We start from the raw sequence: 108096 nt of genomic DNA on the forward strand, positions 1-108096 counted from the left end.
ATTGTAGCTATGTATAATCTGAATCTAGAAATATAAGAAAAAATGAAAATGAGTATATAAGAGGCAAGGATTTTTGTGGGTGACATATTTTATTGCACCAACTCCATGGTTGGGATAGACTTAGACAGGCCTTTGAATGCAGATCATTCTTCCTGGACCATAACTACTACAATATCCCTTGAACACTGCTTGAGAAAGAGAATGTTGTCTATAGGTTGATTTATTATTATTACTATTTATTATTATACATTCAAGAACTGAGGACCTAAAGAAAAAGTAGCACCTTTAAGTATGCCACTTCATTACAACCTACTTTTTTGTCAGGTACTATGATTGGTCCATTTGATCATAGCATCCAACAAAGTGGGTTTTTGCTTATCAAAGCTCTATGAACCAATTAGTTTCTTCTGCGTGATTTTAGATGAATGTGGATTACAATCATAAATAATCAACAGTTCATCTAATAATCAGTGCACAAATAAAAATACATTTTCCTTGCATTAGAAGCTCATTTTTTGAAAATGTCCCTCACTTCAAAACAAACTTTTGTCTATTTACATGCAAAAATTAACTTCATTCAAACAGGCTACCTCTTTGTTCAAACAAGAAAGCGAGTTTTACCCTGAGGAAACAGACCTTTTCGACTCCTCTGCAAATGATGTACAAGATGACTCTAACAAAACGGTGACAATCCATAATGTAAACAAAATCCCAGTCCAATTAAAACCAATAAAAGTTTTGTCTCTGACTTGAATTAACCCAGGATTTCATCCTATATTCCCTAACCAGTTCTATACTCGTATTTGTATTACCCTTTCCGCACAAATTATAACTGTGGGCATATATATATTTGTATTCTCTGGCTATAATATATCTGAAGCAAAGATGAATTTGTTTGGAAGTTAAGTTTAGAAGACTTAATTAACTTACACAGTTTTTGCTGTCCTTTGTATGTTAACAATCTTAAAACAAAATAAGAACTTGACCTTAAAGTTTTTATGCCAGGTGATTTTTGGGGGGGCTTAACTATCACTTATAAAAATCCTGTACTTTTGCTACTGTTTATAACCACTAAGTTCCATTTAGCAACCACCCGAAGTAATGGGTAGCATTAGGAAAATAATGTGAATTATTCTGACTATATTCACATAAAAGAAATCAAAGAGGGTGAAAATAGTTATAAACACAGTACCTACAAATAAAACCTTAAAAATGCTTGGTTTTGGTGTTTTTTAAACAATGTTAAGCTTGAACATATGTCAGCACATTTAATTTAACAAGGAATTTAGTTATGCTTGATCAACATTTAACAAGAGGAACATTTGGGGGAAATGTTTAGTTACAGTATAACCTTAGTGGTTTGCTGCTCTTGATCACTAAGCAAAGCAAATACAGAATCTGAGACGATTGTTGGGACAGGTCCATGCAAAATTGTGAAAGATAAATGACTCTCTACCTTTGAGGAAATGTGATCTCTATAGCATATGTTAAGATTAACTCATCAGGAAGCAATGAGAAAAAGATATACTTTCAAGGGGCATGATCAACTTGTAATCTGGTCTTTTTTAATCAAAGCAATAGTTAAAACTATTATCTGTATGATTATCTGACATTTATGACAGCAGCTTAAAGGCCACCATTGTGCAAGACTATCCCAACAAGCCCTCCTCAAAGAGCTTACAGTTTAATATACTTTGGTACCATATCTGCTCTGGAGTACCTTTGTCAAATGCTGCGCTTATAGTCATATTTGCCCATTTAAAATATGTTTCCTCCTTTGTTATTGTGTGGAAGACCTACACAAACACAAAAGGAAGCTCACAAATGGACTCTATCAAGGTCATATTACAAGGTACTAAACGCATCAAGCGCACAAGACACGAAAACTTGAAAAACCAAAAAGGAAGAAAAGGAAGCAATCTTTTTTTCTCCTCTAACCTTATTCAGTAGATTATACATGTTACAGCAGTACATAACTTTACAGGAAGAAATGTGAGTTTTAAATTGATGGGGGTCTCATTAAAACATTTAATGGTGCTTCTGAGGACTTTGTCTATCTTCAGTGCAGTAGTTTACAAATTGAGGAGGAAAGAAAAATGGTCTAAGGACATTTCTTTACAGTCAGGATATCTTACTATTATAATGGTAGTGCCCAAAAATGACAATGGAGAGAGCACACGTATATAGTAAGAAACAGCCTCTAAGTATTGAAGAGAGAGTAGTATAGTCTTCCATTTTCCAACTGGGAAACTGAGGCATGGAATGATTGTGACTAGCCAAGGTTACTGGGGAAATCCATAGACAAGGCAGGACTTGAGTCTAGTTTACATGCCTTCCCTCTCTCCTGAGAGGTGGGTTCATAATTAATGTACAGTGTGACCGGGACACAGATTAAATTACAGATGATCTCAAAGGCTTCATTATCTTTGTACAGGATGGCATGTAACCCACCAAGGAAACCTGTTTAAGAGATAGTAAGTGTGCTCCAGAGAAGGCCAGGCTCCATTACACAATTATGAGTTACCCCGGTGCGCTCTCTTACAATTAAAACATTATCCCAACTCCCTTTTGTCATCATAAAAATAGAATCTCCTTTAGTAATCTCTGACTCTTAGGCTCCCTGTGCTCATACACAACATGATCCACAGAGGCCTCCTCACTTTTTAAGCCTCAAACTTTGACAAGGCCACAAAGCTCTGGGTTGGGACTATGGCCCTCTCCCTACCCTCTTTACCTCATGATAACTGCACTCACCTAATTGCAACCAGTTTTCCTTCAGATGCTGAATGCCTGGGCTCCATCTAAATATTAGCAGAGCAAGCAAAATCACCCTTCCTACCTACATCACCAGAATAATATCCTCCCCCCCTTCCCCACATGCACACAGGCTCACTCTCTTTTTTTTTTCTTTCCCATTATCCCTTTAAAGCAGAGCAGGGCTGCTGATTACAAAAGAGGCAGTTTGACTCCAGCAATAGGTCTTCTTCACTAATCCTCACTGTCATGGAAATTCCAGCTGCTACAAGAATAAGAGGCTCAATCCATATTTGCCAGCTCTAATATGAAATCTGTCAGGGCCCAAATTAATGAGTTCCAAATTCCTTACATCACGATAACAGGTTAAGACTGGTCAATTAATTACATAAATCCTTCCCGATTCATTGTGCATTTTCAGGCAAGATTGTGTCTTACATTACTCCATGACATAAGGCCTTTTGGCTCTTGTTGTTCCGCAGAAAGGCCCCCATTTAAGCACAGCCTGCCTGCCACCGCCAAGTGGGAAATGTCACACGTTAGATTTGCACTTTTCTGTAATTGCTTTTGTTAAAGAGAAAAAAAAATTAAATTAAAGAGCTTGGCGCTGTTGTGCCATGGGGAGAAGGGGGGGGCTGGGGCTGGCAGAGTGGGACCCACGGAAAGGCGCTGCCTCAGGCCCCGGCCAGCAACACTTGACCAGCGCACACCGGGAAAGGGCATCTGGCTAGACCTTTCACAGCCATCGCTCTCCTTCCCTGGCTGATGTGCCCCCCGGCCTTGGGAGGCTGGCTGGGCTTGAAAGGGAGGGAGTTGGGAAGAAAAAAAAAAAGGAAGGGGGGGTGGGAAGCAATAAAACCATTAGGTTTTCTGTGTCTGGTAAATATTCTATAATCTCCGCCTCTTGGGAAAATTCCCATAGAAAACAGAAGGGCCCTGTCACCCACCGGGGAGATGTAGTAGGTTTTTAAGAGGGGTTGGGGAACAGCTTGCTGGAGCTGCTGGCAGAGCGGCAGGGAGGGGAGGGGAGGGGAGGAGGCGGCGCCGGCGGCGCTGCGGGATGCGCCCCCGGCACCTCAGAGCGCCCTGCGCCGCAGCGCCTCCCGCCGGCAAAGCGCCGCGACCCCCCACCCTGCCCGGCACGAGCGGGGGCTGGGGAGGCAGCGGGACGGAGGCTCTGCTTCCTCGCGCGCGGAGAAATGCAGCAAGCCGCGGCCAGGGGTGGGAACATCTGGCCGGCCCGGGGGCAGCCCGTGCGGCCATGAGGGTTACCGCCGCGAAAAGCGGTCGCGGGCGGCAGGGGCGCCGGGCCAGGGAGAGCGGGACGGAGGACCCGGCGCGTCCACGGCGCCAGCTGGCAGGCTGCGGCTCCCCCCCCCCGCCTGTCTGCGCCCCGCGCCCGCACCCGCGAGCCGCGCCGGGGCTTTGCATAACAAAGAGCGCCATGAGCCCGGCCCTGCGGCAGCCGCGCCTTGTCGGGGCGTTTCACACGCACCCTTTGTGTGACACCCGCTGCAAACGGGCTACAGCTCTGCATTCATCAGCCGCGCCCTCGGAAAGGGCCGCAGAGGGCGGCCCCCCCCCGGCCTTTGCGATAAGGGGAAATGTTACCCCCCCACACACACATGCACGCAGCCCCTAATGCTTTTTCCCCCCGTTTCAAACGATTTGGTTCCCCCTGGGCCCAACCCTCAAGCATGAAGGTTTGGGGGGGATGAGCTGCAAATGACTGATTCCCGCCCCCTTGGCTTTGTATTTCCCCCCTCTTTTTTTTTTTTCTTCCTTTCCCCTGCCGTTGCCATGGGTTGCGGTTGCTACGAGTTACCGGATCAAGGCCGCCTGGCTTCTGTACCTGACAAACAGCCCCCGGCAGCGCCTGGGCGCATGGAGGCGCCGGGAACACACGCGCGCACACACACGCGCGCGCACACACACACACACACACACACAGACACACACTCACAGGCGGGGAGGGAGGGAGGGAGCGAGCTGCAGAGAGAGCCCCCTGCACACACAGTCAGTCTCTGCTTGCAGCTGCAGGAAAAACTACAGCAAGTGGGGTGGGGGGGAAGAGAGGATGAAGGCCCTGAGGTAAGAAACTAGCAAAACTCAACTGCAAGTGGTGCCAGTGTTGCCTCTAGGAGCAGAGGCAGGAGACTTTAGGGGGGCTGATGATGACTAGGCACTTCTGGTAGTAACTGTTTTCCTCTTAGCATGGAGCCAGATGGTTAGTGAGTGTAATGGACAAAAGTTAGGAAAACAAAAAAAACCAAAAAACAAAATCAAGGGAGGAAAGATGCAGTTTAAAAGCGTCAGCCTGGCCTGTGGTGAAAGCCAAGGCAAGGCAAGACTCAGGCACCAGAGGAGCTTGTGCTGCTAAATCAATTGGTGGCAAATGTCAAAACTGGTAGAACTGCGGTCCTAACAATTAGCAAAAGTTTTGCAGCTTCCAGCAGTTGGTGAGAGCTTCGCAGGCAGGACCAGTATGTAGGCAAGGGGAAGCTGGTACTGAGGGACAGCTACAAAGAGAGATTGCAAGGTTCTGGGAAGTCTGTTTGAGTTGGTGAAGTTTTTCTTTGCAGCTTTTTAAAAGTGGATCTGCAGGAAATGTGCTCAGTTTTGTCTCCGAGCTTGCAAGAGTTTTCCTCCTTTTTGTATTTGCTGCCAAACTGTAGATAATCATTTTAATTTTAAGTAGTGTATATTGTAATTGCAGACCTAGACCAGAGAGTTGCTATATCAACAAGGAACTGTTATTTTAAAACTTTTGACAAACAAATATACAATAAAATAGCAAAGCTGTAAATCAGTGTTATGTATATGTATGATAGGTATAACATTATATATATATATAATTATACATACATATACATGAACTCTAAATATTCCAAATCAAAAGGGGTATTTTTGGTTTCTGTTATGAAAGATAATTCAGTTTAATTTAAAAATATGATTTATTTAGGGAAACAAAGTAAAACTGAGTATGTTAAGGAATATTTTAAAGGGAAGATTCTTGTTTTTTCTTTAATCATTTAGGCCTTTCATGAGGAGAATCATAGTCTTTATACTGGAAATATTGATTTACATTTTTGCACTTACAAAGAAGGATTCAGCAGCGTAAAAAGTAGTGACAAAAAACCCTTTCGGGGTAAACAGTGATCATCGTTATTGATCCTACTTATAAGAGCATCTACTTAAACCAGGCTTTTATTTTATCCGTTTCTTGAAAATGCTGCTATGTGCTTCTTGAATTTTACAGCAGAATATGTCAACAAATACAAATGCAGATACTTTTTAATATATTCCTGAAAAATTATCTTTAGCATATTGATAAAAGTGTCAATACAAAAAAATATTGGGCACAGAATTTTGAAATGTTATGTGTTGGGAGAATGAAGAAAGCCAAGTGGCTAAATATTCAATGTTTATAAAAAGTAAACTGTTATTAAATGAACAGTTTCCTTTTAACAGGGGATTTTTGTTATCTTCATTTTAGTGGCATTGCAAGTAACAGGTTGTTGACTACAAATTTACATTACTCTGATGGTACATGTGTATTAATATATAAAAGTGTAAACTACTAAGATTTTGTTTGTTTACATAATGCTCAAAAACCCATAGCAAACAAAAAAGTTAATTTAAAGAAGAAAGAGTAAATTATACTAAGTAATATAAAGTAATGACAAAGAACAAAAAAAGTAGGAAATGGGATTTTTTTAATCTTACATTTACATCAAGTGTAAATAGGAGATAAAAATGATATTTTGCTCTATTTGTTACTTGCAAATGTTCTTTTATATAAAAGGGTTTTTTAGATACAGAGAGGTTAGATTATAAAGGGTAAATCTCAGCAAAAATCAATTAAAGAAGAATTCTGCATCTGCAAGTGGGGAATCAATATAATTATAAATCACATCTATTTCAAAATTAAACTGAAATATTGCTTAGTCACAACAAAAACTAGAGAAAACACTGGTAAGAGTTTCTTCTTGAAATAAAACAATATTTAATACAGTGCTAAAATTACTAACTCAAAGTTGTAAACAAATAAAGACAATTACAAATTTTATATTAAATTTCACAAAATTAGGACAATTTCCTAAAACACTTGCTTACAGTATTTTGAAATATACTAAGCAAACACAAACAGAAAATATTCTTCATTAACATTTAACATGAAAAATTTCACTAATATATGGTATACCAACAACTTTGAAAAGAACAACATTCTTCATTAACTTCCACAAAGAGCAGGAAGAAAATAATGGAACGGATTTTATAGTATAGAAATGTACTGAGTGAGATAAAAGCTAATAACATACAGTTATTACAAATCCAAGTACTGATATACAGGCGCTTTGAAAACTTTAATACACAAAAGAGAAGCTCCCTGAATTAAAAATAGCTACAGGATTCCTCCACCTCTTAAATTTGTTGTAATATTAGATACGTATTTAGATTACAAGTTAGCAGAGTACACAGTGTAAAGTGCATTAAATGATCTAGCTAAATGTTAAAAAACAAAAGAGCCCCCCAAAACACACATACACGAGCGAGAAGTGTAGTAAAGAAAATAAAGAAGTTATCTAATTCCCTTTCCAAGGTACATTATTCCAGTTTTTGCATATCACATTATTTTTCACTATTTGCTAAATACCAAGTCTATCGATGAGGTAAAAGAAACAAGAAAAAGTTAAATCAAATGAAAGTCACCAATTAGCAATAACAGCTTTCTTCTAGTTAGTTTGTAGTGATAACTTGTTGCTTTAATTAAATGTTATCACCGCATGAAAATACTCTTCTGCAGCCAAGCAGAGATGGTGACTAGATACATTTGTGCAATTCAATAAAACTGGTCTAAAAGAAACTTAGATATCTATCTTTTAAAAGTGCTACCATCAACAGAAAACAGTGGTTCAAAGTAGTTACCTAAGTGATGTTATCCTTAGGCTATTAAAACACACATTCTGAAATTTCACAGATTCCCAGCTGGATACTTTAAGAACAGGCCCACACATGTCTACCCTAACTTTTATTAGTTGACCATTTAATAACATTTATTTTTCCTCTTTAATGCACAGGGTAAAAATATCTCTTTCCTGATACTAGCCAAAGTATCCTTCAGAGGCAAAACTCTATATTGGGCCTGAACCTGAAGCCCTTTAGTCAACGAGAGTTTTGCCATTATTTCATTGGGAACAGAATCAAAACCAGTGGCTTCTTTTCAGTAGCAGTTAAGAAACATAAAATATAAATACACCAAAACATTGAAACAAGTTCTACTGACAGACTTAGGGTGACACCTCTCTATTACTGTGAACATATAGAGCACAGCAGATACTCAGTTTAAAAAAATGTTTGTGGTTAATAAGTGTTAAGCCCTGCCTTTCATTTGTGAAAAAAAATCAATGTTCCAATGCATTTACTATAGTAAAGGTGAAATCAGTGGTTCTAGATATTCCAGTTTGTACCCAAAGACTTCACAGAGGTCTGCATTTGTACTGTTATAATTATGTGATTATCAACTTACTGGAGAGATGACTGCACTTCCTTTAAAACATTAAATACAGAACCTTCACTAATAGTTTGAAACAGCTGCCTAAAAGCTGACCACTTAGGGCAAAATCCTGACCCCAGAGAAGCCAATGGGAAATTCTGCCAATGGTAACAAAATTTCACCCGTGACTTTTAATGGGAGTGAACCTTCATAACTCCCACCATCTTTCATGTGAACTGAGGGTGTCAAACACCCCTGAAAATCATGTCACTGTTATTCACATGCCTGACTTAAGTAACTATGCTTGAAACTTTTGGCCTCTAGTTCTTGTGCATGATAAAAGCAAGTTTTCCATGCACTGGAGCAAGACTAGAGGAAGATACTATCCATCTCAAATTGTCAGTAGCGTATCCCTTGTACAGTTATTGTTCGCTTATGTTGCCATGCTACCTTAAAAAGTTAATGCCATGTGGCATATATAATTTCATCAATGTCAAATGACTGTTTGAAGTGAAACATCTCTGATATAAACTGCAAAAGGTGCTTTGAGTATATTTAATTTGACATACTTAACTTTTAAATTAAGTAAATAAAATATAATTATTTTTAAGATCTAAAACATATAATCAAGGGAAATATTTTATCAGCCATATTTTGCCACAAAGCATCACTATCCTAATATTGGTTGAGATTCTAATGGCTGTATAAATTTAAATATGATAAGTAACATGCAACTCTGATAAAAAAAAAAAACAACCAACGAACATTATCACAGTATGTTAAAAACCTGAGAAAGAACAGTTATCTTTTTAGGTACATGTTATTGCAAACTGTGTTTACATAAATACATGTAGATGTAGCTAGCAAATGTAATATGAGCCATTCTGTCTGTATTTAGGATGGCAATATACAAATGATTTTTCAGGATTCTTCAGAAGCTGGGCTTGCTTTGCATCCATGTGAAATGCTGTCATCACTACTGTGTCCAAGCCCTGAGGATGAACTGCAGAAAAGGGGAAAGAAAAAAAAATAAAAAGAGGAAATTGGTTTTCACAACACACTCAAAGCCTGAGTAACAGAGGAGAACTTTAATTATCTCCAGTCACAAAGAGAGACAGGAAATTTGGACTTTTAATTAGCCATTTGGAGTGCAGTTGGATATTTTTTTAGCAAGATAATTTAAACGCGAATAATTCAAGTCTGACTAAATGAAATTCACATAATCAGAATGCAGATAATTGAATTTCTACTGCATTCATTAATTCAGTGTGGAGGTGTGTGTGAAGACTTCTATGATGAGCTGTCACAGCTCAATAAAATCTCAGTCAATTAATTTTTTCATTATCTTAGTATTACATCAACAAAAAAAGTGAAGTGTGTGTATATGCATGTGTGTATATATATATATAAAATTTCAGAACATAAGAAAGTAAGGAAGTAACCTCTCTGAATCTGAATCTGCATCAATTTTTCCTTTTTTCCTCTCTCCATCTTCAATAGGAAAACGTCGATGTAGAGAGGCAAACTTAAGAATCGCATCAGCCACAGAATATTTTGTCTGTCCAGATACACAAGCCTCGATATCTTCTGGGTTTAGCTGAGTCTGTAAGAAGAGGTGAAGCCTACTGTCTGAAAGCAATAAGGCATTTTGTAGGATCCTTTAAAAAGAAAAAAAAAAACCCCACATAAATGTATATATTATACTCAACTGTTTTACCAGAACAATCTCTCAATGTTGTCATGTTTTCAAATGCTTTAAATTAATCCCAAGTCAGTACTGGACATAACTAAAATGACTGGGTATATGCTACTTTCTTATTGTATTATTTGGAATTTTAGGTGAGTAAAAACATGAAGCAAATAATTAAAAACATCTGTTATATGAATAACTTCAAGGACATTTCTTCCATTTAACTATCTGTTATTAGCATGTGGATCAATTAATGCTTTTAAAGGAGTGTGAAAGCATATACACTTTGGAAATGTCTACTCAAGAACTTTCTATATTTTGAAAATATTAAAATGCTCTAACATTATCATTCACCCATTTCATTTGAGGGAGTAGTTTGGAAATACCTGTACTTTGAAATACCCATGAGTAGTAGAATGTTTTTGAATCTCAGCCAACATATTTTACACTTCTACAAATTTTTATATAAAAGTAGAATAAAAATGCCATTGAGCCACATTGACAAATGTGATGTTAAAATGTCTTCATGAAGCTCAGACAAAACCCCTCATCTTAGCCTTTATATTTATAAAAATAAGTGGTCAAATACATTCAGCATAAACTATTTTAGTTCATGAATAGTGTGTAATCAGAGTACAACATTCAAGAAATATGGAAAGTCAGAGTCAGTTTACTCCACAAGGATTGAAATCTGAGCATCCTTGTTGCTCCTCTGAATATGCAATATTTTAAGAAAGAAGGGAACCGTACAATATGCCTAATCTAACATGATTAGCAGGAGACAATAAGGGCCAGATCCTGTCAAATGTTTTGAGTGTGTACAACTTTACTGATGTGACTACTCCTATTGAATCTAATGGAAATGCTCAACATTAGCAAAACATTTATTTTGCTAATGATTAATGTTGAATACAAAAATTACTAAAATATTTCAAAGCAAGATTAAGATATTAGGGGACATTTTCCTACTTACTAATATTTAGATTACCTTTATTTATTAATATGCTTCCCTTTAATTATTAGATTTACCACTGTACAATGGGATACAAGCGATAACATTAACATAAGCATGGATGAAGACCAAAAAAGCCCCAAACCAAGTGTATTATAAAAATTCTCCAATTAAAATAAAATTATTGTAGACTGGTTATTCGTATTTCACAACACTAGACACACGCTTGAACTGCAACATTTTAAGATATAAGTAGACTGAAAACTATTGTCTATTATAGAAAACATTCCAATAGTATTTAATGTAAAAAGGTGTAAAAGATTTCTGACTTTCAGTTAAAGCCTATAAAATTGCAAAGCAAAATCCACGAGCAGAAACATAATTGTAAATTTGGGATATAACTTCATGTGCAGTATCAGCCTCTTGAAGGCTCAGATCGAGCGAAAACAGTACTTATACACAAAATAATTCAATTTAAGCATTTGCAGTGATGAAAATGTGGCCATAATTTTCTCCTATACTTGACATGGGATTCTATTTAAGATGGTAGAGTTCTAATAGTGACTAGCTTTAGCTATGTGCTAAGATAAAATCATTTTAAAAACTCTGGTAAAAGCCAGCTTTTTACTCCTATAAACCCCTCCTAGTTTACTTAAAAATAACCACCAATCATAATTTATCTTCTTAACATTCATGCCTACAACATATTAATGCACAATACATTTAAAATAACTTCTCAGTGTCCCCAAAGAAGCCATGCAGTTGCATGCAACAACACAGAACTTAAACCCACACCTCCCTTTTTTCTCAACAACAGCAGCTTCATGAATACAGTTTGAAAAGCCATCATTCACAGGCCACAGAAAAGGGATTTCAGCACAGACTCTTGGTAAACGTAAAATCCCAAACAAGAAATAAGACAAACATCATGACAAAAAGAAAAAGAATCATACCGCACAATAAATCCAGTTTTTCAGTGTAAGCACTTGTAGGAGTAAACTCATTCTTTTTTCCCTTTAAATAAATCTTAGTTCGCTTTCCAGATTTACAAATGTGACCATGAAGAAATTCACATTTTTGCAGGTTTGACTTATGCATTTCATATTCAGAGAAGTATCATAAAAGCTGGCCTACTAAATTCATTGTACACTGGTTTTAGTTTCCCTGCAGATTTTCTTGTTCTGTACCTTCAGTAGTTTCCTGCCACTCAGCTAACACACAAGTAACTAACTGCTCATGAGATTACACTATACTTACAGCTTTGTTGCTGTTTGAAATGTATTTTATTTTCTTTATAAAATAATGGGTAATCTTTAAAATTGATTTTAGATGGTTTGAGGCATTACACCACAGAAGTAATGAGCACTAATGTCAATGATATTGGACACAAATTCATTTTAGCTTTATTTCATGTCCAGTGCAATTCTACTAAACCTTGAACTGCTGAAGCACTGTTATTAACTTGCTGGTAACCTAACACATGGGAACAGCAAACAAAAGTGATAAGAGTACAGGTTGATCAGGACCTCAAGGCTACTGTCCTTTTTCTGCAGCTATAATTCAATTTCCAATTTTACTTTACATTGGACTCATTATTTCACAGTAATTTTCTTTTCTGCTTAATAGTGCCACCTGGAGGTTAAACAAGTGAAGAGACACTGAAAGGAAGAATTAGAGAGAAAGATGTACTATCTCTGATTAGTTTAACGAACATCTCTGAGGGGCAAAAAACATTTATATGCTTTGCAAAGCTGGCTTGTAAGCAGATATATGAGCACTCTTCACATAGTTTATGCCCTTGAAACTTCTCTTCTACCCTTTAATTAAGGGATAACAACTTTTGCCTTTTTTATTCTGCTACCAGCAAGTTACATTGCTTGAAGGATGTAATTAAAAAGCAATCAAAATGAAAAATAAACTATATGTGCGATTAATTTCTAGCCTCATGTTTTCATGTTCAAAATATTCTTTCCTTTGAAAAAGTACATGCATGCTTTGTCACCAAAAGTTAATGCTATCATTAAATATCAATAATATGGTAGTACTCAGGGCTGTGGCTTCGCTGTGCTAGGTACTGTACAAATAAATACAAAATGATTGCTCCAAACATTTTACAATCTAAACAGCAAGACATGACATGCAGAATAAACAAAAAAGAAGGTGGAAGGGCATGGGAGAGGCAAAATATGGTAACACCAAATGAGGGTGTTTTAGCAGAGACTAAAAATAATAATAATGACTAGACATTTAAAAAGCAAGATTTTTCCTCTGCATCTCTAGAGCAGAACTGGAATCCCTAACCTACAAATATTTATTCATGCAAGTAGTCATTCTTCCCACAATAAAGTCTCACTCATGCCATGCATCAGCTCACTTGCACAAGGAATACCTACATGAGTACTGGTTTGTTGGGTCAGGCCCTAGATTTGAATCTGAGACAATCAAACCTTTTTTATTTGTGGTTATGATAATCTTTATAAGCAGTTTCAGTAAATATTTTTGATATCTAGATGTCTGCAGAAAGAGAACATGAAATAGGAACAAAAGCAGGTAGCTTTAAGACATGCTGTAGGATATAAAAGGAATATGCCCTCTCCCCCAGTTAAAACAAGAACATTTACAAAAGACAAAAACATATGTTTTGTCTTATTTGGACAGAGGCCAAAATCTGGTTTTCTTCAACATGATTTTATTAGATATATTATATACAGTTCTGCTGCAGGAGAATAACATATGGCTGAACAGTACAACTTAATCCTAACTAAAGATTTCCTGTATCTACTGTAACCTAATACAATGACAGATGTACACTTCTATGCGTGTGGAAGGTTAACACTCTGATTTCGTTTTCAACAAATTTACTCTGCCTATTTACATCATATAATGGGAGAGAGAAAAAATAAAATATTCCAGAAACAACTGATCACAGCCTGTGTTCTGGTGCCCCCTATCGAACATTCACTCAAGATTCAAATACAGAAAGGGGAAAACAGCCCAGTGTAAACAGAACTCAGTTACCACCCCTTAAAAATAGAGTGAATCTTGTCATACTTTCTTTAAAAAAAAGAAGACGTTACTGAAACAAGCAAGTTAGAATGCAGCACGCAAAAGGCAAGAATTTGAGAGAGAATTTAACTAAAAAATAGTAAACAGAAATGAAGGGTTAGACACCACACCACACTACATGACATTCCATATTCAAGTATGAACTACTTTGAAACTCTGTTCACAAGTCCTCTAATACAAAGACAGAGCCTGATTCTGCTTCTGTCACTTATCCTAGTAAATCTTATACAATTAGACTGATCAAAGCCAATCAGTTCAATCCACTCATGCTCAGAATCTCATGTGACCACATACCAATTCAGAGTGCAAAGCACTACACACACAATGGCAATGTTTTACACCCACTCTGCACTACTGAAAATGATTAGGTGCAAGGTAACATTGTGTCTGGCCCAATGAAATTATTCACAATTTTTACACATACATGGTAAGGAGATGAAAGCAGGACTCAATTTGGGAAATCAGCACTGGACTGAATCTTTAAATCAGTCTGCTTGTTAATTTTGTCATAAACTGTCATAGTAAGCATGTAATGGCTAACTGAAATATTAAGCATCAGTAGTCACACTAATGGGTATTAGCAGTAGATACTTACACTCTCTTCTTAAGCCAAACTTTTCTGAGAGAATGCCTCCAATTATAGTTACTAAAGGCTGTAGCTGTAATGATATAATTGTCCGCAACTTAAATTTAACTAGTTTGGGGAACTAAATGTACAGTTAAAATAAACAAACATGCAAATCCTTGTTCTAAGAAGGTTTTTGACCTCCATATTAAATTTTGTGCAGAAAAATGACGAGGGAGAAGAGGATTTATAAAATTTTGTGTTGATACATTTCTTGATCTTTTTCTCTCCATTTTAACATGCTTCTTGAATTAATTTAAAGAAACATTCATAAGCATGAAAAAATAGCATCTTCAGGAAAGTTTCCAAGTGGAAATGTAGTTTTCCTTATTCCAAGAAAGGAATTGTAACCAAACTGATACATGGCTAATACAAGTACAGTTTTGAAACATTAAATTCAAAACTTAAATTACGCAAATGACAAGAACCGAGTTTTACTGTTCTTTGATAATTCAAAATGATAATTATCTGTAAGATAATATTTTTTCCTACGAATATATGATGAAATCAGATTAATCTAACCAGAGGTGTCAAAGATATGGCCTATGGGCTGGATCTTGCCCATCCAGCCGGGGTTCCTGCATATGGGTCTAGACTGGCTTTCCCTGCATGCAGCATGCACCATCTCAGAGTGAGTTTGATACCCTGATCTAAACCCAAATAAAAACAAATACACTATTATGCTTTATTTTTGTCTGAAATTGAAAGCCAAACCCTTGCCTTGGTTTATACAGTAATAAGAAACACAGATGCCCTGCATAGCAGGGCCAGGCAACTCACACAAATGAGCTTCTTTTCCTCCCCCTACTTCCAGCACAAGTGCTCTGCTCTCTCTCTCTTCTGCTAGTGCTGTGGGATTTGCTCAAGTAGCCTCCTCACAAAAAGAGGTGGATGGAGAAGACAAACAGAAAAGATGCAGAGGTGGGGAAGCTGAGATTTTCAAAAGCACCTGATGAGATTTTCAAGAGCCCTTGACACTGGGGAGTCTAAGACTCACTGAAAGTTAATGGAGACTTCTGCTTCAATTTAATTTGGAAGTATATCAAAATATTACAATAGACCAATAAGGGATTGAAGGGTTCTGGATTTTGAGGGGGTCCTTCTATTTCTGTGTCTATGACCCAGGTTCCTCAGCCTGACTGACAATGTGGGTTTGGATCCCTATTCTGTCCACTCCCATAAGCTAATGCCAGGACAGTGTGTTGTTCTGCCTGGAAGAAATCTATCCTCATTCTGGCTAACTGCTCACTTTTATTGTTTTGGATTTTAAAGCCCCTGTCAATTTCTTCTAGACTGACTCCACCCAATCCTGGATAATAGGGAATCCTTGCTCCTCAGGTCATCCATGGTACCAGACTGTTGCATGAGAAATGATGAGGGATGGATGCCTGCCTAAGTTCTACCTTACTGTTTCCTAGGAGGTTCTTTCCCCTCAGGGCTACATGGCCTGTCCAACCCCTGGAGCTGCTGAAGAACCAGTGGTGTAGAAAGTGTTGGGCACAGAATTTCAATCCACAGAATAAAATGATGCCAAATGCTTAAAAAAATAGGCAAAGGAATTAGAAGGGTCTCAGATTAACCACACTTCATCTCTAACAATCACAGTGTTTCTCATAGTGCAAAGTCAGCAGTGACTTCACACTGGTATTATGCAATTTAACACACTTGTCAGCAAGTCACATAAAATGCAACCTCAGGGAAAGATTTAATAAACCTTGGTTCCAAGAAAAGGAACCACCCCCTCAAGCTCACAGATAAAGGTAAACTAGGTTGCTGAACTAAGAGAACATTTCTAGGAACAGAAACATGCCTGACATTCCAGCCAGCAGAGGGCAATAATAGTGCACACAGACACCAAACCAACTCACCAAAACAACCCTCCAAGCATTACCCAGAGCTGAGAAAAGGGTGCTACATTTCATGCAGCATCCAAGAGCAAACATTCAAACTGCTACATCAAAGAACAAATCCGTCTTCTAAAACTTTGGTGTACAATACTCATCTTAATATTCTTGGAGTAATGGTATGGGGTTGAAATACTCAGCATGCTGTCATTTTCCATTCTCACAACATCCAGTTAACCTCAAGGTGTTCAAAAAGCTGGGAAGTTGACCTCTTTTAAGGGAAACCTCTCTCTCTCTTACACCTGCAGACTTGTGGAGGCACAACCCCTAGATAGAAATCATTTTTCCTGTAATAAAATTCAGAGGCCCAATGGTGTTCAGCACCATTTCTCAACATTTCATTTTAAAAAATGACAGCATGCTTCTGGAAACACAGTACTCCACAGTATGGCACAGAAAAGGGTGGAGAACTCGAACATGGATACGTCAGTGCCCACAAGCTTTGTCCTGACTCTGTGTTCCCAGATCAGGAGCTGTCTGAATGTTAAGCCCACCAAATGTGGTGGGATTAGTATACTCAAGCCACACCCTGTCAACTGACCTTGCTGCCAAGAACTGCTACACACAACTCTAGCAGGGGCAGACACGACTTTTGCTAAAATGTAGTTAAAAGGGGTCACTGATCCCCACCCTCAATTATTAAACATACTAAGACAGATCTCCTTCAGCCCATCCGAAAATGATAGCAAAGGATTAAGCACAAAGCTATACAGCACATTGACCAGAGAACCATCGGACATGTCTACATGTGCATTAATGCACTGTAGTTACTGCACGCTGAGTTTAGTACCTATAATAACAGGTACTAACTAAATGTGCAGTAACTGGCACTACTCCACAGTAGTGTTGGTGCATGCCTTTTTAGTGACACTAATGCTCAGTATACTAATTCTGCTGCACAATAGCTTTTTACCACAATGACTAATGCACAGTAGAATTAATCTACTGATCATTTAGCATCTCATGTAGATATACCCAGCATGACTGCACTCAGGTGCCACAAAGCACGGGAAATTTTAAAAATTTCCCATCTTTTTATTACTGATAAAGCTACCGTGCTGGTACATGTTGAAGTCAATAGAAGGCTAGGATTCTAACCCCCTTGGCTTCAAATCATGCTCAGAGGAAATACTGTATACAAAAAACAATGGTTAATAAAAACAGGAAGCTGGTCACAGCCTGATTTCAGCAATGCTTCCATCACTACAACCACAAACGCTCAGTCATCGCACTAGCAGAAAATATTAAGAACTGTAAAAAAGTAAACAGATAACTATGCTACAAGCATTCCTGCTGGCAAAAAGAAGTTTCTAACATGGTTTAAGAAAGGTGGTTGACCACGGTAGTCTGAAATCAGGCAGAGGGTAGGGCAGAGTTTCAGACCTTTAACCTGTCCTTTTGAGTTCAGCTAAGAATTAGCAGTTCATGTTTCACTGAACCTCCTTAAACCATGTTAGGCATAAAGTAGGGCAGGGTAGTACCTTATGGCTCCTACAGATGTTCAGGGAGCCTCCTCTTATGTGCTGGAAATCCAGAATGTCAGAGCAGACTCGATTAACTGAGTCTACTGGAGCACGGAAATTGATGTGCTGCAGCAGCCTTCCGTGTCACATGCATCAGCATCCCTGTACTGAAAAAATGGCAGCGGGGTGCTCTGAAATAAAATACGTTCAATGAGCTTTAGTTCAAAGCACCCTGCCACAATCTTTTCAGTGTGAAGACACATGGGGATGCTGAAACACACACTGCACATTGCTTTTAATTATTACAACTTGCTAACTAAAGCACCCGGCACCATCTCCCAGAGCATGTAAAAAAAATGTCCTTATAGTCTAAGTACTCAATTAATAACCTGTTCAAATTTTAATTCTGGTTACAGCCTAGCCCAGAAGACCACTTAAAAAAAAATCTTTTGGCTCATTCACACTAACCTTTTATACAGTATTTTCAAGCTTAAGGTCCCATACAAGGGACAGGCCCCATCTCCTTACAGGCCATGTCTGCACTAGGGTAATTTACACAAGAAAATTGGTATCAGCGGTAGTACTACTTCAGGTAAAATTGTATTGGTACAGGTGGAAGATTTGATATAGGCAAAGGTAAGCACTGACTATAAGTTTAGTAATGACTACGGGAAGAAAACTAACTGGCATAGCAGTAAAAATTATTTCAGCTGTTAGAGACAGCTTTGTTTAAATTACATTAGGAGACCCATATGTTATGTGGAAGATAGAATTAGTGAAAAACATGTCTAATAAGATTCCCCACTGCAGAGCTTCCCTAACCCCAGCACTTAACTGTTTGTGAGAAAACTGTTAATTGCTGGATTCCCCACCAACAAAAAGAGAGCAGCAGGGGGCCTATTACTTTTTTTCTTTGTTGCTGGTCAATCAAAGTTTTCACCATGGCTGGATTTTAAACCCCAATAAAACCATGAAATAATTTAAATACTTCAATACTTACAACAGTACTTACAACAAAACTCACTGTTGTATCACAGTTATCATCAAACCAGTGATATGCACAAAGCTTAAACAGAAATTCTCTTGCAACAGGCAAGCAAATGAAAATGAGAAGGGTAAATCTAAAAGTGCATTTCATAAGGCAAGCCACAAGATGGCTCTCATGTACAAGAGATGAGCTGCACTAAAAAATGCAAAAGAATGACATCATTGAATAGTACAAAGTCAACACTTCTAAAAGATACTGTACTTACTTCTCAAGAAATTCTTGAAGGCCCTGTCGACGATGATCTACATGCTGAGGGTTATTCATATTAAAAAAGGGCGTTTTAGATGGAAGTTCAGGTAATTGTCTTTGAAAAAAAGTAATAATAATTAAAATAATGTCTATGAAATCTATGAAAATAAAAAGGGCTTAGAAAGATTGTTTAAGTAAATGACAGCATTGCCAACCCCAAGCATTCAAAAGGTGCGTCAAGTCCCAACAAAGCAAGAGATGGGTTTACAAATTAGAATTTTCTTTAAAAGCAAAGTGTTATTTTTGTGTTTGTTTAGTTTTAAAACTTTCAGGGTCAAAGTTTTGAGCTTTGCTTAGCAACCATGAGGGCTAAAATTTACTTTTTTAAAAGAATGACTGCTAAAATGCTTGTGTAATTCCCTAGCTTCCCGAACTGGGGATCTGAGAAAATATACCAAAGATTAGGACAAAATCTTCAAAGTTGGCAAAACTGAAATAATCTAATTTTAGGAACATCATTTTAATGATAGGCACCCCCTCTCCTTCTATTTGGACATAGTCAAACCAAAGCCAGTCCCTAACTAAATAGAGGGGAGGAAAAAAAGCTGAAAATATCATGGCATTGTATAGTATAGTGTAGCATAGATACACCAAACCTAACTTTAAACTGGCTAGGATGCCAGCAGTAGTCTAGCCATGGCTGGATGAATCTGAGCTCTGTCCTTCATTTCAGCCATTCATCTATATTGCTGGCTTCTTAGATCTTCCTTCCATGTTTGTTTCCACAATTTGCACCTTCTGTTCTTACCCCAGCTCATTCATGGTTTTTTGGGGTTTTTTAACTGAGTCTGGGCTGCAAAACTTGCCTTAGTAGTTCATTGAATATTTCAATAGTCAGCTTAGTGACTTCAGCATAGCCCCAAACTTTGCACATAACACTTTATAATTTTGGGGTGTGTTAGGCCTCATCTATTAAACATTTAATTTTAGACCATGCAAAGCACTCATATACATATATGGTAGAGAATGAACTCATGCAGGGAAAGGGACTACAGAATATGGTCTAACTAGCCTTATTTAACTTAGTTTTTATGATTCTCTAAAAGCAAAGTTAAAGAACAGACAAGAAACCTGTATTTAGTGGCAAAAGACAATATGAAAAAGGCTACTCACATTAACACAGCATTACTCTGAAGCCTCTGCCGCAGCCATACAAATTCTCGAAAGCGTCGCCTAACACATGATGTTTTCCTTGTAAAACACATGCTATTTGTCTATTGGGAAAAGAGACTCAGTTTACTTTGCAAGTCACTTAGACTGAAAAAAACAGCACAGGTTTGATACTGGAGGAAAAACAATTATATTCCTGAAAACTAAGGGACAAATGTCAATGCAGTTTCATAGAAGAGCAATGCAAATAGTTGTATCCTACACCAGGCCAGTACGAGATCTTTACATTTCAGGGAACAAATTTCCTATAATTTTGTTTTGAAAACAAGAGGCGACCAAGGTTCAAGTCTCAGTTACAGCATACTGAAGTTTATCAGAAAAAAATTCCAACAGGAAACTGATTTTTATATATATATATATATATATATAACCAGCGCTCGCTCTCTCTCTCTCTCTATATATATATATATTTATATATATATAACCAGCTCTATCTATTATCTTCAAAACTTTTATCCTAGATGTGCTTCTTCCAAACATATCCTCACTAAATTGCAGGGACTAGTATGAGTGCTTATTGCTGCTAGAGCTAATAAGAAATTTTCCAGCAGAAAGATGCTTTTTTCTCATCAGAAGATGCCAATTCATTCAAAGAAACATTTTCCCATTTTGCCTGTTTTCCTATCAATTTGCCCACCTGGCTTCTCAGCAGCCCAGCAAGGTCAGCAGATCTAGCACAGCCCACACCATTCAGACTGCCTCTGGACAGCGGACTCCTCAGATCCCCTATTCTTGGGCAGCTGCTCCCCAGGCTGCCAGAATGTAGCCTGCTCTGCAGCAGGACACCAAGAACCTGGATATCCCCAAACCAGGGAGCTCTGGCCTTCCAGACTTCCTGGCCGACTGCCTCCCACAGATACCCAGTTCTCATCAACATGGAGCTAATTACTCTAAGAATTGGACAGCCTTGAGAGTCAGAAGCCTTGCAGACTTGGGATCCCCAAACATGAGGTATTCCCAACAATTAACAATTCTTGTCAGATCCACTGCTCCCCAGGACTGAATACCAATGGTGAAATTAATTCATATCACCATCAGTCAGCAGATGCTGAGGTGCCAAGGGACATATTTTCTCTTCAGAAACACAAATACATGAAACACCAATACAGCTACAAATTACAAATATACACAATTTCCATTTCCCACATCACTTAAAAAGAATGGACTATGTTTTAAATCAGAACTAAGCCAAATTAAAAAATGTCAAGTCTTCTGGAAAGAGGAAATTTCAAGTTTCAACCGCTTCTCATTCTTTTCTGGGGAGTAGGGGTGTATTTGGTAGCTATGTTGGTCTGAGACAAAAAGAAATGCAAAACTCTAGACTTCTTGGTTTAGAGATGATACTTTTTATTAGACCAACTTAGAAATTGCAAAAAATATATCTTTCTTTGCAAGGATGCATCTGCCTGAAAGCTTGCAAAGAAAGATAATTTTTTGAGATGTCTTAGTTGGTCTAATAAAAGGTATCATCTCTGAACCAAGAGGTCTTGAGTACTGCATTTCTTTCTGGGGAATAAGCATTTGTCAGGCTGGATGCTTTGTTACCAAGCATCTGAATATTTGTTTTCATCATGGAGATTAAGTTACCCCCACCCTCAGAAAGCATGAGCATTTAGTCTTGTGCCAGTCATGTCAGCACTGTGCTTTCAAACTTTCACCTAAGTATTTGATTATATTTGCAAAATGCCATTCAGACACCAAAGTCCTCCATCTCAATTAGTTTATATACATTATTATAGTCTCTGTAACATTTCACACAAGAAAAGTATTCCCATCGAATACAAATTAACAAAAAATAATTAAATACATGGCAGAATTAGGATATAATGGTATAATTCCAAATGTATTCTTATTCAGATGTGGTACATGAAAATTATAAATCTTTAAAACAATCACTTGACCTATCGAGGTAGCACTGAACTAGGCACAATATAAATATCAAGACAGATTGAAAATATATACTATCACAGCAGCCACATACCTTAACTTGGTAAATAGAATGTCAAGAATCTTATTTAAGAAGCAAATAATGGGTGGTTAGTTGAAAAGAAAGCTGCATAAACAGGAACTCATGATGCCCAATGTTTTTTTCTTATTATAATAAGACCCCCCAAGCATACCATGTTTGCCACAAGAGTTCTCTGTTTAAGAGTTAGAAACATAAAGGATATTGGTTGCTGAGCACACAAATGAGAGCCAACGTGACATGAATGACTTGGCCAAAGTCAAGCAGCAAATCTGTTCTTTTGTTTACCCATCCATGGAAGGAGAATCATACTTTTGTACCTCCCAGAAGTGTGGTGTTCCAAGACTCATTTCAATAATATTTGTTAAATGTTAATAGTCATTATGGACGGTGCTGCAGAAACGCAAAGCTTTTTCACTCTATTAATACTTACATGAATGAATATCTCATAGTTTATATATGAATGCCAGGAGTCTTCTTTCTGTATCCTTGGGTCTCGTACCAAGACAGTTACAAATTCCTGTAAGCGCATAATAATCAAGCAATTAATTTTAGAGCAAGAACAGAGCTTGAAAGATTCTTCAATTATTCTGCTTCTTTACAAACAACAGCGTTCAAGTAAAAGCTGAACTGCAAGTTTATCGAATGTTGCAACCCTTTTAAAGGAGAAGCAAAAAGCAGTGAATCATCTCAGCTCTATCACATGTCCAGGAAACTCCTTACCAAACAGTTAGCAGCTATATGTGGAAATTTTCAAATGAGATAATACTGTAAATTTGCGAATACTTTTTCAATGGGCATTTGGTGAATTCAATGATCAGAAACTGATTCTCTGACTGGACATCAGAGATTTAAAATAAAATTATGCAGTTATTTTTCAAGTGTCAATAAATTTCATGAAATAAAAGGAGGCTTTGCAAAACCACTGCAGTATGGAATACCTACATACAATATTTTAGTGGGTACTGTATCTGTATTTCCTTCCACAGTCTTCATGCAGTTTTTCTTTGAAATGAATACTTCAGGAATAATGATCTCCAAAATAAATGCTCTAAATGGAGGCAAGGGTTATCTCTTTTCTATGGACAAACTGGTAATTACCAGGGATCCTGATTTTCTCTGTTTAAAAATCACGAATTCTCTGATAAAATTGCAAATTACCTGATTAAAAACCCCAAAATCCATGTTTTTCCATGATTAAAATGAAACGCTGTTATTTTTATATATATATCTATAGATATATACACGCACACACACACACAGTTGAACACAATGTTTTATTGATAAATTTACAAATTTTAAAGCAATTTGAAAGCCTACCAGTGCCTCAAATCACTATAATAAATACATTCTAAATATCTATAAATGTTCGTGTTTCATTTTGGGCTTTTTATCCTGGAAAATCAGAGCTCCCTGTCCCCTTTGCTTACCAGGATGTGGGTCTGGCTGCGGCTGTCCCTCCCACTGGCTTTGTGACACTGCCCCTGCCCCTCACTCCCGACCCACAGGTCCCCCCTAACCCAAGCAGTGTCTCTCACTCTTGACCCAAAGCCCTTTGCCTTCCCCCTTCTCCCAGACCTGCTGGAGGGGGCCAGGGACCCAGGTCTGCAGCTCCTTGCCCCTCCCAGCAGCACCCAAGCCTCAGATGTTGCCTGTGGGAAGCAGTAGCTGCTGCGGCCAGAGTGGAGCATGGAGCTTAGCTCCCCATGCCCCACAAGTGGCACAACTGAAATGGAGCCAATGGCAGGGGCACGGATGTGGGCTGGCAGTTGTGCACTCAGAGCTCTCCCTGCTGCTCTCTACCCAGGGCCTGGGTGCGGTGGGCAAGACCTGGTGCGGCAGGCAGAGTGGGGTGGGAGCCCCACAACGCTATGAGGTACCCCCCCGCCCACCCATCAGCAGTGGGGGCACAACTCTACACCACCATCCCTGCTGCTTGAAAAGAGAAAATCTGCGTTTTTCTCCTTAAAATGAAAAATCCACATTTTACTGCATTTTTCCATGGCAAATGAAAAGTTCAGATCCCTGTTAATAGCCCAATCCAGAATAAAGTTCTTCAAGTTTTAGGTTGGGCAAGGTGCTATGTACTATACTGCAGAGAATGAGAGAACAAGCTTGCATGGGTAGTGGCAGCCGAATATGGTCTAACAAGTTCTCCAGAGCAATAACATAAAACAAAATAGATTTCGCTTTGGGGAGTCACTGTCTCCCTCCCAATCTCTGCTATTCTACGGAAGGAGGAAGTTGTACCAGGTCATTGTCTATCTTTAGTAGCTTTAGTTTCCTGAGCCCCCAAAACTGGACATCCTGGAAAGCAGCAGTGTCAAAGGTCTCTTGCCCTTCTTCACCTATCTACATGAGGGGAATGTACAAGCTCTTTAGGAAATGCCTTGGTCCAAAGGAGAAAAGAGCTTCCATATGCTCCCTTCCTTTCCCCAGCTCATTTGTGCTGGCACACCGAACAGATCCTAACTGTGCCTAGTATAATGGGGTTTTAATCAAGACTGAGGCCTTTAAACACTACTATTAAATAAATTTATATGGCTAATAATTCAGACTGTCAGCAGATAATTAGCCAAGTTAGGCTGAAGTCAGGCAGAAGGCAGGGTGGAGATGCAGCTTATAGTCTAACTGAATCAGAGCTGCCTAGCACCTGATGAAGTGAGCTTGGGGTCATGAAAGATTATGCATCACAGATAGAGTCAGTATATAAAGGTGCATCTCTACCTTACCTTCTGGCAGACTGGAGGAATACAGCTATATGTTAACATTTCCACTATCATCTCTGGGAAATCGTATGTCATGCTGAGGAACCTGATATATCTGAGAACATTGAAGTAGAAATAGTTTCTTTAAAACAGAAATATTGGACGCACCACTGAGAGTGAAGCCCAATACTTGCACAGTAATTCAATAATCTGTTCAAGTTCAACTATTGGAGGACAACTGCTTAATCAAATCATTCCATTATGGCTAGGTACTAGGGGTGGGTGAAGCGGGCCCTATTCAATTCGGATTCAATTAGTTGATTCAGATCACTATCCCTAATTTGATTCAGCCAAATCTGAAGATTCAATACCAATTCAGAGAATCAGTGATTAAGCCATAGATACAGCTTTAAATGTTTTTTCTACATACCTCAAGGTGCCAGGCATGGCTCATGAACACTGCAATGCTGGGGTGGATGGAGCATCCCGCAGGAGTGCGGGGGCCCCCCTGCATGATCGGTGGCGAACCCAGAAGTGGACCGCAAGTACTTTTGGTCCACTTCTGGGTCTGCCGGGGAGCACACTGCGAGGCCCCCCCTTACCCTCTGACTCAGCGACTGGCTGCAGAAGGACCCTGGGTGCCCCCTCAGACCCAGGAGGCACCAGAGCACGGGGGCTCCCCTGCGTGCTCTCTGCCAGACCCAGAATCGGACTGGAAGTGCTTCTGGTCCACTTCTGGGTCTGCTGTGGAGCACGCTGGGAGCCCCCTGTGCTCCTGTGGGACACTCCATGCATCCCAGCATCACAGCATTCACAAGCCAAGCTGCTACCTAGAGGTATGTAAAAAAAAATGTAAAGTTGTGACTATGTCCGAATTGCTGAATCTTTCTAAAACTCTCCAAATGGATTTGGAGGGTTCTGATTTGATTTGGAGAGATTAAAGGGTCCTCTGATTCGATTCAGAGATTCAGTCACATCTCCGCAGCATCAAATCAGGGACTGAAACTTAGCAGAGACCTACCAGGTACAGACATTCAACAAGCCAAGGCAGAATCGATCTAAGTGGTTTTCTGTAAGCTGCATACTTTAGATTAGTAGTGAACAGAACACACGTTCACCCTTTGATGGTGGGGGGCAAGTCTTAGCCTGGGTTTTGCCATTTTTAAACCAGTCTGTGTGTGCCAAATGTCTGATCTGTTACAGGTATAGACTGGTTTCTGATAACTTATGCTGGTAAAAATGTAATGTCTGTACCTCGCCCAAAGGACAGCATCAGACCATAAGACAATCTTGGCAGGATACATAAAATACATTAGGGTTTGTGTGCACATAGTTTAGGCAATGGCTTAATTAAGTCTGTGCAGTTCTCCCCCTGTGTGTGCACACAACCATACTGATGTAAGCTACTGTACCACAACAGACTGAACTGCAATAAATCCATACCGGTACCACTGCATCCACACTCATTTATTAAAACAGATGCAAAGACTGTGTTAGGTTGAAAACTTGATCATGGCCAGTGCCCTCCAGAGAAGCAAATAAATACTTCAGAAATGCTTTGAGATAAATCACTGAGAGCCATACTTGTTTTCCTTGAGACCAAAGGAAGATTACATCAGTTCTGTGGGAAACTCTAGGAGTAGAGGCAGAGTCACTGACCAATGACATTATTTTAGAACAATGATGGGCCAGATGGGTGGCTTGGGGCCAGTCTGCTGGCCAGATCTGGAGACTGCAGCTGTATCACCTGGCCCACCAAGTGTTTGGCTACAAAGGCTGCCTGTGGGCCAGATAGCATGGCTTCTCATCACAGATCTGGCCCACAGGGCTCCCCACAAATCCAAACATTTAGTAGTAAAATGAATGGGGGCAGTGTTCATTGCTTCAGCCAGGTGACATGGCTCCACAGGCCAGATATTGGTCACCCCTGTTTTAGAAAGATTCATTGTTAAAAAAGCAGCCATAGATTTAGACAAATTGCTGTTTGCATACAGAGGGGCCAGACAGTCAACTGTCATAAATGGGATGGGTCCATTAACTATGCCAGAGTTAAACCGATTTATTCTGCTGAGAATCTAGTCTGGTGTTCTCAATAACTTAATGTTATTTGCAGAATAAATAATATTTTTCACAAACCAAAAGCATTGAAACAGAAAGCACTCAAGAATACTTCTCCCTAAGCCCAAACCACAACTACCCAGAAGTATTGCTTGTATTTCAAATGGAAATCCCTCCACACTCCAGTTCATAAACCCCTGACAGCAAACTTTTAAACAGTTAAACAAGAACGCAAGCACAAAAGGCATTTTTGTATCAGCAGTGGCAGGGGAACATGTAGTCAGGGTGTAATAATTTAATGTATGAAATAATTTTTTTTCCCCAGGGATTCTATTGCCTCTTTCAGCACCAGAGAAACACTTAGGGCCCAATCTTCCACTTCCATGCATCTTGTATAGCTTTTTACACCAGTGCATAGTGTTCAAAAAACATTAGTATCTTGATTTCGTAGTGATTTCCACTTACTTTCATAGGCATAGATGGCTAAACACAGAGCACCTCCTTTATCTTTGGGGACTGACCCTTAAATAGGATAAACTCACATAGTTCTATCATAGTCAATGGAGCTAATTGCCATTAGGTGAAGTGCTGGCTGACCTTTAATTTGTAAACTAGTTACCACTGAGGGGTAACCAGAGTTTTAGACCGAAAAGGTATATATAAAAAGATGTGGGGTTTCTCCCTCCAAAATGGATGTACTTGTTATGCTAAGCAAAGGGTATCTGAGGGAAGTTTTCCTCCTGTCAGTTTCCAAGTCTCTACTGTATTTTCATCCCCATTCTGACCCAGTCACACTTAACATAACTTGCTCTTCATATCTACCTTTTGCTCTTCTCCGTCTAGGTTTTCTGTTCCATAGTTTTTGTTTCTGTCTTCTCTTGTTTGAGGATTTCCTGTGATCTTTTATATACCTTTCTCCTCTATCCTACAGCCACATAATCTTTTACAATGCTCAATCCCCAAAGCTGTCTGCTTTCTTTCTCCAACCTCAAATGAATTGCTTCAGGTAGCTAAAAGAAAAGTAACTCCATCAGGACAACCCACAGCCCTCCCTTCCCATGGAAAGCTAATGCTCTCATAGTGAAAGTGTTGCAAGGCCTGTTTTGTAGCCTGACCCTTTCCTTTATTCATATTAGATGCCCATCATACTCTCTTATACCTACGTGTATGTCTGCACAAAAGAAGGGATGGCCAAGTAGAGACGCTTGAGCAAGTTTCATATCAGAAGTAGCACAGCCACATTAGCATGGTGCTGAACTCAGAATAATGTTCTCATTCAAAGCTAGCACAGATGCTTCTATACTGCACTGTGTATGTAGATGGAGACATACTGAAAGTGGTGAGACAAGAGAGAAGCAAAACAAGTGTTGAGTAATTGGAAGAAGACAAAATGTACAGCATTTCCCAAGCTCGGTTGAAGTTTCCCTTATTGCTGTTTTGAGCCAAGGAAATACTAAACCACTACCACTTTTATTGTCAAGTAAGTTCCCCTGCCCTAGCAACTAAGAGCCAGATCAAGATCAGTCTTGCAGGCTCCTACATTTCAGGAATTCTGAAGTCTAAGAAGAGGTGCCTGGAAGGTGATTCAAACAGAGTGGTTAGGAACCCAAGATACATATACAGTAAATGGGGAGTGTTTAGCAGCTTTGAGAAGGGGATTTAGAGCAAAGGGTGATCAGCTAAAGAGAACCAAAAGGAAGCACTAACACAGGGTATTTGAACTCCTGCCTCTTCCTTGATGCTTAAGTACCTGACACAGGGCTGCACATTAGGCACTTCTATCTGGTTGACATCTAGGCTTCCACTGAGGGTAGATGCCCAAAAGTGGCAGTAGTGGCTACTGCTGCTATCACTGGTGCCCACCTTTTGCACACCAGTTTCATGGGCAGAGCATTCACCCAGGAAGCAAGAGACCTGGCTTCTAGGACCTACTCGGTTGGAGGGGGTCTCACTTTGACATCTCCTAGGAGAATGTCCAAGCTCCCACACTATGTAACATTCTGACTACAGGCATTCTCCATACTTCCTGCTGAAGCTGGGCCACTAAACAGAAAGAAATGCAAGAGTCATGAGCTCAGAAAAACAAGCAATAGTGAGTATGATTCCACACCTCAGTGATGAGGACACATCCATTGGGAGGGTCAAGTCCTCATTTCCAATCATGGTATCAAGGTTATTTCTGCTTTTTTAATCTAATAACTATTTAATGTAATGTGTAAAGAGCTCTGGCAGCTGAGACTCAAAGCCACTCTCCTGAGCCACAGAAACACACTACCTCTTGCTTGTTCTCTCTGGCTCCACCACCTAACCTCTTCTTCCTGCCATGTTTTCCTAGTAACAATTGGCCATGTGTGCTAAGTCTTATACTGTACTACATTGTGTCAGTATGAGATAGGCACTCTTGGCATGCCTAACAGATCAGGTATTTCTGGGGACATAACCACTATGAATCTCTTTCCTGGATTGCAGTGCAGTTTAGGTAGGAGTTAATCACCTAATTGCAAGATCTGGGGCACTTCTGTGCGTGCTCAGAAACCTAAGTTTAGTTGCCTAGGAATGTGTTCAGGTCAGAATGTAAGTGCTGAATGAATTTAAGTGTCTAAAGAATCTTAAGACTGCTGAAGAGGAGTTAGTCTAGAATTTATTTATTTTTACCTAGAGGCCTAAATTCTGTTTAAGTCTGCTAAATTCTGTCCAGGTGTCTAATGTATTGGTCTTGATGTGGTCATTAATGCTTTTAATGTTGCCCTCTTTTAACTCCTAGGGTTTGTCTGTACTAGAAAGCTGCACTGGTTTAACTACGCTGCTATAGCTGATGCAGTAGTAAATCCCACAGTGTAGATACAGATATCCCATAATAATTAGTCTTTTTGCCATTAGAGCTTATTCCCATATAACTGTGTCTGACAGCAGAACCTGGAACATTGGTATCTAGGCGGTGTGCAACCCACCTAATTCACAACATATTTCCAAATTAGGGATAAGATGCTCAGTTGTTCGTTCTGGCTTTTTCTTCAAAGGCTGCTGCTTCTCTGATCAGCCAGAAATCATCAGAAGTTCCTCACAGGTATTTGTTGTAGCTCTAACCCTCCTTACCCACCTTCCCTTCCCACCTAATTCACAAGCCCTCAACTTCAGGGGGGACAGGTAAAGTATTTAATCCTGCAAAGTGACTGCACTCTACTGTACTAAGATTTGTACCAGCATAACTAACCAATCCTACACTGCCACAAAACCTGCATGTTACAATTTAAATCTATCTGGCAGGATGTCCATGTGGGTGACCCAGAGGCCATCTTGTGATTAGTAAATCATAGAGACCTCCAAAATAAAGGCTTCAAGTACTGCAGTTCTCTTAAAAGAATATTTGCTATTGCTTAGGTAGTAATATCTGGAAACCCTACATAACAGGGCTTCGCCACAAGCTATGTACAAACATAACAAAGTATTGGTGTCAGGAGGTTACATACTTATTTTCTTTCTGCAACTCAGCAAAAAAAAACTAGCTACATTAACAAGCAAAAATACTTTCCTCTTTCATAGCTAACATCCCAATTTAGCCTGGGATGGTCAATCTCAAGGTTTTCTGGCTCAAGCACCATTACCAGCAATACAAGTTCTACCAGCAGAACTTAGTTAAAAATTCTGTAGACGGTGACTGATGAATAGACGCTAGCTTACTCTCTCCTACCTGAAACAGTTCTGTAGAACTAACTAATATGTCAGGAAAAGCAAGCAGAAATAGCCTGGAATATAAAGAGAAGTCATAGCTGCTTCATACACAGGCATAATAACTTTTCCAGCTTTTGGAGAAGGCATAAGTAGCATGAAGAGATTTTTTTTTTAAACACATATAATGGTAAAGTAGGAAATCTGCCAAAAACCAACTATTTTTAAAATGGGGAAAAAACTACTGGGGGGGGGGAATAATTTCACAATGCTTAGCCATTTACTTCATTTACTTAGTTGTGACTGCTTCAAATCATTGTGTTCTGGGAATCATCAGGTGACAACCTCATGTTTTAGAATGCCCCAAACCACAACTGTTACAAATCCAATTATTCAGCCGCTCCAATCTAGTCATTTTCCACAAAGTTCCTGACCAAAAAAAAATAACTTCCTGTCACTTTGCTGTCATTAGAATAAAACAGTGAAGGCGATAGAGCTGATCTATAATAATTTATAAACAATAACAGTGTATGTGGTCAAGTGATTAGAATAGTTTCTGCATGGTTATAACAGTTTATGGGAACATTTACTGAATGCATGTTGTTTTAGTTCAGTAGCAGGGCTGTTAGGGCGGAAAAAAATAAAACAAAACAGGAAGGCAGTGCAATTACTCCAGATAAATAATTGCCTGGAAATATAGCTGATTAAAGCCAAATCTACATGTGGGAACATGGAGAAGCCTTGAGACCTGATAACTTCGGGGTGCATGATACCAGAAAGAGGTCAAAGGCATAGCTAGTCCTATAACTTTGAAAGATAGCAAAAAGGCTAGGTAGTTACCCCACTCCTTTAAAACCAAGCTTTTTGTGACATAATTCATTAATTTTATAATTCACTAATCTTATTGCAAGTTTAATTCTTCCACACAACGTGGAACAATTTCAGGAGAAAGAACTGGCAGGATCTCACCCTAGGATGCCTTATGGCCTGACAGAATGTCCTATGGCCTACCTTTTTCACATGTAAGGTAGGAGATAAAGTTTCAAATCCCCTCAGGCAGGAAACAGAATTGAACCTGGATCTCTCCTATCCTAAGTAAGTGCCCTGTCTAACCATGGGAGATACAGGATAAAAGGAGGCATCTTTTCCTTCCACCACATTTTCTGTTAGGCCTGGTACAACAGATTTGCTCTACAAGCACCTAACTGAATCAGGCCTAGTAGGTGAGACGGGTGAGGAACTACTATTTTGTAGATCCTCATGAGGCTTAGTTAGGTATGGGCTTAGTCATTAACTTAAATTATTCATTAAATTCAATATCCATGGTTAGCTATTTAACACTGTCAAGAACTGAGCAGTTTTATCATGCCCAGGACTAGATCTTTTGTGCCATGTACACCTTACCTGTACTGATAAACTTCTAATCAGTTGCATAATTTATCCAGAGTCAAATTTTGGTAGCAGCTGAGTTGGAATTTTATAGATCTATTTTGGGTGTAGGTGTTTATAGGGGCAGCTAGGCAGGATTTTGGTACCTCAATCCTTTTGTGCATCTAGCCCAGGGGTGGGCAAAATACAGTCCACGGGCCGGATCCAGCCTTTGGAGATAATTTGTCTGGCCTGTGGCAGGTCCTTTGGTCCCACCTGGCCCAGGCACCATCCAGCCTGTGGCGCATCCTGCCACCCAAGAAGCTCCAAGTCCCCATTCCTAAGTAACCCAGGGGGGAGTGGTTCCTTCCAGCAGTTGCTGCTGCCAGACCGTGGCCCCATGGAGACTGGCAGAGACCCATGCGTTCAGCCCCCAGCCCTGACCTTGGCTCAGTCCACTCTGCACCCGCTCTGGACTAGCCCTGACTGGAGTGGAGCAACTCCAGACCAGCCAGGACCCATGTGTACAGCCGCAGTCCCGGGCCACCCTGTGCCTACTCCGGACCAGCCCACCCATGATGAGCAATGGCAGCAGCCGGGCAGAAGCTGCTGCCGGGCACAGAGAAAAAGCAGCCACTTCTCCCTCGCCACTGCCAGGCCTGCCACCTGCAGTTTAGAAAAAAAATTAAGGTGAGGCAGAGATGCATGTCATATTCTCCAATATGTGAAAGGCTACCATGAAGAAGACTGAGAAATGCTGTTCTCCCTTGTACAAAGGACAGGACAAAAGGTTTAAATTAGAGCAAAGCATATTTATATTCAGTCTCAGGAAAAAGTTCCTAACTCTGAGAACAGTAGGATGTTGTAACAAGCTGCCCATGGAAACTGTGGAAACTCATTCATTAAAGGTTTTCAAGAGGAAGCTGGATGGACATCTTTTGGGGATGATTTAGGAACAGTAAATCCTCATCTGTGCAGATGGCTGAAGTAGGTAAATTCTAATATTCCCCCACCCAACCCTATTATTATTCTGAATGTTATTAATACATCATTAAAATAAACTCAATAGGCAAGCCACTCCATACAAAAAAACTATATCAGCATGGTATTTCAGGATGTGAGTCATAATAAAGGGTGGAGTATAATAAGCATTCATCTTAAAAGAATCATACAGAAAAACTGCCTGATTTTTTTCCCCGCCAACTGAAAAATATTTTTTCTATGGTTTGGGTTTTACAGTCTGTATATGCAAGAGTTGATTTAGTTTGGACAATTAAATTAATTTTCACTCAGATACATATCTATACATTACAACTGAAACTTAAAACTGTGTAAGCAAATAGAGCAATACATTCATTTTAAAAGAACTTTTTACTGAAATATCCTTGAGTTCTAGTAGGAACAGAACTTCATGGTCAGCACATCTACATCTGTGACTGCACTAGGAAAACCTCCACCCCAAGTTTTCTATTAGCCTTGCTCCACGGGTGGCAGAAGAGAAGGAAGTTGGCAAGGTTCAAACTCTTCTGATCTGGAGTAGGAGTGAGCAACCATTTCTGATTGCAAGCCAGAACCCATCCTGGATCAGACACAAGTTGGGGGAGTGAGCACTAGGGCATGCAGTGGCATGAGGACAGCGTGTGGAGCCAAAGCCCCCTGCTGCTGAAGCCCCACACCTGCGAGTCAGAGCCAATGGCTGGATTCAGCCCATGGGTCATAGGTTAGCAACCCCCAATCTGGGACACTATATGCACTTTGGGGCAAAGAACAGCTTTCTTTGCTTGTACGGCACCTAGCACAATGGGAACCTGGTCTCTGAGTTAGACTCCTAATTTCCATCACAGTAAAAACAAAAATAATGACATGATGGTATGTGGCTACACCTGGTCAAACACACAGAAGCCATTATCACACTTCAGGTATGAGCAAGGACCAGATTTGGCCTGCAAAGTCTTTATACTTGCTGATAGGCCATAAAGAACCCAAGCCAACTCTCTAAGTATGTCTCCACTGCTTCCAGATTCCAACAGGGAGTGCCACAGGAAAGCACTCTATGTATACTGAATCCTGAAACAGAGTGTCATATAGCCAATCTAGCGGAGCACTGGAGTTTTGCAAATATGCTTTCAGTCTCAGGTGTGCTTATCAGCATACATCCAGCAGCACTCTAGGGCAGCTATATTACATCTGTTTTAGGGGTTAGCACACATGAAGCCAGAATATCATGCAACATTCCTTGTTGCAATCCAGAAGTGGTGCAGACATAGCCTTCTCTGATCCCAACCTGAGAGAGCCAGGCTGCAAGTTAAAAGAAAAAAAAAAAAAAATCAGACAAAACAATAATCTATTTCCCCATTTTACGCTGAAGTCGCTGTTAGGCAGGGTGAATAAAAATCCATGATTATTTTTAAGCCAAAAAACCTGGATTTTTAAATTTACATAGATTTTTAATTTTTATTTAAATTATAATTAAGCTTTCCTTTGTAAAAATAAACCAGCTTAAAATGAAATTTGAATGTAATATAATATAGCCTAAGATATAAATGTAACGTAATTTATTAAAATAATTTAAATAAAATATTGTGTTGAATCAATGAGCCTCTACTAAAAATTCTGAAGTTAAAGGCTGATTTCTTCTATTTAAGAATGAGAGGGAAAATCTACCTTTTGAGGTCAAGTTTTAAAAATATGGCACAATCCTGCTGACTGCCTGCCCTTTGGGCAGAGGGCTGGACCCGATGATCAAGCCAGGTCCCTTTCAGCCCTAATGTCTATGAAATCTATGAAATCTTTCATGTATTAGGGGCTTGACCCTGCAAGGGATGTAGGGTCTACGCTACTGGGTGCAAAGAATCAGTAAAGTCATCACAGGTATTGGAACTTGTAGAATTTTATGGATATACACCATCATGAGTACTCCTTGACCAGGATTATCAACTGAGCCTACCTGCATAGTATCAAACTATTCTCTCTACCTGATTAACTCAGCTCTCAAATTACAATATTTATGATTCTGCACCCAGAATGGAGGCTTATTCTCCAGCTCAAGGAAAAGCAACCATCTGCTCAGTAACTACCAACCCCTACTTCTTAAGGGTTCTGGGTATTTCAGTTAAATGGCATTGCTTGGTCCTTTTGCGCATGTACAGCACTTCTGAAGTGCTCTATCCATGTCTCAAAGCTAAAATACTTCAGCATACAAGTCCAGGGGGTTACAATAGCAGATATCATGGATTGTTACGGGGAAGGGTTTAGGGTTTTAATCTGTTTTGTTGGGTCTTTTTCGGGGGGGGCAGGGTGGAGGACAGGGTGAAGAGCATGGTAGGTTGTCATAGAGAGAAGGCGGCTTGATTTACTGTTAATTTCTTGTGTGTGAGGCGGGAAAGGGAACAGAGTTTGGAGCAGTGTGTGCAAAAGAAAGGACCATTTTAAGGAGAATTTTCAAGAGAATTATGCAAGTAAGAACTTAAGCTTAAATGACTTTCACCTAGGCCTTTTAGAAAATTTTCCTTGGGGAGACCTAAAATAACTGGTTTAATTCTCTAACCATAGTTCATAATTCTACTACTGTAACAGTTAATACTAGCATTAAATAAATTAGTTAGTTGTAAATGCACACTACATTTTGATAACAAAAGTTTCTGTATCCAAAACATTAAATAAATCTGAAGCATTGTTTTTGTGTTTAATAATTAAATGCAAGTTGCTATCTTAATAGAGCTCAATACAAATATAAGCAACAAGTTAATCATTTAGTGAATAAGAAATATATTTTTCACCATTTTATAGCACACTACAATGTAGGGCTTCTAGCAATCTAACATATTAGGCTATTTTTTTTTAAATATACATAGTTTGTGTACCTAGGAAATGTATGTACCAAATCTACTGTAAAAACTGTATTAAATCAACATGTTCTCATTATTGCAACCAATAAAAATACATGTTTCTTTAAAAAACAAAAAATATACACAATGGGAAAGTTGATAAAAATCAGTCATTTAAATTGGGCTTTTCACTTGCTGATTTAAAGAAATTCACCTTGCTCTCAAGCAAACAAGAAACTCCACAAGTGAAAAGCCCAATTTAAATAATTGATTTTTATCAACTTTCCATTGTATATATTTTTTGTTTTTTAAAGAAACATGTATTTTTATTGGTTACAATAACAATGAGAACATGTTGATTTAATACAGTTTTTAAAGTAGATTTGGTACATACATTTCCTAGGAACACAAGCTATATATATTTAAAAAATATAGCCTAATATATTCGATTGTTAGAAGGCCTACAATGTTTAGAGCAGACCCAGGCAGTGCTTAAATATAAATATGTGTATGTTGCTTAATTTCCATCCTTCTGTTAGTGTTACTTTCTGCAACTTAAATTGAAAGAATGATTGAAATCTAAAGTTGCACTCATCACCGGTATTATTATTTAAATTAATCAACTTAATATAACATTTATGCATATTATTAATAACTAAAAATATATGCCATGTAGATAACCCTGTTTTGGCCACATAAAAGAAAAATGCCCCCCGCTCTCTAATACTGTCCAGCAGAAGGAAATTTTAAAACACCCACAAGAGAATAATTACTCCAGCAATTACTCTTTGGTAAGTCTTCAGCAATACACATGGGAGTGGCATTCCTTTTAAATGCATTTCACAGAAGCACGTTAGAAAGAGGAAAGCAAACAGCATGTAAAACACCATTTATTATATAACTAAAATACAGGTTTGTAATCACAGGAACTATTGTTTCATTTCTATCTATTGGTGGGTGCAGAAATTATTCTACTAGTTAGGATGCCACATAGTTGTCATTATGGCTGCACAATTCACCAATCTCTGGTATTGATTCCCAGTTTGGAGGTTTTATTGGGAAAGAGAAAGCAGGAGGTTAAAATGGATTCACAAAAGAACAAGTACTCAGGCTTCTGGGAGAAAAGGAAGCTTTGGCTAGGAAAGAAGATCAAAGGGACATGCATTTGTAGCAGAGTAGTTCTGTCTAAACATATAGACCAGGTAATATCAGAGGAGGTTGTTTGGGTACAGAGGGAGAAAAGAGGCACTGACTTCACAATGCAGACAAGAACTGTGACTTGAAATAGGAACTGAGATCTAAGCCAATGAATCCAAACTAGTGAAGAAAGTGAAGTATGAAAATGCATACAGGTGTGTTTACTATTGTGTCTGGATCTGTCTCTCTCTTGTGCTAACTAAAAACCTACTGTGTTATAGACAAAGCCTGTCCGTGAGTTTCACCTGTCAGGTGAACTGAACTCACAGCATCCCCAAGACTGGCATCAGTCCCCTTAAACTATAAGGGGACTCACAGATCAGCTTGGGTCAAGGACAGCTGAGCTGTGCGGTCCCATTTCCATGAAAGTATAACATTTCCTTTGCCCAGGAATTCTGTTAGAGAGGCCAAGGAAAGGGACAGTACCTCATGTACTCCGACCCTGGGACAACTTGGTGAGTGTTCAGCAAAGGGAACACAACTAAGGAAAACGCACTTGGTGTTCTCTCATGAGGAATATGTTACTTCTGCTTTTCCTTGACCTAAAGAAAGTTCATTCTAACCTAGGACGCTAAGGACTTGTGCAGAAATATAATAGGTTCTATAGATCAGTGGTTCTCAACTTTTTCAGGCTCAAGGCTCCCCTGGCTAAACTTAAGGCACCCATCAGAAAATACTAGCTCTAAACTTTCACTTGTTTTTTGAGTGCAGAAAAAAACTAAAGTGATTTTCTATTGCAAAGATCTTATAGAGCCCACAATGTCAGAATGTTTTTAACAATATGGATTCGTATTTGAAATTACTGGCTTTATATTGTGAATCATGTTTGCACATCTATCTGTGCTAACATTGCGTGGCACCCTTGGATCTCACGGCATCCCAGGGTGCCACAGCACCCTGACTGAGAATCACAGCTATAGACACCAGTTCTGTAGCAAAATATTTCCCAAACTCCTGAACACCAGTGAAATTCCTACTGCCAAAATATTGAGTCAGACCCCCTAGAAATTTCATTGGCCTTCATAATTTTCCCCTAAACTCTTCAACCTGATTTCTCATCCCAATGCGGTGGGGGGGGGGGGGTGTTTGTGTGCCCAATGTGTGTGTTTGTGTGCCCAATGCAGAAGGGGGGGGGTGCACGCATGCATGCGCGTGCATGCACAAAGATACTTAGTAAAGCTACATAGGATCATATGAAAGCAGGGCTGCAAGGGACCTCTTAAGGTCATCTAGTCCAGCCCTGTGCTCAAGACAGGATCATCCCTGACTAAATCATCCCAGCCAAGTGTCAGAGCCTACTTTTGAAAGTTTCCAAAGAGGGAGATTCCATAACTTCTCTATGTAATATGAAACAGTGGGAAAAAATGCATCCTCTTTTTCATACAAAGTCATACAGCCATTATAGCTACCCAACAACAGCAACAGGCTCTTATCTAATGATTTTCCAAGTTCTCAGTCTGTAGATCCTTTGCACAGTAAAATGTTATGCACATCTGTCATCAATCCTGGCTCCCTCTCTAATAAAGTTAAAATGTTACTTACTTGTTTTTCATGTTTTGGCGTCATCTTTAAAAGTACGTACAAAAATAATCAATCTGAAAAACAAAATGGATAAATGTGTTAGCTATGTAGGAGTTAAAGGATATGCATGTTTCCTGTCATGCAATAAACAGAAGAGTCAGGGCAGGCTCAACATGCTGTGGTGTGGTACTGGTGGTTACCACTTGTGGTCGGTCCCTGGGAAAATAAAATTGCTGTTCTGGACTTCCACTTAGAACCTTATGATTCAGATAAAAAAGCGCCAGTTTCTGTATAAATTAACAGCAACATTTAGATTCATAGTGAGAAAAATACTCTGACCTGCTTCTACCAGAAGCACCGTGCATGTCTCTTCCTGGGGATTCCTCTAGCACAGACTAGTCCTTTATGGGAACAGTACATGTGATACACAAAAATAAAGTGTCTGTAATCCCCTGTAGGGCTTGTGATGTAACTGTGTGGATGGTGTCTGGTAATCCCACGCGTCATAGTTTCTGCCAGCTGCCTGAAGAGGCCAGGACAGATTTTTATCCCTTTCTGTCTCCTTTAGTGGTTTCTTGGTGGGGTGGGCAGGGGGTGTCTTTCTCTGAAGGCGTGCAAACATTGGCCACAGGTAAAGGAAAGAGCTTTGACTGGGGTGCTTTAGTGCTCCTGATGGTACTTAGAAACTTCAAGCTAGATGGTCTGAGGACTCTGGTGTATGCAAGGGGTGGAGTGGATGATTTTTAGGACTCTTTGAAAATGCAAGGACTGGACACCTTGACCCAAGTGGTCTTTCCAGTCCCATGTTTCAGTGTGGCGGCTGTCTGTGCCTTTTCGAAGATCCAGCATTAGTCCTGTATGACTGTATTTGGGGGTTGGAGGGACTAGAGCAGGGGTTTTCAACCTTTTTTGGTTGGTGTATCCCTGGCAGCTGGTGAAGAAGCAGGGAGTCCCCCGGCTGGTCGATGAGCAAGGAGGGTGGAGGGGGAGAGGTCCCCCAGCAGCCAATCGATGAGGGGGGGGGAGTGTCCCCCGCATGCAGTGGCGAAACCAGATGTGCCAGCAGCGAAACCGGAAGTGCCTCCCACTTCTCCGCACTGCTGTCATGTACCCCCTGGGGCCTTCCCAAGTACCCCCAGGGGTACGTATACCCCTGGTTGACAACCCCTGGACTAGAGTGTACTGTATAGTAGTTGTTCCTGCCAGCAGATGCCAAGCAGTGAGAACAGCTCTTGATGGCTTACCCCTGTTTCACCCACCATAAACTGAATGCAAAATGTGTATCTGCCTTATCCACTTTCTTTGCATAACATTTCACTAGGATTTCATGTCTACCTGAAATAAGAAACAAAAAGAAAGTACAAAGCTCATTGGGATAGCTTGTTTCCTAAGTGTATGAAGCGTTACTTAGTGAATCAAACCATAATATGCCCAATCTTACTGTACTAGTGGGGCAGCAAGATCCTCCCCATGCTACAGCTGAAATCATACAAACAAGAGTCAGGTAGCAGTGCAGGTTCCATGACAAGTAATAAATAAGATTTCACTCACCCACTTCTAACCATGGTATAGACTACCTCTAACTCTTTTCAAGGCAGATAAAATGCCAGTAATTTTTGTGCAAACAAAAATGTTTAAATGGTGATGTGAAACGTTTTCCCCCTTCTTGTGAATTTACAGAATTGTGCTACAGTTAACCTAGAGCACAGTTTATGCCAATTCATTATCTCATACAAATATATATAGATAATCTATACATTTCAGCTGCACTGAAAGCTAGTATGCTGTTCAATCCATTGTATCATAGGAGGACTTCTTTACAACCATGTTCTGGGGCTCACAGTGGGAAAGAGGCCAGGGTTGTGCTATCCAAGGCATGATGCCTGAGGTATATGTGCAGCCACTGCCACCATGGATCTGGGCCAGGGGTCTGAACTCCAGTACAGCCATTTGCAGCCTGCCTGCCACCTGCTGCCAGCAACGTGGGCTCCATAGTGGTAGTGGCTGTATGTGCACCTTGGGACACATGGCAGGTGGGAAAGGGGCCAGGGGAAGTGCAGTCCCAGCCCCTTCCCACCATTCTCCAAGGTGCATGTGCAGCTGCTGCCAGCAACAAGCGGGCTGGGGGCTCTGGACTCCAGTGCAGCCCGCTTGCAGGTTTGTGGCTGCCTGCTGTGAGCAGCCCAGGCTATTTGTGCAGCCCAGTCTTGCTCCCCTGCCATTTCTCTGCAGTGGGGATTACGTGCCCACTGCACGGGCTTCCCTTGGGGGGATGCCCCATGCTCAAGTCACGTCAAGCAGTGCCCATGACAGCAGCAGCTCTCCCTTATTTTTCCCTCCCCTCCCCTCCCCTCCCAACATGCTGCCCCTGTGCATCTGGGGTTTGGGGTGGGGTGGGGTAGAGAGGGGGTTGCATTAATTTAAATGGTGGCTTTGGATTGTAAATCTTCATTCTGTGAGGGGAAGTGACTGCAAATCCCCACTCTCAGCTCATGCCATTGTTTGTGTGCCTTGCCTCTGCTCAGTTGATGCCTTGCAATCAAGGGAGGGAGGAACACTGAAGGCTCCTCCAGCTGCTGCCTGGACAAGCCCTCCAGAGGAGACAACCAGACCCTGGAGAAGCTCCCTCTCCCTTACGCATGGAGGTGGTGATCCAGCCAGAGCCTGGGCGGCTTGCAGCAGGCAGCCATGAGGCTGCTCGTGGGGTCTAGAGCAATGGCCTGGCTCACTGCTGGAAGCAGCTGCACACGTGCCTTGGGGAGCATGGTGGGGAAGGGGCCAGGGCTATGCTGCCATGACAAGGGTTAGGCCGCTCGCAGCTCCCCCACTGTCTGCCCTTGGCACACCAACATCTTTAAATTCCAGGTTGCAGGGATTTTTTGGCACTCATCCAAAAATGCTGCCAACCCCAATTTAAACCCATTGTGAGTACTCAGGGGGTTTTCTGTTTGTTTTATTGTTTTCCTTTGTTTCCTAAGCATCCTTTCAAGTTAAATAAAGCAGTGAATGGATTCAGGATAGAGAACCATCCCTGAAAAGGCAGGCTGGTTTATACGCATGTACATGCACATACTACCTATCGGGGAAATGATGCTCATTTGAAAATAAATTTGCCGCTGTAGCAAGTGCTCCTCCCAAAGGTAGTCACAATGCTCCCTAGTGGCCGCTCAATCCTTGTCAGCCTGGATCCCTTTAGGCACTCTCCCCTTCACTTGCCCACCAAGCCTTGATGTTATTAACTTTCAAGGAAAGGGGGACTGTTCCAGGGTTTCCCAAGTCTGATCTCACTCTTAAGATTGCAGGTGTCCATAGTCATTGCCTTAATGGCTAATTATTACATGGGCTCCATCCTCCCCCAGTACCCACACCAATACTTTGTAGATACCATGCTGACACATGCCCTTCCTGGGCTACGGACTCTCAGCCCGTCTTTACCCCTCCTAGGCTATAGGTTCCTTGGTCCTCTCGGTTTCTGGCTGCGGTCCTTGACCTATGGTCTCCCTAGACCCTGGCCTCACTCCTAGGCCAATTGAGACGTCCAGGCTCCCTGGACCCAGCAGTCTCCAGCAGTGGTCCCTGACCTTTGGTCCCCCAAAACCAGGGGTGGGCATCATGGCAGATCTGGCTGCTGGCTGGACTTAATCCCCAGCAGCCCCTGCCTGTATCACTCCATTTGGTTTCCATGGAGACTCTAGGAGCAGCAGGGCCATGACAGTGCAGCAATGGGGTCTCCATGGAGAATGGTCCGAGCAGTTTGGCAGGGCATGTGGCTGGGTGGGGAGCTGCTCCAAGGCCGGGGCCAGGATCTTGTCGTGGTGACAGCATGAGCCGGAGCTGGGAGCAGATCACATCTCTGGCTTGGCTCTGGCCCATGTGGTCACTGCTGCAAGATCCCAGCCCTGGGCCTGGAGCAGCTCCCCACCCAGCCACATGCCCTGCCAGCACTGCTTGGGCCTGTCTCCATGGAGACCCTGGGGCCACACTGTCACAGTCACACCACTCCTGGGTTCTCCAAGGAAACCAGCTGGAGCAACATGGGCAAGGGCTGCTCGGAAATGGAGTACATGGTGGGCCCGATCCGACCCATGGACTAGAATTTGCCCGGTCCTGCCCCCGCTCCTAGGCCAGTTGAGACCTTAGGGCTCCCTTGGCCCTACTATGCTCTCTCCTTTTGGAGCTCCAGACCCCTGGGCTCTCTGGCCCTGAGGACACATGCTGCTCTCTGGGCCCCACACTCTGCCCTTCTATGGGCTCTGCTCTATTTGCTAACTGGGCTTCAGGCATCCTGACCCTCCACTCTCTGCTGCCCCTCTCCAAGCTATGGGCTCACCCACCCGTTTCCAGGTCTATTTGTTCCTAAACCTGGGCTGTTTCCAGGCTCTGGCCTTGCTCCCAAGCCTCTGGGCCTCTCCACCCTGTTCCCGGGCTCTCTGCTCCTTACCCCAGTTTAGCTGTTTTTCCAGTAGCCCTGCTGCCAGAAGCTCCTCTCTTGCTGGCTTCCAGGGCTAGACTGCCACACCAGCTCAGGCCCTGGATTTATATGGCTCAAGCCCAGCCCCCTTCTGGTCATGTGTCTCCTTAATTGGCCCTTGTCACACCTGCAAGCTTCTTTTCCCTCAGCCTTCTCTTAAATTGACAAGTGCATGCCAAGCACCCTGCCATAACCACATGGATGTGCCATGTATCATGCATCTCTGACTAACTTACCAACACTCCACTCAGCAGCAAATCTCTTCCAGAATGATATTCCAACTTCCTGAGCAGTCTAAAAAAGTTAAGTCTAAATTACCTCCAAAGTATTAGCCATCTCCTTCCTCCAAAAAATCCAAAAAAAAGATACAGGTGTCCTCCTTTCACCACCAATTTACCTTCTGAGAATTACACAGACTGAAGAAGGCCTGCAGTGGGCAACATTTAGTTGTACCCTAGTGAAAGGTTTAATTTAAAGTCCAAGTCTCCCACCCTTAAAGTACAAAACTAGGAGCCTATACCATTTGAGAAGGTAGACTTCCCGCTTCCAAATGGAGTGCTCAGAATTTGCATCTAAATCTGGAATCTCTTGAGCTATCAGACTGTAAAGTTGTGATGTATGTGTGTCTAAGAAATATACTTATGTTCATTTTTATAAGTACTTGACATTTATTTGACCTTATCTATGTAAAAGTTGAAGCCAAAATAATGAACTGCATGTAATAATTAATTATACTTTAATTATGCAGTTACAAATCTGCATGCAAACATTCTTAATTCTGATACAACCTACATCCTTCTTTAACTACCACATACACTCAGTAGATTCCAATGGGACTATATCATGGTACAAATTTAAATCATGTGCACAAGCCTTTGTTAGATTAGTAGCCTGTTTTGGAATGAATTCCCTAGTTTGATACACATTGATTTTTTTTTTACACTGACTCAAGTCACGTCGAGCTTAGAACCCACTTACCACAAAATAAGAATGTCCACATACAAGTTTCCCTTGAAAATTACAATTAATTATTTCAATTCTAGTTTTCAGGAAGAAAAGACCCTTTACCTCTCTGAGTCCTGTATAACTGGATTCATATTAATAAAGCAGAGAGAGATAAAATACATTTTCAATAACATTTCAAAAATATTCTCTGTAAGATGTGGTGGACACAGAACATACAAGAGCATGATTTGGTGTACAGGTTTTCTAGCATCTGCATAGAAAACTGTATTGTACCATTCTCAAGGAAAAAAGTTGTCCTTAAAGCAGACAAAGTAACACATTTAACTGCCTACCAATGTGTCCAACTCAACTGAGAGAAAAATGTACATTATTTCATTAAGCTGAAATGGCTTAATTGTTTAAGATGAGAACAAGGGCAACATTTTCCAAGTAATAAAGGTGGCAGTAAGAAACATGGTGAAAAATGTTACTAAATGTCTTCCTCAGTTTTCTGTTGGTTAGATCAGTAGGCTGAATTATATTTTAGTCTTATATATGACCCTCTTCCCCATAATATCAGAACAAATTGAAAATAGTGTTAAGAAATAGGACTAGATTTTGTCATGCACACTTATTTTTTCCCCTCACATCCTTACTTAAGGCAGGGGAAGCTGCATGTACAATGTAGTGTTTAGGTGACACGGGTTGGATTTTACACCTACATAAACAGGTACACACTACCATGTGTTTATATTAGAGAAAACAAATAGCCAAAAAAGTGAACCTTCCCCTGGCAAAGAAATTGGTGAGATTTATTTTATGGTGCTCTGGAGTTGTTCCGATAGGCATTCATTCCCTACTCCAAGACCAGATTCCTGACAAGTAGTTTATAATTTAGACTTCAAAAAACCTCAAACCTGAGAAAGCCCTTCCTTCCTCAGTCTACTTTTTAAACTCAGGTTTAAATAAGTGGACTAACCGGACTGGAAGTGGAGCCAAAGATTTGTTTGCAAGACTAGGAAGTTACAATGCAAGGTGGTACACCCTTGGTACTTCAGCATTGACAATAATTCAACATTTTGGCACCTACAAAAATCCCCCTAAAACAGGGGTTGACAATAACAGCCCACCAAGCGATTTTACCTGGCCCATAACGCCAGAACTTCAGCAGCATTTCAGTGGCAGGCAGAGGAACTAGAAGCCCACTTTCAGACTGAGTTCCATTAATTTGGCCCCGGGTCCTGAAAGGTAGATAGCTGATACCCATCCTACAACATTAAGGAATTAGACATCTTTAAGTCAACAACAGATTTACAAGAGTACTTTTGCTCTTTCACTGCATACACTAATATATTATTACCAGAAAAACTAATCTGAAATGAAGAGAAAAAAAATCACATAAAGTCAAATGCTCTGACTTTACAACTTTACAAAGCAAACCTAAGCTCTTGGCATTTGAGTTCATGAGAAACAAACTGAAACTTCCCAGACTCCTGTAATACAAATACTATTACTAATTAATTTTACAGTAATTGCTTTTACATTTTAGAAACTTTAGATACTTAATCTTGCCTCAATTTTAAAAATATATCTTACTGTCAAATAGCAAATTGCTCTTCCTATTTCACAAATTACGTATTTGGGCTATCAAGACAGCTGCTTCTTGTACGGCAAGATTCTTTCATAATTGAAATTAGCCACATTCCTATTGACTTCAGTTGGGCCCAGACTGTATCTATAAAAGTTTAGCCACTTACTAAACACATCTGTAATTCTTCTTTGTAACTAGATACAGGAATTAGCTTCTAATTTTCTAGCAGGCACATGAGTCAATGAAGCAGATCAGCCTTTCAAATGTTTACTTAAGCAAACATCCTCTAAAAAAAACCCACCTCACAGATGTTGGAGAGAAAAATGGCCTGCAGAAAAAAGAGCAGAAAGCTAATACTCTTCCTCATTAAAAGAAGAAGGCTGCTAATTCTTTTCCTCATTATAGAGAGTTTCAAACAATACAGTAGGGCACAAAAGAGAATGGGTTCAGGTGCTGGGAAGAAGAATCAAGAGAGACAGTGGCAGAACAGCAGCTTTGATAAATGGTTTCTAACGTGGGAGGAAAAAAAACCCTATTGATTTAAAATGGAAGGCTTTGTTTCTGTTTCATTTTTCTTGCTTTAAATATATTTAGAATTCAAGTGGGCATCCATTATATAGGGGTACCTAGACCCTCGCTTTAGGTCAATGGTTCTGAACCTTTCTAAACTCAAGGCAGCCCTTGCTAGATTCACGGCACACCTCAAAAAATGTCAGCTCTTAGCTTTTAGTAATTTTTTAAGAGCAATTTTTCTGTTGCAAAGAACGTAAAGACCACCACAGATTAGAAAGAAATCCATAGCTTCAAAAATAATTAGAAATCTCTGGGTTTGTCGTGTACCTCTGACAGTGTTAATATTGTGCGAGCCCTCCCCCCTTAAAAGGATCTCATGGCACCCTGATTGAGAATCGCTGCTCTAGGTGCCACTTGACAATTAATAAATATACAACTTTTAACAATTAATCAACTCCCCACAAAAACCAGCAGCAAAAACTAATTTGAGATTTACAAAAGACTTCCCAGTCTCTTACAGTTGTGGGAAACAAACAGGCCTCGCAATTTGCCTGAATAAGACAGTTCCAAAAGCAAGGTCCAAAGCTGACACACTCTCTTGGAGAGATCCCAGTCCAGATGCTTAGTGCCTGTACATGATCCTGGAGCCTGCTCCAACATGCGTAACAGCAGACTGGATTAATTGAGTCTGCTGGAGTGTGGTAATTACCACGCACCAGCAGTCTCAACATCCCCGTGCTTCAAAATAGTACTGGGGCCACTTGACAAACTTTAGTTCAAGCGCCCCCACCGCCATTTTGAAGAGCAGGAATGCTAATACACGAGACGCTTAATTAGAGCGGTTTTAGGAGCAGTTCTCATTACAGTGCCGTCCCCCCCAGAGCACATGGAAAAGTGCCCTTACATTTTGTACCTTGAAAATTCTTAGGACTTGGCTTGTATCTTCAAAATTAAATGCTTTGCTATTAATTGGGTATCTAACAACTACCTTACATTACCAACAATAGCTAAATGTAAAGCTGGGGCATAAAACATACAGCCCACAAGCCAGATTCCGCCCATGGAACCATTGTATTCAGCCCATCGGTAGTCTGATAAACTACCAGAAGTGCACAGCCTCAGCTCCACGCTACAGCATGCTTCTGGCATGCTGGCCAGAGCTCTGTACCTCCAGGCAACAGCATGGAGCTGAAGCCGTGCAGCTGTATGGAACTCTGGCTGGTTGGCAATGCCAGGGGTACATGGCAGTGCAGGACCAAGGGTATGTGATGCCACAGAGCGGTGTTCAGGCACTGTGGAGTGTGGGACATGTGCCAACAAGGACCTGGTGTGTGCAGCAATGCAGAGCTTTGGCCAGGCAGGCATGGAGATAGAGGCATGCACCCATAGTGACATCCAGGTCCACACCACTACACACCCTTGGCTCAACTCTGTTTTGCTGCGGGTGATGGGCCACCTGGGAGACAGTGATCATCGCTTGCTGGAATTCACCATCCAGCGTAAGGTGGCAAAGGGCTGCAGCAAGGCAACAGCCCTAGACTTTAGGAGGGCTGACTTCAACAAGCTAAGGAGGATCGTTGGGGAAGCGCTGAGGACCCAGAGGGGAAGGGAGCCAGATGTCCAAGGTGAGTGGTTGCTCCTTAAGGAGACGATCCTCCATGCCCAAAGGGAGGTAATCCCAACAAGGGTCAAAGGGAGCAGGAGGGCACATAAACCCCCATGGCTCACTAGGAGCATCCGGGAATGTCTCCTTGCTAAAAGGGAGGCATACACCCAATGGAGGGATGGGGTCATCACCAAGAAGGACTATGTTACAGTCGCCCGAGTATGTAGGGGAACAGTCAGGAAGGCCGAGGCAGAGATGAAGATAGGACTAGCTTCCTGGATTAAGGACAATAAGAAGTCCTTCTTCAAATACATAGGGGGTAAAAAGAGGGTCCCGGGTAATGTGGGGCCCCTGCAGGACACGATGGGCAACTTAGTCGTCACGCCAGATGACAAAGCTAACATATTTAACGATTTCTTTGCCTCTGTCTTCCTAAGTAGGGACCAGTTCAGCCACCTCCCTGCTGGGCCCCCCTCGGGCCCCGGGAGAGACACGCCTGGGCCAGGGGTTAGCGAGGAGTTAGTTAGGGTACTTCTGGAGAGGCTGGACGTGTTCAAGTCCGCTGGTCCGGACGATCTTCACCCTAGGGTTCTACAGGAACTGGCCGAGGTCATTGCGGGACCCCTGGCGCGGCTCTATGAGCGCTCGTGGTGCTCTGGTGAGGTGCCGGAGGACTGGAAGAGGGCCAATGTGGTCCCTATCTTCAAAAAGGGAAAAAAAGAGGACCCGGGAAATTACAGGCCAGTTAGTCTTACCTCAATCCCGGGTAAGCTCTTTGAAAAAATTATCCTGGCACACATCCAGGAGGGCCTTGCGGGGGAATGCATGCTCAGGGGCAACCAACATGGGTTCATCAGTGGCAGGTCTTGTCAGTCCAACCTGGTGGCCTTTTACGATCAGGTCACCAAATCATTAGACGCAGGGGTTGCTGTGAATGTAGTCTTTCTGGACTTCCGGAAGGCTTTCGACACTGTCTCTCACCCTGTCCTCATCAAAAAGCTGGGAGACTGTGGTGTCGATGCCCACACAGTCAAATGGGTCGCTAACTGGTTGGAGGGCCGCACCCAGAGGGTGGTAGTGGATGGGTTCTTCTCGACCTGGAAGGACGTGGGCAGTGGGGTTCCGCAGGGCTCGGTCCTCGGGCCCGCACTGTTCAACATCTTCATCAGTGACTTGGATGAGGGGGTAGAAAGCACCCTGTTCAAGTTTGCTGATGACACTAAGATGTGGGGGGATGTGGGTGCACTAGAAGGGTGCAATAGGCTACAAGCTGACCTTGACAGGTTGCAACGGTGGGCGGATGAGAATAGGATGGGGTTTAACACTGATAAGTGCAAGGTGTTGCACATGGGGAGGAAGAACCGGCACCACACTTACAGGTTGGGGAACTCCCCTCTTGCCAGCACGGAGACGGAAAAGGATCTTGGAGTCGTCATTGACTCCACGATGAACATGGGCCAGCAGTGTGGGGAGGCAGTCAAGAAGGCCAACCGTACCCTGTCATGCATCCACAGATGCATCTCGAGCAGGTCTAAAGAGGTGATCCTCCCCCTCTATGCGGCACTGGTCAGGCCGCAGCTGGAGTACTGCGTCCAGTTCTGGGCGCCACACTTCAAGAGGGACGTGGACGATATGGAAAGAGTCCAGAGGAGGGCCACTCGTATGATCAGGGGTCAGCAGGGCAGGCCTTATGAGGAGAGGCTACGGGACCTGAACCTGTTTAGCCTCCACAAGAGAAGGTTAAGGGGGGACCTTGTGGCCTGCTACAAACTGGTCAGGGGGGATCAGCAGGTATTGGGGGAGTCCCTGTTCCCCCGTGTGCTGCCAGGAGTGACCAGGAATAACGGTCACAAGCTGGCGGAGGGTAGGTTTAGATTAGATATTAGGAGGCGCTACTTCACAGTCAGGGCGGCTAGGGCCTGGAACCGGCTTCCAGGGGAAGTGGTGCAGGCTCCTAGCCTGGGGATTTTTAAAAGGAAGTTAGATGAGCACCTTGCCGGGGTCATCTGACCCCGGTGCTCTTTCCTGCCAAGGCAGGGGGTCGGACTAGATGATCTACCTAGGTCCCTTCCGACTCTAGCTACTATGAAACTATGAAACTATGTTGCCCAACCACAGCTCTGTGTAGCTGCATGGAGCCCTGGGCCACGACACATCCCTGGCTCCCTGCCAGTGAATGACCCTGGCTCTACCCAATGGTGCCTGAATGTGGCTCCATGCAGCCACATGCCCCCTGGACCCACACTGCCACTTGAATGGGGCCCCACTGACCTGGCTCAGGAGTAGCCCCTAGGATCTGGGTCTGGCTGGGGGTGAGTTTAACATAAAGCAATGCTATATATGCAAAAACTACCACTACGTTGACTCAGGCCTGCTTTGAGCAAAGAACCAATTGTTTTTTGCTCACGCACTCCATCCAAACTCAGCAACTCACAACCTAGCAAAATGTAAGTAATGGTGCAATAGGATCTGATCCCCAGTCCCAACAATCATGCATCCTGGTATGCCACACATGCATGGCAGGACATGCAATTCTTGGCATTGAGGATCAATCCCAATCATGCCAACAGGAACCTTGCAATCCAGTTGGGGGTTAGCAAGACTCCCATCCAGGGAGGCCAACTCCCCCTGCCAAGGAGTTTAATCCTCCCCCACCACACCCAGTTAGGCAGAGACAAGCCCTGCTGATTAACTTACTTGCCCCACAAATCCTGATATCCCCACAACTCATTTAACGAGGAACACTTGTGTGGTTGGTTTCTCATTTTATCAACTCATTAATTCCTTCAATTCCTTCAGTATGTGGAAGAGTTACTAGTTATCGTTAATCATAAGAGTAAAGATTGCCAGGGACCTCAAAGACCAGCTCTATATATACACAAGTAGCTAAAGAATATGGAATACAAATAAGAACTCTTTTGATCTTCCCAAAAGCTAAGGTTGCACTAACATTGTGTCTAGGGACAGAAGTTACACATAAACAGGTTTAAATAATCAGAAACTGGTTTAAACCTGTAACAGAACAGAACCTTAGTGCACATAAACCAGTTCCAAAATGGCTGAAACTGTTTTAAGATAAACCTGGTTGAGTATAGTATCAGAATTAACTCATCTGGATCAAATCGGTTTCATAGAGTTCATAGATTTCATAGACATCAGGGCTAGAAGGGACCTCAGGAGATCACTGAGTCCAGCCCCCTGCCCAAAGGGCAGGAAGTCAGCTGGGGTCATAGGATCCCAGCAAGATAAGCATCCAATTTACTCTTGAAGGTGTTCAATGTAGGTGCTTGAACCACCTCCGCTGGCAGACTGTTCCAGACCTTGGGGGCTCAGACAGTAAAGAAATTCTTCCTTATGTCCAGCCTGAAACGGTCTTGCAGGAGTTTGTGACCGTTCGACCTCGTCATCCCTTGGGGCGCTCTGGTGAACAAACGTTCCCCCAGATCCTGGTGGTCACCCCTGATAAACTAATAGGTGGCCATCAGATCACCCCTGAGCCTACACTTTTCCAGGCTAAAGAGTCCCATGTCTCTCAGCCTATCATCGTAAGATCTGTTTTCCTGACCTCTGATCATGCGCGTGGCTCTCCTCTGGACTCTCTCAAGCTTCTCCACATCCTTTTTGAATTATGAAACTTCTGTCCCAGACTCCTTCCTGGTTCAGGTTAAATCACAGTCCCCCACTGGCTTTCCAGCCCTGGGCTGGGCTGGGCTGTCCTGTCTGCTCCTGAGAGCAGTGCTGGCTCTGCCCCTCTGCTCCCTAGCCAGAGCAGTGAGGGCTGGCTGACAAGGGGGCGGGGAGTCATACCCGGCTGGATATCCAGCCTAGTCTGCAGAGGAGGGGGGACTGACCCCCACAGGCAAATCCCAGCTGGGGTCTGAGGCCAGGGAAAGGGGTTAAACACCCTTCCCACACTCGCACTTACTGCTGGCTGCGACTGTGGATTACAAATCCCAGAGGCACCTGAAGCCGGAAGAGGAAGTAATAAGCAACCCTGCTGAGTCCTGCTGTTGTGATTATGGACTGCAAATCCCAGCAACCTGAGGGGCAGCAGGAAGAAGAAGCAAACACACAGCCCATGCTGGCTATGTGCCAAGAGAGCCATGCTTTAGTGCCCCTGAGCTTCTGGCCTGAACCACTGCAGGCATGTGGCTATAACTGTCTGTTCACTTCTGCTTCAGTTTAATCTCTGCTGTTTAGACTAACCTGCAAAAACTGAATCAATTCAGCCTCAGGCTTTTTGACTGTCTGTACTTAGCCTGTATGATAGACATTTGTTAGCTGGTGGCACCTCCTACTGCATTCTTCTATTCTGGAATTATTGTACAATAAAAATTTGTGACTCAAACAATATAAGATGATCTTCTGTTCAACAACTAATCATCCACCTTTGGATGGATTAGCATTCACTTTCAAACACTGATATTTGAAAAATTCTATCAACACGCAAGTAAAGCCCTCAAACCTTTTCAGAGTTGCTGCTGCTATTATTTATTTTGCATGAAATATTCCTTTGAGGGTTTCATGTGAGAGAGTAATGACAATTACACTTCTAAAAGTATTTAAACAAGCAAAAAAAGTATGCTATTTTCCTTTTTGCTAGAGTTCAAAACTTAAAAGGTGAAAAAGAAGTCATTTTGAGCTCCTAAAATACGAACTGTCTTCAGAATGTTTTTACAATCTATAAAAAGTTAAACTGTATAGTATATGGATTACAAACAACATCTAGAACTCACAAATGCATACTGAGTTCACTAGGTTCCAGAATGTAGGATCTTATATGGACCTTAGTAAAGAAAATATAAGTATGTGGGAAAGAAAGGAAGAAAAGGAAAGGAATATAGTTAAAAAAGAATAAAATCAACAAAAGGACAACTGATTTGGGCATTTCTCAGATAATGGTATTTAACAGAATGATACTCGATGTGTATTCCCTCTGACTCCTTACTTATTAGAAGGAGTCAGAGGTAATGCACAGAGAATACAGGGTCTCATGAGCTGCTTTCTGGAAGTGATTATCACTTCTGCCATAGGCTCAGGGCTATTTATAAAGTATCACAGATCAGTGAGGTGTATAGATCAGATGTTCCATCTGAGGAAATGGGAAACATCTTCACTAATTTATCAAGCACAGCTCTTTAGTGTCCAATTTAATTTTTTTAATGTAGGTATATAAATGTACTTAAGTTTATAAAATGAGCCAGTTTATAAGGCTGAACTAATCACATTACTATTAATTCTTTAATTGGAATATATGGGCTACGGCAGAACTATCATTTATTATTCACAGACAAACTCAAAACCATGCTGGAGTGCACCAACACACCCTCCTGTTAGAAATATTATTAAAAATGCATTATCAATAGCTGTTAGCTCCCATCAATAGTTGTCCTTTGATTAAGTACGGCTGCCAGCCTTCCTTGTCTCCCTAATGAGAGAGGGAAGGGGGGGGGTTGGGAACTGAAGGAAAACTCTAAGAGCTCTCTTTGTTCTGCAAATTTACTATCTCTTTGTTAGAGTAAAGCATATACTCCTTAGCGTTCTCATGTAGATAAGAGTAAATTGCAATTTTTAATGGTCCTGTCCTTGGGGCAGAGAAGGTTTGAACTTTTGGTAACCTAAAATACGTTCTGAGCAGGCGCAATCAGCTAATACATATTAAGCCTATCCGCCCCGCATACTTAAGTAGTTAATTATAATACACATGGGATGCATGATCTGACGTATTCTCATGCATGTTTGTATGAACCGGAAATGAGTTGTAAGAGTTCCTGCTTCTGTACACGTGCCAGAAGAGAGGGGATAAAAGCCTGCTAATGATGGTACTCAGGGGCAGAGGGTTTTGATCTTTTGTCTTCTCCCTCTGACCCTATTTGCAAATATATACCTTTTGTCTCACCAACAATGTGTGCCTAAGAATTTGTTATTCAATGAGCCTCCAAAGAAAACGAACCGAGAGAGAGAGTTTTTTTTTTTTTACCTCAATTTGGCGCCCAACGTGGGGCATTCTTTGGATAACTCCGGAGTTCGTCGGCACATCGTCTCTGCCCCCCTGGGGGGTTTGCGCGCCGAGCCTTTCTTTTTGGCTCGCCCTGAGGGGGGGCTTGAGGTGTGAGCCGGAACATCCGGAACACTAAGAGCTCCTATGCAAATTTTGTTTTTTTTTGGAGTCTCCAGGTACACATTTTTGGCTTTGGATCGAGATCTCTGGGGTATCTGAGTGAGTATACGAACTCCCTTTGCCCAATTTGGTTCTGGGTCCGGAGCAGGAGGTGTGCATGTTCTCATGGTAAATCATCTGCTGTAAGGGACTTTTTGGTATTTGGTGTGCCTTGGGTGCACTTTTGTGGGCAAAATGGGTACGGTTAGCTCCCGTGTAGAAAACACGGATACCCCTCTAAGGTGCTTATTACGTCATTTTAATAAATTTGCAAGGCCGGCCGATTACGGAATAAAAATGAAAAAAGATGATTTAATTAAGTTCTGTCAACTCGAGTGGCCAACATTTGGGGTCCACTGGACCCCGAAAGGATCCTTTGTGCTAAAAGAAGTGATAGCTATCCATGAAATTGTTATGCAAAATGGGTATTGGAATCAGTTTCCTTATATTGATTGTTGGTTGTGGGTGGTTCAAAATCAGCCACCTTGGATTAAGAATTACTTAGTAAAGTCTCATGTGATGCTTGTTAAGAAAAAGACTCGGGGGGGGGCGCCTGTACTTCCTGAGTCTAATGAGGGGGGGAATTCTGAATTGGCTGAGTACCGGACCCGTGCTCCGGTTGCCCTGTCGGGTAGCGAAGATGAGTCAGACGCCTCCTCGGCATCCAGTCCTTCTGCACCACCGCCCCCTCCCTTAGAGAGACCACCACCGACGTACCAAGGCATATCTAATGAGTTAGAGCGTGAGCCTCAGCCAAGTGCCTCATCTGAATCAGGAAATAAGGGTTATTATTTGCGCAAGCCTGTAGAGTCACAGCCGGTGCTAAACTGTCCGATGCGAGAGGTTATTGGGGAAGGAGGCACTGCAACTTTTGTCTACACCCCATTTAGCACTTCAGATTTATTTAACTGGAAGAATCAGAGCCCCTCTTTTCATGAAGACCCTGAAAAGATGAGGGATTTGTTTTGATCCATTGGGCAGACTCATCGACCCACTTGGGCTGATGTCCAGATGATGCTCCAGACCCTCCTAACCCCGGAGGAGAGGAGATTAGTGTTGGGGACAGCAGAGCGTATTGCGGCAGCCAGAGTTGAGTTAGAGGGTGCTGCTGGTCGTACTCTGCGTGATACCTTCCCTGTAGAAGAGCCGAGATGGGATAATCACACTGCCGAAGGCAGAGAGCTGAGTGCACGGTATCTGGGAATTATAGTGGAAGCAATGGGAAAGGCAGTGCCTCGGGTTACCAATCTGTCTAAGTTGTATGAAGTGAGACAGGGAAAAGAGGAGGATCCCTCAGCTTTCCTTGGGAGGCTGTATGAGGCATTTCGCAGGTTTTCGGATCTGGATCCAGAAGCCCCAGATAACCAGCGCATGGTAAATCTTATGTTTATTGGTCAATCTGCTGCTGATATCCGTAAGAAGTTACAGAAAACTGAGGGAGGTGCTGGGAAACCGATTTCAGAGCTGGTGGAAATTGCATATAAGGTGTATGGGAATCGTGAGCAAGTGCAGGAGCGCAAGGAGGATAAAAAGGCTCAGCGACAGATGGCAGCACTAGCAGCTGCTATAACTGGAGGGAACTCTGAAAAGGCTGGGATGCAGAAGGGGAAAGGAGAAAGAGTGGGAGCAGACGTTTGTGCTTATTGCAAAGAGAAAGGACACTGGAAAAGGGAATGCCCGAAGTTGAAGGAGAAGAGAGAGAGGGAACCGAGAGGTCACCTCATGCGGGCAGAAGACAAGGGTGAGGATTCAGAATGAAGGGGACAGGGATCTAAGACCACTACCCTTCGGGTTGGAGCCCGAGAAAATCCCATGGTAACCATTAGGGTTGGTGGCAAAAACTTTGAAGCCTTGGTGGATACTGGGGCTACATTTTCAATGATTCCAGAAAAACCCCCCTGTGCAGGAACTAGTGAACAGCATGTACTTGTAGAAGGGATTGAGGGAGTGCAAACCCGACTCCCTGTTTGTAAACCACTCCTCACCAAAGTGGGAGATCATTTGCTTGAGCACTCCTTTGTGTATTCTCCAAGTTGCCCGGTTGCACTCCTTGGGCGGGACTTACTCACAAAATTGCAAGCTGAGATCTTTTTCAGAGACGATCAGATGGTGGTCCAGCTACCTGTCAAGCAGAGCTCGAACTATCAGATGGCTCTCCTGGAGGACCGACGCCCTGCAGTAAGTCCAGAAGATCACATGACTGGAGTAGACCCCTCAGTATGGGCTGATGGAACCCCTGCGCGAGCTAAGTCCGTCTCCCCGGTAAGGATCGTACTCAAGGATGGGGAGGGGCCTGTTCGGGTAAAGCAGTACCCACTCAGCCGAGCGGCCAGAGCTGGACTCAAGCCGTTAATAGAGAAATACAAGAGGTACGGATGGCTAGTGGAAGGGTCTTCACCCTATAACACCCCCATCCTTGGAGTGCCGAAGGCAGATGGGGTCTCATACAGACTGGTCCAAGACTTACGGGCAGTAAATAAGAAGGTCCTTTCAGACCATCCTGTAGTCCCGAACCCTCACACGATTTTGACACAAGTACCGGGGGAAGCTGAAATATTTTCAGTGCTAGATTTGAAAGATGCTTTCTTCTCTATTCCCCTTCACCGAGACAGTCAAAAATTGTTTGCTTTTGAATGGGAGGATCCAGACACCTTCCATAAAGCCCAACTCATGTGGACAGTTCTCCCACAAGGATTCGTAGCAGCCCCTCATATTTTCGGACTTGCCCTTCAGAAGGACTTGGAGGAGTGGAAGGGATCACACCCCGCAGTGACTCTCCTCCAGTATGTGGATGACCTGCTAGTTGCAAGCCCAAACTTGCAGCTCTGTGAGGAAGCCACCAGGTCACTCCTAAACACTCTGGGAAAAAAAGGATATAAAGTTTCTAGAGAGAAAGCCCAGATATGTCAGCCTGAAGTCACATTTTTGGGATATAAGCTCTCAAAAGGAGTCAGAGCCCTAAGTGCAGATCGCATACAGGCAATCCAAGGTCTAACCCCACCTAAGTCACCCAAGGAGCTACGAGCATTCCTAGGGCTAACTGGGTTCTGTCGACTATGGATACCAGATTATGGTGGGAAGGCTAGACCACTATATGACTCACTAACTAAGGAGAGTCTCACTAAATGGAAATGGAATAAAGAAATGCAGCATGCCTTTGATCTGCTTAAAGCAGCATTAACCCAGCCCCCTGCCCTGGCCATCCCAAACAGTAAAAAGCCATATCGACTGTATGTTCATGAGAATCGAGGGGTTGCATCAGGGGTGCTGACACAGCCATCGGGCCCGACCTGGAGACCCGTGGGATATTACTCAAAGGTTCTAGATCCAGTGGCACTCGGGTGGCCAGCCTGTCTTCGGGCTGTGGCAGCCACAGCAGTGGTTGTTGAAGAAGCCCAGAAGATAGTCATGGGTGCGGATATGGAAATACTCACTCCTCATGGAGTTCCCCAGATCCTAGGGACTGAGGGAGGGAAATTTCTTAACCCCTCCAGACAATCACGGTATGAGATATTTTTGCTCTCTAATCCAGGACTTACTTTCAAACATACTACAGCCTTAAACCCTGCAACCTTGCTGCCGGAGCCAGGAAAACCGATGCATGACTGCCTTGAGGTCCTAAATCAAACCACACAGGTGCGACCTGATCTTGCTGAGGACCCAATTGAGGACCCAGATGTTGAATACTTCGTAGACGGCTCCAGCTCTGTCATCGATGGAAAAAGACGAACAGGATGTGCAGTGGTAACCTTGGATAAGGTAGTATGGAGGGAGTCATTGCCAAGCTCATGGTCGGCACAGGCCGCAGAACTCACTGCGCTCACCCGAGCATTACAGCTGGGGACAGACCAGCGGGTTAATATATACACTGACTCTCGCTATGCTTTTTCTACAGTCCATGCACACGGACTATTGTGGAAAGAAAGGGGTTTTATTACGGCCTCTGGGAATAAAATTGCTAATGGCCCCAGATTATCAAGCTACTAGAGGCACTCCACCAGCCTAAAGAGGTAGCAGTCATTCATGTGCGGGCCCATGGGAAGGCTGCTGAGGAAAAGCATAAGCTTGGAAATGCAAAGGCTGATTCAGCAGCAAAGGAAGCTGCATTTATTGGGGGAGAAGCGGAGGAGGTATCCAAGCAGGCCATGTCCCATGCCATATGGCCAGACATCCAAGATTTAGTCCCACAGTATTCCCCTGAAGAAGATAAATTTGCACAAAGAGCTTGTGCAGAAAAGAACTCACAGGGGTGGTGGATGGTACCAGGAGGAAAAGTCATGATACCCAGGCCATTGCTTCGGGAGGTGCTGCAACAGCTCCATGCAAGAACCCATATGGGAGGCTTGGCCATGGGTGATCTAGTGATCCGCCAAGCAGTAGCTCCAGGGCTATATGTAGAAGCTCAGCGCATTGCTACCAAGTGCATCACATGCCAGAAAGTAAACCCCCGAAGGAAACCCCCTGTGCCAATGGGAGGTAGACCCTGGGCAGCGTACCCTGGACAGGCATGGCAGATTGATTTTGCCGAGCTCCCACGATCCGGACATCACGGGTTTTTACTTGTCATGGTAGACCAGCTCTCTGGTTGGGTCGAGGCCTGGCCCACCAGGACTGCCACTGCGGCTACAGTAGTGAAGTATTTGTTGCAGGAGATCATTCCACGGTATTCCCTGCCTGAGTCCATTGAGTCGGACCAAGGACAACACTTCGTGGGAAAAGTGGTTCAAGGAGTCGCGCAAACTCTCAAGGTTACTTGGAAATTACACACACCATGGAGACCACAAAGTTCAGGACAAGTGGAACGTATGAATAGGACTTTAAAGACTTTGCTCACCAAAATCTGTATTGAAACACGTCTTAAGTGGCCTCAAGCATTGCCGCTCGCCCTTACTTGCATTCGAAACACTCCCCGACGGGGCCTTAAATTGACCCCATATGAAATTATGTTTGGCAAGCCGCCTCGAGTCTTACCTCCTGGGATGCAAGAGAATGTAACTTTTGAATTAGGTAATAGTGAGCTTCATATGTACGTTATTGCTTTGCAGTCTGTCTTGTTTTCTCTTCACAGGTATGCAGCCTCCTTTCAGCGCCTGCCTTTAAACGTACCGGTACATGACTTCTCCCCGGGAGACTGGGTCTTGGTGCAGCGGTGGAAAAAGGAACCTCTGACTGAGAGGTGGAGTGGCCCTTTCCAGGTACTTCTAACAACCCACACCGCTGTAAAGATTGCTGGCCATGACCGTTGGATACACCATACCCGTGTGAAACGACATCCACAAGCGTCAGAGGACAACAACTCCCAAGACGAACTCACTCCGGAAGCTGAGTCGTCTTCGGAACAAGAAGCCAGCAAGTGGAGCTGTGAACCTACTGGTGATCTCCAAGTGCGCCTGAGACGGCTTAATCAAAGTTCAGAAAATTAGTCCAGAAAGTAAAAGGGAAAATATGGTGGGAATTATAATGTGCCTTGTTGTTATCTGCATAATGAAAGAAGCAGGATTGCATAGCCTTAGCCACTGGCCTATGCCCCCGCTTTCCCAAATTACTCCCCCAGGGACAAATTTGTATGTTGATATGATGGAGAGAATTGCAAGTACTTTTAATCTTACCAACTGCTGGGCCTGTGGGGGGCTCCGAGAGGCCGGAGAACAGTGGCCTTGGAGGGCTTTTCCTTTGGCCCCAAAATGGTTAGTCAGTGACAAAGCAGATGTTAAGAGTACTGGTCAAGAATGGAATGAAAACCACAGCTCGGATCTTTCCCAAGTGGCCTTGGGAGAGTACTGTATTAGCAGTAATGGTACAGGAAAGAGGTTAGGACATAGTCAGTGTACATGGACATTAAAATGGGCCCGAGTATGCAGCAGGTATGCTGATCAATGGAATTCTGCTGCCGTTAGGCTCCCAATCTCCACACAGATGCAAAATCTCAAAAGGACAAGAATATTACCTTTCGATCCTGACCCTACCAGATGTCAGGCATATGAAAAGACCCGAGGCGAACGATTTACCTACATTTATAAGTGGCAATGGGCACACCTGAATGGCACAGTGGCAAGGTTTAATGCATATTGGAGTGCCTTAAATGACACAAATGAAATAACCAAGTGCGAGTATAGGGATAAAGATGGCGTATGGAAATGTCAGTTTAAACTGAGTAACTATCACACTGGCCCTTTAGGGCATAAAGGCACCAAATACTATCCCCTTCTTTTCCACAGCCGTGACCCCCTAGCCTTGGGAGGGGAACACAGGGCCCTAAAAGGACATTATTGGATTTGTGGAAAGCGTGCCTATACGGTCCTACCACGAGGGTGGACGGGAACCTGCTATATTGGAGTAATTGTACCATCTTTCTTTTTGTTACCATCTGAGGGTGGAAATAAGCTAGGAGTCTCTTTGTATGATGATTGGAACAGGGCCAAGAGAAGTATTGATGTAAGTTTAACACAGGGTGGCTCCCAAAAGTGGAAGGAGGATGAGTGGCCTCCTCAGAGGATTATTGAGTATTATGGACCAGCTACATGGGCTAATGATGGAAGTTGGGGCTACCGGACACCAATATATATGCTGAATAGAATCATCCGGTTGCAGGCAGTCTTGGAAGTAATTACTAACCAGACCGCCACTGCTCTCGAGTTGCTGGCTCGACAAAGTTCTCAGATGAGGGAAGCCATATACCAAAATCGAATGGCTTTAGACTATTTACTCGCAGAGGATGGCGGAGTCTGTGGAAAGTTCAACCTTTCTAATTGTTGCCTCCAAATAGATGATAACGGGAAGGTGGTCTTAGAGATTGCCAAAGAGATTAGGAAAATAGCCCATGTACCAATACAAACGTGGGAAACCACATGGAATAAGGACTGGTGGTTTCAATTATTTGGAGGACCCTGGTGGAAAAAAGTAGGGTTTGTGCTTTTGTGTGCTCTAACTGGTTTGATTTTTATCCCTTGTCTCATTCCTTGTCTTACTAGATTGATAACCACCACAGTAGAAGGAATGCAGGTTGCAGCAGTCCCTCTAAAAGCACAGACTGTAGCAAAAGTCATGGTCCTCAGAAGAATCCCTCGTAATTATCTTGATATGCCCAAATGAAGTAAAGATCAGAAAGCATCTTGAGGGGGGAATATTGTTAGAAATATTATTAAAAATGCATTATCAATAGCTGTTAGCTCCCATCAATAGTTGTCCTTTGATTAAGTACGGCTGCCAGCCTTCCTTGTCTCCCTAATGAGAGAGGGAAGGGGGGGGGTTGGGAACTGAAGGAAAACTCTAAGAGCTCTCTTTGTTCTGCAAATTTACTATCTCTTTGTTAGAGTAAAGCATATACTCCTTAGCGTTCTCATGTAGATAAGAGTAAATTGCAATTTTTAATGGTCCTGTCCTTGGGGCAGAGAAGGTTTGAACTTTTGGTAACCTAAAATACGTTCTGAGCAGGCGCAATCAGCTAATACATATTAAGCCTATCCGCCCCGCATACTTAAGTAGTTAATTATAATACACATGGGATGCATGATCTGACGTATTCTCATGCATGTTTGTATGAACCGGAAATGAGTTGTAAGAGTTCCTGCTTCTGTACACGTGCCAGAAGAGAGGGGATAAAAGCCTGCTAATGATGGTACTCAGGGGCAGAGGGTTTTGATCTTTTGTCTTCTCCCTCTGACCCTATTTGCAAATATATACCTTTTGTCTCACCAACAATGTGTGCCTAAGAATTTGTTATTCAATGAGCCTCCAAAGAAAACGAACCGAGAGAGAGAGTTTTTTTTTTTTTACCTCAATCTGAAGAAAATGGACTGCACTTTTTTCCCCTGGAAATTCATTACAAAGTACTGTGCATGTGAAAACTGGAGGCACCCAGTCCCAAAACAGTATTGTTAGAAATGGAATATTGTTAGAAATGCACAGCTTGCATCTTGCACCCGATAAGAAAGAAACACTGCCAAGGACTTTGTTCCTTTCCCAGCCTTGCCACAGCTTTTCTTATACTAAATCACAGACTCTCCCCCAGCTTCTCCCTAGCCTTTCTCATACAGATTACAGAAGCTGGAATTCAACTGACTGTGTCCTTGAAGGGGAGGGTTGAACTCTTGGCGACCTATAGTAGTCTCTGAGCATGCTTAATTAGCTGATGCATATTTACCTCGCCGCCCTGCATACGTAAGTAGTTAATTATACTATACATGCGATGTATGTAGTGATGTAACCACATGTATGCTTGTATGAAACAGAAGTGAGCTGTAAGAGTTCCTGTTTCTGCACACGTGCCCAGGAGAAAAAAGATAAATACAGCCTGCAAAATTCCTTGGTGGGTTCAGAGTAATCTGAGTTTTTGACTCTGCTCTGACCCTATTTACAAATACACCTTTTGTGCCATCTAATGAGTGTGTGTCTGTGATTTTGGTGGCCTCCAGAGAAACGAACCGCTTTATGCATCAGTATGGAGGTCTTTGTTCATATCAGAACTAGCTTCAGTACAGACACCAAAGATGTGGACCTTGGAGACTTTTAAGAGAAAAGTGTTTGGAGGGAAATTATGGAAAAGACTGAATACCAATAGCTAAAGAGCTATTACCTGTGTTTATTGAAGAGATGCTATTAATCTCCAGTTATGTCAATCTAACACTTCTTACATGTACTATATATTTTAATACCATACACACAGTTTTAACTAGCTTTCCTATTTCAGTTTCGTATCTTTTCTCAGTCATATTTCTGCTGTTCTACAGCAGACCTCTAGACAATTTAGAACCCATCTTTATCATGGGTCTAATCAGATAGCAACTCTTAATTTCAATATATGTTATAAATAGGGCCAGACACAGGTATGGTGAATTGGGCAGCCACCTGGGGCCTGGACAGAAAGGGAGCCCAAAAATGGTTATTTTTTTTCTGTTGTCCAATTATTATTATCATTATCTCTGGCAAATGGGGGCCCAATACTAAAAGTTTGCCCGGGGCTGCCAGGAGTCATGCTTCACTGCATTGGAGATAAAGCCCTAGAAATTTACAACAACGTGCAAGGGGTGTTTGAAGACCCTAATAACAAACCCTTACAGAGATGCTTGCAACATTCAAAAACTACTGCAAACCCAGAAAGAACCCTGTCTTTGAAAGGTATCAGTTCTGGCAATTTACATAACCATGAGGCTGCAGGAATAGATGATTTTGTTATAGAGCTCAGAAGCAGAGCACAGTATAGTGAATTTGGACTTGCTGAGGATGTTATGGTGAGGGACAAAATTGTGTTCAGCCTAACTGACTGCAAACTCAAAGAAATGCTGGAAAATCTCTCCCTTGCCCTAGCACAGGCTGTGGATATCTGTAGAGCAAAGGCTCTCATTAAGTGCTCAGGCCCCAGTTAAGTTTGCAGAAGCAAGCTTGCATACAGTTGAGCAAAAGCATAGCTGCCAGAGCACTTGGCAAAAACAAAGCAAGCCATCATTGAAGTTTGCTCCACAGGTGGGTAATCAAACTAACAAAGGCAGAGTTTACAGAAGGTGTGGAAGCACACACAAGCCTTGGTCCTGCCCAGATTTTGGAGAAACTTGTTACAAATGCTCAGGAGTTAACCACTTTGCAAAAATGTGCTAATCCAAGAGAGAGGCTTGAACATCTGCAAAAGGAGTACCCGACATATGGGCACATTGTCTCCAAAGCAGCACTCTCAGACCTTTGATAACCAGAATGCCTGGTATAGCACAGTCATGATTGCTGGCTTGCCAGTTGGTTTTAAATTAGATACTGGAGCAGGAGCAAACAGTATCCCAGCAGCTGTAGCAAACGCTTTGCAAGGCAAAGTAAGGAAGACTCCAGCTCACGTTACATAGGTTGCATTTGGCGGTGCGTGCATCAAACCACAAGGTGCAATCATTGCACATGGCAAATCTGGTGCTAATAAATCTGATTTAACTTTTTATATAACAGACAGCAGTGACCCACCAATACTGCACCATCTTAGACCTTATCAGACGAGTGTCCATGACATGGCTCTGACAGCACCTACAACCAAGGCCGACCTCAAACTATACCCAAACATTTTTGAAGGTTTGAGCCAATTTCCTCTTCACTGTACCAAAGGCAAAGATGTTAGTGGCTGACACTTTCTAGAGCCACAACTCTCACTCCTCTTCCTGAACCTGATCTTTTCCACTCAAAAACAGTGATTCACGGATTGACGGAAACAGAGCCACTCAGTGACCAGTTACTCCAGCAGCGCTAGGAACGCATGAAGTATGGCAAGGAACTACAGGCCCTTACAGCACCGCATCTTAATGGATGGCCAAGCAGGCAAAAACAAGTCAAACCTGAATTAAAGCCCTACTGGCCTTTCAGAACCCAAATCCGGATTTAGGATAATTTGCTTGTGATTGAGCCAAAAAGAATCATTCCAATTGGTGTGAGGACCAATATGTTGACGTTGCTTCACTTGTCCTTTCAAGGTATACAAAGGTCAAAAGCGCAAGCTCGACAAATCACGTATTGGCCTAAAATGAAAGCCCACATCGAGCAATGGATTGCGAATTGTACATCTTGTCAAGAGCTCCAACCCAGTAATCAGAAAGACTCCATGATCTCACACGAGATCCCAGACCTGCCTTGGCTAAAACTGGCAGTGGACATTTTTGACCTAGAGGGACAGTCTTATTTGATCATAGTCGACTATTACTCCAAGTACCCTAACACGTTGCACCTGCCAGACAAAAGAGCTGGCATGGTAGTAGCCAAAATGAAGTCTGTGTTTGTTCACCATGGCATATCTAAAGAAACTATCCGTGATCACCTGCCATTTGCAAGTCACATGATGAAACAATTTGTGACTGACCAGGGCATAACGATCACCCATTCAAGCCCAGGTTTCCTAGAATCTGATGGTCAGGCTGAATGCACAGTTCAGACCATCAAATCAATGTTTAAGAAGACTCTGCAGGCTCTGATCTATATCTGGCTTTAATCCATCTGAGGAACACATCCATTACCGGTCTTGAGTATGCACCAGCGCAGCTTCTGATGGGGAGACTTTTGCACAGTACCCTCCCTCCTACAACGGTGGTGCTAACTCCTGGGTTACCATTGAATGCCTCCCACAAGTTGGGAGAACCTTCAAAAGGTGCCAAAAGAAGCACTATGACCGCACAGCTGCATTCCTGCCACCTCTAGGAGAAGGGGAGAAAGTAAGAATGCAAACAAGTGCAGGTTGGACTTGTCCATTATGGCAAAAAGGGATGAACCTCCAGAGTGCAGGCCCCTCCAGAGCACAGGGTGTGCGACCCAGAGCAGCAGCACACAGAGGGCCCGCACAGGGAAGCTGCCTGCTGCTGCAAGCTCTGCGCTGCCCGGGTCACACTTCCCCTGTGCGCACAGGAACAGCATGGGCAGCACGTAGGATTGTGCCCCTTGCTGCTGCCCCCTCCTGCAGGGGAAGTGTGGCCAGGGCAGCGGGGAGCTCAGAGCGGCAGACAGCTTTTTGCACCGCCTGCTGTTTTCTGCCATGCCAGGTTCCACACATTGCTGTGCAGAGGTGGTGGCGAGGGGAGCACAGTAGGGAGCATCGCTGCTATCTGCTGCCTCCCTGGGGCCGGGTCTGGGGCTGGGATACAGCTGGGGCCGCAGCCAGGGCCAGGGCAGGGGTGGAGAGGCAGCAACTGTGGGGAGGCAGCAACTCCTGGCTGCAGCCAGCCAGGCTTTGGGGTAGCTGCTGATAGCCACGGAGCATGGGTTGGGGGGCAGGGGCATGAGCAGGGCTGGGAGGCAGGGGGTTTGGGTGGGGGACAAAGGGCAGCAGAGCTGGGGGGCAGTGGCTTGGGAGGGGCAAGGGGAACAAGCAGGGCATCCTGCCATGTACCCCCTGCCCTCATTTTGTTTTTCTGGTATGCTGGCACTCCGGCACATTCCAAGGTAGGCATTATGGTTTTTTTCAGCACTCCAGCCAAAAAACGTTGCCTACCCCTGACCTATGTAGTAAAACCCCCCAGCGGTAATGTCTACAGGAGGAACAGAAGACACTAAAGAAAGGATTACTCATCAGTACAACCAGAACATGTTGATGTATCTCAAGAGACTGCAGCTATTGTAGTTAGTATTAAGATAAGGTTTGATTAGAGGGAGAACTGGGAGGGGAGCATTGTTATCTCTAGAAGCTCCACAGTCTATGTAATTTATAAACTGGCTACTACCAGCTATCAGCTTTAAAGTGTAGAGAGAATGAAGTAGAGCTCAGCAAGATGAAGATTTGCAAAGTATTTATTATCAAGCCTAGCTGGGCTTTTAGGGGAAAAGTTAGAGCGTAACAGAAAGCAAGAGAATGGCTATTTTGGATGCTATTCCCAGTATCTGTATCACTCTGGATATAGATTATGGGCTTCTATTTCACAAGCAATTGAGGACTAGTCAACTATTAACCCAAAGGCCAGATTGCTGCTCACTAGGGAAAATCCCACACTGCAGACAGGGCTTTGAAGGGTTTCAAAGACTTGAGATCTGACAGGCTGCTGTTCTTAAAATGAAGAAAGCCCAGGTGAAACATGCTACAAATTAAAAATGAGAAGTTATCAGTGACCAGAAGGTCATAATAAAGTTTATTAATCTTAAAGAAAGGAATGAAGTCCATTCTTTTACTTAGGCCTACATGCATATCTAAATGCTCGCATTACCCTACTGGAAATCTAGGAAAGCCTAACTGTCTCAGGCACCTCAACATATCTGGGTCTCCAACTGTCCTCACAAATGGCTTCCCAAGAAATCCTAAAGAGGAAGTCACCTTTTATGACAGAAGTCCTTTCTCTCTAACATAGAGGATTTTACCCTGCTCCCCAAAGACAGCTTCAACTCTAGGAACGGGAGGGAGATTGGTTGAGTCAATTTTCTCCTTGGCCAACTACTTTCCTACTCTCTTCTGGTTTTCCCAAAAGTCCTGTTGATTTAACCCAAAACAATCCTACAGTCATCATCCCTTGCAACAATAAACGGATGGACTGCAAGGCAGAATGGCACCATTTTTTCCTAACACGGATAAGGTTAGAATATTTAGCCTATCTTAAAACAAGCAATCACAATGGCACAATGAATGATTGTGCACTGTTGCAATCACTTGCGCGGGTGGATGACCAACATGTCACATCCATGCCAGGGATGCTGACATTGCTAAAATGCATTTCATAGACAAGACTGAAGAATATGTATAGGTTTTACATGTATTTTCTGTCCCCAGGGAAGTAGTCCCTTCTCTTCATTGCTAAATTTACATCTCTTTCTTCATGAGGCTAAAGTTGGTTCCTTATTCCCAGTTCCTTATTCCATATTCCTAGTTCCCGGTTCCTTTTTCAGAGCTAATCTAGACCCAATAAAAGCTTGTTATTAATGAATTACACATGCTAAAGACAGAGCATTTCATTAGCTATGCATATGTACTAATTAATATACAAGATAATGTACCACATCAAGTACAGAGCCATAAATGAAGGTCAGATTAGGATGGGATTATAGGGCAAAATACTTCTTTGGCCACCCCAAACTTCCTGTCGATGCCACTGGGGGATTGTCCCAAAAAACCCTGACCACAGTGCCGCCCAGCCCAAAGTATGGTTTGGCCGTGCCAGGCTGCCAACTAACAGCCCCCATGCCCACTATACTAAATATAATGGTTTGAATAAGGAACTCACTTTTGGGCTGGGAGTATGGCTAGAAATTCTGCTTGGGCCACCCATCAGAATACCTCTGCACCACCGGAGGGCTCTACCAGACGTATTTTACCAGAGTCTTACCCAGCGCAAAGCTGACAACTGGCAGAACCCTTGCATTGTGCTAAGTATATGGACACAAATAATGAACTGGAATTTGGTCTGGGATTATAGCTAGAAATCCATTTTGGACCCTCCCATGCCATGCTTCTGTGCTACCGGGGGACTGTCCTGCACATCTCCAACCAGAGATATGCCCAACCTAAAGCATGGTTTGGCCGTGCCAGGTTGCCAACTGACAGCACCCCGTCCTGTGTGCTAAGTATATGGAACTAAATATGGAACTGGAATTTGGGCTGGGATTATACCCATAAATCCTTCTTGGGCCACCCCACACCACATCTTTGTGCCACCGGGGCACTCTGCTGGACATCTCTGACCAGAGATTTACCGGACCCAAAGCGCCATTTGGCCGTGCCAGACTGCCAACTGACACCACCCCCCTCTGACACTGTGCTAAATATCTGCACCTGAATAACAAATGGGATTTTGGGCTGGGATTATAGCTAGAAATCCTTCTTGGACCACCCCATGCTGTGCCTCTTTAGCACTGGGGGACAGTCCTGGATATCTCTGACCAGGGACCTGCCCAGCCTAACGTGCAGTTTGGCCACACCGGGGTGCCAAGTGACAGCCCCACATTACCACTGTACCAAATGCATAGGCTTGAATAGGGAATTGGTTTTTGAGCTGGGATTATAGCTAGAAATCCTTCTTAGGCCAGCCCATGGCACACCTCTGTACCACCAGGGAACTCTCCTGGACATCTCTTACTGGAGACTTGCCCAGTCCAAAATGTGGTTTGGCTGTGCCAGGGTGCCAACTAACAGCACCACAGCCACTGTGCTAAGTATATGGACCCAAATAATGAACTGGATTTGGGGCTGGGATTGTAGCTACAAGTGCTTTTTAGGCTACCCCAGACCATGTCTCTTTGCTACTGGGGGACTCTTGTGGACATCTCTGGCCAGAGACTTGCCCAGCCCAAAGGGCATTTTGGACGTGCCAGACTGCCAGCTAGCACCACTCTCCCAGCCACTGTGCTAAGTATATGGACCAAAAAGCAACTGGAATTTGAGCTGAGATAATAGCTACAAATCATTCTTGGGCCACCCCATGCCATGCCTCCATAGCACTGGGGGACTTTTCTGGACATCTCACTACAGACTTGTCTGGCCCAAAGCACAATTTGGCTGTGCCAGGCTACCTACTTACAGCAGCCCAGCCTCTGTGCTAAGCTTATAGACCTGAATAAGGAACTGGATTTTGGCCTGGGATTATATGCAGAAATCCTTGTTGGGCCACCACATACAATGTTTCTGTGGCACAGGGGACTCTTCTGGACATCTCTACACAGTGTTTGTAGCCATATTCCCAGCCCAAATTCCAGTTCCTTATTCGGGTTCATGTACTTAGCACAGTGGCTGGGGTGCTGTCAGTTGGCAGCCTGGCACGTCGAAGCTGAGCTTCGGGCCAGGCAAATCTGTCCTCAGCAATGTGGAGGAGAATCCCCCAGTGCCACAGAGGCATGACATGGGATGACCCAAGAAAGATTTCTAGCTATGATCCCAGCCCAAATTCCAGTTCCTTATACGGGTCCATATACTTTGCACTGTGGCTGGGGTGCTGTCAGTAGTCAGCCTGTCACAACCAAACAGTGCTTTGGGCCAAGCAAGCCTTTAGGTCAGAGACATCCAGGACTGTCCCTCATGGCCACAGAGGAATGGCGTGGGGTTGCCCAAGAAGCATTTGTAGCTATAATCCCAGTCAAAATCCAGTTCCTTATTCAGTTCCATATACTTAGTACAGTGGCTGGGGTGCTGTCAGTTGGCAGCCTGGCATGGCCAAACTGCGCTTTGGGCCAGGCAAGTCTCTTGTCAGACATCTCTAGGAGCATCCCCCCCCCCCCCCGGGGTCCACAGAGACATGGTCTGGGGTGGCCCAAGAAGGATTTCTGGGTATTATCCCAGCCCAAAATCCAGTTCCTTATACAGGTCCATATACTTTGCACTGTGGTTAGGCAGCCTGGCACAGCCAAACTGCGCTTTGGGCTGGGGAAGTCTCTGGCCCGAAATGTCCAAGAGAGTCCTGCAGCACCACAGAGGCATGGCGTGGTGTGGCCCAAGAAGGAATTGTTGCTAGAATCCCAGCCCAATATCCACTTCCTTATTCAGGTCCATATACTTAGCACAGGGGCTGTGGTGCTGTTCGCTGACACTCTGGCATGGCCAAACCACATTTTGGACTGGGCAAGCCTCTAATCAGAGATATCCAGGAAAGTTCCCCGGTGGCACAGACGTGTGCCACAGGGTGGCCCAAAAAGGATTTTTAGCTATTATCACAGTTCAAAAGCCAATTCCTTATTCAAGCCTATGCACTCAGTACAGTGGGTATGGGGGGCTGTCAGTTGGCAGCCTGGCATGGCCAAATTTCACTGTAGCCCAGGCAAGTCTCTGTCCAGAGATGTCCAGGAGAGTCCCCCAGTGCCACAGAGGCATGGCGTGGGGTGGCCTAAGAAGGATTTCTAACTATAATCCCAGGCCAAAATCCAGCCCCTTATTCGGGTCCATATACTTAGCACAATGGCAAGGAGTCTGCCAGCTGTCAGCTTGGTGTGGCCCAACCACACTTTGTGCCAGGCAAGACTCTGGTCAGAGGTGTTTGGTAGAGCCCTCCAGTGGTGCAGAGGTATTCTGATGGGTGGGCCAAGCAGAATTTCTAGCCATAATTCCAGCCCAAAAGCGAGTTTCTTATTCAAACCATTATACTTAATATAGTGGGCATGGGGGCTGTTAGTTGGTTAGTGCTTTGGGCTGGGCGGCCCTGTGGTCAGGGTTCTTTGGGACAGTCCCCCAGTGGCATCAACAGGAAGTTTGGGGTGGCCCAAGAAGTATTTTGCCCCATAATCCCATCCAATTCTGACCTTCACTTAGGGCTCTGTACTTGATGTGGGATATTATCGGGGCGAAACATGGGGGGTACACGTGGGTGCATATGTACCCCCTGAGCATGGCAGTGCACCCCCTACAAAAAGGCTCCACCAACACTACTGGTGGTGCCTGTGGGTGGTGGCCACTCAGCACCCTGCTGCCAACACAGACAGCGGCACCTGCGGGCAGTCCACAATCTCCGCTTGCTGCCACCACCACTCCCAGTGGCAGCTGTGGGTGGTTGCCAACCTTTTGTGGGCGTGCACCACCTGTCCCTCCCCCCACCGCCACCCCCCACCACTGCTGACAGTGCCAGAGGCATCTGCAGGAGCTCCCCTGCTTACCACCGCCATACTTCCACTGCCAGACTCCCGCTGCTGCCGTGTCCCCCCAACCGCCGGGGCCATGAGTAGTTCATGGATATTATTTTACATAATAATTAATACATATGCATAGCTAATACAATGATCTCCATTTAGGATGTGTAATTTATTAATAACAAGCTTTTATTGGGTCTAGATTAGCTCTGAAAAAGGAACCGGGAACCAGGAATAAAGAACTGGGAATAAGCAACTAACTTCCACCTGATTCTTTCTTCCTTGTCCAAATAAAATATGGGTGATACAAGGAAGCCTTCCACTCGCAGTAGATGGTCAATAGTTTGCTACAGCAAATACCAAAGTTATGACTAATCCAAAAACATAACCTTCTATTGCACAATTTAAAACAATAAACCTTTAATAGGCACCAAATCATAACATAATTATTGTTATTGTGCATACAGAGAAGATGACCTGGAATTTGGACCTTGAAGCAAAAGAGCAGAAGGAAGTTAGATTTCAAAAACTGGTTGCCTGTATAGGTATATAAAAGGTCACAGAATTTTTCCCATAATTTACTCAATTTGTCCCTCTCTCCTTCTCATCCCCTTCTACATCTAGACCAGGGTACAGCAATTTTTTTGGTCAAATGTCAAAAACACCCACAACCTTGACTTGTAAGATGTTGGCATGTTGGGTGTGGATAGCAGGGAAGCTACAAGGGGCCTAGTCCATGTTGTGGCCAAGCAGACCCTGCCCCTTCCCCACCATCTGCCCCAAGGCACACGTGAGGAGCAAAATGCCTTTGCATGCCATGCTTTGGCATGCTGGTCAGGGGGTTGCTGACCCATGATCTAGACCACCTAAGAATGAACGTGCTGCGGTAGTCAACTCTCAGGTAGGCAGAACTCAACCCCACCCCTCACTTCTTTAACCCAGAAAAAAAAAACAAAATATTGAAGCACAGAATTTCCTTCAATCTACCTGGCATAAACAACACCTTGCTCATTATCTCACTCAGAGTAAGTCAAGAGAACTTCTGATATGATCTCCACAACCTAAAAACAGTTTGTTTGTTCTTAGCTAGGACAAGTAAGGACAAAGCCCTGGAAGGCGCTTCCTGGAACATTGAGCCCAGTCCCCTCTATAGGTAACTATTTGTTCAAAATAGTCCAGAAAAACATCCACTCTGTTCAGACACTGTTGATCAGGGCAAGTAAATACCTTAATAGACAGGTTCAGAGCTAAATACTCTTCATCCTGCTTACACAAGTTTCCATTTATCTTTATTGGGGCTATTTTGAGTAAGATGAGCAGGATTTAGCTATCACTGTTAAGAGTTGCTCTGCCCAGAAACTAGGAATGCCTTGCTTATTGTTTTTCTTAATGTTTTAAAATCCGGAAAAACCCAAGTGGAGGAATTATTTTCCTGAGATAAAAATAGGTTAAATAGGCTAAGGTAGGGAAAAGAAAATAACTAATCTTAAATTAACTAATGTGTCACCTTTCATAGACTACAAAACTAAGAGCCTGTGCGTGTTATACATGCCACATGCACACAGGAAATTAGTCATGTGACATTGCAGAGATGTAACAAACTGAATTTGTCACCTGTCCTCCCCTGGTTATTGCAAGTGGGCCAGGACTGTTTTTAACAGTCCACATTCAGAGCAACTCTTAACAATCTTTAATAAAAAAAAAAAAAAATCAACCTGTTGAAGAAATGTTTCCTTTTTTCCCCCAAATATGGAAAAATTACAAAGATACGTGATATAAACATAGGAGTTTGTGGTATCTCACTGTCAGATAACCAGAGAAAGAATTAAGATGATACTCACAGTTCTTAAAAGGAACCAGCTTCTATTTGATAGAAACACACCACCTGTAGCAGCAGCCCTGCCAGCTCTTCTACTAATATTAAACTTCCATGTAGTGGTCCAAGACTTCAAGGAAAACTCTATGTAAGAATTTCATCATTGCATCTGTAGGGTACATTCTGCATAGATTTCTAAGAAAGCAGTTGATGTCATCCTGAAGTTCCGGCATCACTTGCACTCACCCTGCACTTACAGGCCTATCCTGTGCTACAAGCCAGTGCTAGATAGAAAAGTCCAGAAGGGAGGACTCACCAAGTGAATCTTCATGCAGAATACTGCTAGGTTTCAGCTGCCTTCTCCCATGCCAGTAGTCCCATGTCACCAACTATTGCTGTCTCTCAAATCATCCAAGACTGCATCTATTTAGCTGCACAATTGCTAATACATGTACCTGTTCAGATTAATGACTGTCAGAATCAGTAACCTCAACAGTGTTTACTCTTTGTTAATTAGAAAATGCTGCTGGCTTCCAAAACAATAAGGGATGAATCATAGAATCATAGAAGTAAGGTCGGAAGGGACCTTATAGATTTTCAAGTCCGACCCCCTGCCAGGGCAGGAGAAAAAAAAACTGGGCTCAAATGATCCCAGCTAGGTAGGCATCAAGCCTCCTCTTAAAGACCCCCAGGGGTAGGAGCCAGCACCACTTCCCTTGGAAGTTGGTTCCAGATCCTAGCCGCCCTGACCATGAAGTAGTTTTTATGGATTTCTAATCTAAACCTACTCTACAACAACTTGTGGCCATTATTCCTTGTTATGCCAGGGGGCACTAGGGGAAACAAGGTCTCTCCCAAACCCTTCTGGTCCCCCCTAGTGAGTTTATAGACTGTCACCAGGTCCCCCCTCAGCCTTCTCTTGTGAAGGCTGAACAGGTTAAGGTCCCGTAGCCTCTCCTTGTACGGCCTGCCCTGTAATCCCCGGATCATTCGGGTGGCCCTCCTCTGGACCCTCTCAATGTTGTCCACATCCCTCCTGAAGTGGGGCGCACAGAACTGGACACAGTACTCCAGCTGTGGCCTGACCACTGTTGCATAGAGAGGGAGGATCACCTCCTTGGCCCACTGTGCCAACTGTGGATGCATGACAAGTTCTGGTTAGCCCTGCCAACTGTGACCTCACATTGTCGGACCATGTTTATCTTGGAGTCAATAATGACTCCAAGATCTCTTTCTGCTTCCGTGCTCTCAAGAAGGGAGTTTCCCATCTTATAAGTGTGCTGCTGGTTATTACTGCCCAAGTGCAGCACCCTGCACTTGTCAGTGTTGAAGCGCATCCTGTTTTTGCTAGCCCACCCCTGTAACCTATCCAAATCTTGCTACAGTCTTTCCCTCCCTACTAGTATGCTCACCTCACCCCAAATTTTGGTATCATCAGCGAATTTAAACAGGGTGCTTTTCACCCCATCGTCCAAATTGCTGATAAAGAGATTGAACAGCACGGGCCCAAGGACCAAGCCCTGGGGGACTCCGCTCCCCCTTTCTCCCCAGGTTGAATATGACCCATCCACCACCACCCTCTGAGTGCAACCCTTCAGCCAATCTGCAATCCATCTGACTGTAGGCATCAATGCCACAGTCACCCAATTTCTTAATGAGGATGGGGTGGGACACAGTGTCAAAGGCCTTGCTGAAGTCCAGAAAGACTACATCCATGGCAACACCTGCATCCAAGGCTTTTGTGACCTGATCATAAAAGGCAATCAGGTTGGTCTGACATGACCTGCCCCTAATGAAACCGTGCTGGTTGCCCTTGAGCATCATCTCTGAGGCCGGCCCATCACAGATGTGCTCCACGATGATCTTCTCAAAAGAGTTTCCCTAGGATTGAGGTAAGACTGACAGGCCTATAGTTGCCTGGGTCCTCCCTCCTCCCTTTTTTAAAGATGGGGACCACATTGGTTACCTTCCAATCACCCGGCACCTGGCCCAAGCACCACGAGCATTCATAAAGCCGTGCCAAGGGCCCTGCAATAACCCCTGCTAGCTCCCTCAACACCCTGGGGTGGAGAGCATCTGGATCCACTGATCTGAACACGTCCAGCCCCTCCAGAAGCTCTCTAACCCAGTCCTCCCCAACCTGAGGTCTGGAGGCGTTCCCCTCGAGTCCGTCTTGCATCACGGTGGGGAAGTCCCGGTCCCTGTCCAAAAAAACAGAGGTGAAGAATTGGTTAAAGAGGTCTGCTTTCTCCTCTGGCACAACCACCAGATTGCCCAGAGGATCTTGCAGGGGCCCCACATTTCCTGGTGCTTTCTTCATCCTCCCTATATATTTGAAAAAGGACTTTTTGTTATCTTTGATTTTGGATGCAAGTCCTAGCTCTATGTCCGCCTTAGCTTTCCTGACAGCCCCCCTACAGGCCCGAGCAGAGGAGGTATACTCCTCTTTGGAGATAGCACCCCCCTTCCACCGGGTGTACACCGCTTTTTTGGCAATCAGGCATTCCCGAATGCCCTTGGTGAGCCAGGGGGGCTTTTGGGCACTCCTGCCCCCCTTGCTTTTTGTTGGGATGGTCACCCCTTGGGCCCTGAGTATCGTCTCCTTAAGGAACGACCACTCATCTTGGGCACTGAATTCCCCTGCCCTTGAGAACCCCAGTGCCTCTCCCACTAATCTCCTCATCTCGTTGAAGTTGGCCCTCTTGAAGTCTAGGGCTACTGCCTTGCTGCTGGCCCTTGACACCCTGCACTGGATGGTAAACTCCAGCAAGCAATGATCGCTATCGCCCAGGTGGTCAAGGACCTGGAGGCCCCTTATCAGGTCGTCGCCTGTGGCCAGGATCAGGTCCAACAGGGCATCTCCTCTGGTGGGACTATGCACCTCCTGAATTAAGTGGAGGTCCTGTATCTCGGCCAGGAACCTCCCGGAACGGTCCAACCTGGCTGACTGTTCCTCCCAGCAGATGTCCAGGTAATTAATGATGGGATGAAATGAGAAAAAGTACTTAATTTGATCCTGAGTCTTAGAATTCCAACAGTTCTAGTGGCTTTTAGTAGGTATTTCACAATACACAGTGAGAAAAAACCAAGAATGCTTAGCACCTAGCAACAGAGCATTGCACCATCAAATGTCTGCTCAGAACGTGTGCACTTAACTCAGAAAAAAAATGCAGCACTGTATAGAAGCAATGATCCCAGAAGGAAACAGCTTAGCCAGCCTAACAAAGTAGAATGAATGTACTACCTTGGAATAGGGGTGTAGGTGGTAGCCGTGTTGGTCTAAAGACATAGGCCAGGTTTGTCCAACATACAGCCATTTTCTGTGGCCCGTGGTGCTGTGACGCGAAACGGAAGTAAACGCTGTTTACTTTCATTCTCACCCCTTGTCCCTCCCCCAGCCCCTCAGCAGCTTCCCAATGGCTGCTGAAGGCCTGGGGAAGGGACAAGGTTCCCACACGCACCGCGTCAGCTTAACATGGCCAATGTAGTTTATGTGGGAAGAGGAGTAGCCGGCAGCGAAAGCACGGGTCATCGGTGCGGTGCAGGGCGGTCCCAGGCAGAGCTTGCCTTAGCCAGCACCGCGGGCGGTGAACAGAGCCCGGTCGGGCACACGCGGGGCAAGGGGAGCGGGGACGAAACCCCCCTAGACCCTCCCTGGTCAACTTCCCCCACGCTAAATCGCCGCTTGCACCTGGCTCTGCCTCTCAGGGCTGTGGCTGGGGAAAAGGAGGCATCATCCCGGGGCCCCCACACTTGCCCCACTCCATGCTCACCTTCATGGTTCATTTTCCCGGCAGCGGGCAGAGAAGTTGCAGCTGGACGCTGCCCCTTGCCTGGCTCACAGGTCCTCATGTGAGTGCATGGAGCCGGCCCAGGCTCGCTGCACTGCCTCCACTTCCTCCGCCTCCGCCTCCTCCACCTCCCCCCGCCCGGGCAAAGGAAGCCCCCTTTTTTTTTGCTGGCTCCAGGCTGAGTCCTTTAAGCCTTGGGCCAGGGGCAGTCCACACTGCATCAGCAGGGAAGGGGCAGCGCGGGGTGGGGCAGGGTGGCACGGTGCGGTCCAGTGTGGGGATGAGCACACAAGCGTGAAACATGGCTGCCCGGCTGTCAGCAGGGCTGTGTCCCTGGGCGGGATGCTGAGGAGCCCACACGGGTGCCACACGCATGAGTGCACTTGTGACGAAGCACCAAGTCACACCTCCATGGGACACGGGGGCGAGGAGGGAGGCAGGCTGCGTGCGCGTGGCTGTGTGTGAAGACTGGGCTCCTCGTCCCCGATGCTGGCAGCGTCCTAAGGCACTGCTTCTCCCCCTCCTCCTCCTCCTCCTCACTGCTGCTGCTAGAGGCCAACAGCCAGCTGCTCCTCCATGGCTTCCTCTACCTGGTGCTGTACGCCCAGGTGTCCCAAGGCAAGCCTGAATTATGCTTCTTTCATTCATTGAGAAGTGAGTAGAAGCAAAAGTGTTTATTTTAGTCAAGGGGTTGGTATTATTTCATTGTTGCTTTTATATTGTTTTTATTTTGGATTTTAAACCACATTTCGAGACCCATTTCATTGTCACTTCCTGCAACTTCATTGGTGTCAAAGGTTATGTGACATCACTTCCTGATGTGATACCACTTCCTGTGAAGTCTTTGAATATGGCTTACCAGCTGACTAGGTGATAAAAAGTTCATGATCTGGCCCCACATTCAAAAAGTTTGGACACCCCTGACATAGGCAGACAAGGTTCTTTGGGTAAATCTATTAGCTGGTCTAATAAAAGATATCAGATATACCCAAGAACCTTGTCTGCCTACCTTGGAATAATAGTTGTACATGATAACCGAACTGCAGACAGACACACTGTATTTACTCTAATATAAAACAAGGTCTCCCTCCACCAATCTGTGTGAGGAAGCTCTTTGTCTTACATCGGTATAAAAGAAAACTGCATTAAATACATTGTCTATCATTAAACTGATGCCAAAAGCAGCACATGCTCAATAATGGAAATCAACTATACAACTGACTAAATAAAGCCAACACTCTAAGCACAACTATAAAACACATGGCCCACATCGGGCAAACGTGCTCACGGGAACCTTTTTTGTGTGTGTATGTACATGCGTGCGTGTATCTATCCCTTAAAAAAAGGGCAGTTGCTTCACCAGGAGGGCCTGGAAGTACTGCAATAATAGGCTGGCACTGAGAGAAGCCAGAGCAAGCTCCAACACCCTCCCCTGATACTGTAAATGCTGATGTTTTAAAAAAAAAATTGTTTCCAAGGCCAAATCAGTTCTGAATTAAGTTCCAAATTTCAACTAAGCAGAGCTCAATCATGCAAGTCTGTGTGGCTCTACCACTGGGAAGGATCCTACCTCCCACACTTTTCAGTCTGGGGCTTCAGATGCTTCCAAATCCATGACAGGCATTCTACGTGCAAGCCCCAAGCCTGGCTACACTTGCCCCAGTCTTGCTTGCCCCTAGCCAAAAGGCTAAAAAGGCAAGCAAGAGGGAATGCCCAAGAACAATTCCTTTTGTCATTTAAGACAATTTTCTGGTATAGACCAGCTCTGAGAGAGAAACTCTGATTGGCAAAAGTAGTATTCACCTAGTCATGCCTCAGAGTAAAGCAAGGATGGGCCATGGAAAAGAATATCTAAAGAGAAGGAATAGAGCTATATTTAATGAACCACAAGGTCTACAGTGAAATAATATTATTCCACAAGCTAGCCTTTACACATTGCCCTGGAATATTGCCCTCAAGCCCTGGAAGACAGAACGAATTAACGAAGTTAGTCTGAAGTCAGAAGGCAGAGTATATTAAGGGGGAAACAACTCACCCTATTTAAATTATTTTGTTAAAACAGACCCTTCATAATTGCAGCTGATTCAATCTCAAAACATTCTGCTTTGGATAGCAGTCCTTTAACATCTAAAAGCTGGGAACTGCTCTTTTGAATTCACATACAAACATAAATCTCCAACTAGTAATTTAGCAGATGCCAGCCACCTAAAACTCTCACAGAAGAAAATTTCAGACTTATGAACCCTTAAAATACAATATGCCATTTATCTATAGCCATACAATATGCCATAGATAAAGAAAAACAATTACTATGATTGCTCAGTACTGGACTGACAACAAAGTGACAGACCAGTAAATAATAGTTTTATGAATGTATATAAATGAACATATTTGTTTAAAAAAAAACCAAAAAGAGATATCAGAAACCTGTATGCTGAGATAAAACACTTATGGAGGGGAGACTAAGTTATAGTAAGCGATGAACATATTTTCCTCTATAGCTATATTATATCTTCTCCTCCCAAACTCCTTAGGGCAAGGACCATAAAAAGTTGGTCCATGACAGGCTCTGGGTGTTATGGCAATAAAAATAGAGTCTAGCAAAAGGGGAAAATACTTTTGTTATTCTGATCTCTGCTTTCGAGTGGACAAAGCTAAACAAAAGTGAATAAGTAACATATTTTATTACAACTAAATTATTCTACCCTTTGAAATAATGAAAATCCATCTTAAAACCTAAATTGTAATGTATTTAAATAAATATAAATACGCTGCATCAAGAAGTCCTTCTTGAGTTGCAATGATTAAAAGTTGCTACTTTATACAAATTTGAAGTCGACTTCTTTAATTTTTGGGCTAAGTACAGACAGTCAAAAAAGACCAAAGCTGAATCAATTCAATCTTTGCAAGTTAGTCTAAGCTTTGTAGAATGAACTGATAAGCAAGTGAATAGAAATTCACTTTTGATTCCAGAAATGCAACCACATGCCTGCAGTGGCCCAGGCCAAATGCTGGGGGATACTAGAGCAGGGGCAGGCAATTATTTTGAGCAGAGGCCACTTACCCAGTTTTGGCAAGCTGTTGAGGGCCGCATGGGTCGCCCCGCACCTTGACAAGTGCCCCGCCCCCTCGTCACCATCTTGGGACCAATGTCTCAGGGCCAGTACCAGTGGGGCCCAAAGTGGGGTGCAGGCTGACAGGGGTCTGTGTAGCTGGGTTGGGCTGCACCAGCAGGGAGAGCAGGGAACTGGCCTGGCTCCATAGAGCCCCTGCTGGCCGGGACCCTGCTGGTACTGGCCCTGGGACACCGGTGTGGGCCCTGTGCTCCCGCTCCCGCTCACTCCCAGCGCCACCCAGCCCCGCAGTACAGGCCGGGGGCAGCACATAGCCACAACCCCCTGCTTGCTGGCAGGGAAGGAGCTGGAGCAGAGCGCAGGGAAAAGCAGCTCTTCCCCCGCCCCATGGCCAGCGCTCCCTGCTGCAGCCACTCACAGCCCACAAGGTGCTGTCCTGAGCAGGCACAGGCAGCCCCATGCCAGCTGCGAGTAACTACAGCATGGGGCGCCAGGCACGGAGCCGGGGAGGGGCCACTTTTCCCCCCGGCACTCAGCACCAGCTTGTAACCCGCCTCGCGGTGGGCAGCCCAGAAGCAGTGGTGGCAGCCTCATCGCAGCCTACCATGGCACGAACTCCAGATGGGCAGCAGCAGAAAACGCTGCCCAGGGCAGCAAGCAGGGGGGCCACAGCTGCTGCCACCACGGCGCCACCCCGATGGGCAAGCCTAGAGCTGGCACAGGGCTGGATTACAAGCTGGTGCTGAGTGCAGGGGCAAATCAGCCCCTCTCCCGCCCCCTGGCCCATGCTTCCTGCTGCAGTTGCTCGCAACCCAGGTGGGGCTGCTTGTGCCTGCTCAGGACAGCTCCACGCAGGCTGTGAGCAACTGCAGCAGGGAGTGTGGGCCACAGGGCAGGGGAGGGGCCACTTTTCCCCATGCTCTGCACCGGCTTCTCCCCTGCCCTTCCCCCACCCCGGCCCTTACCTGAGCTTCCCATGCCAGGGCAGCCAGGTGATCCCAGACCAGAAGCCCCTCCTGGGGCTTCCAGCTGGGGGGGGGCTGGGTGGGCCCTGCTGTTGCAAGAGCCTGCCAAGGATTCCCCTGGGTCCTACTGCCCCTAGTTCCTGTCATTTTTGACAGGAACCAAGGACAGATAAATGTTAATTTTCAACATTTTTTTAGGGGCCCCACGGGCCAGATAGAATGGCCTCACGGGCTGCATCTGGCCCATGGGCCATATTTTGCCCACCCCTGTTCTAGAGCTTGCCTCCTTGCTCCACTAGAGCAGACAGCTTGGGCCAAGGCTAGCTTGCCCACCCTGTGGGGGGGGAGAGGGGGTTGCAGGGAGATGCAAACCATCCTGGGATACTGGGGGACTGAGTTAATTTGAATCTGGAGGGGATCTGAATCTGGAGGGGATCTGGGACAGAAGTTCAATAAACCAATTTAACCTAAATCTTTAAGTCTGATACTGCAGCCCTCCAAGTTTATCTTCATCTAGTTTTGGCCATTTTGAAAGTAGTTTATGTGCACTGAACTTCTGTGTTACAGATTTGACCTGGTTTCCAATCACTTATACCAGTTTGTGTGTAATTTCAGCTCCTAGCCTTGAAGCCATATGAAACTTTAAAATATGTTTAAAACAACATCACTCACTGTGTTATGTACATTATTTTCAGTCTTTACAATGTGGCAAGTCCTAGCATGTCTATAACATAGGTTTTTGCCTTCTTTTTGATTTCTCTTTAGATAGTAGATTCAGTATGACTATTTTTGATTTGGACAAGTTCAAAGTTGCAAAAGCAACTAGGAACTTGTATTGTTGTTTAACTGAAAAGGAAAGAAAAGAGGCGAGAGGCTGAAATCTACTAATTTTAAAAACATGAAAGATGCAGTGCTAGATTTTTCACAAGGGTTTAGGTACATAAAAATGCAGGTAGGTGCCAAAAGGAATTTTCAAAAGTACCGAAGTAGGTTGGGTGCCAAGCTGCCATTGATTTCAACTGGACTTAGGCACCTAAGCTTACCTGGCACTCACCCACTAAGTTTTCTGACACAAAATCCTACATTCCCCTCACTCCAGTTAGCCAGAAGTCCAACCTGCTGCAACAGGGAATGCAAATCCCCAATGAAGATACACCTGAACCTCCCAACAGAGGTGTTTATACAGGGTAGTGCCTTAACTGTTATAATAGGGCTTGGCTTTGCCCGCACTAAAAAGACCAAATCTTATTATAATTACAATTCAGTAATTATGCCAAATGTGACATTTTGTTCAGTCTCTTCCAGCTGTGTCTGTGGTTTTATTTAAAATAATCTGCCCACTGCACATGCACTGATAAAACTGTACAGATAAGAGCAGTAATACCCATCAGTGGCTAAGAGGTTCCTTCCTAACATGGATTAGTAGCAAGTACTCACTACCAAATTACCCTTTTGCTCTTATCATTGCATGTACAATGTCGGGAGAGTTATCTAAAATTGCCAGCATGGACATAAGGCTTGAGGCCAGAATACTAGACTATGATGTGAACCATGCAACTGACTTAATTTTGACAATTACCCTATTTCCTTGGATCCAACACAAGGTGCCCCCCCACCATTCAACACGGGGAGGGAAAAAAAAATTCCTTGTCTTGGAATCGAGTACAAGGTGGGGAACAGGTGACTGTTGCAGCTCCAGCTCTGGTCCCAGGGCTTGAGCTGCAACCACTGCTGCCAAACCAGAAAGGGGCTGGAGACACCATGTGCTCCACCGCCCCAGGCTACAGCAGGGCCAGACCCCTGACTGAGGATAAATGGCAAAGAGGAGACAGGCACCAGAGGAAGCCAAGTGTGAGGGAGGGTGGGCAAATGCCAAGGAGGGCAGGCATTGGGGGTTGCAAGCACCACAGGGGGAGGCACTGGGGGAACACAGGTGGCAGGGGCAAAGGGGCTATGGGGCAGGTGGTAAGGGGGTAGGTACCACAAGTGGGGAGCAGATGGGGGGGCCGGCGACAAGGGAACAAAGCAGGGGGCACAAGTCAAGGTTAGGCCACTTGACTCCCCCAATACCTAACCCCCACCCCACCTACCCCCGGAAGCTGTGGGAGGGTGGAATTCAATTGGCCCCTCCACGAATAACACCCTAGCAGGGCAAAAGGTGAACACATACATAGATGCCTCTCTTCTCACTCCCCACGGACAGGATCTAATTACGGGGGGGCCGAAGGGGCGTCTTTGATGCCCCCGGTACATTCCTCTCGGGTGGCAGCGCGGCGGTGGCTGCCATGCCCGCAGCTGGGAGTGCAGCGGCCCCCAGACAGGGGCGCTACCGGTCCGGCCACTTCAGAGCCACAGGGCCTCACCGGGGCAGAGCGGATGCTCCAGATGTGTCCTCCCCGGGCCACCCCCGGGCCAGGCTGGGGACAAGGGAGGATCTCGGCGCCCGCTCCCCTCCGCGGGGCGGGAGGCGGGAATGGAGACCCCTGCCCGGGGAGCCCGAGCGACCAGGGAGCCTCAGAAGAGCCGCGGGGACACACGTACTCACAGCAGCTGAACAGTCCCTCACCGGCTCCTCAGCACAGGCTCAGCGAGTACAGCCTCCAACTCGCCCAGCCCCGGCCCGGCCCCGGCGCTCCTGTGACGCGGTGAGGGAGGAGCTGCACTTCAGCGCGGGCGGAGCGCGGTCCCCGCAGCCGCCATCTCCCGGTGCGGCGCAGGAGCCGCTGCGAGTTCCTGACCTGCCGCAGCCGCAGCAGGGCGGGCGTGCGGGCGGGCGCCCGGTACTGCCGGCTGCGCTGGGGCCAAAAAAACCCAAAAAACAAATCCCGATTTTCGGATTAAAAAAAGTAACCCCAAATCCACATTTTTTCCGTGATCAAAATGAAACTCCACTAATATCTATATGGATAGATAGAAATGGCACTATCTACACACATACACAGCCAGATAGATAGATACAGTGCTCTATCTATCTAGCTATCCTGTATGTTTAAAAAAAAGTAACCCCAAATCCACATGCAGGTTTCCCTCACTTTATGCAGGTTCTCTATGTGCGAATTTGCTCTTATGTGATGACCTTTTTTATACCAAAACTTCGCTATAAACGAGGTAAATTCACTCTTATGGGATCCATGTGGTGGAAGCCCACGGCCAGCTGCCTTGTGCGGCGCATTTTGGGAGTGATGGTGGGAGTGCCGGGCACCAAAATATAGTCGCCTGTGTGGATCTGTGTGCTCATTGTATGCAACACGTATTTCTGTAGTTACCACCCCCATTATGACAGTGCCCTGTGCTTGTGTGTATTGTCTGTTGTTGGTGAGGGAGTAGCAGAAATGGGTCTGGGGGTCAGTACAGTCGAGGTCTTGAAACTTATCTCTATTTGTTACATTGTAAAGTGGGTTCCCTTATGCAGAGTTTTCCAGGAACACATGTACACAGCATAAAGTGAGGGAAACGTGTGTGTATAGATATACACTGTGTGTGTATATATGTATATATGTGTATATATACACACGCATACACACACACACACACACACAGAGCTACTCCTCACTTAACGTGGTAGTTATGTTCTTGAAAAATGTGATTTTAAGCTAAACAATGTTAAGTGAATCCAGTTATGTCACAGTACTTACCTACTAGCAGGCGGCAGCCAAACAATGTTATAACCAAACATTGCACAACTTTAAATGAGTATGTTCTCTGATAGATCAGCAATGTAATAATGAAGCAACCTTAACCAGGGTGATGTTAAGTGAGGAGTACCTGTGTGAGTACGTGTGTGTGTGTATTTGGGGTTCATTTTTTAGCTGAAAATTAGGGATTTTTATTAGAGAAAACCAGGATCCCCGATGATAAGGCTGGCATAATGGGCCAGGAGACAGTAGAAGAGGTGAAGGCCCTGCATCTAGGGTGCAGAACTCCTCCACCTGGAACTGAGTCTCAGTCAGGGTGCTGCGAGATCCTGTTAGCAGTGCTGTGGAGTGCTGCACACAAGGAGCAATGCTAGGCCTGCAAACGCCTACACACCATTCACAAGACAATCACAGAAATCATAGAGAAGTTGGGCTGGAAAGGACCTTTACAAAGTCCAACCCCAGCATCATCCCTATCCAAACCATCCTATACAATCCATTTTGGCTCAGATCAAGTGTCTTGGTGACTTGTGGGCTAAGATCAGGGCTGGATTAATGCATAGACAAACTAGACACATGCCTAGGGCTGCCCAGTGTCAAGGTCCTTCTCTCTGTGGCAGCAGTACCCCCTGGGCAGGTGGCTAGCAGGCCAGGGGCTGCCTGGGCTTGGAGGCAGCACCTGGCTCAATCCAACACTTCCCCAGCCTACCAGTGTGCGTGTGCATTTAGAGTGAGAGAGAGAGTAGGGACCATGGGTGACTGGTGCCTCTTGAGTCAGCAACCAGGAGGGCAGGGCGGTCCTTCTGTGGCCGGTCTCACCGGCTGGGGTGGAGGGGTCCCTGCGGCAGATCTCGCTCACCAAAAAGCAGCCATGCTGCATCTGGAAGTGCTGTGGCCATTTCCGGAAGTGACATGGCCGCTTTTGCTGGCAGCCCTGCTCCCTGGCCAGCGCTCACAGGGGGGTCACTGGTGCTTCCGCCTGCCCCCCTGCCCGCTGGCTAAACAGGGAGCACAGCCTGATAGGGCTGCACTGGAGCTCTCAAGGGATGCATATGCACTCCTGTGCACTCTCTACATGCCACCACTGGTAGGGGCCCATGAGTTTGTTTGCCTAGGGCTCACTAAAGAGTTAATCCAGTTCTGGCTAAGATCATATAGGGACATCTGAATCCCTAGACCTCTGAGCTTGGGCCTGCAGTAGGGTGCCTGCCAATGGATTTGGGAATATTTGAAGCAAGGGTGAGAGCCTGGGATGAAGGATGCCATACATGGTGTTTAAAACAACTGAGTTCTGCCTGCCCAGTCGATACGGTTTTTGGAACAAATGAGTTCTACTCAATCGATATGATTTAAAACTGATTTGGCTGATTTGACCTGGAACGCAAAATATATTAATAATAAAAAGGTCCTATACAACCCATCATTTAAACTGTTCGTAAAAGTGTCACCAACCCTGAGACAAGACATAATGCCCTAACCTGCCACAGGAAAAGCAGGGGGCCACAGCAGCCAATGTCCTGGTTCTATAAAAAGGTTGTTAATCTACACTCAAAAGATCCCAGGATGCAAGCCCTTCCCCCTACATAGGAAGGCAAAACCCCTCACAATCCATACCAATATGACTGTGGGGTAAAAATTCTTCCTGACCCCAAATATGGTGATTGGTCTGACCCTGAGCAGAAGGGGAAAACTGTCTAGCCAGGAACCTCTGGCTTTGGTCCCAGAGGAGTACTGGCATACCCCAATCAAAATCTGAAGAAGGCTGAAAAACACCCAGGACAGCTTAAAAACACCCACAATGTCAACAATATGCTGACCTGCTGTGGTCTTTCAGGGTTCTTCACAACAGAAGATTTGCTCTGTTAATTTTCTATAGTCAAATAATGAGTGACAGCTAGGACCTGGCATTTCCAAAGGGTACCTTGAGTCTAGAACCACTACAGGAACCTTGCTGCCTAAATGCCTGTTTCCCCCCTGCATGCTGGTGTAGCAGGTGTTTCAAAAGGTTCAGCTCAGCTAATATGAATGCTAGGCTATGGTGCTCAGCATTCTTCGCTGGAGAATTTATACACTTTGCAGTCCCAGTCTTGTCAGTTCTGGGATGAAAGTCCAGCATAACTTTTCCTAAGTACTTAGTTGCAAAATGGCCACATCTGCATGCAATAAAATAAATATCACCTATGTTATAGTCCTGGAGGGCTTGTGACTGTTTTGTCAAGAAGGGGCTGGGAGGTAAATTTCTCCTTCTAGAGGGATTTGGGATAATTATAAACATAGGTAATAGGACCCACACACTACAGGGATGAGAAATTTATAAATAAGTAGTCCACGCTGATTTTGCAAAACATACCGAAGGAGCTTAATTTTATTCCCATGAGTAGCCCCATCAAAACCAATGACACTAGTACCAGGGTCGTAAAGATGTAAATCTTTGAAGACTGGAGTTTTAGGCAAATGTCTGGCTTTACTCAGGATCAGGTCCTAATAAATAAAAACAGGGTTGACTCATTTTCAGTCATCCCTCTGGATCCTTTTGAATATGTATTGCAGGAATAGTGGTAGAAATAGTGACTCTTAATTTCATACCACTTATCATACCTAAGTAACCTGGGGGGAAAAGGGGATTAGAGAAATTACACCCTTTCCTTGCATAGCTTTGTCAGCCAGTGTACATACAGTTATACACACAAAAACGTCCTTTTGCTGGGATAGATCATTTAATTGGGGAGCCATGTCTTCACTAGATGAGCCTGACAATCTTCCAGTAAACCCTGTCTAAACCAGGTGTACTCTACAAACGTTTCCTGGCATAGCCTGTTGGCTGCAGAGATAAAGAGGTTTAATTTGTGACCAATACAGAAGCCACTAGTGTAAACAAAGTTACACAGGCAAAACTGTGCTTTTGCCAGTATATCTTATTTCAGTTTTAGAACAGAGCAGGTATAAGCTACGTTAGTAGAAGCATGGCATTGCAAATATTAGTGACATCCATAATGCCACATGAGGAGCACCTTGCTAGTATACTTGTAAAATTTTTTAGTATAGTCCCAACCTACTACACTTCTAAGTGCCAAAATTTTTGTGTATTTATATAGGTTAGAGTGTGATTATTTTCTTTAACCAACATAGGTATGCTAGTAAATGTCATAGTGGGACATAGCTATACCTGACTAGGGGTGACTTATAGCAGGGGTGGCCAAACTGCAGCATGGGTGCTACAAGGGACATAAGCAACCTCTGTGTGTCGAAGGCAGGAGATTAGGGAGGAGACAGGCAGCACAGTGGAAGGTAGGGCAGGGAGCAGGAAGCAGAGCATCAGGTAAGGTAGGGGAAAGGGATCAGAGTGGCACTTGCAGAGGATGTGGGGCTGATTTGTGACACAGTACTGACTTATAGTACCTCATATTGGAACAACTGTATTTACCTGACAAGTGTTTTATCAAGCAGTGATGGGGGCAGCAGCCCCTTGATATGAGGATGACAGTCTTCCAGGGAATAGGGAAGTCATGGGTGAGTCTGGAAACAACTGAAAAGGCTAATCTGAGATCTCCATGTTCTACTGCAGACATGGAAAATAGTTCCAGGAGAAAGATGTGATCCTGGTGATGTCAGGTCACAGCTCTTTCCCTTTGTCTCTCTTATTTATCCACCCCCATAGTGAACTAATGCTTTGTTGTACATCATCACTGGGGATGAATTCAGTGCTTGAGTCTCCCAGGCATTTCTTTAGATTGGCTTTCAAGATCTCCTTAAATCTCTTCTTTTGCCCACCTCAGGGGCGGTGAGCATCAGTGAGTTGGGAGCCTAGGACCACTTAGGAGCTAGTTGCCAGGTATTATTATGACATGTATTATCCAAAGAAGCTGATGCCATATAAACATGTCTTTTTTGCTGGTGGTGTTTGCTTGAGCCAGAACACTTGTGTTTCTTCTCTCCTTCCAGTTGACTGACAATTTTCTGAAAACATTGCTGATGGTAACATTCCAAGGCTTTCAGATGTTTCTGATGTCATCCAAGTTTCACACTCATACAGAGGGTAGGAATGGCAATAGCATGGTAGACAAGAAGTTTGTTTTGGGTCCTGATGTCATGATTATCAAAGACATGATTTTGGAGATGTCTAAAGACAGCATTGGCAGATTTTATCCAGTGTTGAATATCACCATCTTTATTTATTTTTTGGGAAAAGTGGCTACCCAAGTTGTGGAAATCATAGAAAATTAGGGCTGGAAGGGACCTCAGGAGGTCATCTAGGCCAGTGTTTCTCAACCTTTTAAGTAGCAAGTACCCCCTAACTTCTGAAAATTTTAATAAATACCCCAACACTCAATTTTCATGGGGATTTTATATTTACAGACTGTGTGCCATATGTTGGAAGAAGGGCTATGTATATAAGGTGATATGACAGATGTCTGATCTGGTGTAGGTAGGGTTGCTACCTTTTACACCAGGAGTGTTCAAGAATGTACCTGGGCTACAGGTGATGTTGGCCAAAGCTAGGAGGGCTGAACCCAGTGTTGCACAAAGTGTGGCACACCAAATTAATCCTGGAGAATTTAAAGGGCTGAGCAATGAACAGCACACCACATTTTTTGCCATTGTTTTGAAAGGAGGAAGGGGTGAGAGAGACAGGGAAAGAGGGCAAAAGCAAGAAGAGAGAGAGGAAAAGAGAGTGAGAGAGACAGAGAAAGGGGGAGAGAGAGGGAAAAGGTAGCAACCGTAATTGTGGTGCAGACAGGTGGTGTCAGCTGCTTCCGGGGCCACTGCAGCAGGGGTTGAGGTGATGGGGAGAAGTAGAGGCCCGCAGTGTGGTGAGGTAAGTCTGTAGGGCAGGTGTCGGCAACCCCCAGGGCACACGTGCCGAGCATGGCATGCGAGGTCATTTTGCTTGGCATGGTAAGTCTGTAGGGTAGGGGTCGGCAACCCTTGGAACATGTGTGCCAAGCATGGCAAGCGAGGCCAGTTTGCTTGGCACTCCACTGCCAGCTCAGGCTCTAGGCAGGTGCTGCCAGCCGTGGAGTCTGGGCTGTTCCCAGCAGGCGGCTGGGAGGCTGCAAGCCCTGCTGTAAGCAGCCCAGGCTCTGTGTCTGGCAGCAGCTACCCAGAGCCTGGGCTGGCTCCAACCAGGGGGCTGCAAAGGAGCTGTTCCAGGCTCCAGCATCCTGCAGCTCTGAGCAGACAGTGCAGGGGGCCCTGAGGCAGCCTGGGCTCTGGGCAGCTGCAGCAGGGAGGTTGCAAACAGCAGCACTGGGCTCCGCAGCCCCAGCATCAGCTCCATGCCGGCAACTGCATGTGCGCCTCAAAGCACAAAGCGGGTTTATCCCCACTCTCTGTTCTGAGGCGCACATGCAGTCGCCCCCAGCACAGAGCTAATGACAGGGCTCCAGAGCCAAGCACAGCTGTTTGTAGCCAGCTGGGCTCTGGGGCAGCTGCAGCAAGCAGGCTGCAAACAGCTGCACCGGGCTCCAGCCCCGGCATCAGCTCCATGCTGGTGGCAACTGCATGTGTGCCTCAGAGGTGCATGTGCAGTCATGGATGCACGTGCACATCAGCATGAAGCTTATGCTGGGGCTGCGGAGCCCAGTGCAGCTGTTTGCAGCCTGACTGCTGCCTGCTGCAGCTGCCCCAGAGCCCAAGCTGGCTACAGGCTGGGGCTGGTGGCAGCACAGGGCTTTTGCCTGTGTTCAGCAGCAGCGGCACTGGTGGGGCAGGCAGCAGCCCCCCTCCCCTCACCGCAGCCTGCCCCAAGAGCCAGGAAGAGCCTGGTGCCACTGCCAGCCCTCCCACCAGCAGTGAACTGGGCCTCCGGTGGGCCAGGTCATGAGGCCAAACCCCACAGTGCAGGAGGGAGCGGGGCAGTGACCTGCCCCTCCTGCACTCTGGGGGGTCTCAGTCTGCCTCTCCCTGCCAAAGCCTAGGCAGGATAAATAAAAAGAAAACTTACCTGCCTGTTGGCAGGGAGTGTGTGGGTATCTGTGTGCTCATCCTCCTCCTCCTCCTGCAGCAGCCTTTGGTTGGCTTGGGGGTGGGGGCAAGCGGCTGAACATGAACCTGGCAGCAGCAGGGGGAGCAGCAGCGTCCCCTTGCTGTGGGGGTTTTCCGCACCCGCGAACCCCCTGGCTGTGTCTCGCGTATCCTCAGAGGTTGAGAAACTCCCCACAGGATGAGAAACCCCACAGGTTGAGAAACTGATCTAGGCCAACCCCCTGCTCAAAGCAGGACTATTCCCAACTAGATCATCCCAGCCAAAACTTTGTCTAGCCAGGTCTTAAAAACCTCCAAGGATGGAGATTCCACCACCTTTCTGGGTAATCTGTTCCAGTGTTTTACTAGCCTCCTAGTAAGAAAAATCTTCCTAATATCTAACTTAAAATTCCCTTGCTGCAACTTGAGACCATTTTTGCTCCTTGCTCTGCCATCTGCCGCCACTGAGAACAGTCTAGCTCTATCATCTTTCAAACCACCCTTCAGGTAGATGAAGGCTGCTGTTAAATCTCCTCTAAGTCTTGGATTTGGAATGTAACCATCTGACGTTAAAGAGATTCCTGCCCATGCAATACTGGAGCCTGACTTGAGATAGAAGTCTATCAGGAATGAGATGTGGAATAGCTATGATAGAGATGGAAAAAAGTGTTGGTGCAATCATGCATCCTTGCTTGACTCCAGTTCTAATAGTGAAAGGATTCATTTCTGAGCCATTGCTTGGGACAATTGCTATCATGTCATCATGAAGAAGTTTGATGATGGTAACACATTTTCGCAGGCATCCAAATCTCATCAGGATCTTCCATAGGACCTCTTTGTTGATTGGCTCAAAGTACTTAGTCAGGTCAATGAAGGCCATGTAAAGATCTTGGTATTGCTCATGGCATTTCTGTAGCTATCTAGCAACAAAGATCATATCTATTGTACCTGTGAGTGGTTTGAAATCACACTGGGACTTGGGTAGAATCTTCTCAGCAAGAAGAGTGAGTCTATTGAGGAAAATGCAAGCAAGGATTTTCTCAGCTATGGACAGGAGTGCAATACCACAGTAATTGCCACAATCTAATCTATCGCCTTTCTAGAATATGATTATGATTCTGGCATCTTTCAAATTACTTGGAATCTGTTCGTGTTTCCAGATTTTCAGAATAATGGCATATAATTGGTGAGAGAGCTTTTTTCCATCATGCTTTTAAATTTCAGCTGGTATTTCATCAGGACCACATGCTTCATTGTCTGCTTAATGACTTTAAAGGCCTCTTAATAAGTTAGTGGATTTGCAATGGGGTATTATGGAATGGCTTCAGTGGTATTACCTTCAACATTAGAATCTCAGTTTGGGAGCTCTTGAAAATGTTCTTTCCACCATGAATTGATGGTGGAGCTGTCTATGAGAGTGTTGCTCCATCTTTGGACCTCAGATAGCTTTGGTTACTCTGAAGACGTGAAAACTACACGTCATGACTGTTGGCAAACTTTTGTATCTCTTTTGCTTTGTCCTTCCACAGTTTGTTTTTTTTTGCTTTGAAATGTTCCTCTGGGTCTTAGCTTTAATGAAGTCATTGAAGGCTCTCCTTTTTCTATCAATGAGAGCTTGAATTTCTCTATCTTTCTCATTGAACCAGTTTTGATATTTCTTTGTGGAGAAGGCTAGAGATTTTTCACACACCTCATAGATGCTTTTCCTGAGGTTCTCCCAGTTATCAGTGGTATCAAGATCATCAGGGAGATCAGAGAGTTTCTTACTAAAGCTTTCTCACTGCAGGGGCTTTCAAGCACTGGATACTGAACCTCTTTGGTTGCTTCTTTTGTTTACATTGTTTTGGGGTGATACAAATGGACATAACAGAACATACCAAATAATGATCTGTCCAGCAGTCATCTGCACTGGTTATAGCTCTGACAATTCTGGACACACACTGTGACTTAGTCAGTTAGGTGCCAGTGTTTTGAGCAGGGGTGCATCCATGATTTCCATTTGTTGCTTTGACAGAATAGGGAGTTTGTGATGATGAGAAACTCCAGATGGCATCTCTTGATGTCACTGGTAGCACACAAACCTCTTCACCATGTCAAGGTTGCAATCCTTAGGAGGATATAGAAAAACGAGCATAGGAAAACCAGTATACTATAACAAAAAAGCATTTCTCTTCTACTGGAGTATGTGCAAAAAGGTATACTAGGGCCAAGTCTATGTATTAGATTTCTGTTAACACAATTTGCTGGTCAGAAGGATTAAAAAAGGTGATGCTGAACCAGCATAACTATGTTGGCAAACATCTCTGTTGTAGATACACTTCACCCTCAAAACTGCTCTTGTTGAGTGTAGTATGTCTTGGTCACAGGCTTTTAATATATCAGTACAAAATGGAGCTCTGCTGGGAGAGCTGCATCCATATTAATAATGTTTTATTGGTATTATATATCCATATTCCCATAGCAGTAAAGAACTTTAAGTGTAAACAGAGTCAAGTATAAAGTATTTTTTAAAGGTATGACTGAATCCATGCTAACAGAGTTGTACTTCTTTAACTGTATCACTGCAGAGTGCACAAGCCCTAAGCTCAAATGTAAAACTCCTCCATCTTCTCAGTGATTTAAGCCATTTGAGGAAACAGAAACCCTTGCAATGCTTTTAAGAAAAGAACTTTTTTTACTTGGAGCAATTGTTCTTCCATGCCACTTTCAAAATATTTTCAGCATTTACAGGATTTTAATGTTATTTCTCTTCTTCCTCATTCAGCTCTTTATATTGTTGCATTATCATGCTGAATTGGAACTACCATATGTGATATATGTTTCCATAAAAACATGGCTTGCAGACATTTTTCAGGGTGGAAAGGAGACTGGAAACATCAGGACTAACTCAGATGACTACAAAGTGAGCTACGGAATATACTTGTAAATCACACAAACTTTCCTATAAGACTGTTTTGTGCTCCTTCATACTCATATGCTATGAAAGGACCTGGATTCCAGTCATTTCCTCATTATAACACTGCAGTGCAGAATTTCATAGACATTAGGGCTGGAAGGGACCTCGCAAGATCATCAGGTCCATCCCCCTGCCCAAAGGGCAGGCAGTCAGCAGGGGTCAAATGATCCCAGCAAGCTAGTCATCCAAGTGTTTCTTAAAGGAATCCAGAGTAGCTGCTTGCACTAACTCTGGGGGGAGTTTATTCCAGGCCCTGGGGACTTGGACAGTAAAGAAGTTTTTCCTTATGACCAGCCTAAAAAGGTCTTCCAAGAACTCATGATGGTTGGACCTAGCCTTCCCATGGGGTGCTTTGATGAACAGTCATTCTCCCAGTTCCTGGTGTACACCCCTTATATGCTTATAGGCTGCCACCAAGTCACCCCTGAGCCTATACTTCATCAGGCTGAAGAGTGCCTCTCAGCCTCTCCTCATAAAGCCTGCCCTCTTGTCCTCTAATCATTTGTGTGGCTCTCCTCTGGACTCTCTCGAGCTTCTCCACATCCTTTCTGAATTGCAGAGCCCAGAACTGGACGCAGTATTCCAGCTGTGGTCTCACCAAGGCTGAGTAAAGTGGGAAGATGACTTCCTGGGTCTTGTTTGAGATGCATCAGAAGATGCAAGCCAGAGTTTTGTTTGCTTTGCCGGCTGCAGCAACAAATTGGTGGCTCATGTTCATCTTGTGGTCAATCATGACCCCCAAGTCTTTTTTAGATGCAGTGCTAGCTAGTCTAGCGCTGCCAATGCTATATATGCAGTGTGGGTTCTCCCTTCCAAGGTACAGCACCTTGCATTTCTTGGTATTGAATGCCATGAGGTTTTGATCCAGCTACCTTGTAAGCCTGTTGAGGTTGGCCTGGATTGCCAGCCTATCCTCTGGGCTGGCTGCACTTCCCCATAGTTTGGTGTCATCAGCAAGTTTAGCCAGTCCGCTTGTAACACACAAGTCCAGATAATTTATAAACACATTGAAGAGTACAGGTACAAGAATAGAGCCCTGAGGGACACCACTGGTTATAGTGCACCAAGCTGATTTGGTTCCATCAACTATCACTCTCTGGGTCTGTCCACAGAGCCAGTTCCCCAGGCATCGGACCATGAAATTGTCTAGGCTGCAATTCCCTAATTTTTCCATGAGGACATCATGGGACACCAGGTCAAAGGCTTTCTTGAAGTCCAAGAATATGATATCCATCTCTTCTCCTTGTCCAAGTGATGCGTCACCTGGTCATAGAAGGAGATCAGGTTGGTCAGACAAGATCTACTTGCTATGAAGCCGTGTTGGCTCTCTCTCAGAATATTACCTTTTGTTAGGCTGTTGGTAATGGTTTTCTTAATGATTTTTTCCAGGATCTTTCAGGGATTGAGGTCAAGCTAATTGGCCTGTAGTTCCCTGGATCTTCCCTTCTCACTGTCTTGAAGATAGGCATCACATTGGCCCTCTTCCAATTGTCAGGCATCTCGCCTGAGCACCACAAGTTCTCGAAAATCCTCGCCATAGGCTGTGCTATAATGTTAGCTAGTTTCTTTAGCACACTTAGGTGCATTCCATCTGGGCCAGCTGATTTGTGGATGTCCAGCCTCTTAAGATGCTCCTTTACAAAATCAGTGGTAATGGTGGGTGCAGGTTCATCCTTCCCCTGGTGATCTTGCCTTTTGTCAGTCAGAGTGATCCCACTGGGCTGATGGAAGACCGACACAAAGTAGTCATTAAGAAGACCGGCTTTTTCCTGAGTGTCGGTTAGCAGCTGCCCCACCTGGTTTAGTAAGTGTCCAATGTTACCCTTGTTCTTTTTCCAACTTCCCATATTTAAAGATGGACTTTTGGTTGTCCTTAATTTGAGTGGCCAGTTTGAGCTTCATTTCAGCCTTGGCTTTCCTACTTTGCTCCCTTCAGGTCTGGGCCAGCGTGGGTATTCCTCTTTAGTGATGTTTCCCATCTTCCATCCTTTATAAGCTTCCCTATTGAGCCAAGAGGGTTGACCAGCCCTTTTGCTACTTTTTCTGTGGATTGCAATGGATTTCCCTTGTGCTTCCAGGACTGCATTCTTGAGGAGTGACCATTCATCATGGACATTTCTCCCTGCCAGATTGTGGTTTCTCAAGGCTTGAACAACTAGCTTCCTAAGCTTGTGGAAGTTGGTCTTTCCAAAGTCAAGGACTTCCATATTGCTCACTGACTTGCCACCTTTGCGGTGAATAGAGAAAGTGATCAACTCATGGTCACTCTCTCCACCTTCCCCTCAATTCTCAGGTTGCTGAATAAATCATCCCCTTTTGACTCCACCCTTGGATTGCCAAACCACTTAGTCTTTCAGGGTTCTTCCAGACCCCCTGGGTCACGAACTCCTGGACCCGCTGGGTCTCCAGCTGTGTCTCCAAGACTTTGACTCCACTCTGGAGTGGACACTGCTCCTGAGCCAGTGAGAACTTGGCACCTGGCCCTGCTAACACTCACCTCGTCTGGTCTGCAGACCCTTGGCTCTCTAGCACCACTGATACTCAGAGCCTTTCAGGCTGTCAGACCTCTCATCAGACTGATCTCTCTCTCTCTCTCTCTCTCTCTCTCTCTCTCCCTCCCTCTCTCTCAGCTTCACTCTGAGCCTCTAGACCCATCTGGTTTCAGTCTCTTCTGGCCCCTCCTGGGCCACAAGTCACTGATTCTGCTTCACACACCTTTCAAGCTGTGAATTCCTGGCTTTCTATGCTCTCACAAACTTTGGCTGGGCCCTGCTCTTTCCTTTGATAGACCCTTACAACTCTAATGGCACTGCTTCAACCATATACTTCCTGGGCTGCAGGCTTCACAATCTGCGCTGGCCTTGCTTTCCAATCCAGCATAGTTTTGACTCCCTCTGATAGCAAAGCTGCTGCCCTTCTTTGGCTGTCACAAACCGCGCACAGTTTTTTGGAAAACCTTTCAGTCCTAAAAAGAACTTCAAAAGCATGTCTGCAGAAAAAAGCATGTCTGATAAGACATGTTTTTTTCTTCTCAGGCTATCTCCTCCTGCTCAGAGTTACTTCTCAGCACTGACTTTGTTTATACAGCTGTATTCTAAATACCATGTCCTAGTCATCAGTGATTCCCACTTCTATGTTCTGTTCTCAAACCATCAGCTGCTCAGCCATGGGTGTTTGACCATCTACCAGCAAATGGGGCTCAAATTGATCTACTTTTTGTTTCAAATCCCCTCTCTTCCTTCTCTTATCAATCAGTCAGGCTTCCTACCTGCCCTCTAGTCAGGGCATGCTCTCTCAAGGGGGCTCAGAGCAGGAGCCACTGGGCTGTGGCAGGAGTGAGAAAGGTAGAAATAGCTGCAGCTTCTAACTAAGCAAGAAGCTCAAATCATGTTGTGTCTGAAGTATGAGCTTATGGAGGATGTGGTAGATATGAGAATTAAAAGTATAGTGTGGGAGAAGGATGCACAGACTGAAAGAGGAGGGTAAATTAACTGTGACTGAGAGAGAAAAGTAGAGTCAGAAGGGGGAAGTTGGGGGTTGACAGAAGAAGAAAGTGGTGTGAGGTGATTTTGTAGGTACGTTTAAAGTTTGCATAGAGGAAGCAGCTTTAAACTTACTGTAATTTTGATGTTATTTTTGTCAGACATCTGGCAACACCAGAGACACAGTTTTTGTGTGGTTATGATGCACACAAAAGGTTTTTGTGACATTATCTCAAGCGTGCACCAGTACAAATGGTGTAGAACAGCTGGTGACATTTTCACCCTCAGTCATCTAACACACTGGCCTAAGGAGAATTTCTTACATTTTAACTAACTGCTGTTATATTTACATGTTAATTTTAGGATGTTCATTTATTGCTTCTGTGAGACTGGCTAACTGTTCACACTGCCACATAGAATAACTTTCAGAGTATTTATTCCAAAATAAAGTCACTTTCCACCATATTTACATGGTAAACTTCCCACGCCTAATTGGTGATGCCCTCATGCATATTGAGGTGCTCCATCTGAGTCCCTTCATAACCTAAGAGCACTACAGCATAGCTATGTCTATACAGTGTTTAACGTGAGCTGAGTAGGATTGCTGAGTGACAGACCTAATTAGCTACCTCCATGCTATTTACAGCAGATGTAGATTTATGCCACTGGGTACAGTCAGATTATGTCTAAGCTGCTTCCAGGGCAGTATTGATGGTGTTGCCAAAAACCTGTCTTACCCATCCACTGCTGTTCTACATGTACCAAAGTTGGAAATGAGGCTGGGGCATTACCCTAGGGGTAGTCTGACAGCCACTAACACTCTTGGCAGTGGCACTTGGTGATGTCCTCAGAAGCTTTGCAGCCTCATTTTTGGGTTTGGCAGTAGGAAAGATTAGCCAGCATTGCAGAAGTAGAATACTCACACTTTAAGATTACCAAGTGAATATGTACACAATAATTAAAATGTTAATACCATTAGTCTTTATTTCTAGAGAATCTAACACAATGTGGCCTTAGTCCATGAATGATGCATTTAGGTACTACAGCAATACAAGCAGTAATTATACTCACATTGTCTGATGCAGTTCCTGAAGGCATTCAGATACTATATAATGAGGATTGTAAAAAATATCTGAAAAGAGGAGAATATAGCAATTTGATTTATTCAAAGGGATGTTGTCAAATAATTTTACTGCTTTGTCCTTTTCAGTGGCTGCAAACAACCATTTTCCCTCTACTATATTGTCCTTTTGCATTTGGCAAACAGCCTGTTGTTGCTTTTTGTTTACAAGGAAGTGTTAAATTAGCTGAGCATATTTCGTTTATTCCTTGCTCACATCCTAATGTATTTCTTATCCCTTTTTCCAGAAATATATAAAGGAGCAGGAAGAAAAAGCAACTGGATAATATTTAAGTATTGCTAACCACAAGTTACAAATTCCATCAAACTTTTTAACAGATAATCCTGTATCTAAAATTACCAGAAGCATGACACTTCTGGCCTTGGTTTGTTCTTGCTTGTAAGAATACTGGAAGGAGTTTAGACTAGGAAACAGAATAAACAGGTCTTTTAAGATACCCTGAACTGGAACAAAGCTTCAGAATCCAAATTCCTTTTTCACACGAAATGCCCATGTACACGCATCCTTAAAGGTGCAGTGGGAAAAAAAAGGTTTGTATCCTATTTTCCTTTTTTTTATAGTTTATAAAGGCATCATGAAAGACATTTGTCTTATATTTTGAAAAAATCTTATTAGGGTTTTTTTTTTTACATTAAAAAATCCAGTTTTATAAATCCTGTTGTTCTTGGATAACTATAATTCTACATACAATCTGATATCTAGTAGGATGATATCTACTAGTTTGAAGAAAAGGAAGCTGTAAATTTATTCTACAAGTGCCCTTCTGAATAAGAATCTCTTCAGCATAGCATATTAAGCTATAATTATTCAACACAGTAGACATATCTACCCATTCTTAAAGCATCCTTAAAGTTTCTATAAATGTTTATTATTAGTATTTTGTTAATTATATAGCACCACACAGGGGCTTGTCGTTGTTTCTTACCTTGATTGGCTGCTTGGCTGCCTGGCTGACAAGTAACTTGAGTACTTAACACAATTGTAAAGGCTACTGTTCTTTCCCTGGGGAAAAATGGGGTTACTCTATAATGATTTACAATATAAATAACATATTTATTTTATATTTAGGGGGGTTAATTTTTTACTGAAATAGTTATATTAGTACAGCTTTTAGCATTGACATGGCTATACTGGTGTAAAGGTGCCTCATACTGTATATGTATAGCTTACTCTTTATGTCTAAAACCAACTAGTGAGAATACCTTTATGTGCTTGCTGGAATCTATCCACTGGACTCCAGAAGAGTGGAATAATCATGACAGGTCAAAGACACCAAGCATATACTATGTGGCCAAATGCAGCTGTTAGCCACTTGAGATCATGGAAAAGCTTTCTTGCCTCAAGGGAACTCCTTAAAGTCAGCAATGGCTGCATAATTGGAAATCTAGCTTGCACAGCTCATCACACTTAACGAGGGCACCAAAATGCACAGACATCACTGAATCTGTCCCTGCAGGCACAGAGAAGGACTGGTCAGTCTGAAGATGTTTAAATTGCCTTTGAACAAGAGTCAGCACCTTAAAAGATAATATGCAGAGGTGGACTTATTCAGAAGACCAAGGTACATGTGACTGCAGTCAAACACTGATCATGAATGCACCTGTTAGTCTGCTGTGTCCTGGAGAAACTGCACAGTAGAAGACATTGTTGGGCAAGAGACCAGACCATATTACGTGCCTAATAATGGAAAAATCTGTAACTATGGTAGCTGGATAGAAGAAGGACCAGCAGCAAGTATAACTTCCTCTGTGTTAGGAAGGTTTCCTGCTGTAGTTACATCAACAAATTAGACCCAGCTACAGCAAACAGTCGCAAAGAGAGGGAATATAGAAGGTGGAGGTTTAATGGAAGATCATGCATTATGCTCATTGTTATGCATGTATTTAAAAAAATAAAATTTGAGGACTCTGTGAAGAATGACAGTGATGGTAGAGGTCAGGGAACCAGAAAAACAGGCCTCACGAGAAGATTGCTAGGTTCAACATATAGGTTATGCCACACAATTTGACAAATGTCATTAGGCAAAAAAAAAAAACCCTCAGAAAGTTTTCTATGCATATTTTTTTTCCTGTTTTTCTGCATTAGTTCACATAGTTGATACTATTCCTTTGTGGCAGAGAGTGTGCATGCTATTATTTTAATCTGTTAGTGATGTCAGTCCCCGCTTACAAAGGTCTCACAGGTGTCCGAAGCTGCCATGGGTCTTCATAAGCAAGTCATATAGTGTTGTTTACTAAAAATATATTAGAGTTCTGAGACCTCAAAACTCTCACTTGAAGAACTGGGAACTAAACATGTACTATCACCAAGTCTGAAATGTAATAAGCCATATCAGTAATCTTGAAGGTTGGAAACTTGGATGAGCATACTACACTTGGAAAATGAAAATTACCAGAAAATTTCTCATCTCCTCTTTCATTGTCTGTGCAAATCTAGATGCCTGTGATTTCCCAGATGTAGAATCATTAAAAGAATAATTGACAAACAGTGCCCTGTTGCACTTTGGAACTTCCTCAAGGGTCTTTCCTCGCTAGACTGAGGAGGGTTGCTACTTGATGTAGGAGAGAGAAGGCCTGACTAGAGAAGTGATGAGAAATATATCTCTGGAACTGCTGGTCCTAGACCTGTTGCTTGAAGGCCTGGCACTGCTGGTGCCATGGGTGCCTTTGCTGATATCTATCCTAGGTCCAAAATGAGAGGGGAGGACAGTTCTTTTATTGTTATATATTTCAGTATCAGAGAGGGAGGGGTGGTTGATTAGGACCAGTACAGGACTTGTCATAAAACTTTGTGCCATTGCTGCATTCTTCTGAAGCTTCATCCCAATTGGTGCTGTGTCCCCAACCCTTGAAATCTATTGGGGGTTGGAAGATTTCTCTTCTTACAGGTTGTGTACCTTGGAGTTGCTGCCTATGTTATCAGCACCAAGTCTAAAGCTAATAGTCCAGTGCCAAACTGATCAACAGCAGGCAACCTGGTGTCAGTGACTTTGATGATGTTTCTATGTCCTCTTCTCCCTGTTTGAACTAGGAAGTACACGGCATAGGTGCTGAATAACTTGCCATGGATAGCTTCCTCAGTTCTGGTTCTCACCTCTTCAGATTCAAACATGACTTTCATTGAATGCTCAAGTAAATATAATTTGGGCCTTGTCTTTCTTGATTTTTAGTACAGGAAGGGAAAACACAACAGATCAAGGATGTCAGAGATGCATCCTTTCGCGAGGCAGAAGAGTTAACTGCCAACTGCCTAGGCAATAAAGTTTAGATGCTGCCATGATGGCAGAGGTGCCTCCCCTCATTGTATAGGCTTTATAGGTGATTACTGTATTATTTTTTAATGCCCATTTTTTAAATCATTGGATGAAGAATTTCTTCTCCAAAGAAACTGGTAAATATTAAAATGGAAAAGTTGAGAAGAAACAGAAGGTCCAACACTATCAAGTTTCCATTTTACTTCACAGATGTTACAAGGGAACTGAGGCATGGTCTCAGCTCTTTGGCTAGGTACAAATATTTAAAAAAAGCCTGAGGTGGAATTGATCTCACTCATGTGATTTTCTGTAAGTGGTGTAGTTTAGATCAGTAGTGAACAGAACATACATTTGCCAGGGGGGAATAGGGGCCATTTTAAAATCAGTTTGTGTGTGCTGAACTTCTGTTCTAAGAGTCTGGTTTCTGATCACGTATACTGGTAAAAATATAATGTACCCGGCCTTTATGCCCTGATGGAAGGAGAAAGAGGAACAGGGCACATGCATGGCCATGAGAGACACTGCTGCTGCTCAAAAAAGATTCCAGTCTCACATGCATAGGGTGGAATGCGCAACTACACTGGGTCTCACACTGACACATACTTGAAATAGTATCCTAGATGGTTGATTTGCATGACACCCATGACACAGCTACTTGTCTCACATCAGGGCTTTGAAAACACTGAGAAAACTTTGCTTAACTGAACACAAATTCCTTTGACTCGAAGCTTTATACAATTAGAAAGAATGGATCTGGATGTGGCAGTTCTAGAATCTGTTCTCCTAAGTAGTTAATTCAAGAGATTCATGGCATCTTTACACAATTCAGAGTGGGAAATCTAGTTTCTGTGTTATTGCTGAGTTTGGGGAAGAAGAGAAGCAATCCTGTATCAGGATTCAGATGAAAGGGTGCTGTTACCTTCAGTAAAGCATGGAACCATTCTAACAGTGATTTTATTTTGGGGTTGGGGAGAAATGTTAGTAGTTCTTCACAGGACAGGGGTCTCTATTTTCCTCACAGAACAAAGTATGTGTGGATGTTTCCCTTTTATATCTCCAAGCTTTCTATCTGCCTAAGGGGGAAGAGCAATGCACTATAGAGACTTGCTTTCTGTGAAGTCTGACTGTGAGCAGGTCTACAGGTCCTAGAAGTCATCCATGTTACAGCATTTTATGGGTTGATGCACTGCAAGTGAAACCAAGAATCTGCAAATTCTCAATACATCTTATTCTGTTGTATAAGGAGATACAGCACAGATTTATGTGATAAAAACCCTGTGGCTTATTCCATTTTATACTTTATTCAAGCCTTTCGCATTAGTCAGTAAGTGTATTGATACTCCACCTACTGGAGACAGAAACAACTGAGCTCCAAGAACAGAAAATTCTATGGCCCTAAAGTAGAGCGCCATCTACTGAATCATCACAATTATTTGGCTAGAAGCTTTTGAAACTTGAACTTTTAAATCAATAACTATACTGTATTGTTCTAAGTCTACCTTTTTTATTTCCTTCAAAAGAACCATAAAAATTACACTTTATTTGCAGTCAACCTATAATTATGGTCCCAACAGTCTTTGACTTTTGTATTTGAGATATTTCTCTCTGCAATAAAAATACCAAGTCAGAAAGTTTTCCAGGGCTTTTATTTAGCATCTTTAATGTATTTAACTCCTTGGGTCTTCCTATGTTTATTTGATTCTCCTGTGAGCTTTTATAAGGGCCATAACCAATCAAAGACTTTATCTGTAATTATCAACTTACATTCAGGGACCAAGCTGTTTTGTAAAACGGATCCAGAAAATACAGTGTCATACATGCAAGGTTGAATTATAATTGGAACAATATAGTATTTGAGGTACATTAACATACTAGCTTAGATGTTTAAATCCAGCAATTATTGTATCTTGGGCTATCCATGAATGACCAGCTTATTCAGTGATGCAGAGATAAAAATAAAGAAATGTTCAAGTCAGTCAGTATATTCACATCAAATAATTGGGTTACAGCAGGGATGTCCAACTGAGAACCCCATGGGCCACATTCAGTCCCCAAGAGGTTAACCTGTGGGATATCAGCCTGGTAACCTCTCCCCATCATGTTCCTGCTGTTGCTATTGGAGTCTTCAGACTCCCTCTCCCTCCTCCTGATTCCACCACCTGCCCCTGTCCTGGCTCATGAGAACTCAGGAAAGCATGGTATGGTATGGCATAGCACAGTATGGGAGTGGGAGATGCAGGTGGTACAATGCAGTGGGGAGGGGGGTTCCTGCAACTGGCATGCAGCCCATGTAATACATAAAGAGGCATATATAAAACACAGAAGCAAGAATTCTTTTGAGTGATATCTTTAATTGGCCCAACTGCATGGCTGGGATAGACAGGAAAGTTTTCAGATATCACATTACCTTTCATCAGGCCTCTGCAAGGGCAGCCGAGCTAAGTAGCAAATAGAACAAAAAAGCTGTGTAAAAGATTGCCCAGGAGGGTCATTCATAAGTGCAGAGGTTAGCAAGTATCAGGCAGACTGTAATGAACCATGAAGTCATTGTCTACGTTAAGTCTCTGGTACTTAGTATCCAATAGACTGATGAATTTCTATTCCTATGTTGGATTGAACACAAGATCTGTGAAGTCAAACAGGGAGTTAATCCTCTGTGAAAAACGTTCTCCTACCTGTGTTCTAGTGTCTCCATCTTATCTTTTTTGATGAGTCTAGTGCATAGTTTTTGTCTGTTTTTGCCCACTTAAGTCACCATGTGGTCATTTAGTGCACTGAATAAGGTATACCACATTCTGGGACAGACACACACGATCCATGGTTTTGTTGTGGAGAATGTTGATTGTTGTGGCAGTAAAGATCTGTTGAGAGGGTTTGCATTTATTATTAAGGAATGGCTGGGTCACATTAAGTGCTTGCTGATCAGCAAGTTTACTTTTGATGGGGAGTTAGGCACATCTGCTTCAAAGAAGTTCCCTGCTAAAATCAGCAACTACTTTCTGATGTGGAAGCATCTCACAATAATTTTAATGTGTGGCAAATCACTTCATTTAAAGGGTATGCAGGGAGCTGCTCTCCCATACACCCACTTAGTTCCTGGTGTTCAGGGCACAGGAGAAGTTGCTTCCCAGATATGGAGATCCTCATGTGCTGCAGTTTAGAGGGAACATGAGCAACTGGGCTGCATGTGTGCCTTTTAGAAGTCTGGGTGTATGGGGAACCTGGGATCAGGAAATCTCTTCCTGATCCTAAGTCCCCATATGCAAGCAAGTTTAAAGGGCATGTGGACAACCCAGTATGAGGGAGCTGCTCCCCAATGTTGGATTCTTCAAGTGCCAGCAGACATACAATGGGATCTGAGGAATTTTATCCCAAACACTTGAACGGGCTACCTTGGGTGGTTGCAAAATTTTCAAGTTGGCAAGACAGACACTTGACCAGGATGGTTTAATTTAGAGTCATCCTGCTCTAAGCGGGGAACGGGACTAATGACCTCATGAAGTCTCTTCCAGTTCTATGTTCTCTATGATCCTATGTCAGTTATCATGGTCTACTGATCAATCATAAAATATAAAAAACAGAATTAAGAATGAATAAACATATGTTTGCTGAATTGTGTATCTGCTTAAAATACGGGCAGCATGTCTTCCTGGGTAGAAATAATAATATGTAATTTCATAGGAAAGCTCGGCATGGAATCAAATCCACCTATTGTAATGGTTACTGACCAGCGGGGATCAATATCTTGCTAGGAAGGATTGTAAAACAAAAAAATAACAAAATTATTTTAAGTCAAAGCAGCTTGCTTGATAATTAAATATTTGACTAGATTTTAATACAAGTCCAACAGTATCGAGGTCAGAGGTGGTGAGCGATGATGGATATTCTCCCTGACCCAAAAACAAACCATGACCTATAGAAGGATCCTGAACATGAGAGAAGCCTGAACCCAGCCTAGGAAACCCTCCAAAACAGTGATGAAACTGAGGCAGGGAAATGCATGTAAGTTTACTATTTCTGCCCAGATCTTTACTTCTTATATTTGGTATTTCAGAAACCTATATATTGTGTGTGTGTGTGTTAAACAATAAGACATGTCAAACATATGACCTGAGAGCCAGATTTGGCCTGCAAAGCTATGTCATCTGAGGTGTGGGAATTCATCTGGCCCCAGAGGAGCAGAAAATTCAGAGGCAGGGCCTGCCACTGAAGTCTGGGCTATGGAGCCCCATGGGGGATGCATGTCAGCAGCAAGGGGTCACTGACAGCTGTGTTAACATCTGGACATTGCACTGCTGCCATGTCTGTATCTGGTCTGTGGTCCAGATCTAATCCACAAGGTTCTTCATAGGCTACATCTGGACATAAACACAGTGGGAGCAGCCTGGAGGACTGGGGTTAGTCTGACACCCCTACATTAAAGCAATCAGGTAAGGACCAAAACAGTGAAGCAAAACACTTGGATCCTGGCAGGAATCTTGAAAATGGGCAAGAGGCCCAATCAGGGCTAGGGCAGATGGCTATATTCTGAAACTAGTGCCAATAAGAGCAGGGGGCCCCCCACTGCCCAGAACCAGGAAAGAACCTAAACTTTCCCCAGACACAACACTGTATGATCACATGGGATTCAGTGAATGGATCCCCTCAGAGCAGTCAGGCAAGTCTCCACCAGCAGGATCTCAACCATCTGTGACAGAAGGAACAAAAACAAATGAAAAAACGACAAAGTGCTAAAGATTTGCATGGAAGCATATTACAGAATAGAAATACAATTTAAAGGATTAGCATAACCACAGCGATATTAAGTTTTATTTAAATGTTAACACACTATGTGTACACTGATGTAAATGCCTCCTAACTCCTAAAGTTAGAATTAAGTCCAGGCTTATTTTTATTTTTTTTATTAAAAAAATAAATAAAAAGAAAAACACCTGTGTGACCACCTAGGTAAGAGAACAAAAACAAATCCAAAAAAAGCCCTTTAAACACACATTTGGTTCTTTTCATACTTAATTCATCAGAACCCATTTAGTGACTTTCATAATATTCTAGTGGTTCCCAAACTGACAGACTGTACACCACCAATTTAAAACAATACAACCATAAGTACCTCCAGCAATTTTTCGTCATATAAAGTAATTATAATAAATCTGTTAACAATGACAGGTTGTCTGCCTACCACTAGTGGTATGCATACCATAAAGACTTGTTTCTTCTCCAAGGTATTTCCAAAGAAAGAAAGATAGTTGAGGATCATAGGTAGGCAGAGTTGGAAAGGACCTTGCAAGGTCGTTTAGTCCAACTACTACCTCAAAGCAGGATTGTCTCAAATTAAAACCCTGGAGCTAAACATCTGTCCACCTGCTCCTGAAAATGTTTAAGAACACAGATTCCACAATTTCTCTACATATCCTGTTCCAATCCTTGACCTCCCTTATAGTCAGAAAGTTTCTCCTAATCTCCAACCTAAATTTTCCCTGCTTCAGTGTGAAGCCACTGCTCCTAGTCCTGTCCTCTATGCCTACAGAGAAAAGCCCATCTCTAATCCTCTAATTATCAAATTCCATTTGTCTTCTCTTCTACAGACTAAATAATCTTAGTACTTTCAGCCTTTCCCCATAAGTCATCCTTCCTGGTTTCTGATAATTTTTTTTATTGCTCTGCACTGAACTCTTTTCCTATCTGTCCACAGTAGCCCAAAACTAGATGCTGTACTCCAGGTGAGGCCTCACCAATGCTAGAGGGGAAGAATCCCTTCCCTTGACTTGCAAGCAGTACCCTTTAGTACAAACCAGCATGCTGTTGGCTGCTGCTTTTTTGGTGCGCACAAAACAGCACACAGTTGGCTCATGTTCAGCTTACAGCCCACTGTATCACCAGGATCCTTCTCTGCAGTATAATGCCTGAAGTCTTTTAAGTTATGCTGGGCCTTGTTTCAATGTCCTGGTAATTATTTCACATAAATTATGGTTGAAACTTAATCAACATTTTGATTTGGGATATCATAATACAAGCGGCACAGGTGGCATTTTGCTATGATGTTAGTTTTACTAATTTATATTCTGTGTAGCTCTTTATCTTTTCATAAGGAGGAGAAAGGATTTGAAATTCAACCTGTCTAAAACCAATCTATGGTACATTTTCACCTATGGTCTACATCAAAATGGTAAGGAGTTTGGTACAAATAGCCTTTTGCTTAAAATCAATAAAAAATCTTTCATAACCTTTAAATTTACTCCAGCAAAAACTAGAAGAGTTTCCAAGTAAATAAAGCAAAAAAGCCTGCGCTTTCAAAATGGCCGCTGTTTCCCATTTTTCCTCAGTAAGGTGAAAGCCAAACAAAGGTTACCTTTGGTCCAAAGAATACATGAAACCTTTCCCCTTTAGTCAGTGAGGTGGCACACTCAGACAAGAATGACCACTATTTCCCACTGTTCCCATACAAAGAGAGAAACCAAGCTGGCTCAGGGAAGCTTAATGACTACTTGTGCTTTCAGGAGACAGCCTGGTATAAGAAACAGGTAAATGTGGAAAGGGACCAAAAAGGAAGTAGTAGGAATATACTGATGTGCATACAGAGTGGTTCTTCAGAGAACACATATAGGTGGGGCTTGAATACACTGAATATAGATGATTGAAAATATGGTAGAAGAGTGCTGAAACAGGAGAAAGGAGTTGGAAAAAGGATGGCAGCCTTTGGAAGTGAGAAAAACCATTATCCAGCTCTAACCAGCCAATGGGAAACCCTCCCTGCTTAGTTTCTCATTTCAGGACTTGGTATCTTGCTCAGCAAAACACTTGATTATATATGAAACACTACACCTCCACAATACTCAGCATTTGTTTAACAAGAAAAGGGGATAAAAATCTATTCTCTGACACTTTTATGCACTGAAACACTAACTTTTGCTGTAACTTCAAGAACATTATACCTAGGGACCTACCGAATTCGCAGTTTCACAGATTTCACAAAATCTGGGCAATGCCCATGGGGAAAAGAAAAAAAAATTACCA

General features: G+C 43.7%; 2 protein-coding genes across 8 annotated transcripts; one reads left to right on the top strand and one right to left on the bottom strand.

Annotated features, from left to right (window-relative positions):
* Positions 1 to 4866: 4866 nt before the first annotated feature.
* On the bottom strand, positions 4867 to 83271 carry SNX10 (sorting nexin 10). Of its 5 annotated transcripts, none has more exons than XM_090046717.1 (7): positions 83192 to 83271; positions 38754 to 38806; positions 22818 to 22904; positions 20362 to 20462; positions 19205 to 19303; positions 9694 to 9909; positions 4867 to 9254 (listed from the first exon to the last, which is right to left on the bottom strand). In XM_090046717.1, the coding sequence occupies exons 2-7, from the start codon at positions 38775 to 38777 to the stop codon at positions 9173 to 9175; spliced, it is 609 nt and encodes a 202-aa protein (XP_089902843.1). In that variant the 5' UTR covers positions 38778 to 38806; positions 83192 to 83271; the 3' UTR covers positions 4867 to 9172. The 5 variants fall into 5 exon arrangements, with proteins under 5 accessions (XP_089902843.1, XP_089902842.1, XP_089902844.1 ...); XM_090046716.1 differs by having other exon boundaries at positions 83196 to 83269; XM_090046718.1 differs by lacking the exon at positions 83192 to 83271 and adding an exon at positions 83014 to 83167.
* Positions 53197 to 61719, top strand: LOC149864762 (endogenous retrovirus group 3 member 1 Env polyprotein-like). 3 transcript variants are annotated; one of them, XM_090046713.1, is made up of 2 exons: positions 53197 to 54147; positions 59087 to 61719. In XM_090046713.1, the coding sequence occupies exon 2, from the start codon at positions 59464 to 59466 to the stop codon at positions 61108 to 61110; it is 1647 nt and encodes a 548-aa protein (XP_089902839.1). In that variant the 5' UTR covers positions 53197 to 54147; positions 59087 to 59463; the 3' UTR covers positions 61111 to 61719. The 3 variants fall into 3 exon arrangements, with proteins under 3 accessions (XP_089902839.1, XP_089902840.1, XP_089902841.1); XM_090046714.1 differs by having other exon boundaries at positions 53197 to 54078; XM_090046715.1 differs by having other exon boundaries at positions 53197 to 53680.
* Positions 83272 to 108096: the final 24825 nt, after the last annotated feature.

Source organism: Crocodylus siamensis, chromosome 5 (genome assembly GCF_052110815.1).
Source record: "Crocodylus siamensis isolate JL-2025a chromosome 5, ASM5211081v1, whole genome shotgun sequence".
Taxonomy (NCBI): domain Eukaryota; kingdom Metazoa; phylum Chordata; order Crocodylia; family Crocodylidae; genus Crocodylus; species Crocodylus siamensis.

What these genes read in the sequence shown, in the direction of transcription:
- SNX10 (XM_090046717.1), bottom strand. Translation starts at nt 38,777, where the DNA reads ATGACGCCAAAACATGAAAAACAA. An exon ending in ACTATGAGATATTCATTCAT is followed by an intron (nt 20,463 to 22,817) that starts GTAAGTATTAAT and finishes TTTTCCCAATAG; the next exon opens with ACAAATAGCATGTGTTTTAC. An exon ending in CTTCAAGAATTTCTTGAGAA is followed by an intron (nt 9,910 to 19,204) that starts GTAAGTACAGTA and finishes TTCTTTTTAAAG; the next exon opens with GATCCTACAAAATGCCTTAT.
- LOC149864762 (XM_090046713.1), top strand. Translation starts at nt 59,464, where the DNA reads ATGGTGGGAATTATAATGTGCCTTGTTGTTATCTGCATAATGAAAGAA.